The sequence below is a fragment of the Pleurodeles waltl genome, chromosome 1_1 (genome assembly GCF_031143425.1).
Source record: "Pleurodeles waltl isolate 20211129_DDA chromosome 1_1, aPleWal1.hap1.20221129, whole genome shotgun sequence".
Lineage (NCBI taxonomy): Eukaryota > Metazoa > Chordata > Amphibia > Caudata > Salamandridae > Pleurodeles > Pleurodeles waltl.
In genome coordinates, this window is record NC_090436.1 from 338,268,939 (window position 1) to 338,413,117 (window position 144,179).

Genomic DNA, 144,179 nt, shown 5'->3' on the forward strand with positions numbered 1-144,179 from the left:
GATCCTGACTTGCTGTTCCCTGCCACTGTGTTTACTGTTTCCAGCTCAACGGTTAGTGAAGAACAGATCTTTGATATACTGGGATCTGATCTTGATGTAAAAGCAGCCACACCAATGCCACCTGCTGTGTCTCTGAAATTAAAGACTCTTGAAAACCAGCACTCTGAAACAAAAGTATTGAGGAAAGTAATGTCTTCTACCAAAATTAAAGACATGAACTTGAATCTTGTATTCGAAGATCTGATGATAAGTACTGTACTTAGTGTTTTATTGCAACAAACCAACATCAATTCAAAGGCTACAGCTGAAAATTTAGATAACAATGTAAAGGCGATTTCTGAACAGACTCCAGTTCTATTTCTTTCCAAAGAACAACCTTTCAGTGTTAATAGAGTTGAAGATCAACTACCTGTAGTAGAAATGCTTTGCAAAGAAACCATTTCTGATACCACAAATACACCACAGAGTACTTGCAATGCAGAAATCTCAGCCTTGTCTGAAGATCACCCTAAAGAGTTCGCTTGTGGGACTTCTACATATTTAGTTGTTAATCAAGTTTCTAAAGACTTGTTGATCCTCTAATTGATACTCCGAAGTCATCCAAGACTAAATAAAATTCTGACTTGCTGTGGGAAGTTCTAAGCCCTACCCTGTGTACAACCTTAGTGGTAACCCCAGTGTGTTACCCATGTCTCCCAAGTCTCTATGCTTTGCAAGCCTCAGACCACAATCAATGCAATTACTGCTGCAGAAACAGACAAATCCTGCTTGCCGGAAGGAGTTACAGACCTTGCGGTTACTAATATGCCAATTATCTCCTCTAAAGAAGAAAGTACTGAACAGGAAACTGATATCCTAAAGAGTACCGCCCATAATGCCATTCTAGATCTCCTTGCTCCTGAATCCACTTCACCAGAAACCAACTCCATGCACACCTCCCATATCAATCGAACAATGAAGAGGAAAGACATCAGAGCCCATATGGGTATTAATACATGCTTTGCTCATTGGATGATTCACCTGTGGCAGGACTGTAAACTCATCAACCAAGGTTGGTGTTGGATTTTCTTGCTGTGGCTTTTCCTCTTCAACTTTAATCAGCCAAAGGATTGCCTTCTCTTCTTGAGCAGGGGGGGTATACTGTTACGACTCTGTCATCCCATCTCTAGCGGGCGCTGTAAAGGGACTGTCTGTATCCTGGGAATCACCTTGAACACTCATCTAGAATCCCTTTCTGACTCCTGTTTGTTTCCCTTTTCGCTATGGTATGCTTATGTAGAATTACATTTGCTTCCTGGGACTTCAAATCCCATAATGCACAGCCCGGTAGTCAAGAAAGCCTGGATTCTGCTCTACATTGTTTTCTGTGGGGGAAGTCCAGTTGCTCCTTTTCACTGGATTCTCTCCTCCAGGACTTGCGAGTGTCTCAAACTACACACACCTGAGACCTCTTCTGTGCAGTCCGGTCACATGATTCCACCTGGGGTTTGCTGTAGCCTGGAACTGCTTATAAGCAGCAATTTCCTCAAGCTCCTCGTCGTGCATTGGAGTTCGATTCCTTTGTGTTCCAGACCCTTTATCGGCTGGTGTTCCAGTCTTGTTCCTGTTCTGTTTCAGCTTTCTGTTTCTCTGCCCTGTTCCTGCTTGTTCCAGCCAGTCTGCTCCCTATCTCTTAGCCTTGTTCCTGTTTGTTTCTTCCAGAGCCTGCTCCCTGTTTCTCAGTCCTGTTTCTGCCTTGTTTCAGCCTGAACCTGCTCTCTGTTTCCAAGTCCTGTTTCCTGCTTGTTCCAGCTCCCTGTATTCCAGTCCTGTTCTTGCTTGTTCCAGCCAGAGCCTGCTCTCTGTTTCCCATTCCTGTTTCTGCTTGTTCCAGCCGGAGCTTGTGCTCTGTTTTCCAGTCCTATTCCTGCCTTTGCTTCAGCCTGAGCCTGTTCCCAGTTCCTGCCCCTGCCTCCTAGTTTGTTCCTTCTTTTTCCGTTTCCTCTTAGGTTTTTGTGTCTGGTAAGTGTACTATCAGTCTTCACCTATGTATAAGTGTTTTCCTTTGTACTGGGGTTGGCTCCTGGTTTCCAGGAGATGATTCCAGCCCGCATCCTTTGTCTAGTGTTATACGTAGTCTTTAGTGCCTAACAGTGACAGTGAGCTATTGCTGTTTTTCCAGGAATTGCCACTGTGTTTCCAGCTGGACCCACAAGGGCATGTCTTGTGTATTTAAGTACAATCCTTGTTTGTGCTCTAAGGGTCCAGAGGCAGAATCACTTCTGCTGCCTCCTTTCTATGGGGCTTAAGTGGGGTGACTATCTGTAAGAGCAATCTGCACAAAGGCATTGACATTCCCTGTTGCTGTGGGAAGTTCTAAGCCCTACCCTGTGTACAACCTTAGTGGTAACCCCAGTGTGTTTGTCCGTTAGTAATCTGTTTCCTGTTTGTTCACACTAAGGTTGCTCTGCTTTTACTTTCGTGTTTCCTGTGCCTGTCCATAGCTGTCCTTTCCCATGTATGCCTTTAGCTGCTCTTCTTCCCCAGTACACTACCTCTTTGGGATATTCTGTGACCTCAAGGGGTGCCCATCCAGAGTCTTGATCAGACCCACCCAAAACTGTGACAGCCACAGCGTAGAATGCAGCCATGACAGTGGGCAAATCTGCATGTCGGGGGAACCAGATGTATATTGCCATATGTTTTATCTGGGCACACAGTACATCCCTCACGACGTTGCTGAACATGGGTGCAACATCTGACTTGCAAGGCCCACTCTGACCTTTAAGGAGCCAGAGGCGAGGTAGTGGAGTACTGACAACACCTTCACTGTGGGAGGGAGACAACAGATCTGGCTCCAACTGGGCCATCAGTTCCATTATGGTGACATAGTTCAGGAGATAGGTCTGGATAATGTGACGCTCCTCCAGGGTAGCAAGGTCATCTAGGGGCCTGTACACAGGTGCATTCCTCAACCGTGCATAGTACCTGGAAACAGGAGAGAGGTGGTAACATGTCGTGCAGCATATACGTATGACACACTGAATTTCACACACATCACACATTGTAATTGTAACATAGTTGCCGCCTTTCTGCATGCATGGGACAGGTGGAAGTGAGATCATCCCGCCGGCGTAACACGTCATGGTGGTAGGCGGTCACGACCATTGTGCAACTCACCCTTGACTCACACTGTTGCCAATGGGGGGCACGAGCCAATAGTGATTGCCGCCGGCAGTGATGATGATGTCCACGGTGGCTGTGACCACCATTTCTTGTGCTTATGTTCACTTGACTCCTGAACCTCGCGCACTGAAGACCTCCACTGGGTGTGCTGCTGTGTGCTGACTCTGGTAGCCAATATGCTGCGTCCTACAGGAGACGGGCACCAGCCTTCACTCAGGAAGAGCTGGTGCTGCTTGTGGACAGGGTCCTGCCCCTGTATGGACAGTTGTATGGGACACCAGAGCAGCAGATGAGCCCTGTGTCATTGTCCTGCATGTGAGCTGTGTGCATGGGGATGCGGGCCTTGGTAGGTGGCAGTGTGAATGAGCATGTACTTGGGTGAGAGGCCAAGGACTAGGTTGGCTGACGACACTGGGTGTGGATGTGTGATGTTTGCTGTCCACTACTGTCACAAGTATGCCACCCTACATGACTGTGTTCTTCTGTCTGTGTCACCCATGCAGGTCAGCACCCATCAGAAGAAGGGTATTTGGCGTGACAATGACAAGCAAGTGCGGACCCTGGGGTCCATGTCCGGCGTAGCACCCACTGCAGAAAGCAGTGGGAGGAACTGAGACGCTGGGCCCGGAAGACCGTGAAGGCCCAGCTGGGGGCATCCTCCCAACGAGAGAGAGGTGCCCGTCGGACCCTGACTCCCCCAATAGTCCGCATATTGGTGGTGGCCTACCCTGAGGTGGATGGGCGCTTGGGGGCATCACAGCAGCCACATGGGGGTGAGTACTCACTCTCACTTGTAACATGTGTTGGCATGGTGGCTCTGGGTGGGTACCATTGTGTAGCTGTAGTGTGGCTTCTTGGTACACTGTAGTGCTTTCCTCTTATTTAGTTTCTAAGCACTAACATAACACAACAGAAATGCACTTCTGAGGTCAAAGAAGACTTTTATTGTTGTTAATTCTTCCCCAACCACAATTTTTATGTATGACGAATTAGTAGCTTTCAAGTCCGCGTTAATCAAACAAAATATATCAGTTTGCAATATACACAGCAGGTTATATTTATAAGATAGTGAATGCAAAGCAAAACAAATACTTCACCGTGTGGGAACTATTTACAGCTACATCTTTCTAAGGTCTGCAAGCTGATGACCCCTGTCAGCCGCGAGAAAGAGATTCATCTAGCCACACGGGATTGCTGGCAGCTGGCGCCAAGCTCCAGCACGAGGTCCGGCAGATTCGAATCTGACTCTCTGCAGCCTGTGTCATTCGTTACAAAGGTGTGCCCCCTCCTCTCAGACCTGGGAAACTGAGCAAGCCTTTTGGAGACTGGCCAGGTCTCCAAGACTACTCCTGTTCCCAAGCTCAAGCAGAGAGAACAACACCATGTACCCTCTCTTATCAGGTCTAGTCTACTGTGAGAGCAAAACACCTTGGTTCATCTGGTGCAAAAACACAGCTTGGAAAAATACAGCTTGGATTCTCAACTGCAATGTCTAACTCCACGTTAAAGGCAATAGGCAGCTAACCTAAGTATCAAATGCACTGTCATGTTAAAGGCAATAGGCAGCTAACCTAAATATCAAATGCAATGTCTAGTGTCATGTCAAAGCCAATAGGCAGCTGAGCTGAATATAAAATGCAATGTATAATATCATGTCAAAGCCCAGAGGCAGCTGAGCTGAATATAAAATGCAATGTATAATATCATGTCAAAGCCAATAGGCAGCTGAGCTGAATACAAAATGCAATGTATAAGATCATGTCAAAGCCAATAGGCAGTTAAGCTGAATACAAAATGTAATATATGATATCATGTCAAAGCCAATAGGCAGCGGAGCTGAATACAAAATGTAATATATGATATCATGTCAAAGCCAATAGGCAGAATATCTAATAGCATGTCAAAGTCAATAGGCAGCTAAATTGAATACATCATGTCAAAGCCAATAGGCGGCTAGACTGGATACAGCATGTCAAAGCCAATAGGCAGAATACAGAATGTAATGGCTAATGCAATGTCAAAGCCCATAGGCGGCTAAACTGAACAAAACATACCATGTGCTACTGGTGAACATTGAGCAACTAATATGCGCAGTGGTGAAACACAAAGTCATTGGTCAAAACAAAATTTAACAAATGGCAGTACATTCCGCCCTTTGACCAATGAATTTTTGTTTCACATATCTCTTGTTTCAAACAAAAACAAAAAACAAAAAACATCAGATTTGAATGATCAAAACAATCCCTGTAAAGCAATAGAAGTGGATTAACACATTGATTTCATAACCTTTCACATCAGATACATCTATACAGAAAAGACTGGGCAATTTTTATACTCTGAGTGAGTCTCTAATTCAACAGTGTTAGCAATTTGATGTGGCATGAGTTCTGCTCATGTAAAGGTGCACGGTCCACCTGAAACGTTTGCTGGAAGGTAAGCAAAAGTCAGAGTTCCATACGAGAGGGAAAAAAACAAAAAAAACACAGCTTAGTTGCAGTGGAAGAATGCAATCAAACAAGTTGAACTTGAACTGAAGGCGCAGTTTGCGCAAAATGGATCCATGGTGCTGGCACTTTACTCAGCCAGGTTCAGGTTGGGGGTTCGGTCCCTTCCCCGACCCCACACGCACACACCGGAAGGGGGACCACACAGCACACTCAGGGACAGTGGCGAAACGTGGTAGGATCTGCAAAAGAAACAAGTATGACTTTTCTTGCAAATAACATTTTTCATTTAAACTGCACCCTTCCTCTTTCTTTCCCTGTTTTATTATCAGCAGGACGTTTTTGGGGCCCTTTGTTATATTTTCTGCAGGTTCTGGAGGGTCACTTAGGGCTTCAGCCCACACATCAGCACTGAGGTTTTTATCTGCTGCACCACAGCTTCCCTTTTCTTGCACTGTCAGAAGGGCTGGGGCAGACTCCTTCTTTACCAAACCTCCATTCACTGCATTTTTGTCAAGTTGGGCCATTCTGTCTCCAATTTGTATGAATGAATCAGATTCTTTTCTAGGTATCAGCATAATTTCGATTTTTCCTTGGTAATCACTCTCCCTAAAACCTGATCACTTTGCCATTTCTGTCCTGGTAACTTTCCTCTCCCCAACTGCTCTGTGACTGCTTGCATGACAGATTGCTTTTGTGCGTGCTGCACAGTTTTTATCAAATCTAGGGGAATGTGCATCCCTCTCATCTCTGCCCACCTGTAAGTGGCTTTTTCTCTCATCTGTTCACATTTCTGGGGAACCCACTTAGCCATCCCCACTAAGGCAGAATTCTGGGTGTATACTTCTCTCTCTGAATTTTTCTGATTAACATCTGCAAGGTAATTGAACCAGTTAGGTGCTAAAACATTAGCAATGAACCAAAAATCAGCGTAAAAATGACACATCTCACGTAGCTCTTGCTTTAAAATCTGACACACATTATACAACGCTGTTCCTTCTACTGTGCCAGAAAACAACATTTCAGTCAATGAATCATTAGTAAAACAAACATGCTGTTTATCTTCAATAGACACGAATTCAAATGGTGCACACAATTTCACCGATAACTCTTTTATCTGTGGTACTCTAGCCCTGTCTTGCAAGTACCAGATCCATTGTATGATTCTAGCTAGGGGCACTATTTTCTTCCCTTGTTCTTGAATTATATGTACATAAGTATTTCCTTCTTGCACTGCGCAAAAACCTAAAGTCTGCATTATTTCATTTGCCAAATCACAAGCGCGCAACTGCATATCATTTTTCACAGTGACCATATACAAAAGTGTTAGGATTTCTCTCAAATGAGGGCTATTCTTTTTCCAAAAATCAAACAAGCTAATGAAACTTGGGGTGTCTTGCTCTATAATCCTTCGTTTTACTTGTGCATTTTGCAACGGTAACTCGTAAATCACATTCTGGTCTCTCAGTTATCAGTTAAGGAATGCATTTTGGCTGCCAAAAACCCTGGCTCACACGAAAACTCAGTGCAGCTCGGAGCTGTCTTAACCCCCTCATTACTGGAATGGGACAAGAAAGATTCTTCATTTTTATAACTTTCAGCATTATTTTGAATTATTGTATCCTGGCTAATTTGCTCACGTAAATTCCTATTTTCATGTTCCAACTTCCTACATTTCTCCTGCATTTCTCTGTAAGCAGATAAAGGTATCCAGACCTTTCTGTCATCATTACTTCCAAAAGACACTTTTTCTACATATGTACAACAGAAATTATTTCTCAAAACACTATCAGGCATTTTAGCTACACATGCATCTTCAGACATGGGGCCTGATTCTAACTTTGGAGGACGGTGTTAAACCGTCCCAAAAGTGGCGGATATACCACCTACCGTATTACGAGTTCCATAGGATATAATGGACTCGTAATACGGTAGGTGGTATATCCGCCACTTTTGGGACGGTTTAACACCGTCCTCCAAAGTTAGAATCAGGCCCATGGTCTGCAGTGCTTCTGTAATTCCCCAAACAGAAAACAATTTCTGTAATTCTCCAAACAACAAAAAAACAATTACACTTTTAAAGTGTGCACTTAGAAATCTACCAACTCGTCAACACCCTCTTAATCACCTCTTAATGACCGACACCCCACTTCTGGTACCAATTGTAGTGCTTTCCTCTTATTTAGTTTCTAAGCACTAACATAACACAACAGAAATGCACTTCTGAGGTCAAAGAAGACTTTTATTGTTGTTAATTCTTCCCCAACCACAATTTTTATGTATGACGAATTAGTAGCTTTCAAGTCCGCGTTAATCAAACAAAATATATCAGTTTGCAATATACACAGCAGGTTATATTTATAAGATATTGAATGCAAAGCAAAACAAATACTTCACCGTGTGGGAACTATTTACAGCTACATCTTTCTAAGGTCTGCAAGCTGATGACCCCTGTCAGCCGCGAGAAAGAGATTCATCTAGCCACACGGGATTGCTGGCAGCTGGCGCCAAGCTCCAGCACGAGGTCCGGCAGATTCGAATCTGACTCTCTGCAGCCTGTGTCATTCGTTACAAAGGTGTGCCCCCTCCTCTCAGACCTGGGAAACTGAGCAAGCCTTTTGGAGACTGGCCAGGTCTCCAAGACTACTCCTGTTCCCAAGCTCAAGCAGAGAGAACAACACCATGTACCCTCTCTTATCAGGTCTAGTCTACTGTGAGAGCAAAACATCTTGGTTCATCTGGTGCAAAAACACAGCTTGGAATAATACAGCTTGGATTCTCAACTGCAATGTCTAACTCCACGTTAAAGGCAATAGGCAGCTAACCTAAGTATCAAATGCACTGTCATGTTAAAGGCAATAGGCAGCTAACCTAAATATCAAATGCAATGTCTAGTGTCATGTCAAAGCCAATAGGCAGCTGAGCTGAATATAAAATGCAATGTATAATATCATGTCAAAGCCCATAGGCAGCTGAGCTGAATATAAAATGCAATGTATAATATCATGTCAAAGCCAATAGGCAGCTGAGCTGAATACAAAATGCAATGTATGAGATCATGTCAAAGCCAATAGGCAGTTAAGCTGAATACAAAATGTAATATATGATATCATGTCAAAGCCAATAGGCAGCAGAGCTGAATACAAAATGTAATATATGATATCATGTCAAAGCCAATAGGCAGAATATCTAATAGCATGTCAAAGTCAATAGGCAGCTAAATTGAATACATCATGTCAAAGCCAATAGGCAGCTAGACTGGATACAGCATGTCAAAGCCAATAGGCAGAATACAGAATGTAATGGCTAATGCAATGTCAAAGCCCATAGGCGGCTAAACTGAACAAAACATACCATGTGCTACTGGTGAACATTGAGCAACTAATATGCGCAGTGGTGAAACACAAAGTCATTGGTCAAAACAAAATTTAACAAATGGCAGTACATACCCACTATCGGTTATGTCCATCTGGGCAGGATTAAAATCACAAGTGTGAGTAATGCCATGCAGTCAGTGGTAGCGGGGCAGACTCCTCAATGAAGTAGTGTGTGGCCACCTACTTGCTAGATCTGCTGTCCAGCAGATTGCAACTGGATCTTCATGGCTGGGGTGTCAGGACATTGTGATAGGTCCTGGCCAACCACGCTGCCAGGGGTGTATCTATGACCTCAATCAGATGGCAGGCACTGTATGTATGGTGGGGTGGGTGCACCAAGTGGTGACAGTGCTTCTTGACATTAGCCAAGGGGGCATCCAACTAGTCGTGCAGGATCCTCCTGGGTGTCCAGTCCTTTGCATGCGTGTCACACTGGCCATGGATAGTGGGCAGGTACTGAACAGGTGTGGTGGGTATGACACTCCCTATGTCGAAATATGCCTCAGTTCGACCATCAGCCATTGACATCTGCATTGTTGCTCTGTTCCCCATGGTGTCACCAAATAGTAGGATGTTCCCTGGTGGTGGCGAACCCATCTGGGACCACCCCAGCATATTCCTTGTCTGCCACCTAATATCAGCACAGCCCTCCCTGTCGCTCCCCACCCAGTTGCCTGTGCTTGCTCATCCAAGAGGGTGGGCATCTCCTTCGCCGCAGGCACCTCTGCCCCTGCTCCATTCAGCCCTTCTGCCCTCTATGATGAGGCTATTAACCTCCTGAGGTCCATCTCTGTGGGGCTGACAACTATTGTGAATGCCATCCATGGAATGGCATCCCAAATGCAACAGATTAATGCATTTCTGGAAGGCATTCACGTGCCTTGTCTGGCCTACAGAGATTGTTTCAGGCTCCGGCCTCCTCATTGATGGCAGCTGTGTCCCTTCTTCCTCCATCTACCTATACCCAATCTCACATCCCTCTCCCCTCACTCATCCAAGGCACACCTACTGACCCACATGCATCCACATCAACAGACACGGTACACAAGGACAAACATAGAAACCAGAGATGCCACCACTGCCATTCACACACTCAACACACCCATGCAGACATGTCAACATCCACACCCGGCACCGACTCCCAAACCACCTCCCCCTCACAGTTGACACTACACGTGCAGTCAGCATCACATCAGTCACTGTTCCTGCCACATGTACCCACACTGCCACCGTCACCACATCTTCTGACCCCCATTTGTGCACCCCATGCACCACTGACGCAGACACCACAACCATCAACACACCCACATGCAGCACATCCACCCTACCTGCAGAGACCACCCAAACATACAGTCACACTTCCCCCCTGCCATCTCCCTGCATCTCTTCCCCACCTCCTCCCAGTACATCTAAACGCACACACTCACCCAGCTAACATCCCCCAGCACACACATTTCATCCACCCAAGCAACTGCACACATGGTGCACCCACATACACTCCTCACAACCATACCCACTCCCAAACATCTTTCCAGTGACCTCCCATGTGTTCTGAAAAAGCGTTTCCTGCACACGTTTTCCCTGTTCCCCACCACTGACCCAGCCCCTGTCCCCCCAAGCACCCTGCTACCCTTCCTTTAGCCCAGCCTTCCGCATCCCAGTCTGCCACTGGCCCTGCCCATGCCCTCCACCACCTGCCACTTCCGCCCATGTGTCGTCCACTGCTCCTGCTGCCAAACCCAAGCCCACTCCCTCCTCTTCCCAGGCCAAGCTCACCTCCAAGGCCAAACCCATGCCCACCCCCCTTGCTAAGCCCCCACCATCCAAGGGCAAGTCCAAACCCAGAGCACCTTGTTAAGCTCCCACCATCCACGGGCAAGCCCAGGGACCCCCCATCTAAGGGCACCCCAGAGGGGCCCCCTCCAGGCCGAAACGGAAGGATACCCCCTCCAAGCCCAAGGACCCCCCACCCCCATCACCACTGAGGTACCTACATTCTCCATTCATGCCCCTGCCCTGTGGCGGTCTGCACTTTCCAGTCAGGAGTGACGTTTTGGAGAATATTTAGGTAATTCTTTGTGATTACGCTACATGAAATGGAATTACACAAGTTACACCCACCCCGGTATATACTTGAGCCTTATTGTAAGAATTATGGTACTTGTTCAAGGAGGTGAGAACCCACTTCAAATAATAATTCTGATCCTTCTCATAGTGAACCTCAAAAGTTATAAAATAAATCTCTTTTTGTCCCACTGTGGCACAAAACAGTCTGACTTAACATAAAGGCAATGTGTAAAGTATTTAGGAAATGCTCAAACAGTAATAAAGGAAAAACATAACACAAAAGAAATAATTAACCAATATAGAAGAATAAAGAATATTTTATGAACAAAATGAAACTGAAAACTACAAGCCGAATCAGAAGTGGGGCTTGACCATGGCAATTTTCTAAGGCGTTGGGTCATAGGTACAGTAGTCAACAAAGGCAAGAAAGCCCTGAGTGGGTTTGAAGTCCTGGCCCAGCAAGCCTTTATGTAGATTGGATGCTACATGGACTTGGTCCTGGTGAAGCCCTCTACATTCAGACTTAGAATCTCTTCTCGAAGTTAAATCAGCCTCAGCAGGGAAAATTGACAAACTGAGGCAGACTGCTGATTTGATGGCTATGGCTTCAACTGTGACCAACACTGTCTCTGTTCGTGCCCCAGGCAGAAAGTCACACGTCATGCAGATTTGGGGCAGGAGGAGTGCACTCTAACTGCAGCTAAAGGTCAAAGACCTTTGAGAGAGGGTGGGGCAGCAGTTGGGGGTTAGGACTCACTAAAATAGAGGCAGGGTCCACAGCAGGTCTACTTGTAACTGGTCAGCTAGCAAGTGCAGGAAGAGAGGCTTTGGAAAGCTTGTTATGTTCCTATAGCTCTGACAAGAGGTCACCTAACTGATCTTTGGAATCACTTCTGGGGTCCCGGGTTCAACACAAGCAGGTCCAGTTTTCCTTCAGGTTCTTTAGACAGTAGGACAGTCCTTCATTTGTTCTTATCACAGGTCCAGGAGTGCTCCGAGGAGAGGTCTATGGGAGTTCACATTTATGCCCAATGTCCTCCTGTGGCAGGAGGGCAACCCTTTTTCCACCCCTAAACACATCCTTCTCAGTTCTTCCCCTCCCACTGGGTTTGTAGCCAGCCTGACTAAAGAGACAAAAGGGATACAGACCTAGGTGCGAGTTCTTCTACCAGTGACAGGGGAGGCATCCTTTAGAGTTCAGAAAGGGGTTGGGCACAGTATCCCAGGCCATCTTGTGAAGGGAAGAGAACCCCTGCACATGCAGGGAGCCCTTTGTCCACTGCCTGAGAGCAATACACATCTCAGGGGGAGCCATCAGGGGTCAGATGAAAGCTGAACTCTGGTAGGAAAGCATTTTGCTTTTGGCTTTCTAAGTGTCATTTCCAAAAATGTCATATAAAATCTGACTTGACCATTAAGTTGGCTTTTAAATCACGATCAAAATGAGTGCTTGTAATATATTTCTGGCTATTCCCAAACTTAAGTTTACATTTCTTAATTGTAATAATTTAAACCATTGTAAATCAAACAACCTAATTACAATCCACAAATCAAATGAGCGGTTCTTCCATGGCGGAAAACCATTGGTGGTGCGAACTGCGGCGGTCTGAACTCACATCAGTCAGAACACAACACCACATTGGACAGTTTAAATACCCCACGCCTGGCACATAGCGATACACCTGACACACCTACACTGCACTATAAAACACACACCTACACAGCCCACAATCCTTTGCAACCAGAATGTCACTCACAGTCACACACTAGCAAATAAATATATATATATATATATATGGATATAGCAAAACAAACAATAGGCACCCCTACACATTACACTTAGCACACATTCCACACTTGCACAACAAACACAACACACAATTTCCCAAACAACACAATGCACAACAACCTTCACCCACTCACATCACAGCACCCACACCTCATCACAAATATTTGTCATCCTTTTTCTCTACCTCACCATCTTTACCACCACTACCATGTCCCCACAAAAACATCCACACTTCCTTATGATGAGTTGAGGGTCATAGTGGATGGAATTGTCAGGTTAGAGCCACATCTATTTGGAGCACAGGTCCAGCATACATCAATCGCCAGGAAAATGGAGTTGTGGCAGAGGATAGTCGGCAGGGTGAATGCAGTAGACAGTTACCCACCACAAGAGAGGACATCAGGAAGAGGTGGAATAACTTCAGGTGGAAGGTACGTTCCATGGAATTCAGGCACCAGCTGGCAGTCCGCAAGACTGGCGGTGGGCCCCCACCTCCTCACCCCAGTTCACATCATGGGAGGAAAAGTTCTTGGACAACCTGCATTCTGAGGGTCTGACAATAATACCTGGAGGAGTGGAGTCAGGTAAGTCAGTACAACATTCATGTCACCAAACTGCCTTGTCTTGCATGCTCACTTATCACCTTTCCCCACCCCAATGACCAAACCACCCACCACCCCTCTGTCCAAAGCTCCAAACATCCCTCACTGCCATGCCACATGTCAGGCAAACTCACCTTGGGCCACAGTGTTTGGTTATGGCATGTGAAGTCCTGGGAACTGACAGTACTACAACTCCCAGAAGGAACTGTTCAACAATGAACAGAACGAGAACAGTGCACTAAATGTGAAGTGTCTTGCATGTAAAATCAACAATCAAAGTAATCCATCCTGACTGGTCCACCATTTAACAGTTCATGGCAATGACAGCTATGCACTGGCCCACTGTAGGAGGCTGGCTGGTTAGTAGTGGGTACCTAATGTACTTACACCGTATACCAGGTCCAGTTATTACTTATTAGTGAAATGTAGGCAGTGTCTAGAAGCCAGGCTCTCTAGGGGTAGCTATAGCAGAGCAGCTAAGGCTTATCTAGGAGACCTGCACAGCTCTTGCAATACCACTGTAGTCAAACAGTACTCACTCACATGAAAGAAAATACTCAGTGTTAAAAAAATAAAGGTACTTTATTTTGGTGACACAAATGCCAAAAATACCATAGAACTTCCTTAGGATGTAGGTACTACACAAATTATACACATTAGTATGCAAAAACAAGTGTAAAAACAGTTAGAAAACAGTGCAATTAGTGAAAATCACAATAGGAAGAAATTGACCTGGGGAACAAAAACCATATACTAAGAAAGTGGAATTCGAATGTCAGTTTCCCACCTAGGCAGTTGTAGTGTGTAGAGGGGTGCTGGAAGTATTAGAAAACACCAAAGGTAAGTAATAGAACCCACCCAAGAACCCAGGAAAGCAGGAGTAAATCACAATAACTTTCCTAGAACACACAAGAACATGAGAAAGAAGATAATGCAAGAACCAGAAGAGAACGGAAGACACCAATAGTGGATTCCTGGACCTGCCTGAAGACCTGTGGAAGAAGGGGACGAAGTAAAAGAAGCACAGAACAGTCCAGGGAGAACAGGAGCCCCTGCTAACGCAGATGAAGGTGCAAAAGAATAACCACTGGTGATGAACAACAGTCAGTACTGCACCCAAGAAGATGGATGCGGGTTTCTGGATGGTGCAGATGATGTCCCATGCAGGATGGAAAATTGCATTCTGGTTTGCGTCACTGTATTCTGCAAACAAGCCTTGGCACATGCAAAGCTTGTGGTTAGCGGAAAATGGCGCTGTCTGGGACCAGGAGGGATCTGGTGGACTCTACCCAGGAGGGGGAGACAGAGGGGGCTCTCAGCAACTCAGAGAGCCCTCCGAAGACCAGGCAGTGTGCACAGGAGTCCCACAGCACAAGGACAACGAAGGTGCAACAAGAGGCCCATGCAGCACTACAGCAAAGGATCCCATGCTGCCAGAGAACCACACATTAAACTGTGCATCACAGGATAGAGTGCTGGATGATGGAGCTGTATGGTGCACAATGAACTTTGTGGAAGGATGCCAACCAGCCTTGGCAACCGCAAAAGATGCAGTGCATGGGGGTACTGTCTTGCCTGGGGAGGGAAGCACTTACCTCCACCAAAGTTGGACAGTAGGACGTCGGGACCATTGGAACCACTTCAGTCCACCCCTTGTGATGCTGGATCCATGCAACTCATCAGGAGAGGGGACCCACGCCACTGGTCGTTGATGCAGAGAGGTGCCTGCTGATGCAGGGGAGTGACGTCTTCACTCCAAGGGAGATTCCTTTTTTCTTCTGGTGCAGGCTGAAGACATGATGTCCTCTGAGGATGCACAACTGGGAAACAGTTGCTGTCAGGAGGTGAAGATATAATGTTGCAGAAGTCACCTTTGCTTCTTTGCTGATGTTTGTAGAGTTCCTGGAGAGTCCAGATGTAGTTTCTTTGGTGAGAAGGTGAAGTAAAGGATGCAGAGGATTCCTGCTGGAGTCTTGCAATCCAAATCTGAAGAACCACCCAAGAGAGAGACCCTAAATGGCCATGAAAGGGGGATTGGTCAGCTACACAGGTAAGCATCTATCAGGGGAGGGCTCTGACGTCACCTGCTGGAACTTGCCACTGAGATGCTCCCAAAGTTCCCTGCCAACTTGGAATCCAAGATGGCAAAACTCAGGGACCCTCAGGAGGAGCTCTGAGCACCATCCCTGGAGTGGTGATGGACAGGGGAGTGGTCACTCCCCTTTCCTTTGTCCAGTTTCGCGCCAGAGCAGGTACAGGGGGTATTATGTCAGGAGAGCACCAAATGTGCCCTTCAAAGAATTTCCAGTGGCTTGGGGAGGCTACCCCTCCCAAGCCTGTAACACCTATTTCCAGAGGGAGAGGGTGTAACACTCCTCTCCCAAAGGAAATCCTTTGTTCTATCTTCCTGGGCTTGAGCTGCTCAAGTAACAGGAGGGCAGAAACCTGTCTGAGAGGTGGCAGCAGCTAGGGCTGCCTGCAAAACCTCAGAAGGCTGGATTGGCAACACTTGGGCCCTCATTCTGACCTTGGCGGGCGGCGGAGGCCGCCCGCCAAAGTCCCGCCGTCAGGTTACCGTTCCGCGGTCGAAAGACCGCGGCGGTAATTCTGACTTTCCCGCTGGGCTGGCGGGCGGTCTCGTTCAGACCGCCAGCCAGCCCAGCGGGAAAGAGGCTTCCACGATGAAGCCGGCTCGGAATCGAGCCGGCGGAGTGGAAGCTGTGCGACGGGTGCAGTTGCACCCGTCGCGTATTTCACTGTCTGCGCAGCAGACAGTGAAATACATTTAGGGGACCTCTTACGGGGGCCCCTGCAATGCCCATGCCAGTGGCATGGGCACTGCAGGGGCCCCCAGGGGCCCCGCGACCCCCCCTACCGCCATCCGGATCTCGGCGGTCCGACCGCCGGGATCTGGATGGCGGTAGGGGGGGTCAGAATCCCCGCGGCGGTGCAGCAAGCTGCGCCGCCGCGGAGGATTCAATGGGGCCGCGGTACACTGGCGGGACCCCGCCAGTGGTGCCGGTCCGACCGCGGCTTTACCGCCGCGGTCGGAATCCCCATTGAAGCACCGCCGGCTTGTCGGCGGTGCTCCCGCGGTCCTCCGCCCTGGCGGTCAAAGACCGCCAGGGTCAGAATGAGGGCCTTGGTGTCCTCTGAGGAGCCCCCAGAGTTAATGGAATCATACAACCAATGCTTACAAAAGCATTGAGGTATGATTCCAACATAGTTGATACCAAACAAACCTATGTTTGGAGTTACCATTATGTAGCTGGACATAGGTAGTGACCTATGTCCAGTACACACGTAAAATGGCATTCCTGCACTCATGAAGTCCGGGAAAATGGTCATGGAGGTTGTGGGGCCACCTCTGCTACTGCAGGGGTACCCTCACACACAGGTACTCTGCACCCTGCCCTCAGGGCATGAGGGCTTGCTATAGGGGTGACATATAAGTGACCTGGTGCAGTGTGAATGGTAGTAAAAGGGTGCATGCACACAGGTTGCAATGGAAGTCCTGTAGAAGCCTTTGCATGGGCTCCCTCTGGGTGGCAAAAGAAATGCTGCAGCCCATAGGGATCCCCTAGAACCCCAATGCCCTGGGTAACTAAGTACCATATACTGGAGACTTAAAAGGGGGCACCAGAATGCCAATTGTGGCTGAAATACTGGGTTACCAGTATGTATTAACCATAATGTAAGGGAGAGAGCATAACTACTGGGGTCCTGATTAGCAGGATTCCAGTAGACACAGTCAAACACACTAACAAAGAGGCCAAAAGTGGGGGTAACCAACCTAGAAAGAGGCTACTTTCCTACACCCACTAGCAGTATCATTACAAGCAATCACAACTACAGCTGTGTCTCATACCAAACTGGACTCTGACAAAACCTCCCTAATAATGTCATATACTCACCTGGGGGGGGGACACCTACATGGCAAACTTGCAGTACATTCAGACAGAGGCCCAGGTCAAACTTTCACACCTAGATTGTTTGTCAGCTCTGACACCATTCTTAATTGTTCAGCTTCTAATTGACTCAATGAAGTCATGCTCCTAGCTAGGAGAGGAATGTACATTGTCATGTCATCACTCAGATAAGATATGAGAGTATTAGCAGCCATCTAAACACCAGCATACTCCAAGAGCTTAGAGCATGCTGTATTTAATTTTAAATCTCTGCATCCCACATTGCACTAACCAAGATTATGTAGCAGCTGTCATTGTCATTTCAGGGGATCATGTGAAGGCAGTGTGTACACCTCACATACCATGTTTAGTAGTCTAATTTATGCATCACTTGTTGCATCACTTACAACAACTATGGGGGTGATTCTAACTTCGGCGGGCGGCGGAGGCCGCCCGCCAAAGTTCCCCCACCAAAATACCGCTCCGCGGTCGAAAGACCGCTGAGGGTATTTTGGGATTTGCCCTGGGCTGGCGGGCGGCCGCCAAAAGGCCGCCCGCCAGCCCAGGGCAAATCAACCTTCCCACGAGGACGCCGGCTCAGAATTGAGCCGGCGTAGTGGGAAGGTGCGATGGGTGCAGTGGCACCCGTTGCGTATTTCAGTGTCTGCATAGCAGACACTGAAATACTTTGTGGGGCCCTCTTACGGGGGCCCCTGCAGTGCCCATGCCATTGGCATGGGCACTGCAGGGGCCCCCAGGGGCCCCGCGGCACCCCCTACCGCCATCCTGTTCCTGGCGGGAGTCCCGCCAGGAACAGGATGGCGGTAGGGGGAGTCAGAATCCCCATGGCGGCGGAGCGCGCTCCGCCGCCATGGAGGATTCTGCAGGGCAGCGGGAAACCGGCGGGAGACCGCCGGTTTCCCGCATCTGACCGCGGCCGAACCGCCGCGGTCAGAATGCCCTGCGGGGCGCCGCCGGTCTGTCGGCGGTGCGCCCGCCGACCCTGGCCCCGGCGGTCTCTGACCGCCGGGGTCAGAATGACCCCCTATGTGTTCAACTTCTCCTACAGTTAACCTTGCCATCCCACATGGAGAGGACACAAGACTCTGACACTATCTACCTGGATGAAGGACCCAGTGAGGAAAACAGCCCTGGATGTCTTGACACTGAGGACGATGCAGGCCCGTCAGGGATACCTGGTCAGTCAACAACTGTCAGCCTCAGCCTGCCCACAACGACTCCTCCCAGCCCTGTTGCAACTACGTCACAAGTAACCATTCTCTCTCAAACCTGTATCCCAAGCACAGTCTCATCCAGCGTGTGCCCCCCAGTACAGGTACCTGAGTCTCCTAATGTCAACCCTGACAATCATGGTCCTGCCATCAGTAGGAGTGGACACACTGTACAGGAGCACAGGTACGTGGAGGTAGGGTGCGTGGGAGAGAAGGTGTGGACCAGAGGATGGGGGCTCCAAGGGACACAACTGACTAAGAGACAATTTCCCAAGTTTTGTGAGCCTACCAAAATTCCCAAGACATGATGGGTCAGGTATTGACCATTGATGAGGGAGATCAGACAGCTGCAGAGGGACAACTACCAGAAAGCCATGCAGCAGTGGCAGGCCCAAAATGCCATCCTGGCTTCCATTGTTGGGGTGCTGAGGGACATGAACACTACCTGAGAAGGCTGGCACCCAACATCAGGCTTCTTCCACTAGCAATGAGAAATCAGGCCTCTTGAAATATGTGGCTGCTAGTGGAATCGAGGCCCTGCCAGAGGAAGGGAATGGCTCATACACTCCACCCTCTGTAATAGAAGAACCCCCTGCAAATGTGGACGTCCACCCAGACATCCAGGAGGAGCAGATGCCAAGACCAAACCCACTGCCAGGAAGTGAACCACTCCTGATTGGTCCCCCTTCTGTGTCACTGATATGGCCTGTTGACTGTCATGACACCTAACTCCATTTTCCTATGGTGCAAGGACACTGGACTTGTAGCTCCAAATGGTGTAGCAGCTACCCTGATGATTTCATCCACCATGACAGAACCATTCAATGTTATCTTTTCTTCATTTCTGTTTCAAATCACTCATTTTGAGGTGCACTCACTAATAAATACTACCACAGATCATGTGTAAGTGTGATGCACCCACCATATACAACTGGCAAGTATGGCAACTATTGCAGCAAAATGTTCTTAACCAGTTTTATGCCTTTGTTATTGCCATCACATATGTACTGGACAACCAGGATATATGATACATATTGTATTGGTATTGTAACATAGACATGACACAAGTCACCTGTATTGTACATCTCCACTTATTTATTATCAGAACATTGTGAAGCCATGCTGTGGACTTAAGTGTTTCAACTTAAGTTTCATTCAATACCAACCCACAGAATACAGAAGTTACAGGCATGCCAGTCTATCACCATCCCAGAAGGCAGACACATTGATTCTATGTACCATCAGCTAAAGCCCTATCACATACCCATACCTTATCCTTCAAAAAAACCCTATCCCATGAAACAGACAGAGATCAGTACTAATCTCCCTAGTCATGGATTCTTCCACTTTCCATTGTCAGGTATCTGTAGGCTTGCCACTACCCTATGCCAATCTTCAGACACATGCACATTGGTCTAAAACACTATGACAGCTATGCACATTTTAGGTCACATACAATACAAACCATAATGGTAGTAGAGGGTCTGGATCCCACATTATGACATGTGCGAGACACAAATGGACACACACATGGCACAATTTGAGCCATCTCCAAAACTAAACAGGTCTTTCCTTGTGGAAAATGACACTTCCAAACCACTGTCCTGACAGTCTGGGCATAGAACTCATACACCACAAATCTAATGCTGAACAGTACTTAGTTTAATCCATTTCCATGTCTCATGTCAGTCTGCAAAACCCATCTGCCTGTGACACTGTCTGAAATGAGGATGAGCCAAACAGTCAATCTGCAAATCTGTGATTGCCAAAGATAAGGTATAGGCCAAGACGGAACACATACATCACGTTGTCAATTCATAACTACAAATGTGAATTTGATTGTGCATTAAACAATGGACTATGTACATAACAGTTCTGTATACTCCAAATAACATTCTGCATGTGCACCATACTTGTTTTGGGATGGAGCATGTATACATGACTTTCTCCTCTTGTCAGTGTCATTCATGCAGGTCAAAGCCCATCAGAAAAAGGGGATCTGGCATTCTATTGCCAAGGAAGGGAGTATCCTGGGGGTCCACAGTCAGTAGACCACCAACTGTAGAAAGCGGTGGAAGGCAAAGGAGACTGGGCACAGCTGAGTGGGTAAGCTGCTGGCCACGGGACCACAAGTGAAGAATCCTCATCAAGTGGACATTCTCTGGCGGTGGCGGACCCATCTGGGACCAGCCCAGCACCACGTCTGTCCACCACCCCCCTTTCTAATACTGCCCTCCCTGTATTTCCCCACCCAGTTGGCCATGCCTGCTCACCCAGGAGGGTGGGCTTCTCCTCTGCCCCAGCCCCTGTTAGTCCTCAGTGAGGAGGCTATTGACCTCCAGGGACTGGTAACTCAAATCCAACAGAGCAATGCATTCCTGGAGGGTATTCACAATGCACTGGCTGGCCTACAGAGATCCGTTCATGCTCTGGCCCCCACAGTGATGTCAGCCAGTCATCCTTTGTCTACTGTCCCCCCTCCACCTTCCTCTTCCCAATCCCAAACCCCTCTTCTCACCCCCAGCCAAAGCACACAGACATGCTGGCATGCATCCACCTCAACATCCAAGGGTATCTCAGACAGACCTATGCACCATAAGACACACTACTACCACGCATACAAACAACATTCAGATGCACACACAGCAACAGTCATGACCTGTCCTGACACCCCCACCACTCCCGGCATCACAGAAAGCACACCTGACACACCTGCAGACACCACACCAACATTCACAGATCCAGCCACCACACCCATCCTACCCACTGTAGGAAAGTACCATCTTGCCTGGCATGTTACCCCCATTTTTACTTGTATGTATGTTTGTTTTTGCCTGTGTCACTGGGATCCTGCTAGCCGGGACCCCAGTGCTCATAAAGTGTGCCCTGTATGTGTTCCCTGTGTGGTGCCTAACTGTATCACTGAGGCTCTGCTAACCAGAAGCTCAGTGTTTATGCTCTTTCTGCTTTTAAAATTGTCACTGCAGGCTTGTGACTAATTTTACCAAATCTGATTGGCACACTGGAACACCCTTATAATTCCCTAGTATATGCTACCTAGGTACCCAGGGTATTGGGGTTCCAGGAGATCCCTATGAGCTGCAGCATTTCTTTTGCCACCCATAGGGAGCTCAGAAAATTCTTACACAGGACAGCCACTGCAGGGTAAGTGAAATAATGTCCACGTTATTTCACAGACATTTTACACTGCACTTAAGTAACTTAGAAGTCACCTGTATGTCTAACCCTCACTTAGTGAAGGTTAGGTGCAAAGTTACTTAGTGTGAGGGCACCCTGGCACTAGCCAACGTACCCCCACATTGTTCAGGGCAAATTCCCCAGACTTTATGAGTGCGGGGACACCATTACACGTGTGAACTACATACACGTCAATACCTATGTGTAGCTTCACAATGGTAACTCCGAACATGGCCATGTAACATGTCTAGGATCATGAAATTGTCACCCCAATACCATTCTGGTATTGGGGGGACAATTCCATGAATCCCCGGGGCTCCAGCATGGACCCCGGTACTGCCAAACTAGCTCTCTGGGGTTTTCTCTGCAGCTACCGCTGCTGCCAACCCTCAGACAGGTTTCTGCCCCCCTGGGGCATGGGCAGCCCAGTCCCAGGAAGGCAGAACAAAGGATTTCCTCTGCGAGAGGGTGTTACACCCGCTCCCTTTAGAAATAGGTGTTAAGGGCTGGGGAGGAGTAGCCTCTCCTGGCTTCTGGGAATGCTTTGAAGGGCACAGGTGGTGCCCTCCTTGCATAAACCAGTCTACACCGGTTCAGGGAGCCCCCAGCCCCTGCTCTGGTGCGAAACTGGACAAAGGAAAGGGGAGTGACCACTCCCCTGTCCATCACTACCCCAGGGGTGGTGCCCTGAGCTCCTCAAGTGTGTCCCAGACCTCTGCCATCTGGCATTTGAGTGTATATTTTGTGTATATTACTTACCTCCTAAGGGAGTATATCCTCTGAGATACTTTTGGCATATTGTCACTAAAATAAAGTACCTTTATTTTTAGTAACTCTGAGTATTGTGTTTCTTATGATATAGTGCTATATGATATAAGTGGTATAGTAGTAGCTTTGCATGTCTCCTAGTTCAGCCTAAGCTGCTCTGCTATAGCTACCTCTATAAGCCTGAGCTGCTAGAACACTACTAGTCTACTAATAAGGGATAACTGGACCTGGCACAAGGTGTAAGTATAAGCAAGGCCAGCCTCCTACACCCACAGCAGACCCTCAGACATCCAGACCAATCACCACTCCCACAGACATCAAGACCACTGACACTCCTACATTCAGGACATTCACCATACTGGCAGTCACCACCCCAACAGACAGCCAACCACCCATCACTGCATTTCCCAGCACCTTCACCGCCGATCATCCCAAGATACATAAGCACCCTCACTCACCCACCCAACAGACACCTACCACCCATAAGCATACCTACGACAAATACGCACCCAAAACATCCACACTAACACCTCATACAACCACTTCCTCTCCCTTCACACCCAAACCCTTTTGCTAAAGCTGTCCCCGTGTGTACAAAAAGCTTTCCTCTCAGAGTTTGCCCTTTTCCCTACTCCTCTCCCCCTGGGAGCCCCTAAATGTTCAATTTTCTTCCCAAAGTCTGTCCCTTCCACCTCCAAGGCCTCCCCTAATCCCTGAAAGTACCCATGCCCTTCCCCCTGCCAAGAAGACTACCCCTCCCACAAAAGCCAACCCTCCCCCAAGCCACATCTCAAAGGCCCCCCCTACCAAACCTAAGCCCAACCCCCGCCCCCAGATAACTCCTGAGGTGTCTGCCTGCCCCCTTGATGCCCCTACCTGTGGAGGTTACAAGGCAGTCAGAGGTCAAGTTCAGGGCACACAGGTGCACTGTGTGCATACAGACTTTTGTATCTGGACTGGTCTATGGCCTTTGAATGTTGGTTTAGTAGTTACATCTTTGCCAGACATTTATTTTCCTAGTATGGAGTTGTTCCTGGCTGACATTGTTTGTGTATCTGTATTTGTGTGTGTGGTGGTTGTGATACCTGTATTGTTTGGGCAGATTGTGAGGTTGTGTTCAGTGCTCTTGTCCCCCAGTGATAGGGTGTGTGTTGTGTTCTGAGCGTGTGCCTGTTCGAAACATTTGTTGTCATGCTATTGAGTGGTGTTTGAGTTGACATGTGTTTGTTGCTGTGTTGTGTGGCTTGGTGTGTTTTGACAGTGTGTATGTGCATGTTTAGTGCATGGTATGATAGCTACAATGTGCTGTGTGTGATGTGTATGTTTTTTGGTAAGTTGTATGGTTGTGTGTTTGTGTCTGTTCGTAGCCTCTTGATTGTAGGTTGTCTTGTATGTGTGATGTGTCCCTGGATAATGTCTATTGTGAGTGTTTGCCAATGTATTGACGATGGTGTGGTTGTGGTGTTATTTTGATGTGTTGTGGTGTTGTGTGTTGTTGTGTATGACTGGGCCTATGCTGTGTTTCTGTGTGTAAGTGTGTGTTCTTGACGTGTGTGTGCATTGTCCGTAGTGTGTGTACCCTGTATATGCGGGTGTGTGTGTCTGTCTGCGGGTGTGCGTGTCAGTGTGCATTAGTGTGTTGCCACCCTCGAACCCCCTTCCCGATGGTATATTGTGTGTGTGTGCACATACATTGACAATATACAACAGTAACAGGTAAGTGTGTGTACTTACGGTTGCTGTTGTTGTCGGTGGCGAAGATTCCAAAGTCTTAGTGTGAGCGGGAGCAGTGGGATGGCATATAGTTCTGAATCCATGGTGGCTTCGGACGTGTATGGCTTCCTGAAGGTGAATGTCTTCTTTTATGCAGTTTGTTTCCACCTGGGCTTCCGTGGTGGTGCGACTGCGGTGGAAACCTTGGCGGTGTGCTGCCTCGTAATCTGTCCCACGGAAACATGGTCTCTGCTGGCCTGCAGATCCCTTCTGTCATCCGTTGTGGTCTGACCACAGTGGCGGTGCTTTGGCTGTGTTCTGTTGGGAATACCGCCAAGGTCATAATTTGGTGGTCTTCTCCACCAGCCTGTTGGCTGTATGATCGCCACCAACAACATGGCATTCCTGAGACCACCAAACTCACAATGAGACCCTTAATCCTGCTTCATTTTCTATACAAGAAACTTGACCCAGAGATGCCTAGTATTCTTTCAAGGCACATATTCTTACCTGTGATTACACTATAAGCAAAATTGGAACAAAGGTTGGAGCTTTAACTGCTGAACCTGTGAAGTTTCTAAATGTGTTTGTCAGACAGAAGAGGATTATGACTTTAAAGACACAGAAAAAGACCTTGTACATGCATGGAAAATAACTTCTGACTGTCACACATTTGACGATCTTCAGTACAGTGAGTTCAAGAGATCAGTCCCGCTGAGTGACCTCCCACTGGCATCATATTCTGCACACGGACACATTAAAAGAGTGTTCTACTTGATCAGAAAATGTGTAAATGTTTTGAATTATCCATATGTAGAGAAAGATCAGTGTGAATTTGGTTGTGAAGATATTGATGGAGTGCTAAAAGCTACAAAATCTCCAAAGCCTCTACCCACATAACATACATGCACATGTACTTGCAAAACCTGTGCTACATACAGAAAGATGTCCGTCAATATGTTTTTCCCAAATGTTCAACATTTTGCAAATGTAGCACAAGCAATTGCTGAAACAAATAAATCAAGTGAACTATGAAAATGTGTATAAAACAGGCGTGATAAACATTATTTCTTTTCATATTCAGATTATAAACATGATTTGGTGTATATAGAAAAGGATTAAAAACCATTAGTATTTGTTTAATATCTATGGGGGTCATTCTGACCCTGGCGGTAAAATCCGCCAGGGCCAACGACCGCGGGAGCACCGCCAACAGGCTGGCGGTGCTCCCATGGGCATTCTGACCGCGGCGGTACAGCCGCGGTCAGAAACGGAAAACCGGCGGTGTACCGCCGGTTTCCCGCTGCCCTGGGGAATCCTCCATGGGGATTCCGACCCCCATACCGCCATCCTGTTCCTGGCGGTTTTGGCCGCCAGGAACAGGATGGCGGTAAGGGGTGTCGTGGGGCCCCCGTAACAGGGCCCCACAAAGATTTTCAGTGTCTGCCATGGTGGGCACCCACATAATCAAAGATGTGCCAGCTCTTGTCAGTACACATTACTTGCGCTGGCTGGGGAACCAACTGTGGCCGCGGTGGTACTGGTCATCAGCAGCCAACAAATAAAATAAAAGTTGTGAGTTTCTCGAGAGGTGTGCACCGAGAGACCCAAAAATGTTTTACTTAAAAAACATGAATAATAAATGAGCTGCTAATCCGCTCAACTATTATTCACTGCTCCATGAAGGAACACTCCAGATTGAATGTTGTTTTGGGACTTTGCTGGGTATCTACAAGGGGCAGGGGCATCACCAAGCTAGCATTTATTTATGTTGTGTGGTGCTGAAAGGAGTGTAGCGCCCCCCACCCCCCAGCAACATGTAAAATAACAGTAATTCCTCTGGGTTAATAAATTCATGACCTGAGAAGAATTTACCGTAATTTTTTAAGCATTCCAGCTGGAGCTCTATGATCTTAAGGTGAAAGGGCCTCTTGTGTTTCTTTTTTTTACAATGTCATTTTGTTTGATGAAAATTTTTAAAGGAAAGATTCAGAGACATGTTGGTGTCATTTCATATACATAAATATGTCACTGATGTTTTCTTTCAACATTTTTCATCCTACAAAATGGAATGTTAAAAACCAAGTTAAAATAAAGACTCAAAGACTTTTTTTATTAAAAGTTTATTAAACATTATAATAATATTTACTATTATGAAACATTGCATTGGGTTAATTACTCAGGTAAACATTAGAATAAGCATATTGGTGATTTCTGGAGAAAGATAATAGATCTGCTTTATATATATTGATATGCTCACCCTTTGAGAAAGCCAGTAGGCTCACTTTTTATATCTTCATGTTGTGACTCTTTGACAAAGTCAGTAAGTATGTCTGAGTGTGACTAGAACCTGCGAGTTGGCTGCCTGTGGCTAATCTCACACTGTGCACAGCCAAAGACCTTGTGCAGAGTGGTGTTGCTTGCTCGCAAGGGGTAGGATGCACTGCTTATGAATTCACATATTATATCACATATGACGTTCTCTGACATCATTGATAATATCACTGCCACATCTAAATTGACATCATTGACAAGACTGTGCATGGCATGAGAACAAGTTATAGTTACTTTATGGCACACGTTACCGTTACTTCAGAAAAATATAACTGGTATTGCAGTTACTTGAGGAAAATATAACTGGTGAATGTAAGTCGTTTTGTTTGTTTAAGACGGTATGTTTTAACTGTTATTTTCACCTAACTAGAAATTCCGTTTAAATTGGGGGTTTTTCCACTGAATGTAAATATATTGCAGTGCAGGTGTTTTTTTTAAATTTTTATTATCATTGTTGTGTTGGGAGAAGGCTTATTTGTTGCGAGTTAGTCTTTGGGAATTTATCATGGTCCCCCCTCCTCCATCATCAATAAGAACGTTTTCTCAAGCCAATTACGAGCTACTGTCATAATAACACTTGCGTTTTAGTGATAAATATGTAAATCAACTCCTATTAATACAGTTGTTCCGAATAATTCGTGCTATTGGGTCACATGTGTTTTGCTAGAATGGCGTAAAAATATTCTTTATCACAATGATAACTAGGTAGCGTTAGCCATTATTGTCCATAGTTTTACGCTTCAACTATATAGACAGAGAAACAGTTTGATTTAGTTCCATATTGCACTATATTTAATGCCAAAAAGAGCACAACCTTTTTAAACATGTAATGCCTTTTAATTTTTAATTGGAATTTTGAATTGCTTTACGTTTCATGTATTTGCAAATTGTGTTAACTTTACCGGATGTAAACGGAAATTCATTTTACAGTTTGTGCCATCAGTTGATAGTTATCTGCAAAAAATATGTCAGTATATAATGCAAATTTTATTTTCACAATTATAGTGTCTGAAAAGAACATGCTTGGGAACCCATTTCATTACTTGCAGCGGTATTATGTCGCACAGAACATCCATTAGAAATGTTTTTCACTGTATTTTATCGTAAACGTTACATTTTTTGTGAACACAACACCATTACACTGGGTTTGACTTAAAAAACAAAGGGCCAGATGTAGCAAAACGGCAATTTGCGACTTGCAAATTGCGAGTCCCTGCGACTCGCAATTTGCAAGTCGCAAATTGCTATGCAGTACGGTGTCTCAGACACCGACTGAGACTCGCTATGGGGTCGCAATGACCCACCTCATGAATATTCATGAGGTGGGTCGCAAATTGCGGCCCCATAGCGAGTATAGGCACTCGCTAACATGGAGGCCTGCTGTCGTCAGCAGACCTCCATGTTCGTGACTGCTTGAACAATAAAGCAGTTTTTTTTTTTTAAGTGTAGCCCGTTTTCCTTACAGGAAAACGAGCTGCACTTAAAAAAAAAACGAAACCTTTAGTTTCGGAATTTTTTCAGGGCAGGGAGTGGTCCCTTGGACCACTCCCTGCCCTGAAAAAATATTTGTGGGTCCAGTCACAAACTGGAAGGGGTCCCATGGGGACCCCTTCCAATTTGCGAGTGGGTTACCATCCACTTGAAGTGGATGGTAACTGCGATGCCATTTGCGACCGCGTACGCGGTCGCAAATGGTATTGCATCCCACTGCGAGTCGCAAATAGGAAGGGAACACCCCTTCCTATTTGCGAGTCGGAAATGCATTTTGCGAGTCGGTTCCGACTCGCAAAATGCATTTCTGCATAGGAAACTGCGTTTTGCGACTCGCAAACGGCAAATTTTGCCGTTTGCGACTCGCAAACAGTTTCCTACATCTGGCCCAAAGCTCAGTATTTGGTGACATAAATTTCTGTAGCATCATTTTGCATTCTGTCGGAAGACTTCTTATCTAGTCAAACACTCTTTATTTACAACTGTAACAAACATTTTATATTGATTGTGTGCCTTCTCCATCTTCAATAGGAATGAGTAGCAGTTTTTAAAACATGGCGAATGAAGGAAGCCCTTTAAGTCCTGACATACGAAAGTGTGTTTACTTAACTTCTATTTTCACATTTCAAAATGTGATGTACTATGTATTCCAGTTACCAAATAGCGAATTCTTATTATTTGCGACTTTTTTAATGAGTTCCTTTTTGCAGTTCATATTAATTGCAAATAGTGAATCATTGGACACATTCAGGAACTGTTCCTTAATAATTCATGTCGAGCCTGAAGAGACAGGTCTTTACAGCTCTGCCAAAATAGTTTAGGGAAAAGGGATGTTGGGCCAGATGTAGGTAAGTATGGTTTTGCGAGTTGCAATTTGCGAGTCATAGAGACTCGCAAATTGCAACTCGCAAAACCACATGCAGAAAGGTGTCTCAGACACCTTCTGCGAGTCGGTATGGGGTCGCAATGACCCACCTCATTAATATTAATGAGGTGGGTCGCAAATTGCGGCCCCATACCGACTATGGTCACTCGCAAACATGGAGGCCTGCTGTCGTCAGCAGACCTCCATGTTTGCGACTGCTTTTCAATAAAGCAGGTTTTTTTTTTCAAAGTGCAACCCGTTTTCCTTAAAGGAAAACGAGCTGCACTTTGAAAAATAAACCGAAACCTTTTGTTTCGGTATTTTTCAGGGCAGGTAGTGGTCCATTGGACCACTGCCTGCTCTGAAAAATTATTTTTGTGATCATTCACAAAGGGGAAGGGGTCCCATGGGGACCCCTTCCCGTTTGCGAATGAGTTACCATCCACTTCAAGTGGATGGTAACTGCGAGTTGATTTGTGACCGCTTTTGCGGTCACAAATCAACTTACATCACGGTGCGAGTTGCAAATAGGAAGGGAACACCCCTTCCTATTTGCAAGTCGGAAACACATTTTGCGAGTCGGTTCCGACTCGCAAAATGTGTTTCTGCATCGCGCACAGGCATTAGCGCCTCGCAAACGGCGTTTTTCGCCGTTTGCGAGGCGCTAATGCCTTGCTACATCTGGCCCGTTGTCACATGAGCCACAGGAAGAATCAGTAGAAAGAGAAGGCGAAACCTTAGTGGTAAGGAGCCTGAAATCCTTGTTGTGCAGTGTGTTAGGGGGAATAAAATGCTGTTTGGCAAGCCCTCCCTTAAATTCCAAACGTCTACCAAAAACAGATCCGTACAAGAATCCAATCCAAGCTAATCAATGTTCCCTATACTAGAAGTGGCCAAAGGATTCAGAAAAGGTGGTAGGACCATTAGTTCCAGACCGAAAGAATAAATAACCACTAGGAGACAAGTGACAACTGCAATAGTTGGAGCGCCCAGCTCAGAGAAAGCATTATAACCTTTGGAGAATTTAACCTAGAGAACTTTCCAATCTGAAGTAGTATCAGGAATTTTTAAAATTGACTCTTCTACACAAGGAAGAACTCTGAAGATATTTATATGTTAAATACTTTATTATGATTTTATATTTGAATACAGAAACTATATAACTATTCACAAAAACGGTTTCACAAAACAATCCAACCACAATCCGTGTGTGGTATTATAAAAGCTTTGAACACAGTATTATGGGTAATACAGGCAATTATTTTTTCTGTATATTGACATAAAAATATTACAGATACTAAAAAAAAACACCCATAAGATATAGAAAGTGTTATCTACATATGTTGTATTTTGTTTAAAAATGTAGCTTTAAAATGATAAAGCAGTACGGAATTAATGAATTGTGTAACAAAGCCAGAAAGCTATTATACTGGCTTACTAATAGGGATTTAGAGCTGCGACAAGTACCCAAACTGGCAAACTCTGTGGGACAGTCTCTCACAAAACATGATTTTGTTGCACAGGAATTTGGTTAGTACTGCTGGTCCCTCCCTCAGCAGGATTTTTTAAAGACTTAGGGCCACATGTAAGTAGGTTCAGATTTGTGACTCGGAAATTGCGAGTCAGAGAGACTCGCAATTTGCGAGTCGCAAATCCAAATGTAGGATGGTGTCCTTGACACCATTTGTGATTCGCAAGGGGGTCGTAAATGCCCACCTCATGAATATTCATGAGGTAGGTCGCAATTTGTGACCCCCTTGGTAATGGCAGTCCTTACAGGGATGGTGGCCTGCTGGAGACAGCAGACCACCATGTCTGTGACTGCTTCTCAATAAAGCATTTTTTTTTTGTAATGCAGCCCATTTTCCTTAAAGGAAAACGAGATGCATTACAAAAAACAAAAATGAAACGCTTTCGTTTCATTTTTACAGAGCAGGCAGTGGTCCATAGGACCACTGCCTGCTCTGAATTTTTTTTTACAGTCACATTCACACCAGGGAAGGGGTCCCATGGGGACCCCTTCCCTTTTGCGAATGGGTTAGCACCCATTTGAAATGGGTGCAAACTGCGATTGGGAACCCCGCTTCCTAATTGTGAGTCGCAAACCCGTTTCGCGATTCGGTAACCAGGTTACCGAATCGCAAAACTGGGTTTGTGCATCGCAATGTGCTTTTTGCACATCACAAACAGCCAAATTCGCTGTTTGCGAGGTGCATATTTATACTTTTTTAGCGCCGCATTTGCGCCGCTTTTTTATGCAAAAGCGGCACAAACTTACAAAGTACAATTGTATTTTGGAAGTTTGCACCGCTTTTGCGTCAAATAGCGTCGCAAATGGGGTGCTAAATATGGGCCTTAGTGATTCCTAGATTGTCAGAAACTCAGATTAGGATGCCCCCTTCTTCCCGGGTCTTTGCTTTGATTATAGAGTCACTAGGTGACTGGATACATCAGGATGCACTCCCAAGTGGACATTCGAACGGTGACTGCTTAAGACGATTGAATTTCACTCTATGTGGACCCTATTTGGATCCTAGACACCGCATTCCCCAGACTGAAACAGATACTGCAGATTTAAAGGTATTCTAATGGACAGATGATCAGTTGGAATAAGTCAGTATATGTGCCGGTGGCCGGTGACCATTGTGGAATCAACGATGATTAGCAACTGACCGCAATACCTGGGCATTCTGGTCACATTTACAAAGCAGGATTGCAAATTAAGGGACATATTTATCATTGTTGTTGCGTCGCCCTTGTACCCCGCATGAAGAAGCAAGGATGATGCAACAAACAAAGTCAGTTTCATCAAGCCACGCAAGGCCACATTGCATGGCCTTGCATGGCTTGATACATTTGGAGTAATGCAAGGCAGCACAAATCGCTGCCTTGCATTACTCAGCCCAAGGATGGCATTCCTTGGGTAGAGCATGGGTGTTCACACATTACCATATTTACCAACACTGGTAACCTGGGAATGTGTCAAAATGCTACTCTTTACCAGGACAGGTGAAACGAGGAGAAATATCTTTATTTCGCTCATTGTTTCCTCTTTGTAAATGTGATGCATTCTGCAGCACACATAGAAAGACAAATATGCCTCTGAGAATTTTTTTTTGTGCAGGTAGGTGCCACTTCTTGCATAAAAACAATCCTGCTTACAACGCAGGCAACCTTGCACCACAGCGCAATGATGCCTGCGTTGGCGCTAGACAGCCAGAAGGGCACCAGCACAAGAAAAGGACAGGAATGAGCAGCATACTGTTAAATACTGTGCATTCGTGCCCTTTCTCTTTCACACAGCACCGCAAGGTGGCTTGCTGTGCTGCTCTCTGTGAAAGTTTGATAATTGTAGCCTTAAATATGGAACCTTTGTTTGCCTGGAATAAACAAGAAATAGACCCCTGGTGTTTAATTCCCATTAATTTAGCTGGCAAGAAAGCGCTGTTTAAAATGATTTCTCTCCCTCTGCTGCTATATACACTACACAGTTTTCCATGCATCATACCACAAAGATTATTTCAATCACTCCATGGTGCAGATTTGTTGTTCTTGTGGGCCAGGAAGCATCCTTAAATTGCCTTCAGCAAATGTGTGCTTCTCCATATGATGGAGGGCTTGGGTTGGCTGACATTAAGCTTTACTACAGGGGTTCTCAAAATGTACTCATTAACGAATAGTTGTTTGCGAATACGGACAACCAATATGTCATTACAGAATTAATAGACCTCTTTCTTCTTCACCAAACTCACCCCTTCCCTCCAAGTCCTGCTTAGGCTCAAATGTTTTTTAATTTACACATGCAGCCTCTTGCCTGGTATACACTTTTTTCAGCTCCAGTGCACCAGCTCAAACCCTCCTTCCTTCCCTTCAGTGTGGGTGGAGTGGGTCCCCCCAGCATTTCAATTCACCCCTACAGGCCTCCATCAACACCAGGTTACAAAAGAGTAGGGTTTAGAGGTGCAGTGTCTGGTTGTTCCAATTTCCCAGTGTGACCAACTGGGGTGTAAGCTTCTCCTCATCCAAGATCTCCGATATTTGTTCACTCACCCTTTCCCAGTCGGTTTTCAGTTCTGGACAGCCCCACGTATGGTGGCTACGGTCACGATCAATTATTTTTCTGAGAATGAGGTGCTCAGTCCAGTCCACAATTGCCTTATAGGAAGGTTAAAGAATGGTCCTGCGGGGAAACCTGATTGCATGATGAGTGAGCCTATGGAAGGATAGGGAGCAGGAATGTTGGTCGCTTGAGGAGCAACTGATGCAGTCTGAGGCAGAATATGTGGCCGCCCCGACTAAAGAACGAGCCGGTAGAGTGGAGGAGATCAGGGGGAATACCCTGCCCTGGCAAGGCAAGAGAAATAAGTGCAATTTCTGAAGAGGGCAACAAGGTAGGCAAGCTTCTGCTTTGCTGGCCAAAAGGAGGAGGGACAACAGTAGGTCAGTAGGATCTTATCAGAGGACGTACAGCACAGGGAGACACCCCAAGTAATTGCCTGGGAATTGCCCACCACCTGGAATAGTTGTATCAAAGTTGAACCACTGCCATCCAGGCAGAGCTAGTGACCTTCATAGGGTAGCTCCCAACATCTCGCCTAGATCTGGACCGGGTTGAGACACTGGAGGGTAAGATCACAGAGGCAGAGGTGACCACCGCCATTTCCCAGCTAAGCAATGGAAAAACCTAGGGCACTAATGGGATCCTGACAGAATTCTTCAAAAGTGTAACATCAAAAGTTGTGAAACTCATGCTTGCCATGTTTAGTGTGGCAAGAGATGAAGGTGTTCTACCACCCGATCTCCGGGAAGCAACAATTGTCCTAATCCATAAAGAGGGAAAAGTGGTTGATGGCTGCGCCTCATGTAGGCTGATCACAATGATTAATGTTGAAACGAAGATCCTAGCCAAGATCCTAGTGAATCTCCTAACACATGTACTTGACATCCAGATCAATCCCAATCAATCTGGCTTCATGTCCTATAGAGCCACAAGGCATAACACACAGTGTAGAGCTGCAAGAATCGGGGGTCCTGGTAGCCTTAGATGCAGAGAAGGCGTTCATCTCCCTGCAATGGCTTTACATGATGGCGGTCCTCTAGAAAATGGGCTTTGGTTCATATTTCTTAGCCTGGATTAGCTTACTGTATAGAGAACCATCCACAAGAGTTCTGGTCACTGAAACTCTATCAGCATGCTTCAGACTGCCCACTCTCGCCCTTGCTCTTTGCCATTCCTCTTGAGCTATTGGCATCTTGGCTTACGGTAGACGGACAGGTCAGGGGCCTTCGTTGGGATTTGGACTGAGAGGATATTGTCTTGCTATATGCTGATGATATCCTCTTCCATCTTGCAGACCCCTCAAGCTCAATGCACAGATTTTTAGACTTACTGGCAGCATTTGGATCCTATGTTGGGTTTCCTATAAGCTGACATAAATCAGTGGACTTCCCGCTGGTGGTAGCAACTCATCCAGCAGTAGACAGTCCCTTTTTATGGGTGACAGAGGAGTTCCGCTATCTGGGGATATATGTCATGCCCAACCAAGAATTATTCATGCAAAATAATTTGGAAAAGATTTTAAGAGCATAATGCAATGTTGGGGACAGATGGAGAAAATTGCTGCTTTCTCTCCTAGGCTGGCAGCCCTATAAAAAATGATTTATCCACCTAAATTCTTATATGTGCTACAGAACACTAGAGACAATTCATGCTTTCTTCCGCAAAGTGAACAGTGTGACACATGCTCAGGGATGGGGGACTCCTAGAATCACCTTCTCCCTGCTGACTAGATGGCAGACAGAGGAAGGCATTGCTCTCCCGAACCGCTGACTATACTACTAGGCCTCACAACCTCTGACAGTCAATGACTGGGCCTTTTCATCACAGCAAAAGTCCTCACTAAGTGTGGATCACACCGCTATGACCTCAGAGGGATACCAATGCCGAATATATGGAGGAAAGGGGCTTCGCCCTCTTCCAAGTCTGACAAAGTCTGCAACTACCATATTAAAAAGGGCGACACAAACATTTGGATGGCGGGGTAGAGTGACATTATGACTCCACTCTGAGACTCTGACTTAATTCATTGCCTCAGAGACATGAAAGGTTATCGGAACTGGGAACTGTTTGGAATTTCCCAACTTGGAGATGTCTGGCTGGAAGGAGAAAAATTGTTTTTTGAAGAAATGCAAGCAGTTATACGACTTATCCGGGAGCCAATTATTCCAACACAAACAAATAAGGTGTTTACTCACAAAGTGAAAGCACTACAGGGTTAGATTGAGGAAGAGCCCCCAATGGAGTGTAGATAACTGGGTTCCCCCTGACGAGCCAGTGTCCCAAATCTACTCCATATTATTGCAAAATAGTCTTCCCTCAAAGGACCCATTGGGGGAAAAGTGGGTGGGGGATCTCGGCAGATTAGAAGATGATGACTGAACTCAGGCATGCGAGTACCTTAAAGGTGTTGCGATTAGAGCTGGTTGCCAGCTGATCCAGTTAAAAATCCTACATAGGGCATATTATATTCGGACTCTACTGTTTCGCATGGGGCAGGCAAGGGAGGACTCATGTTTCAGGGGATGCCATATGAGGCACCCCAAGTGTCTTGCCTCCATGGGGTTATCCTTCCCAGTACGCCCATAAAGACCTCAGTTATCAGTGTCTGGGCAAGAGGGTAGTATCTGCATATCTATCCGGCTGGCGTGTAAGTACCAGAAAATAGTCCAGTTGGGACATGGCCCCCTGTGTTGTGTTGGTGTATGAATATTGGCGTATTCTAGGATCCTCTCTCGACACAAATCTGTGAGTCCCATGGCTTCTAAAATGTAGCCAGTCCAGTGTCTGACCAGATTCGGTCCCCCTATTTCATCACCTTGTCAATGTCCTTTTGCATTGTTAATTTGAGGTCTCCCCCGATGATCGTCAATGCATCTGGGGATTGTGTCAGCCATGCCCCCTATTTTCTAGTCTACTGGATTGTAGGCCTGGGGGCAAGTACTATGATCCTATCATAATGTCCTCCCCATAGCATCTGCCATGAATCTCAGCCTGACACCCACTATCATCTGCCCACATGCAGAGTATCTCTAAAGGCAAGTTGCATCAGATAAGGTGCTCCACCCTCTGGACCCCTTTGTAAAACCAGCATGTGCCAATAGCTTATATCTGCCTTTCCCCAGAAGAACACAGTTGTTCCCCAGCAGTTGTATTTCCTGCAATAAGACTATCTGCATCCTGCCTAAGCAGATATTTCCACACCACTTCCCGTTTGTCATCCAGGCCATTAATGTTCCAGGAGACAATTTTCAGGGTCAGTATCAGGCCCTGGTCTCCTTGTGCTTCATCCTCCATTAAATCAAAGATGTCCTGCAGCAACGGCATCCCTCCGTCTGAGCCCCTCCAGCTCCCTATCGCCATGCTCATGCCCCTGATGGCTAAACTCCCTTAGCCCTAACTCCTTGCTCCCAATCACCTCACACTGCAGGCTCAAAACTACCCACCAAACTATCCACCTCCCCAATGCCTGAGATGCCTGTAGTCCCATTTGAAGAAACTAACTGTAGTTTATGTTAAGAACTGTAGGTGAATGGAAAGAATACAATTAGGGCCAGATGTAAGTAGATTCTGAATTGCGACCCACAAATTGCGAGTCGCAATTCAGAATGTAGGATTGTGTCCCTGACACCATCTGCGACTCGCAAGGGGGTCGCAAAGGCCCACCTCATTAATATTAATGGGGTGGGTCACAAATTGCGACCCCCTTGAGACTCGCAGCACTCACAGGGATGGTGGCCTGCTGGAAACAGCAGACCACCATGTCTGTGACTGCTTTTAAATAAAGCAGGTTTTTTTTTTGTAATGCAGCCCATTTTCCTTAAAGGAAAACAAGATGCATTACAAAATTAAAAAATTAAGGCCCATATTTATACTTTTTGACGCTAAACTGCGCTAACGCAGTTTAGCGTCAAAAAGTTTTGCGCCGTCTAACGCCATTCTGAAGCGCCATGCGGGCGCCGTATTTATGGAATGGCGTTAGACGGCGCAATCAGACCGGCGCTGCCTGGTTTGCGTGGGAAAAAACCACGTAGACCAGACAGCGCCGGCGTAGGGGGAAAATGGCGCATGGGCGTCTTAAAATGGGGCAAGTCAGGTTACGTCGAAAAAGTCGTCTTAACCCGACTTGCGCCATTTTTTAACGACGCCCATCCCCCATCAACATGACTCCTATCATTGTAAAGATAGGAGTCATGCCCCCTTGCCCAATGGCCATGCCCAGGGGACTTCTGTCCCCTGGGCATGGTCATTGGGCATAGTGGCATGTAGGGGGGCACAAATCAGGCCCCCTTATGCCACAAAATATTATTAAAAAAAAAAAAAAAAAACTTACCTGAACTTACCTGAATGTCCCTGGGGTGGGTCCCTCCAGCCTTGGGTGTCCTCCTGGGGTGGGCAAGGGTGGCAGGGGGGGTCCCTGGGGGCAGGGGAGGGCACTCTGGGCTCATTTTGAGCCCACTTGTCCCTTAACGCCATGCCTGACCCAGGCGTTAAAAAGCGGCGCAAATGCGCCGTTTTTAGCCACGCCCACTCCCGGGCGTCACTTTTGCCCGGGAGTATAAATACCACGTAAAGGCCTGGGAGTCATTTTTTAGACGGGAACGCCTCCCTTGCATATCATTAACGCAAGGAAGGGGTTCACGGTAAAAAATGACGCACATTCCGGGAACTTTGGCGCTATTCGCCTCTAACGCCATAGTATAAATATGGCGTTAGTTGGCGTTAGTTTTGCGTCGAAATTGCGTCAAAAAAAACGACGCAATTTCGGCGCAAACGGAGTATAAATATGGCCCTAAACGTTTTCGTTTCATTTTTTCAGAGCAGGCAGTGGTCGATAGGACCATTGCCTGCTATGGAAAAATGTTTTTCATACCATTCACAAAGGGGCAGGGGTCCCATGGGGACCCCTTCCCTTTTGCGAATGGGTTAGCACCCATTTGAAATGGGTGCTAACTGCGATTGCTTTGCGACCGCGTTTGCAGTCACAAAGCAATCTGGCATTGCACAGCGACTCGCAATTAGGAAGGGGACTCCCCTTCCTAATTGCGACTCACAAACCCATTTTGCGATACGGTAACCAGGTTACCGAATCGCAAAAGGGGTTTTGTGCATTGCCAAGTGCAGTTTGCACGTTGCAAACAGCGAAATTTGCTGTTTGCCACGTGCAAACTGTGTGCTACATCTGGCCTTTAGTCTCCTAAAGTGTGAGGGTGTGGCCCTCTTAGTGCCCCCATCAATGACTTCTCGAGACCCATTAGATTCCAATTATTAAAGCTGATCCTGTTGCCCAGACTTCACCCCATATTCTCACCCAAGCAACTTCTTCATACAAGCAAGTCTGTAGTAATGGGGGTTACTATTGGTCCTTTCTTTTGCTCGCTGTTGGGCAGGGATTCAGTAGAGGAGTTGTTCCGTTCCTCAGATGATTGTACTAGTTCAACCCATCTTGATCCGGTTGGGATAGAGCACGTATGCTGCAGCTCTGTCACCACCTTTACCTGTCCTGTTTCCGCTGGTGCTTTTGTTGGGGTTGCTTTCAGCTGATGGCAGAGCCTTCCTTTTGGTCTGACCCCCATTCAGTGTTCCTGCACAGGTTGATCCCGTTCTAGTTGGCAGCCATAGCCCCTGCCCTTCAGCCAGTTCCAGGCCTCCCCTGCAGTCATGAAGAAAAGGATATATTGTGGTCCACCACTGTGAGCTTGGCGGGGTAAAGAAGCATACTTTAAGCAGAGAGTTCACAACTGCTTTTTCACGGCCACAAAATATTATCTCTGGTGCTGGTCTGCCTGGGTGTTGTCAGGTTATACATTCACCAGCCCTCCCCAGTCTTCTAATGGCTGTGTGTGAACGCACTGTAGGATATCGTCCTTGTCCCAGTAGTGGAGGAGATGGACGACCACTGATCGAGAAGGCGCTGCTGTCCTCAGTGGGTCCACTGGTACTCTGTGGAATTGTTTCATAGTGAAAAATGTGGACGTCCTACCACCCATGACTTCTTGAAGGAGCCATTGTCCCATATAGAGCTTCATACTGTACCCCTCGCAATGCTCCAAGAGGCTCACTATCCGTAGATTGTTGTGAGAAGAGCTGCCCTCCGCATCCTCTGCCCTACCCGCAGCTGTTCAACTTCTCTCTGCAGCTTTAGCAGTTGTTGATCATGTTCCGCGACCATGGACTGCATCTGTTGCACCTCTTTTTTGGTTTCTTTCACCTTTTCATCCAGGTTACGATGATCTGCTTCAGTAGGCTAAGGTCAACAGCCACTGCGTCTATCTTCCCATCCAGTGCTGATTTAGTGTCCCCTGTAGCTGCAAGTATGTCCGCCATGTGGGCTTCCAGATAGCCGGTTCCGGACGAGCCAGCATTAGTTGGTGTTGTCTGTCCTTCTGTTTTGTCAGCAAAGGGTCTGGGCAGGTGTGTTTGTTGTGCACCATTGTTGCACGAGGTCAGAGTGTGTCCTACTTTGGGTTGTTGCATACCAGGACAAGGAGCACAGGGACTGCCTTGCACCAAAGTCCAAAGGCACCCCTGAGGGGTCTGGTCAACCACCACCCTGACCCCTCCCCTATCAATCTGGCCCACCTCCCCAGCCTGAGGTAGAGGGAAGACCCACCCAGGCAGCATTCCCAACCAAACCTCCCCAAAGGGCCCCACCATGTCCCCCAGCAAGTACAAGCAGCCCCAGCTCACCTCAGGTCTTCCCACATCCAGTTCTTGCAGTGCCCACAGTCCAATGGTCAGTGTTTGGACACCTGGCACAGTCATCCAATCTGTAGCTCCTCCTTCAGTGAATCAATTACTGCTCTAGTCTCCTGCCACAGGCCACAATAGTGTCTCTTCAGAAACTAAGTGCAAGGTTGGGATAGGGCCAAGTTTGATCCCCAGATAACTGGGCTGTAGAGCAAGGCCCAGGGCGCTAGGCAGTCTGCAGATTTCATCACAAAGCAGATGACCCGGTGATACCACTAGGCCCCAGTTCTGTGCACTAAGCCACTTGGTACACTGGACAGGATTCTCCTCCCCACCGAGCTCAGCCCCTCCAGGGGGCAGTTTCAGGCCTTTCTTCATTTAAAAAAACTCCATCTCCGGGGTCCCGGGTCTCTCTCCCCCTCTGGCAGGGTTCTCAGCAAAGCTGGCTCACCAGCTTGACATTCACCTCCGTTCGTTGGACTTGCTGTACTGCACTCCATCAGCCATGAGCCGCTGCCATTTCATTATTGCTGATCGTAATGGATCACTGTTGCAGCCATGAGTGGGGGAAAGGGATCATTTTTCAAGGTCCTCCTGCTGCCAGGGTCTCCCATTCACCATATGCTTGGTCCCCCGAGAAGGGAGGGAGGTCTCTGCCACTGCTGTGGTTGTTATAGTGAGCTGCCGCAGGAAATGGTTTCCCGAACGTATGATATCTGTGGTTGAAGCATATGCCTGCACCTCGGGTCCAATCCCTCTCTGGACAACTCAGGGGGACCCTCTGTTGTCCCAATACACCCCACCACAATGGATGGGCCCCTTGGGCACGGTATCACTGCCTCCAGAAGGGCTCATATGCAGAACTTCATCGGCTCGCATCTGGTGCCATCTCAGGTTGGCCACTCCCCCAGTATGTGGCTAATTTAGACTGCACACTGGTTAATACCATGCCAGCCCCTCTTCTACAAATGATCACAAGACATTGGCACATAGGATGATGCTGACAGGGGTGAAGCTAAGATGGTTTCTAGAGTCCTCACAATATCCATATAATTAAGGCTCATACAAGTGATATATCTACATCAAGTGTATAACCGTCCAACCCAACTAAATAGAATGACACTTGGCATTGACCCTCACTGTTTTATATGCAGAGTCGACCGAGGCACTTTCTACCACACGGTCTGGAGTTACCCTGTTATACAGCAATATTGCAACCGTACACATGACATCCTTAAAACTGAAGGTCAACCTGTCAAATCTGACCCCAAAATGGAATTATGGGGATTATTGGATGAATTTTAATGCTTCAATATTATTTATAGTAATTACCCTACTAATAGCTGATCAAGATTTGATAAGGCCCCATCCCCTAGGGAATGGCCTTACGGCATGGACTATAGTGCTAAGGCCTCAGAACACATATATACTTATAGAGGATGCCCACAGAAATACTACAAGGTATGGGGTCAACGGTGGGACCATGCATATCCTGAATGTAATGAATGACTAAGTAATGCATTTACCCCTTTTGGGGTGTGGGCATGGCCCTTTGCCAGGGTAGGAAACCCTCATCCCTTTTTTGTTTAAATTTGAATTTGCAGTGGCTAGTGTGCTTTCTACTCCCCATGGGGCAAATTGGGGCAGCCCCCTCAATCTGCTTCCTAGGAATGGAGAAAGACTGCTTTGCCCCCGTTTGGGTGGGGCATAGCCCGATACAAGAGTGAGACACTCCTTTCTTTTAATTCTTTAAAAAAATATATATTGGTGTTTAGTGGGCTTTCTACCTATGGAGAGCTTATTTGGGACAAGCCCCCAATGTGTACAATCCACACATCCAAATACATTTGGGAAATGTGCACTTGAATGAAAAACAACCTTTGTGGCTCATTATTTGTTTAAGCACTGGAACTGGAAAGGTATGCAATATTCTGAAAGAGCACTTTGTGATGTATCCCCAGCAATTTCTACTGTACAGTGAAAATTGCCAGTTGCAAGGAGGTGAAAGCATCATAAACCTGGACATGTTTTAGAATAAGTATCTACAGTTAAGAGGGGTTAACCTTTTTTTGTCATGATCCCTCTATTCTGAAAGATCACTTGCGGGATCCTGCCATGTCTTTAGACATTTGTAGGATCCTCACTCATGTAAAATAGTGTGATCCTGGCATATCTTATTTTTATAATAGGATCTTTACTGACAGGTATCACCTGAGGCATGCTTCATCAACGGATCCTCACCCACTACACCTAGTGTGAATGGGTGGACTCAAGGGAGTTTGTAAGCAGAGCTCTCAAGTAAGAATGAGGGATGCTTTGTGCAAAAAAATTCAAATGCCTTCCGGGTCTTCAAGGAAGAGCCAGCTGATGCCACACCATTACTCTAGGGCATGAGGGGCATCTTGGGGATCAGGAACTCACTACAGAAGAGGCCAGCAGGTCCTGTTGCAGGTCCAGGGAGGTCTAGTGCAGTAGGTCCGTGGGGAAGTATCAGGGAGTCCGCAGGAGCTTGTTGTGTCCCTGTAGCACAGAACAGGAGGTCAGTCAGCTGACCCTTATAGTCACTTCAGCCTGGGATGAAGGTTGCAAGTTCAGTCTTCCTTCTCAGCATGCAGGGCAGGCCTCAAGCACCTCTGCAATATGTATAGGTCCAGGAATGTTCTGAAGAATATGTCTAAGGGTCTCCTTTTTATACCTGGTGCCCACTTTTGAAGTGGAAGTAGCCACTGGAGTTTCCCCTTACAGAGGTTTCTAGAATTTCCTGCCACCCTGGCCTGGTCCCAGTGAATCTGGGGGCAAAATAGGCTAGTGTGACACCTGTGTGAGAGCTGGGCCAGTGCCTCTGAAGTTCAAGTGTGGAAGGTGACAGCTCGGCTACTCCCCCCATTAAGCCAGGATGTCCCATCCTGCCAAAATAAAACCCTGTTTTGTGATGCTGTCGGGAGGAATACTCAAAGGTCAGCTGCCAATTACACTTAGGGGGTCATTCTGACCTTGGGGGTCCATGACCGCCATGGCGGAGGGCGGCGGAAGCACCGCCAACAGGCTGGCGGTGCTTCCTGGGTGATTCTGACCGCGGCGGTACAGCCGCGGTCAGAAAAAGAGAGCCGGCGGTTTCCCGCCGATTTCCCGCTGGCCCAGGGAATCCTCCATGGCGGCGCTGCTTGCAGCACCGCCATGAGGATTCCGAGCGCCTTCCCGCCAGCCTGTTTCTGGCGATGTCCACCGCCGGAACCAGGATGGCGGGAACGGCTGCCGTGGGGCCCCTGGGGGCCCCTGCACTGCCCATCCCACTGGCATGGGCAGTGCAGGGGCCCCCTAACAGGGCCCCACAAAGATTTTCACTGTCTGCTGTGCCGACAAGGAAAATCACGACGGGTGCCACTGCACCCGTCGCACCCCTTCAACTCCGCCGGCTCCATTCCGAGCCGGCTTCATTGTTGAAGGGGCTGTCCCGCTGGGCCGGCCGGCGGTCTTTTGGCGGTCGCCCGCCGGCCCAGCGGGAAAGCCGGAATGGCCGCCGCAGTCTTTTGACCGCCTTAATCATTTGACCCATGAAAAGACAGGCGACATCAAATGGTTAGAAGAAAAAAAATGCTAACTTTATCAAAGTGGCAGTTTCATAACTGTCACTTAAAATCTGACTTTACCATAAAAGGGTTTTTTGAAATTACAATTCCTCAAACATCAAACATGACTTTCCTACCTGCCCCACACAAAATATATAATTGTTCTTTATGGGAGAAGTAGGCCTTGCAGTAGTGAAACATTTATTTAGTGGGTTTTCACTATGTGGCATATCCCAAGGATCATCCCTCAGCCCCACCCTCTTCAACATCTACATGATCCCCCTTGCGGATGTCGTAAGATCCCACAGATTCAGTATAATCTCCTGAGCAGATGACACTCAAATAATCCTCTCACTTACCGAGGACCCCGCCAATACCAAGCTCAACTTTTGCAAGCCATTACCAAGGGAGACAAATGGATGAGAAACAACTGCCTCAAAGTAAACTCAGACAAAACAGAAGTACTAATATTCAGAAAAAAACACCTCAATATGGGACCATAGCTGGTGGCCAGCTGGACTACGAACAACACCCACACTGACTGACTATGCACACAACCTGGGCATCAAACTTGCTAGTGCGTCATGACCTTATTTGGTCTCTTATCTTTAATTTATAAGGGGACACGTTAGAGGTTCGATTGACCTTTTGACTGCACTTAGAGTAAATCCCGCCGTAAGACTCGATTTCAATACTAATCAATTACAATATTTAATCAATAGTATCAATAATCATTGGAGTCAGTAATCTCACACATCATGACACCTTTGGCCATGAAGAACCACACCTTCTTGTAAAAATTAGAATGTTTATTTCCCTATATTAACAATGCTAATATCACGTAACTTAGGGCCAGATGTAGAAAGCATTTTGCATGGTGCAAACTGCGAAAATCGCAGTTTGCGCCTTGAAAAATGCCTTTTCCGATGCACATTCCCAATTTGCGAGTCGGAATGCTACTCGCAAATAGGAAGGGGTGTTCCCTTCCTATTTGCGACTGGCATCGCTATGCTAAATTGCTAAAGCAATTCGCAGTTACCACCAGTGTCACTCTGGTGGTAACCCATTCGCAAAAGGGAAGTTGTCCCCATGGGACCCCTTCCCCTTTGTGAATGTTGGCAAAAAGGGGTTTTCAGAGCAGGCAGTGGTCCAATGGACCACTGCCTACTCTGAAAAACCGAAACCAAATGGTTTTGTTATTTTTTTTATTTTGCAACTCGTTTTCCTTTAAGGAAAACGTCTGCAAAATAAAATAAAAAACTGCTTTATTTAAAAAGCAGTCACAGACGTGGAGGTTTGCTGACTTCAGCAGGCCACCATCCCTGTGAGTGCAGGGACTCGCTATGGGGTCGCAAAATGCGACCCACCTCATTAATATTAATGAGGTGGGTCTTTGCGACCCCATAGCGACTCGCAGTCGGTGTCTGAGACACCGTACTGCATCCGATTTTGCGAATCGGAAATTGCAAGTCGCACCGACTCGCAATTTCCGATTCGCAAAATCGGACTTTGCTACATGTGGCCCTTAATCTCAAAATCAAATGGTACACATACAGAAACAACATTGGTTGATCAAATCTTCTATAGAATCTCAATTTATCCAATGCATGTATTGTTACGCACTCTAAAATTACACTACAAATCAATAGCAAGAATAACTGTTAAATAGAAATAGCATACATTTAGATTCAGCAAAGAAACAACATCAATTATTGTTAATAATTAGCAAACATTTCAGTGGGTCTCCTAGCTAAACTTCAGATTAGAATAGCATTTTTGGACTTCATGCAAAACAATTTAGCCAACACAAATTTGGAAAAGCATTTAGCTATGGCTCTATCAAAATTATCGCTGGTACTTAGGAACAAAAGACAACTTACATCAACCAATAACATTTGATTAATACATCTCCTCAGTATGGTTCTGCAAGCTGCGACTGTCTTTATCAATTGGACATCTGTTCCGTCACCATCAGCATCGGATCATGAAAGAGAATGGTTCAGAATCTGGGGCTCTAATTATCTGAACCATTTGTAAAGCATATTGCAAGGATCAGCATTCAGCATCAAAAGTCTAAGCAATCAAGTTAATGATAGAATTCCCTAAGTAAAGGATCAAATAAGAATGAGCACGGAAGTTAGAATGATCGAAATGGCGTCTCAGCAAAGGATTTAGAAAAACGAGCTCCCCTCTCCCTTTGCAGTCGGGCTAAGTTAAAGTCATCGGGCTAAGTTAAAGTCATCTAAAACTCTTCATTTGGTCAGCTCAGTTAAACAATGCAAATATTCATTTCTTTAAACAGCCATTTCATGTGAATTATTTAAACAGTGAAACTTAGCATGAGGCTTTGCAACTAGGCCCAAGAACTCACTGACTTAAGGCCTACAATTGATAAAGCAAATACATAATAAGTAATCATTAATATAACAGACTACTACATTAATCTAAACATGCGTACATCATATAATTTTAATAAGCAGTTAATAAGGACACTTTGTGATTACTGGTGGCTACTCAAGTAGGCACATTTTCCAAGTCGTGCATTATTTCTATATTAATAAATTTTTAATGCAGATTCAACATTCAGAATCCATGAATATTTATTAATAAAAATTTAGTGTTCACAATCCCTCCTCTGATGACTAAATATGTCATCAGACTTACATCTTCCCACACAAATTTTTGCTCCGCTAAAATGTGTCCTCCCTACGTTTTCTTTCTCTTTTAGAATTTTCCCTAAATCATTTTTCCATTTTAATGTCTTCCCTCCTGTGATAATTTTCTTCAATTTAATCACATGATACAATTTACATATTTCCCATGCTCCAATTATGCAAATCACAATAATTAATATCTCTTCTATTATTTTCAATATTACCAGTTTTCCTAGATTGCCAAGCCAACTTCCCACGGAAGCAAATCCTTTGCCAACTTTTTCCCAAACTCCTGGTTCTTTCAGCTCTTTCAAATCAGCACTATCATTAGTCAGATGGTTAATCAAGCTTCTAATGTCTTTACTATTATCAGGCATATATGAGCAACAATTGCTTTGAGTTCCACATTTTTCAAACTCCTCAATCCTTTGCTAAAAGAATGTCTAACGCAAGGCAGTTCTGAAGAGTCATAGATCTTACCGCAGCCATTTCTGGATCCATTAGGATCATGGCTCTTGAACAATTTGTCAGCATGTTACCCACAATAATAGACAACTTTAGATTTTTCACTGAATTCAGAACAACTGCTACTGAAGGAATGATTGTTCCAAATATGTCTCCAACTATGCCAGAATATGATCCTTGGTTTTGTCTAACACAGTGTAACTCAGTCATTTTAGGTAATTTACTCAAATTCTCTATCTGTAACATGTGCCATACCACCCTCTTGGAAGACGGTAATATGCATTTGGTCCACAGATATAATAAACTCCTAGAATTTCCCTGGAGTGGAACATCTCTGAATTTCTGGGTAACCATACTAGCATGTGAATTGGACAGTATTTCTCAAAAATACTTATTTCTTAAATATTGTCTTCCATTTGGAAGGTGCAAAAGAAGAGAAATACAACTGGCAATAACACTTGTTTTACTATTCTTTGTTCCCCTAAGTCTCCCAATAAAAATAGTACCTTTGTGTGGGTAGGCCTAGTGGCTGCAATAGAAAATGGGGCAAAACCCAACATGGACACATCACATTTTTCCACACAAAACTGATCTGTTTTTTGCTAAGTGGGAAGTTGCGGTTTTTGGGCCCTACCTCAGCTGGGACTTAGAGAAACTTCGCAAACCTGTGAATTTTTAAAAACTGGACACCTTGGGGAATCCAGGTTATGGTGACTTATGTGGTTGTCACCAGGTTGTTTTGCCTAGAATCCGTTGGTATCCTCATACGTTGACTATAAAAACACATTTCCCTTACATTACTGTGATGGTGAAGTTCTGGAGTCTCCACAGAATCAAAAACCTCCTTCCATCTAGCATTCTACAAAGTCTTCAGATGAAAATGGTACCTCTCTTGTGTGGGTAGGCCTGGTGCCCAAGACAGGAAACAGCTAAAAATGCAAAACATGGATACATTAAATTTTTCCACACAAAACTGAACCTTTTTTTTCTTAAAGGAGGTGACTGTGGGTTTTGAGCCCTAGCTTAGCTGGCACCTAGGGAAACCTAGCAAACCTGTACATTTTTTTAAACTAGAGACCAAGGGGAATCCAGGATGGGTATGACCTGCATGGATCCCATGAGGTTTTATTACCCACAATGCCATGCAAACCTCAAACTTTGCCTGAAATCACATTTTTCTTACATTTCTGTGATGGAAAGATACAGAATCTGCAGGAATCAACAAAATTCCTACCACCCAGCATTGCCTCACTTGTGTTGATACAAATGCTGTGCCACTTGTGTGCTAGGGCCTAGTGAGGAAAAATGTGTGCTCTTAATCAACATGTGAGTTTTGCAGGGCATTGTGGGTAAGAAAATGGTGTGGTATGGATGCAAAGCACACCACCCTGGACTCCCCTGATGTCTAGTTTTCAGAGCTGTCTGGGTCTGGTAGGTTTTTCCAGGTGGCAGCCTACCCAAGTCCAAAACGTGCAGCTGTTCACCAATGCCAGTGGAATGATACTGGGAGTTAGCCAAACTCTCCTGGCCTAATTTAGAAAAAACAACACATAAAAAATCAAATACCCTCTTGCTTGCCATTGGGAAGAGATGCTTTAGTCCTAAGGGAAGCAGAAAGACTACCTCCCCATTTTTGATGGGTCAGGGGCATGGCCATGTCTACTCTGGGCAGCTCCCACCCCTCTAAAAAAAGTAATTCCTGGTTTCTAGTGGGCTTTCTGACCCCAGAGGTTGGGAAGATGGGATAATTGCTCCCATCCCACCCCGAGGCGGCAGGAAGGCTGTTTCCTTTTTCTGGGGGGAATGGGGACATAGTCATGCCTGTGCTGGGCAGCCACAACTGATACAAAAAAAATCCCTGGTGTTTAGTGGCCCTTCTGCCCCCTCCCCCTGGGTGCAGATGGGGTAATTGCCATCTTTCAAGCAGCCAAACTATGGAATTCATTACCCCAAAATATAAGATCCACGGGTAACTATCTTATTTTTAGAAGACTATTCAAGAGTTGGCTCTTTTCTACATAACCAACATATTTAAAAAGCAATGGACTGCATATCCCTGTGTATGTAAACATGTTATAATTTGATTATGTGTATCTAGATATGTGCATTCCTTTGTTTAAATACGTATAATAAGTATTTTAAATATGTACATACTCTTTAGGCCTATTTAACAAATGTATATTTTACTTCAATTAAATGTATATATTTATGTATTTGTATGTGTAGGTGTATGTATGTGTATATATTTTACGTATATATGTATGTTTCTATGTATATATACATATATATATATGTGTGTGTGTGTGTGTGTGTGTATATTATTCTACGCTTGACACATTCATAGGTCATTGCATAGTTTCTAATAAAGTTGCTTGATTAGATGCTTCTGAGTCTCTGTTTTTTTTAAAATTATCAAAATAGGTAAATATCTATTTATCTACAAGCATTTCACTATTGAAAAATTGAGGGAAGATAAAATACTGTTATAAAAGAACACAAACAAAGTAACTATTGAAAGCCTGTGTTTATATAATACAACTTTAAATCTCAATATATTATATTCCTTACACATTTAGGGCCAGATGTATGACACAGAGTTTTGCGATTTGCAATTTGCGACTCATTTGCGAGTCGCAAATTGTGAGCCGCAGAACCATATGTACAACAATGTACTTCACACTGTTTGCAAATCCCAATGGGGTCGCAAATGACCTACCTCATTAATATTCATGAGGTAGGTAGCAATTTGCGACTCCATTGGGAATGGCCGCACTCACATGGATGGTGGCCTGCTGGTGTCAGCAGACCATCATGTCTGAGATTGCTTTTAAATAAAGCAATCTTTTTTTTTAAACACAGCCCGTTTTCTTTAAAGAAAAATGGGATGCATTTCAAAAACAAAAATGAAAAGTTTTATTTTAATTTTTTCAGAGCAGGCATGGTCCGTATTTTCGCTACCATTCACAAAGGGGCCCTTCCCATTTGCGGATGGGTTAGCACCAATTGAAATTGGTGCTAACTGCGATTGTTTTGTGACTGCATTCACGGTCACAAAACAATCCTACATCGCACTATGACTCACAATTAGGAAGGGAACGCCCCTTCCTCATTATGACTTGCAAACCTATTTTGCGATTCGGTAAATAGATTACCGAATCACAAAAAAGGGTCCGTGCGTCGCAAAGGGCCACATGTACAAATATTTGGATTTGCGATTTCCTAATTGCAATTCCATGCGACTTGCAATTAGGGAATCGCAATTCCAAATAAAAGAAACTTCATTGAGTTTCTTTTGCAATTCCCGGTGGGTAGCTATTAGACCTGCTTCATTAATACTAATGAGGTAGGTCGCAATTTGCGACCCACCGGGAATCGCTAAAATCACAGGGATGGTGGCCTGCTGGTGTCAGCAGACCATCATGTCTGTGATTGCTTTTAAATAAAGCAATCTTTTTTTTTAAACACAGCCCGTTTTCCTTTAAGGAAAACAGGCGGTGTTTAAAAAGAAAGAAAATGAAACGTGTCAGTTTCATTTTTGAAGTGTAGGCAGTGGTCTGTGGAACCACTGCCTGCTCTTCAAAAAATGTTTTGCATGCATTCAAAAAGGGGAAGGGGTCTCTTTGGGACCCCTTCCCCTTTGCGAATGGGTTAGCACCAATTTTAAATTGGTGCTAACTGCGATTGTTTTGCGTCCGAATTCACAGTCACAAAACAATCATACATACCATTTAGATTTGGTATTAGAAAGGGAAGCCCTGGACACGCCCCTTCCTAATACTGAATCACAAAACCAAAATTGCGATTCGTTAACAAGGTACAGAACCGCAGTTTTGGCTTTGTGCATGCCAAAAAGCATTTTTCTAGTTGCAAATATGCTGATTCTGCGAATCGGCCCATTTGCAACTAGAAACATGCTTTGTATATGTGGCCCAAAATGCTTTTATCTCGTCATAAATGGTCCGTTTCTGCGAATCAGACCGTTTGCGATGAGAAAAAAGCTTTGTACATGTGGCTCTTATTCCCTTGTTTAGGTTATCATGTATCTATATATTTACTACTCTTATCCTATTGTACAAGAGAAAGAAAAAAATTACTCTCTTGAAAGCTTTGCTATGTCTGACCATCACCCTATATCTCAATCAATCTATTCTCTAGCTCCACACTCTGACTCTTCCTAAACCCATTTTACTACTATGATCTCCAAAACAACTCTTCCCAGGCTCTCCCCTCCTCCCCTCCTCTACCCCTCCTAGCTCACCCAAACCTCAGTTTATGATTATGATCTTCTAAACAAAACTACAAAATTCTACATCATTTATCTCTCTTTTGACTCATCCCAAAACCCACTTAACTACTATGATCTCCCTAATCCCTTTCTACAGAGTCTTAAATCCTCCACCTCTCCTTTACTCACCTGAAACCTCATCTTACTACTATGATCTCCCAATTAACACTTTTGGATTCTTCCCTCTTCTATCCCTCCAGTATTCTATTTAAAATCAACTAACATTCTTACATGTCCTCAGCTTAAATTAATTCACACCTCCCTACACTAATACTAATACTGTACTCATATTTCCCTATACTAATTCACCACTAATCCTTTTGGGCTCTAAGGTAGCGTGCTACTCTCCAAAAAGCATTTCAACACCTCGGCAGGGGTAGTAAGCACTATATAAATACAATTGCAATTACTTAAGTGGCTGCTGAGGGCTACAATTGGGGCAAAGGGCCAAACCATTGATGTCATCAGGAGTCAAAGGGGATGTGATGGCACTTTTGTAACCCCAGTCATTTTGGTGAATCAGTGTGTTTGAGCAAATGTTACTACAGATGCCAAATAATGAACGAGGGTCAGGACTGTATAACTTAAGCTTTGAGTAGGTCTTTTGAAAAAGGGAAGTTCTTTGAAAGCGCTGGCTGACTACAGCAACTTTGTACCATAAGACATTCTTAGTCTTCCTTGTACCTACCTGGGTTTATACTACAAATGTTTTTTTCCATTTTAGGCAGAGAGTCTGAAAGTAGGGTCACTGCAGGTGTTGTGGCACCCTCAGATTACCTGAAAGACGTTTTTAAAGGAAATAGGTGTCACTTGGCAGATTATGTGCCTCATTACGAGGCTGATGGTCCAAGACCGTCAGCCTCGCGGTGATGGTCAGATCACCATAACTGTGATGGTCCAACTGTCACATTACAACCCTGGTGAGCGGACCTGCCAGGGGACTGCTGTCCCCACCAGGAACATGGTTCCTGATGGGGCGACGGCAGTTGGATTTGGATTCAGCCAGGGTGGTGCTGAATTTAGCACCGCCTGGGTGATTACAACTCAGCTCTCTTCCAGCCTTTCCATGGCGGGGACTCCACGATAGAAAGGCTGGCGTAAAGCCAGTGCCGGGGGCCTCAGGGGTGCCCCCGCACAGCACCATAGGAATGCGTATTGTCTGCACTGCAGACAGTGTGCAGTCCGAAGATGCTATTGTGCTTCAGTATGGGCCTCGGCTCCCTTAAAGGAGCAGAGAGCAATACAGTAGCACTGTCCCTGCTGGTCAGCTCAGCAGGAATGCATATTCCAATGTTCCGGTCAGCCCTGGGGAACATTGTAATATGCTTGGGGGGAGACCACTGGTATGATGGTGGTGTCCTCCCTGCAGCTTGGGTGGTCCTGTGATAGGACCACCAAAGTCATAATGAGGCCCAAAGACACTTCAGTCTTATAAACTTGTAGTTCATGGTAAACGCTTTATTGAATGTTGTAGTTTCTTATCTTAAATAAAGACTGTTCAAAGAATCTATTTTCTCAAGATAAAGATTAATGTTTTCTTTTCCTGCTTCTAGGCTCACCATGAGGTGTTTCCGGCTGGTGCCCCAGGAAAAAAAGACAGTGCACAGGTAAGTTCTTTGCTTTCTTATTGTCTTTACTTTCCTTCGTATATCCTCACTTTTCTATCTATTCTTTTGGTTTTGTCTTCTTTCTATTTTTTTTAAATAGCCCTTTCTTTCTTTCTGGCACCCTGTCCTCCCTTCTATCTGTTTTATTGTTTTTTCTTCCTTTTTATGCTACACTGTTCATAATCTTAGGATATTGATACAATTCACAATAACACTCTGGTTCTAAAATTTGTGACAGTTACCTCTTTTCTAAAAAAAATAATAATAAAAGGAATCATCACAAAAACATAATGTGCCATAAATAAAACTGTTGAAAATAAATATGTGAGAGGTTCTTTACATTTTAGCCTTCCCTCCCATCCAGCCCTTGCTTTCTCCACCTGTCTCCCTTCCACCTTCTAAACTGCTTCGGTGCCTGTGTGAGCCAAGCTCCTCCTGGAACGTGCTGGGATGCTGTGGCTTGTTGGCCAGCCCCTCAGCTTTCTTCCTGCTGGATAGTGGGTTCATGTGATTCCTCTCCCGTCTTGGAAAACACCTCATGCCATCTTGTTCCACAGCATCTTTTGTTGGGCTCAAGGGACTCCTTCCTCCTGAAAGAGGTTTTCTCCCATACTCTGGCTTCGCAAGCACCCATATTGGTCCCACACGACTCTCCTTCGCCACAACCAATCCCCTGCTTGCTTTAACTTCTGTCTCTGTAAACCTCGTTGTCCTCCCTTCCTCATCCCCTAATGTTCTCTCCTCTCTTACGGTTTCTCCTACTGGATGTTTAGTCGTTCCTTACTGTCACTGTCTTCCTCTTTATTCTCCACCTCCTGTACTCATCCTTCTTCTTTTTCTCCCACATCCTGAATGTTGTCCTCTCTAAAAAAAGAAGTCAAACATTAATTGCAATAAAGCTGTGTTTGCAGAGATGCAACTGTTTTTTATCAATTAAGGTGATCCTCTTCTCAAATTGATGTATATTTGCAGGTGTTAAACTTGAACTTTACAACTTATTCAATATTATTGGAAGCTCAAATTAGACACATGCTTTATTGTGGTGAGAAAGTTGCCTTTGTTGTGCTGAGAAAATTGCCCATAAAATAGTGTTGATCTGCTTGCGTATTGCTCTTGTTAAAAAATATGCCTTTATTTTCGAAAGTGACACAATTGTACACCCAAAAATGAGACATTACAGGCACATCTCATTTGTAATTGGAAAACAATATTTATCATGTACATACTGAGTTGTTGTTGATGTTTTGATCTTCAAATGTCTACATTCTTTCTCTGAGAAAAAACAACAAATGAAGTACTCTAATAGGCTGTGCGCTGTTAGGGTTTTGGGCTAGTTAGAGATGGTAATAAAATCTTACTTCACTTTTTAAAAACCCTGAAAAAAAACAATGGTTAAAGTGACATTATAGTTAGCCATGGTAATCATTTACTTATCAGGTTTTTTAAAAAAACTTAGAAATTCACTGAAGAAAGTTAAAAGGTTAAAGCAACGTCGGTGAAAAAGTCAGTTAAAAATACAATTTTAAACACAAAAACGTCCACTGACTAACTAAAGTAACTATAACCAGGTCCACTGGAATTATGCAACAAAATTGGGTCAAATTATGCACCAAGGTTGAGTAAATTACGCAGCAAGAGAAAGCAAATCATGAGGTGTAATGAGGCACCTTTTGCAATAGTACTACTTTATTATTTTGTAATGTTTACACTTGTTAACACTGTCTGGGAGTTTGTAGTACCCAGTTTAACACTCTACTATAGCAATAAGCAACTGAAAGGTGACCTTTCAACCTTTGCCCAGGGTATTCCAGGGTATTCCACTGCACTGCAACATTTGTTCCAGTGCCTTTAATAACCTTTGAGCTGTTCAAATCAGAAACATTTTTTTTTTGTAAAACTAAACTGCAGATTATTCAGCAGGTAATAGATTATGTGGCAAATGTGCCAAATCTATAATTATGCAAAACAACACCACAGCCACATGATTCTAGTGACCCTGACTATAACTTGCACACTTACCATGCACTGCTTATGATCTTACATACTTCATCACTCATGGTATGTTGTATGATCTCAGTGAACATCACTGATTACACCTGAAATTGTATTATTAATGACATCATTGTGCATGCCAAATGCCCAAGTTATAGTTACTTTGTTTCTGCTTAATTTCCATTCAGTGCTGTACCCTGCATTTGTCACACCATGTTTTATTTTATAGAAGCCAATGTCTCTCTCTCTCGTTGTTAAGTATTCACACAGTGATCACTCAATCATTACACAGTGAACTTTGACCATAAACTCCCATTCCAGCCCTCATGTCACACTGAACCTCAAAATTTCAGTGGATTGTACCATACCACAAACAACAAATCACAGGTTTTAACAGCATTGCACCTAGACATTCCCCATAACTATCCATAACTATACAGAATAAGGGGACTGGCATGGAAAGGTGGCCAAGCGGTAGCACTTCCTCAAAGCTCCCGGGAAGCCCCTTAAGACTGACATAATCTGTCCTGCATTGCCACCAAAGTAGTGCATTTGAGATTCTTTGCCCCTCCTATTGGCCCCCACCCAGTTTGGATGTTGAAACTTTTGGGTGCAGTGCCAAACCTGTATGCGGCATTGCCTCATGGGTGGGCCAGGTGTGGTCAGAGGTAGGCCACAACAGAAGGAGAGAGTGGTGGCTACGACACCCGGGCACAAGGGAAAACTGAGCCGCGCAGCGTTGTAGCTAGGGTGGGTGGTGGTTTCCTGTGCCGTACCCATGTTTGCTTTTGTGTTGGCCTGAGTTGAGTGATGAGGCAGCATGGACTTGCTGACTGGAGAGAGTTGAGGAGGCCGGGACTATGGCAGCAGGGTGGCTTGATGCTGATGGCATGCTGTTTGCCTGCCGTGGGTTATTGAGGTCGCCTCGGATCCCTGACAGCTTGCGGTGGTGGGAGCATTGAGGAGGAGGCCCCAGGGAGACATGAAGGTTCTCTGACCATGAGGGCCAGGACTGTCCTGGCGCATGAGGTCTGGAGTGTGGAGGGGGCCCCGTTTCACCTGGAATAGCAGCTGCCGGCTGGTAGTGCTGGATGGTGAGCCCATGATTATTAGGAGTCCAGGCTGATTTTTCACCCTTGGGGCTTATTGATTCCTGCTGGTTTCCTGGAGGCTCACCACTGGTCGGTTTTTGAGGACAAGGGGCCAGATGTAGCAAAACGGCAATTTGCGACTTGCAAATTGCAAGTCCCTGCGACTCGCAATTTGCAAGTCGCAAATTGCTATGCAGTACGGTGTCTCAGACACCGACTGCGACTCGCTATGGGGTCGCAATGACCCACCTCATGAATATTCATGAGGTGGGTCGCAAATTGCGGCCCCATAGCGAGTATAGGCACTTGCTAACATGGAGGCCTGCTGTCGTCAGCAGACCTCCATGTTCGTGACTGCTTGATCAATAAAGCAGTTTTTTTTTTTTTAAGTGTAGCCCGTTTTCCTTACAGGAAAACGAGCTGCACTTTAAAAAAAAACGAAACCTTTAGTTTCGGTATTTTTTCAGGGCAGGGAGTGGTCCCTTGGACCACTCCCTGCCCTGAAAAAATATTTGTGGGTCCAGTCACAAACTGGAAGGGGTCCCATAGGGACCCCTTCCAATTTGCGAGTGGGTTACCATCCACTTGAAGTGGATGGTAACTGCGATGCCATTTGCGACCGCGTACTGCATCCCACTGCGAGTCGCAAATAGGAAGGGAACACCCCTTCCTATTTGCGAGTCGGAAATGCATTTTGCGAGTTGGTTCCGACTCGCAAAATGCATTTCTGCATAGGAAACTGCGTTTTGCGACTCGCAAACGGCAAATTTTGCCGTTTGCGAGTCGCAAACAATTTCCTACATCTGGCCCAAGGTTCTGTACCCTATGCATCCTGGGCACAGTAATTGAACACTGCTGCACAGTGACCTGGTGGTCTGCTGCTCGGTTTGTGCTTGCTACCCACCTCCAGTGGGAATCCTAATTCTTGGCCCCATTTTGAGACATGCTGAGGGCCTGCAGGGGCATATTTATTTCCCCCTCTGACTTTGGCCATCTGAGTCATGGTTGGACTGCCCTGGGACTGGTGGACGGCTGATCTATGGTGATTGTTGTCCTGCACATTATTGGTAACTGTTGGGCGGCCACTATGGTAAAGGATAAACCATCAAAAGAGGTGCCGGCCAAACAAATCGACAATTGTGCACTGCCCTTACCACAGGGGTATGTGGAGGTAGAATCACACAAGCAGATACCCCGTGGGAAATCATCAAACTCCTATCCTGGTTGATTTTATGGCAGAAATAAAGGGGTCCTGGATGGATTCTGTGGCTCTCGAGGTGGGACCATTACGTGCCGACCTTAGGAAGGTGACAGAGAGGGTCAATGAAACAGAGGGTCAGGTCTTGGAACACCAACAGGAGGCAATCTCTCCTAATAAAACAGTCACTGACCTACAGTCCTTTGTGGCTACTTTGGATGAGGAACAATCTCCAATTTCTTTGTTTTCCTGAAAAGGCTGAGAAACAATCAACCAAATGTGCTTGGGGAAATGGATAACAACAGTCCTGAAACCTAAGCTGCTTTCAAATTCTTTACTATTGAGTGCACTCATCGATTGTTGCCCATGTCGGTGTGCTGCCTTGAGCCATCATTGCCTGTTTATTTAATTTTTGGGAAGAGACACCATACTACAACATGTTCTAGTTCAGCCCCCCCCCCCCCCCCGGTTTGAGAACAATAACATTACGATCTTCCCAGATTATACATGCAAAGTTCAAAATCTGTGCAGAGGCTATATGATGGTTAAAAAGACTGTGAGACTGAGCTCTTTGATACAGCCTCATGTTCGGACTGACTGCATGGGCCAATTTAGTAATGAATGAGTAGCATGACTGATTGGATCCTCCATGATTGATTTGGAGTTGTCATTACATTTGGGGGTAGAGACTTTATAAGTCTGCATGTGATTACGCCATGCTTCTCTGGAGTGCTGAACTTAATGCACACGTACTCTATTTGAACATCATGCAGGGGGGTTACTGAAGGATGTGTCACTTGTGTAGTTTTATATTATATTGTTGCTGGAGGGGAATTGCCTATATCTTGCTGGTGGATGAATCATGGTGGGCTGATTTCTTGTTGCTGGGGACTTGAGCACCTTGGCCTCTCCACCTGGGTGGGATGGAAGGCTCACAGAACCAAGCGACTTCTGCAGTTGTGGTTTGTTTCTCAGGGCGGGATTAGGTGGTGGAACTTAGCGGGCAGCAGAACTTTCTGGGGCCTTAGTTGTTTAGACTTGCTGCCCTTGTGTGGGGGGTATCATTTTCTACCCTTCTTGGGTGGTATGGTTCTATTGTTGTATAGGTATTGGAAAATTGGCGATAATGCTTTGCATCTCCCTTGCTGAAGCAGATGGAGTGCATGTCAGTATGATTCCTGATCCAAGTGGTGCGATGTGGGGTGCTGAGTAACTCATGATCTATGGTGGGTGACTGGAAGGGATTGCCTTGAATGTACATGGATTAAGCTAGCCTGAAAAATGAAGGAGAGTGTACTCATACTTGGGTCGATATAGGTTATCAGTGGCATTTTTGCAGGAGATGCACACTTTGGGGACCTGTGGTGTATCCTTGAGGCCACAGTTGGAGGGGTCAGCTCTCTGCTACTTTGTATTCCAGTTACACCAGCGGTGTGCTTATGTGGGTGTCCCCCGGAATCCACTTTGTTGCCCAGAAAACTATGATTGACCACCAGGGGAGGTATGTGATCATTTTAGGAGCACTGGATGCTAGGGACGTTTGCTTGGTGAATGTCTATGCACCCAATATGGATGATGGATTTTTTTTTGGTGCAGTGATGGGTTCAATGGCTGAGTATATGGGTACAGAGATTCTCTTTATGGGGGACCTCAATCATGTGCTTGATGAGGAGTTGGATCGCCTCTCCCCTTGAGTGGATACTAAGCCTGCTATGACTGGCATCAATAAAGAAGTGATGGCTGGGGCGGGCCTTCAGGATGTGTGGAGACTGAGGAATCTGCAAGCTAATGTGTACTCCTGTCATCTGCCCACTGCTGGGACTTATAGTTGTTTAGAATATTGTTTATTAACTGGTTCATTACAACACTGTGTGGAAGACGTGGCCTACTTGGTGCCTTATATCTCTGACCATGCCCCTTTAATGGTGATGCTCCTACTGTCCATAGAGCTCTCAAGCTCAGCCATGAGGTGAATGAAGGCTGTAGCCCTCACTGATCCAGTGTTCAATGAGGCGGTGCGAGAGATGGCTGACCATTACTTCACAGAAAATTGGGGCAGTGCATCAGTGAGAGGGGTTGAATGGAACAGTAGGAAAGTAGTGTAACGGGGGGGTGTCTAAAAGTAACCTATGGGGTGAAACAACAACTATCAGATCTCTAGATTCTCTGGAACAAAGACTGGGTGCCCTGGAAACCATGGTAATAGAGCGTCTGCAGTCACTAGTTAAGTGGAGGCACTCTATGCCAGCCCACTGCCTATCTCGGCACAGGCAAGATTACATTATCTAGAAGGCTTCGAGTTACCATCCCTTTCCCAGGGAGAGAGAGACAGATTGGAGGCCCTTTTGACTAAGGAGGAGATAGTGGCGGCTATACGGATGTTGAAGCCAGGTAAGCACTCTGGTAGTTAGGACGAACCAGTGGAATTTTATGAGCGCAGGGCAGGGGTGATGGCTGAAAGGTTTGTAGTAGTTTACACTGAGGCATTCGGTACAGGAATACTCCTTGTTTCCATGTGCAAAGTCATTGTGGTTATGCTACCCAAGCCAGATAGGGATGCAGAGGAAGTCACTCCACACCCCCCCTTTCCATGCCCAATGTTGATATAAAGATCCTGAGGAAGGTCCTAGCTGTGCGACTTCACCCCACTTGCACGGCTTAATTCATGAGGATCAATGAGGAAATACCATCTGTAATCTCAGAAGACTTGCATTAGTCTGGTATGACCTTGCCCCTGAGGAGTACCCTGTGCACTGACCCTCCTAGGTATCAAACAATCCTCCAATACTTTATCTTTGGATTATTTGTGGGATGTCCTATGTAGAGCAGGCATTGGGGACACTTTCCTGTGATGGGTTCAGATGCTTTATACACAGCCCATGGAGCGGGTAAGGATGGGGGACTGTGTCTCACCGCTTCTCTTTACATCGTGATATTCAGCAGGGGTGGCCTTTGTCCCACCTGCTAGTTCTGTTAGCAGTGGAGTGTGATAAAAGGCCTATTTTGTCATGGTTAGCACCCACTTTTTGCCTATTATTTGATGTAGTCTCAAAGTTGTTAGTTCCCAGGACCCTTGCTAATCAGGTTCCTTGGGCCAGATCTCTTTCTCTAAAACTATTGTGATGCATTGTCACAATTGGCATCACCTTTAGCTGCCACTATAAGACCCTGGTAAATGGTAGTTAGGTACCCAGAGCATGGGTTATCCAGAAGCACCCAACACTGCCATTGCAGGTTGAGTGTTCTGATGAAATCCCATAAGACAAACCAGACATGGCACACAGCCTGTGTGCCGTGACTACTATACACTGCATGCACTATAGGTAAGTCACCCCTCTGTCAGGCCTTACAGGAAGGTTGCACTATGCTGCCTTCCTGCACTATGCCAAGGAAGGCTGCACTATGCTGTATTTGTGGGCATAGATGCATGAACTATATGTGTCCTTGCCGTATCGGCCATCCATTTTAATGCTTGTGCTGGACACTGGTCAGTATGCCTACCCTGAACCCTGGGTTATTTGGTATCAACAAATCAGAATGATAAATCCAAACTGGTACCAGTACTGGATGTATTGCAAAATCTACCCAGGGGCACCTTAGAGGTGCCCTCTGCAAAGGCTAACTATCCTAGCATGGCTGCAGGCCAGTCACAACCAGCCTGCCACCACCAGACATGATTCTGAGCCCTTGGGGTCAGAGATCATTCTCTCTGGGACTCAGAACAAAGTCCTTCCTGCGTGGAGTTGCTAACAACCCCTCCTTCCAGAATGTGCACTGCCCTGCTAGCGAGCTTCAAAGGGCTTACCACCTGTGAAACACGACCCCCAGGCCTGCTACTAGCAGCATTTGGCTGCCCCCATTTCAAACCCCCAATCTTGGTGGGAGCAATGGCAGGAAACCAAACAAAGGACAGGAGGCGTGTTCAGTCCTGGTTTGCACCACCCCTAAAGGTCTTGCATTGAAGGAAAATAGCCAATCGGATGTAGGGAAGTAACCTCTGCCCACAGAAAGTGGTCACTTAGTGGGTGTAGTCACCTTAAAGTAAAGGACCCATTGGTCACTATTAAGTACCCCTTAAAATACCCACTAACTATAATATTTAGTGGGCATCCCTAGACCATGAAATCAGATTCAAAGGACAAAAGAAGACCAGCGAAAAAGAAGATCCAAGGCTTGAGAACTGAAGTGCTGCTGCACCAAGAAAAGGCGCAAAACCCTGCCTGTTGCTCCCAGGACTCGCCAATCGTAGTTGAGGGGTTGCTTGGACATTGGACGGACTCTACAAACACCAAGAGGTCCTCTATTTTTCACTAATCACCAAAGATTTCCCTCCAGAGTGAAAGCAGCACTCCACAACATCAAGGAACCAAAGAGCCAGTGAAGGCCACTTCACTGACCAGCTGCTGATCAAGGAACTGGATGCTGTAGCCAGACAAAACTTCGTTTGTCGGACCATGGGGATAAACTCTGCCAAGTTTGATGGCACTGTGCCCTTCAGTGGCCAGACCATGCAATAGCCTTAGGTACTGGTCTCCTCACATTGGACACCTAGAAGGACAATCCATTCCGGACAGAAAAAAGACCAGGAGGAAGCACCAGTCATGGGACTTCAGGAACCGCCTGCATATCCCACCCTGGTGCCCCTGCTGATCTGCAAGCGACCCTCGAAGGGACCTACCTCCTGCTTCCAATGGCACCTTACACACAGCCATTTCGGTCTGTACCTGGCTGCCCTGTGCCCTGAACCGAAGATACAGCTGTGCCCTAAAGGCCCCCTCTTACAACTTTGACACTCCAAGTGGACCCACCTGCCTTTCAGTGCAGCTGTGTAGCGCTTTTCTAAGTAGTCCCCCGCAGTGGCTTGGCACCAGCTTTGACTTTCTGTAGCTGCTGCCACTGAAACAAGAGCAGCCCAACCTTCTACAGCTGGTCCAGAGTGGCCACCGACGATCTTGATATACCTCCAGAAGGAGACACTGGTAAATGCACTGCCTGATTTTATACATATTTTCAAAGTCTTTTTTCTCTATTGATTCCTAGGATGCATATAAACGCACAAAAAGACTATTTTTTAAACAACTTCAAAAATTCATGACTTAAAAATAATTTACCCGATTTTGATGATCTTGGTCTTAGAAATTTTATAAAAATCTGAAGTGAGTGTGTGGTCTAATTTATTGATACTGTGAGTACAACAGATGCTTTGCACTTCTCCAAGATCAGCCTAAATGTTCGACCAAACTACCATCCATAAAAAATTAGAGTATTAGTTGGTCTAGTTTTTACCTCTGTAAACCTAGGTGTGGTTGCCTGGGCTCCCTGTACAGTGTGCCAAGTTTTGCATGCTACATAGAAGACCAGCCTCCTACATGGAGCAGTGGCATGCCGGTTTCCTGATGCATTGGGAGGATGGGGTATGTAGACCAATTCCCTTAAGCAACCCTAAGCCCTTAAAATGCCCTTACCATCCTATACGCCCACCCTTCAGTAAACCCTAAAAAACCTCTACCACCCTATACACCAACCCATCCCTAAACCCCTACCCAACCATAAAACCTAAACCCGAAAACACACACACACAGAAACATTTATACTTACTTTAAATAGACTTTCCATGTGTGCTAAAGGCATGGGTGGTAAGGCAAATGCATGGAAAAGGCACTGTGTGCTAATGACCACGTTATAAAGGCTGATTCCCACTTTTGGACTGATTTCCACACACTATCAAATTTACATATACAAGAGGTTCCATCATTTAACAGAAAATAAGTCGTTTGGGAATAGTCACTTTATAATGAGTTTTCATTAGGAGGACAGTAGTATGCAGACGTTGATGGGCCTGGTATTAGGTGATGTGTGCACTTGGGGTCTAGTCTTTTCAATGAGGGAGAGAATTGTATGTAGAAGTGGCTTCACCTATGAGTACATGGTATATGTGGTAGGGGACTGGAGATTTGATGCTCAACTTTGTTTTGAAAGAAAGTTATATGTTAATGAGTTGTGTGCCATTTAACACAAAGGCCCTCATCATGAGATTGGCGGTAAATGCCGCTTACCGCTGTGGTGACGGCCGCCAATATACCACTGCGGAGGTAAACATCTGTTCACCAAATTATGACACACACACCAATCGGACAAAATACTGCCACATACAGAAATCCACCAGCCCAAAGGTCAGTGGTAAAGTGTCGATACCAACACCCATACCATTACGCCAACAAAACAACACCCAACACATCATGACCCACGAATCACCATGGCAGACCTTCAATGGCGGTAAACAATGGCGGCACACACCAGCACGATCAGAATGGACACCCAAATACTAAAATGCACAACATTGGCAAATACCAAAAACACACAACTGACACTAATACACACACCACACCCACCCACCCACACACAGCACTATAAAACACCCACCCACATTACCCACAACCCTTTACAAAAACATAATATTGCCACAAGACTGACTCCAAGACCACTGCGAGAACTAGACACACACCACATACACCCATACATCCCTCACGCACCCCATTTCACACACCCAACCACATTACCCAACACCCACACACCTACACACACCACACAACACCCATGTTCCACAAAGTTGCAGGTCATGGTGGAGAAAATAGGGTAGAGCCGCAGCTGTTTGAGGCACTGGTACAGCAAATATTCATTTCCAGGAAACTGGAGCTATGTCAGCGAATTATGGACAGGGTGAATGCCATGGGACAAAATCCAAGAACAAAGGACGACATCAGGAAGAGGTAGAACGACCTACGGGGGAAGGTATATTCCGTGGCAGCAAGACTCCAGCTCGCCATTCAGGACTGGTGGTGGACCCCCACCTCCTCCCCCACAACTCACAGCATGGGAGGAGCAAGTCTTAGCAATACTGCATCCTGAGGGACTTACTGGAGTAGCCGGTGAACTAGACACTGGTGAGTCAAGATTTACTACTTATCACCCTAATATCTGCATGCCATCTCACCCCCTCACCCTCACTCCCATCACTCCACTCCATCCCACACACTGCACCTACACATCTGACTGACCCCAATGCCAAGCCCTGCATGCTATACCAATGAATGGACAGCCCTCCCAGCCCTGCTTGGACACCCATCACAAAAGCATGCACAGCATAGGGGAACTAACAATCCCACAATACATCATCATAAACATACAAAGGTGGCACGGCTACAGCAACAATAGAGGGGAAGCTAGGGATGTACATTATGTCACAGACATGAAGCGTGATACATCACTTCCACCCCCACAGGTGCCCCAGCCAATGTCAGCGGAGAGGAGGTGCCATGACAAACCAGTCCCCCAACAAAAGATGCCCCCTGTGATGACAGTAACTCTGGACTTCTTGGATCTGGATGAACTACCTGGCCCATCAGGGACCGCTGGTCAGTCGGTCACCCCAGCCCACTCCCAGTCAACCACAGAGCCTACCCCATCAGTATCCAAAACCACAGCACCCACACAGCATCCCCACACCTCTGACCCCAGGACACATCGATCAGCAGTGTGCCCGTCTGTACAGGGACCCTAGTCCACACCTCGCCCCAAGACAATCAGGGACCTGGGGGTCAGTGGGTACACCGTGCAGGGGACACAGGCACAGGGCAACAGGACCACTGGGAAGACCACTGTGTACCAGGGGCAGGAAAGGCCCAGGGAACTGACTCTCCAGGAGGCACTCACCAAGATCCTGGGGCCTACCAATAATCCAGAACACGATGGACCAGATACTTACCAACATGCAGGAGAACAAGCGGCTGCAGGAGGGACACCATCAAGAGATCAGGGAGGACTTGCAGGCCCTCAGTACAACCATGATCTACATAGCAGGGGTGCTGGCAGACATCGCCAACATTGTGAGGGAATCAACAGCACACCACAGGCCGCTGCACTAGCCAATCTATTGAACAGCCCTCTACTTCCGCTGCAGCTAGTGAGCAGGAAGCCCAACCATAGGACCCACAGGCCGCCAGCATCCCTCCCTCTGCAGAAGGTGAACCACCCTGCAAACATTCCCTGTGACCCAGGCAGAAGCCAGAGACACTTGACAAGACCAGGCCACCACCAGGAAATTAGGCTCTCCTGATTGTACCCCTTGTGTCCCACCCTGTCACCTTCTCCACTTTGAACTGCCTTTGCTTCACTTCCTATGGCCCCTTGGATACTGGACCTGTGCTAAAAACAGACTGGAACAATACCCTGGACTTTCCTCTATCATCACCCCATTCCATTGCACCTTTCCCTCAATTATTTGCACTTCAATAAACACCCTTGAACACAACTTGTGTGACACTGTTTTATATGTTGAAAATGTGCATTTATGGGAACAGTCACATCTAGTGCAAATAATCAGAACACTGTGATAGCATGTAAAGAATAACCTGTAGCTGTCTGTACTAATCACATCACCAACATCTGTAAAATGACAAGCCATAGGCGACATTAAGTTGCGATACAAAGGAAGTGAATGCCTTCATGCCACAGCCACACAGATACAATCAATAGTCAGAGTAATGGTCAGAACCACTGTCTCACCAGTGTGTCATTGGAAGTATTGACGTATAACTGATGTTCTGTTGTCCACATCCTCATCCTCTGCCTCCTCCTCCTCACTGTCGTCAGGGTCCACTGCTGCCACAGGGTAATCTCCAGTCTCCTCCTCCTGCAGGAGAGGCACAAGTCGTCTGAGGGCCAGGTTGTGCAACATGCAGGATGCCACTACTATCTGGCAGACCTCCTCAGGTAAGTAGCACAGGGATCCACCTGTCAGATGCAGGCATCTGTACCTGGCCTTTAGGAGGCCGGAGGTCCTTTCAATTATTCTCCTGGTTCCTCCATGTGCATCATTATAACGGTTCTCAGCAACTGTCTTGGCATCCCTCACAGGGGTCAGGAGCCACAATAGGTTTGGGTAGCCAGAGTCACCTGCAAGTATTGAGGGACAAACATTAGCCTTACACAATGCTATGGGGATAACACCTGAAGGTATTCACTGACATACAGTGGGTGGGGACTCTGGCTCACCTATTAGCCCCACCCTGTGCCTCTGTAGTTGGGCCATCACATTTGGGATGCTGCTATTCCTCAGAACAAAGGCATCATGCACCGACCCAGGATACTTGGCAGTGACATAGGAGATGTAGTGGTCCGCCAGGCACACCATTTGCATATTCAGTGAGTGGAAACTATTCCGATTCCTGAACACCTGTTCATTCTGGCGGGGGGGGGGACAAATGCAGTATGTGTACTGTCAATCGCCCCAATAATATTGGGTGTATTCAATTGCACAGAATCCTGCCTTTCCACCTGGGGGAAAGCAATGTAGTTGCACATGTGTTTCACCAAGGCAGACAATACCCTTGCCAGCACGATTGAGAACATTGGCTGTGACATTCCTGCTGCCAACCCCACTGTCACTTGGAAAAAACCAGTTTCCAGGAAATGGATCACTTATAGAACCTGCATAAGAGGGGGGATCCCAGTGGGATGACGGATAGCTGATATCAGGTCAGGCTCCAATTGGGCACACAGCTCTGTGATTGTGGCCCTGTCCAGTCTATAGGTAAGTATTATGTGCCTGCCCTCCAGTGTAACCAAGTCCACAAGGGGTCTGTACATGGGGGTTTGTCTCCTCCTCCTATTCATCCGCAGTGGTAGGTATCTAAGGGACACAAGAGTGAGTAGGCTGTCACAATTTGAACAATGGAACCACCACCTCAGTGTGCATACACCATTAATGTGATGGGACAGTGAAAGTGGCAATGTATGTGCAATTTCCGGCAATGACGCAGTTATGGAAGATCTTAATGTTGTCCACCACTATGAAATGGCGACCGCCTGTCCTGTATCTAGGGACAGGTGGAAGTGAGGTAGATTCGCCAATATTGGGCGTTGTAGCGGAATGCGGTCTTGCATTGCTGTGCAATTCCTCATTAGCTAAAATGGGGCTCTATGGAGTACAGTGGCCAATGGGGATCAGCAGCGGCGGTGACGGTGTACATCTCTGCAGACGTGACTGCCATTTTCCATCTGAATCCTCACTTGATTCCTGACTCTACACAGGACTACACCTACACTGCGTGTGCTGCTGTGACCTGTGTCTGGAATCAAGCATGGCCCGTTTGACCGGGGAAATTGCCCCTGTCTTTAGTCAATGGATTTGGATCTCTTGGTGGATGGGGTCCTATCCTAGTATGAACAGCTGTATGGACCTCCAGACCAGTAGCCGAGTACACCTTGGGCATGATGCATGTGGGAAGGTTGCATGGAGATGTGTGAGCAGTCATCGTGTCATTTGGGTGGGGATGTCTGGTGGTAGTGTACATGGTGGGTGCCGGGCGATGTGTGTGCCAGTGGAGTTGAAAACGGGATTTGTGGGCCATATGTGTGACATGCTGGATTATATGTGTAATGCTGTCATCCTGTCTGTATTACCTCTGCAGGTCAGCACCCATCAAAAGAAGGGATTGTGGCATGCCATCGCCAAGGACGTGCAGACCCTGGGGGTCTACAGCAGGCATAGCACCCACTGCAGGAAACAGTAGGAGGACCTGAGATGCTTGGCACGGAGGACCGCAGAGGCCCAGCCAGGGAAGGCCTCCCAACGAGGAAGGGGTGCCCGTCGGAACCTGACCCCCCTGATGGCCTGCATACTTGCAGTGGCCTACCCAGAGCTGGATTGCCACTTGAGGCCATCAGAGCAGCCACAAGGGGGTAAGTACAGTGGGCATTACTACAATAATTGGTAGGTGGCAAGGGATCCGGGTGGTGAGTGTGAGTTAGTGGGTGCCCCTTAATGCCAGGACAGACATTGCAGCATGATCCAGCTCAAGGGTAACAGGTGTATAGCAAATGCAGGTAACCTAGCTTGGTTGCATTCTGTGTCAGTCAGGGCTTTGTGGGTCCCAGGAGGGGTGCAGGAGGCAGTGTTATCCCTCATCTTGCTGTGTCATAGAGCCAATTGAATGTCAGTGCAATGCATAGTGCTCAATCCTGATCCCTGTGTGTGACAGTACTGTGTATGCCAACTGTGATCTTGGTGCTGTAATTGACGCAGTGCTCCCTTTCTCTCCTTCCCCCCCTTTCTCCTTCTGTCATCCTGTTCATGTGTGCATTAGCATCATCTGGTGAAGGAGCAGGGGCACCGGCGACAGAGGGAGCTGCACCACACAGGACCCAGGAGGCAGAGTCCACCAACGCCAAGGGGACCATTGGGACAGAGGGCTAGGGGAGCACCACGGTGGAGACAGAAGATGACAACACAGACTCTGATTCCTTCTCCAATGGAATCTCCCTGGTGGTGGCAGACACCTCTGTGACCACCCCAGGTGCAGGTACAGCTGCCACCGCCGTACCAGCTCTTCCCTCCCAGTAGCCACTCAGTGAGTTGCCTGAGGATGGTGGGCATCTCCTTCGCCCCAGGCACCTCAGGCCGTGCCCCAGTGAGGAGACTATTTACCTCCTGAGATCCATCTCTGTGGGGCAGTCAACAATTGTGAATGCCGTCCAGATGCTGGCATCCAAGATGCAGCAATGCAATGCATTCCAGAAGGGCATCCACGGTGGATTGGTGGCCCAACAGAGATCGATTCAGGGTCTGGCCTCCTCTCTGATGGCAGCCATTGTCCCTGTTCCTACCGTCCCCCCACCAGCTACCACTTCCCAGTCCCAGTCTCCTCAATCCCAACCCATCCCAAGCACACATACAGACTAGCATGCACACAAGACATCACACAAGCGTGGCACAGTCAAACACAGGCACCACACTTCAGTCCACAGGCACTCACACAAACAACAGACAGTTGCACACATCCACATCCACTGCCTCCACTGTCTCTCCATCCTCTTTCTCCTCCACCTCCCTCACAGTCACGTCCGCACTCACACCTGCATGCACTGCTTCAACAACGACCACTAGCATCACCACACCAAGCAGTACACACACCTCACTAGCAGACACCTCCACAACATCCATCCACGTGTCCCCTGTGTCCTCTCCCACCCTGTCTGTCCTCCCCCTCCTAAAGGACACAAACGCAAGCACTCACACACCCAACAGCCAGCCACCTCACATTAGCACACTACCCATGCACCTGCTCCCAAGTCCAGCAGACATACTCATCCAAAATCCACTCCCTCAACCTCCACTCCCATCCCTCCTCCCTCATCTTGCCCCACCGTCCCTAAGAAGCTTTTCCTTGCCCAACTTGACCTCTTCCCTCCCCCTTCTCTCTCTGTCCTTCCCATAAGAGCAGGATCTCAATGACCAAGCCCAGCTCCTCAGCCAGTGGAGGCACCTCCTAGTCGTGGAGGCAATACAGAGAAGGATCCCACTCCACAAGCCAGGAAAGGGGAGGATTCCCCACCTCAGAGACTGTGACCTTGCACTTCCCAGCAAAGGGTAATGGGTACGGAGCCCCCTTCAGAACCAGTGGGCAAGTTCCCCACCTCATACACTGTGACCTTGCATTCCCTAGCAAAAGGAAATGAGCATGGAGCCCCCTCCAGAACCAGTGGGCAAGTTCCCAACTTCAGTTGAGGTGCCCCCCACCCCTCTCCACCCTGCGGTGCCTGTCAACTTCCAAGATGTTGCCCCTGCCAGATTTTGTGCTGAGTTAGTCCTGATCAAGTTGGGGCTTGGAATGTGCCCTGTGGCAATATGGGCCTTTTGTACTTTGGACTGGGCATTGGCCCTTTCTGGGCAATTGTTCATATATCTTTGTTCCCTAATAGGTTCATATGGTGGCTGTTGCCATGCAATTACAATCTCAGTACTGCCGACCTGTAGTCCTTGTATTATTATGCTATGTGTCCTGTGCCTTTGGTTTACGTCTGCAGCTGGTTGTGTGCATGGTTTGTGTGTGAATGGTGTGTGTTGTGCGTGTGTGTGTCACTCTTTTCCTCCCTCTCTCCCTTGTGTGCTAGGCGGCTGTACTCACCGTCGGCGTTGGTGTTCTAGGTGGAGCATGGCATAGAAGAGCATTGGGAGGACTTGAAGTTCCGATTTTATGGAGACATTGATCTTCTCCATGTCTCTATTGGTGAGTCTTTGGTCTTCTGTGTTCTGTTTCCGCAATGCTTTTGATGGCGTTGTTACCTCCCCAGAAATCGTGGCGGTTTGCTATGTCATTATATGTTGATGCCTTCCGCTGTGGTGCGTGGTGTTAACAACCTGGCGGTTGGTGTTGTACATTGGCTGTCTATGGGAGTTATCACTGCCATGGTCTTAATTTGGCGGTAATTACCGCCAATCTGTTGACGGTATTACCGCCACTTTTACAGTCACCGCCAATGTCACAATGAGGGCCATAATGTCTGTAGTAGGTGATTGAGACATACGTCTGTGCTTTTCTTAGCGGGTTAGATGTAAAGCCCTCATTATGAACATGGCGGTCCGTTCCACGCCGCCAGCGGTGTCAGTAGAAACCACTAACAGAGGAGCAGGCCAGACCGCCAAATAATGAACCAAACGAAAGACAGGCATCTCACAAACCACCCTCCACCAGCACAGGAATGCCGACGACGAAGGCAGAGTCTGCCCAGAGGCCGACAGAAAGGCCCAACCCGCCCATCAAATAATGAATCACCAGTCCACCGCCAGTTCCGGGGCGGGAACCACCCACATGAAAAGCCAGGCGGAAATGAAACAAATACAAGGAAACACTCACCGGAGGCCCACAGAACGTGCCGAAGCAGACATGGATAGAGAGCTGCAGATCATGCCAGCCCTGCTCCTTGCCATATACCTCCACGACCAAGACCGCTGACGAAGACGACAACGGTAAGTACCGCAACCTACTGAACAAGGGAAGAAAGGGCACAGTCACATACCCACCTACCCTACACGGCCTCCCCAACCCTTCACAGCAGCACATGTCATACACCCCACAACAAGAGGTACTTACCCAACACAAGGCTAATTCAACTTGACCATAGTAGATACAAATGCCCCACACCCATTAACAATAAAACAAAAGACCAGGGTTCAACGGCGTGCCGCTGAAACACAGGCGACACAGAAACTTTAATGTGAAGCTCACAGAGCCAAACAGTCCAAACAGGGCCAATGGCCAGTCTGTATGACTACAATTGCCCTGGGCCACAACGGACCCAACCTGAGTCCCACAAGTGCATGGTACTCCACCTAATGGGACAACATATGGCCATCAAGGCACCTCACAGAACGGGGGCAGGAGGTGGTGGGGGTGGGGATTTGTGACTGGGTGGGCCTTGGACTTTTGTTTGGAAGGTGGAGGGGGGATGGGTTTGTCCTTTGAAGGGGCTGGGGCCTGTTTAGATCGGTTGGAGCTAGATGGACTCGGCCCAGTCCGAGCCTTTTTTTTATCTGGGGAAGGGGCATGGGAATGTGAAGGGCGGACAGGAGTGGGCTGTAATGTGAAAGGAGTGGAAAGGGCAAGGAGGTGAGCACGTTTGGGAACAAGACGGGGTGGGCCAGTGGGTTGGAAGAGGGCAGCACGGGAGAGGAAACGTTTCTTCTGAGCAATTGGGGTGGTCCTGGGTGAGGGCGTGGGAGTGGAGGCAGAGGGTGTAGATGTATGTGGTGTAGGGGTGCATGTAGTGGGTGCAGGTGACTGGACAGTATGCTGTGGTGTGGTGGATGTCTGATGGGTGGGTGTCTTGGTGCGTTTGTGTGTTTTGGGAGGAGGGGGGTGGACACAGTGGGAGAAGACAGACAGCTAGTGTGGATGTATGTTGTGTGGGTGTCTGCAAGTCTGGTGAGTGTGCTGCATGTGTCAACTTCAGTAGTTGTGGTGAGTGCAGGTGTGGTGTATGGGGTGCATGTATGGATGTCTGCTATTGTGGTGAGTGCAGGAAGAAGAGCAGCAACAGTGACTGAAGGTGCAGTGCATGAGGGTGTGGATGTAGAGGGGACTGACAGGAAGGTGGAAGAGGTGGGCACACTGGGGAAGTGGATGTTGTTGTGTGTGCATGTATCTGTTGGCTGTGTGAATGCTTGTGGTGGGAGGTGTGGTGTTTGTGTTTAGAAGTGTGTTTCTTGTGTGTTGATGTGCTTGACTGCATGTCTGAATGTGTGCCTTTGACAGGTGAAGGGAGTGGGGTGTTGGAAGGGGTAGAGGAGGTTGGAGGGGGGACGGAATGGCCAGGGAAACTGGCTGCCATCCGAGAGGAGGCCAGAGTCTGAAAATATCTCTGTAGGGCAGACACAGCACCGTGAATCCCATCCAGATAGACATTTGTCTGCTGCACCTCTGATGCTAGCCCCTGGATGGCATTGACGATGGTTGTCTGCCCTACAGAGATGGTTCTCAGGAGGTTAGTAGCCTCCTCTGTGAGGGCAGCAGGGCTGACTGGGGCAGGGGAGGAGGTGCCTGGGGCGAAGGAGACGCCCACCTTTCTGGGTGGGTGAGCACAGGCAACTCGTTGGGGAGCAGAAGGGAGGGCGGTGATGGAATGGAGGTGGCGGAAGATGTCACAGTAGTGGTGTGGGCACTAGGGTACGCCACCGCCGGGGAGCCCCCATCGGAGTCACTACCTCCTATGGTAGTTGCCTCCCCCGTGGAACTCCCCTCGCCCTCCCACCCACCGGTCCCCTGGGCATCGGTTGTCTCTGCGTTCGAGGATCCGTGGGCTGCTGCCTCCCGACTTGCCGGTGCCTCATCTCCCTCGCCAGAAGTTGATGCTGTACCAAACCAACACAAGACAACAGGGATGGGGAGACAAAACAGGAGAGACACTTGTAAATAGCTGAATGGAGGTACATAATGGCCAGACATACACCCACCAAGATGACACACCCAACAGGCAGCACCGTTCACTATGCCCATGGCCATGCCCCTGACTACTGACCAGAGTACTGCTCTACACCCATCCCCTGGAATACCTAAGGAGGCGACATTTGGGAGACCTGACAAAGACACCCCTACACCCTTTGGGGATCATAAAGTAGATGGACACCAGTCAAAGTCCCTGCCTCTAAGCAGCATGAACCCTAATGCACACCCAGACATCCTTCCAGACTGAAGTATGTGAAATAAGTACTCACCCCCTTGTGACTGCTGTGCAGCCTTCAAGCGCCCATCCAGGTCTGGGTTCGCCACCGCCAGGATCTGTCACATGAGGGGGGTCAGTGCCAGACGGGGCACCCCTACGATGTTGGGAGGACTTCCCCAGCTGGGCTTCACTGATCTTACGCGCCCAGCGCCGCAGGTCCTCCCACCTCTTTCTACAGTGGGTGCTCCGCCGGTTGTAGACCCCAAATGTCCGCACCTCCTTGGCGATGGCATGCCAATGTGCTCTCTTCTGGTGGGCTGTGACCTAAAAGGGCGACACAGAAATGGAACACAGTGGTCAGGCACTTGCACGATAGGAACAGCTGGCTATTCGTCCACTATGGGACGGACAGTACTGTCAGACATACAGGACATACACACGCAGCTTACCATGCACCATGGCCCATGCAGGCTCAGAGGTGCACACATATATCCAATCAACACCATCCATTACACACACACAGTGCCCCCAAAACCCAGACTCACCTGCACCTCTGGCCATCCGTACAGTTTTGCGTACAGGGGCAGGACCCCGTCCACTAGCTTCTCCACTTCCTCCTGGGTGAACGTCGGGGCCCTTTCCCCTGCAACACGAGGCACATCCATAGCCAGAGGCAGGCCACAGCAGTACACACAGTGGAGTACCTGTCCGCACGAAATCAGGGAGTCAAGTGAATAAATGACGACTAACGCGCGTACCTTCCGCGGCGGTGTGCACCGTCACCACCGGCGGCGATCATGATTCGCCAGGATTCCCCATTGGAATCCATGTTAACCAATGAGGGGGCAAACAGCGGTAAACACCGCCTCACGCTGTGATGTCAACCGCTAGCGGTATGAGGTCACTTCCACCACAAAAGGGCAGAATTACAGTGGGCAGACATTTTGCCATGACCTACACCTTTAAATAAATTACTTCTCACAATGCAGGCCCTACTAGTCATATGAAGCACCTAGGCCTCTGTCCATTCAGTATTGTAGCACACATGAAATACTCTGTTCCCTCTTTGTGATGTACATGTATATCTGTCAGGTAGCAGTTACACACTACAATGAACAATGCAGTGCACAAATGATGACAAGTGTGCCTACGTATGTGTCTTCATCACACCTTTTTGAAACCCCTCGTAGGTACCGACCCTTGTGGCGCTGAAGGGCACCATCGGTGTACAGACCACTTGTTGATATGAGGACCATGGTGGAGCGTCAGATCATAATCACTTACAGACTCACACATGCAACAATTCAGGAACTTTGTGCATTACTGGATCCTGCACTAACTCCGGGAAATCGTGATCAGCATGCCATCCCAACTGAAGTGCAGGTGTTCTCCGCACTCCATTTCCTGGCCACGGGCTAATTTCAAGTGACAGTGGGCATGGGTGCTGGATTTTCACAGCCAATGTTCAGCATGGTACTGACAAGATTTCTGAATGCATTTGTACGACATCTGCAGTCCTATGTGAGGTTTCCCCAAAGTACTGACCTCCCTGCCATCAAGTCTGAATTCTATGCCTTTGCCAACATACCCCATGTTATAGGTGCCATCGATGGCACCCAGATACCGATCATACCCCCAAGAGTGAGTGAACAGGTGTACAGAAATAGAAAGAACTTTCACTCCATGAACATCCAATTGGTATGTACTGCAGACCAGTACATCTCACATGTGAATGCCATGTTCCCAGGTTCAGTCCATGATTCCTTTGTGTTGAGGAACAGTAGTGTGCCACAGAAGATGGAACAACTCCAAGATGACAGAAGGTGGATCACAGGTAAGTGTGCCTGCCACTAACTGACACATTGCAGAGAACCAGCCTGTCTGACTAAGGGGCATAACAATGACGACTATGTATTGCAGCATTTTCTAGGTGATTCTGGCTATCCAAACTCGTGTTGGCTCCTGACAGCAGTGAGGAATACCAGGACGGATGCAGAGAGGAATTACAATGAGGCCCATAGACGTACTAGGAGGGTAATCTTATTTGCAAGTGCAGGGATAGGATCTACAGAGATCTTCTCATAGCATGTAGCATCTTCAAGTTGTCTGTAGATCTCATGGTCGTAATCTAAGGTGTTCATAATCACGATGTTACCACCCTTATCCGCCTCCCTGATAGTAATGTCGGGTTTCTCATTACTGATATTTCATGCTTGATAGGTGAGTGCTTTATGGGGAGTATAACGGTCATTGACATTTTTCTACTGAAACAGCGAGTTAGCTTTGAAATATAGATTTAAGATGTTGGTGCAGACTCTTTACCACATTAAAGTTTATTTTGCTTACTTTTATTCAGGTTACTTTACACATTATGGGCCTCATTCTGAGGCCGGCGGGAGCCGCCCGCCTGGTGGGAACCGCCATATGGCCGCTCCGCGGTCGAAAGACCGCGGAGGCCATTCTGGCTTTCCCGCTGGGCTGGCGGGCGACCGCCAGAAGGCCGCACGCCAGCCCAGCGGGAAACCCCTTCCCACGAGGAAGCCGGCTCCGAATGGAGCCGGCGGAGTGGGAAGGTGCGACGGGTGCAGTTGCACCCGTCGCGAATTTCAGTGTCTGCTAAGCAGACACTGAAATTCTTTGTGGGGCCCTCTTACGGGGGCCCCTGCAGTGCCCATGCCATTGGCATGGGCACTGCAGGGGCCCCCATGGGCCCCACGACACCCCATACCGCCATCCTGTTCCTGGCGGGCGAACCGCCAGGAACAGGATGGTGGTATGGGGTGTCGGAATCCCCATGGCGGCGCAGCAAGCTGCGCCGCCATGGAGGATTCCTGAGGGCAGCGGAAAACCGGCGGGAGACCGCCGGTTTTCCCTTTCTGACCGCGGCCAAACCGCCGCGGTCAGAATGCCCTTGAGAGCACCGCCAGCCTGTTGGAGGTGCTCTCGTGGTCGTTGAGGGTCAGAATGACCCCCTATGTCTCAATATTACTTGCTATGTATTTTTTGGACACAATAAGGTTAGTCTGAGCCTTATGGCCACACTCTAATTAAGTCACTTATTGGTCTTTTTACTTCAGTATGTGCACTTTGAGTAGGAATTTTAGTGGATTTATATTATTATTTTCCAGATACTCGAATTGGTTGAAGGATTGGACTCACTAGTTTTATAATTGCTTTAGCAAAGGTATGTTTTGCTGTTACTTTAGGCGTAGTATAAGGAGCTAAGGCTCTCTCATGGTCACTATAGGTGTGTTTATTATTACTTGGTGTGCTTGCACGTCTCTTTTCTTTATTATTTGATCACTTGGGACGGTTTTAGACTATTGCATTTGAAGACATGCACATTTGTATCATGACAACCACTTGATCATGATTTTGATCCACATAAAATCTTGATGATGTTGTATTTTCTCAATGGTGACCTCCTGTCCTGTTCTATATATTATCTTTTTTCTTTTGTCACATAAATCACGAATTGCATTGGTTTGTTCACACAAGTAACACGGTGTAAAGGGTTTGATCATTTTTTTTTCTCAGTTTTTTTTAATTGGATGGGTGTGTACTACAACTGTAGTCACTGTTTTCATTTATTTCAGCCCTGATGAAGTCTTTGAGGTTATTATCTCATAGGACGAAACATGTGTTGGCTGTTGTTGCTACATGGATATTGGTTTCAAGGACGGCTATTGTTGCTGTGATGAACTTTCTATCTCAAGAATAAATTGAGTTCTGTTTCTTTCACGAATCCCGGTCCGACAGCAAAATTCATTGTGTTGATACTGGCACTAAATACTAATATTGGACTAAAAAACATTTACAAAAGATTGAGCTTCTGATTCATGAGTGCCCTGACATTTTGTTTATTGTTGTTAGTTTCCCTGGAAACATTAGAGGAGGGAGGAAGATCCTCTTGCCAGGAGCAGCGTGCCAAAGATTATGGTTCAAATTTTACTGTGAAGATTTACTGTGAGCGCTCATTTCCTATGATTTTCTTCCTAGTTGCTTTTGCTCACTCGTATTGGAGTCTGAAGCAGGATGGGTGTCTGTATCCCCTGCACTGACACATGCTGTGGCTGTTGGGCCTTGCCCACCTGCAACGACAATATGCAGCATGTCAGTTATGTTTGTTACAATAAAGGTCACACAATGGTAATAAAGGTACAGTTACTTCTCTTCACTATGTTGTGGGTGTTGTGTTCTTCTGTGTGTCGCTCTGCCTATTACATTGTATGTGCTACTTTCAGCTCTGGGTTTTGGACTACCACTCCCATAAGGCATTGTTGTGCTGCTTCTAAGATGTGGAATGGACTACTTCTCACAATGTTTTACATTACTTGCTAATTCCTACGGGGCTTTTGTGCATACACATATGGGGTTCCATTTCAATATTGCACTTACCTTTACTTGTCCTTGGTGTGCCGGATGTGTCAATGTCAGTGACCCCACTGACTGCTTTTGGGAGGAGTGTGGACTCCACTAGGTCTTCTATCGGGGTGGAGGGTGTCTCTGTGGGTGGTCCGCCTCCTGTGCTCCTGGCCTCCTGCAGTCGTCTTGCCACCCTCTCCTTGGCACGGGACCGCAGGTCGTACCACCTCTTCTTGATTTCTTCAACAGAGCCCTGTGCCACTCCAACAGCTCAGATCTTTGTCTGGATATCTGCCCAGAGTCTGCGTTTTTCACTCTCAGGCACCTGGAGTGAGCTTTTGCCAAACAACCGGTCATGGCTCCTGACCACCTCCTCTGTGAGCACCTCCAGCTCTTGCTCACTAAACTTCAGCTTGTGCTTCCTTTCTCCCTTCTCCTTTCCCTAGGCAGAGGTGTCCATGTTTGTTCTGCTGTGCTGCCTTCTTCAGAGACTTTCTCAGTGTGGCTGGGCTGACTCTCTCTGAGTGCTGGTTTGGGTGTGGCAGCTGCAAACTGCCTATGATGACTCACTTCCTGCTTGTGATGTCATCAGGCTCCTCCAGGTGTGCGTTCTCGCAATTTGCGATTTTTAATTACTGAATCGCAATTTGCGAAAATGTAAATCGCGATTCGGTATTTGGGCCTCGCAAACCACAAATAGCGAATTTAAAGAAATCGCTAATTCCAAATCGTAATTATGATACATGGCATTTTGCAACTAGGAAATATCGATTTCTTAAAAATCGCTATTTGCGATTCGCAAGGCCATTTCATGATACATCTGGCCCTTTGTTCTTAGCTGGGGTTCCAGTGCCATATCTTGGCCTGAGGTTTGGGAGCCTGCTGTTGATCTTCAGGGGATGACATGGTAGGCCCTTGGTTTTCCTGTGAGGGAATTGCCTGGGATGTTTCTGCTAATGGGGTAATCTGATGCCGGTTGTCCGGTGCTGTTGTGGGGGCCTCTTGTCCTGTGTGGGTGTCAGACTGGTTTTGTACCAGCTGCAGCTGTGCTCCTGCTATGGTAGCCATTGTGGCGTTGTGTTCTTTCACTGCTCCATGGCCTATTGGTGGTGTTCCTGCTGCACCCTCTGACTGTGTTCCAGGGTGGACACAATCTGTGCCAACCTGTCATGGGTATGCTGGTAGGCCGCCAATACCTCTGATATCACGTCCTGGGCTGCTGCATCCATCCTGTGGCCTTCCCCCTGGCCCACTGCCACCCTTGCACTTGCCCTAGACCCCTGTGCCTGTGTCCCCTGCACAGGTCTGGCAGTACAACTTGTACTGGGGCCATCACCTTCCTGCATGTTCGGAGTGGGAGACTGTGGCCTCTGTACCTGTGTTCCACCAGTCTGTAGCCTGGATACACTGGTGTGGGGACGCTGGCCCTGGGCTGCTGGTCTTGACTGGGTGGTAGGGGTGACAGTGGTTTCCTGGGTGGGGCTGCTGCATGGTGAGAGTTCAGGACTGTGTGATGGGCCTGCCTGCTCATCAGTGTCCAGGGATCCTTCACAAGTGTCCTGTGGGGTGCCTCTGTCTCCCTGGGCGGCAGTGGCACTCCTTGTCCCATCCGTTTGGGTTGCATGGGTGATGATGCCTGTTGGGGGACATAGATATGTCTGTTACAGCTGCATGAACGTTTGAGGTGAACAGGACTGGGCTATTCTGTGCTGGTGTTACTTTCAGTGGCCTTCCCGGGTGCCTTTGTGAGGTTGACATTGCATTTAGCGCCAGTGTTAGGGGGGATCTCGTCCACCATGGTCCTTAACTCCCTTTTGGTGAAGCGTGGATGTTTGGGGGGTGACATGGTGAGTGTGGTGAATGGTGTTGGAGCTGGGAACGAGGTGAGGGTGCTCTGCTGTGGGTCGGTGTGCGTCTCTTGTATGCTGGCGTTTGCTGTCTGCCTCTGGTGCTCTCCGTCTTCTTGGCCTGGTTTCGTTGCAAAGGATTGTGGGGTGTGTCTGGGGGTGTTTTATGGGGTTCTGGATGTGTGTCAGGTGTGTGGGTCATGCGCCTATCCAATGTGTGCACTTCTTGCTGTTGAGTCCACTTGCCGCCGGTGGCGGGCACAGCCGCCAGTGGTCGTCTGGCCTCCACTGTACGCCAAGGTGATTTATGCATCATTATTTGGAGGGCGGGATGTGGGTGTGCTTGGCGGTGGCGGGGTGGATAGGTTGGGGATTCCCGGCAACAGGGTCATGGCGGGAGTGGTGGTCTGGTGATTTTTGGCAGGGTTGGAATTTTCGTTCATTATATGGCGAGTTTCCATTCACCGCCAACAGCGGGATTCTGTTCACCGCCGCCACAGCGGTCTGCGGTGTTTCCCACCATGTTCATAATGAGCGCCTAAGTAATGTGTCCGGTAGGGTGTGTGTGTTAGGGACCTGGACTCTTCATCCTGATGTTAGGTAGCAGATAAACTTGTATATTAAAATTTGTTGGGACTTTAAACACCTAACGTATGTACTAGAGGGCTAGACACTGAGGTCCTGATTCAGAAAAAGCCTGCACACTCTTGGATAGGCTCCACAGTCATGGGGGAGTCTCCGCACTCAGGGGTAATCTCTGCAATTATAAATCTCATTGTGGAGATTCCACCCCGACTGCAGAGACTTCCCCCACACATGACTGTGGGGCCTCGTCTACAAGTGTGGAGGCCCTTTGTGACTCAGGCCTGAGTTTGTAGCATTCCTTAAGGAGACAATTGTATGCGATGTGGTTAGGCCTAGAATTAGGTGATGTATGCAGTAGTGGGAGGCTTAGTGATGCAGAGTTTTGTTTTGGTAGAAGTGGAATCTGTGCCCTAAAGAAACTATACCTTGCGTCATGGCCATGCACTGCTACTCATCCCACATATTACATCAGTAGTGACCTTTTCTATGACATCATTCATAATATAACTGCAACATTTGCAATTCAATTATTGATCGGAAAACTGTGCATGATGGAGGAGTGAGTTATACTTTGTTTGGTACGCAAGTTATTGTTTCTTGAGATAAGTATTACTATAACTGTTGAATTTAAATGGTTTTGTGCATGTTAAATAATCTGATCCTAACTATTACTTCCCTGTAAACATTGTTGTTTAGAGAAAAAAAATATATGTGTACATATATATATTTGATGTAAATCAGTTTAGTAGTTTTTGAGATATTTAAAGAAAACCAAATTTGTATATCAGGGCAGAGCTTAAGAACAGATCTCATGGTGAGATCTGATTGACTGCCAGCACTTTAACTAGACAGTGCTGGCAGCCATCTTGGGATGAATATACATTATAGCACCCCATTGAAATGCTTTGTAGGTAATCACATGTTTGGGAGGGCACCAAAAAGGGAACATATAAAGGGTGATAACAAATTTTAGTTACAATAGAAATCATTTGTTGATGGTACTATACAAATATGAGGAATTTTGGTGTACTCTAAGGTGATTTTACCCTGCTAGGATTTCATAAATCATGTTTGATAGAAAATTGGTTTGATGATAGAGGTTACGGAAGGTGCTCCAGAAGCTAAAATGGAAGCATATTTTTTGTAGCTTCACACTATCTTTCTCAGCCATATGAGAATGAAGTCAAATTTCTCGGTAAAACATGTACTTCCAACAAGAGCAGTCTGTCAGTTGATTTCCCTGTGTTCTACTGTAGCCTGCCCGAGTGTTCTAAAGAACAACTAGAGTGCTAACAGTCTTACTCATGACAAAATTTTGGCGCCCGTGAAGCCATCTTGATTGCATCATACTGGTAAAACTTAAAACATTTAATATAGAAAGGAACAACATGAGGGTCTTCATTTTGTCATAGAAATTATGATTAGTGCATGGAAGGGGCGTGCAATGGGTGTTGCTGTGGACATGCCACAGCAACACCCATTGGATTTTTACGCTGCCTCAGATTTATGAAATTTTGTAAACCTGAGGCAGCGTCAAAATCTAGCACCACCCCCAGGGGGTGGCGTTAGCAGGGCACAACGATGAGGAATACTTTTATTCCTCCTAGGTTTTTGCTTTTTCTATGTGTGCTGCAAAATGCCAGAAATTATTGTTTATTTGCGGGAAGGTGTCTCTTCCTGCACATAAACAATCATTTGAAACTGACACTTTGGCACTTCTGTGTGTGCTGCATTGTGCACAGAAGTGCCAAAGCACCATTAGTGATTTTTATGGGCAGGAATGGACACCTTCCTGCACATAAACAATCACAACCCTCAACGCTGACATCCTTGCACGATGGCAGCTGAATTTAGCGCCAGTGCAGGGGACAGCACAGGGATGTGCCATATTCACTTAAATATGGTGCATCCCTGGGTTTCTAAAGCTACGCAGCGTGGCGCTGCCAATTTTGCCGCAGCACTGCACTGTGACACTTTTCCATAAATCTGGCCCTAACAATCTTACTTATGACAAAAGTGTGGCACACCTGAAGCCATCTTGATTGAATCAAACTGAAAAAACCTAAGACATTTCATTTAGAAAGGGACAAAATAAGGGGGTTCATTTTGTCATAGAAATTAGGATTTGTGCTGCAGAAATCAAAAATAGCACGTTTTATGCGAGTTCTCAAATATCTTTCACTACCATTTCATTAAAACATTCTGACATTCGGACTGAAATATATACTCTCAATACCAGCACCAGACTGCCAGTTAGCTTCCTGGAGATCAGCAGCTTACAGTGTCCTAATGAGCAACTAGAATGCTAACTTTCTTAATTTATGCCAAAAGTGTGCCATATCTGAATTCCATCTTGAAGCGGAAAACTGAAAGGATTTTCTACTGGGGATACTACTACTGCAGTAAACAAGGAAATTAGGGAGACAGGCCCTGCGTCCAACCCCCGCCTCCATCGTACATTGTAATGGGCATCTTAAATATTGTTAAATAAATCCAGGAAATTCACTGAAAAAAACAAAGGTTACTGGAACCTTATAGTTAGGATATACCTATATATATATATATATATATATATATATATATATATATATATATATATATATATATATATATAGAGAGAGAGAGGTAGAGAGAGGGAGAGAGATAGCACCTTGATTGTCTTGGTCAGGAAGGGTTAGCTCCCTGCACAAAACAATCCTTAGAGGGAAGGGCTGCACAAACCCTTGATAGAGTACAGTAGTGGTCAATGGTGCCAGCCTGATGGGGGGATGTAGCCATTTGGAAACATAGGCGGGTAGTGGCAGTCAAGTGAATGATACTGTCAAGATTCTGTACCAGTATGTCAGGCAGATGCTTGTGAGGACTGATTTGAGGCATGATTGTCAACTCGTCATCATCTCACTCACTTGTACAATTTTTGTAAAGTATAATGGGACTGTCTTGTAGATAATTGCATTCTTATCCATGCCTTTGTCTCTTTATGTAGCTCATAGTCCCAATCTCCTGGATGCAGTATGCAAAGGGGGAACGATTTGACTCAGGGATAGGCTATCTGATTGAAAAAGTAAAATGCTGGGTCTGTCAAAAAATGTATTTTCACAAAGTGTCATCAATCATTGTTTTTTATCTTCTTTCTTAAGCACCCAAGGGCATCTTTTCAGTTCCATCTACCACTAACACGTGGCAGGTGTGAACACCAACACCAACACCCCACCACCAGAGCTATGGCCAATGATTCTGCTGTTCCCTGTAAGTCATTTTGCTCCCCCACTACTGAAATTGTGGCCTTCTGTATACTTACTATTTTTCCATGTTGGTTGGTTGTTATCTGCATTTCCCTGTGTTTTTCAATGGTTCCTGTTTCTGCAGCCGACTTTCTCCTGTCTGTACATTTCCTCTCTCTTTTTTAAGCTTTCTCTTGCCCCTCTTTTACAATTAAACTATGGGTCTCATTACGACCCTGGTGGCCGTCAGTGGATTATGACCGTGGCACGGCCATACCGCCGGCCCCTCCACTTGACCGCCAGGTGGTCATAATCCCCAGGGCAGCGGTGCAAGCATGGAAAGGCTGGCGGTAAGGGGGACTCGGGGTGCCCCGGGGGCCCCTGCACTGCCCATGCACTTGGCATGGGCAGTGCAGAGGACCTCAGGCACAGCCCCATCACGCATTTCACTGCCCGAATTTCAGGCAGTGAAATGCGCGATGGGTGCTGCTGCACCCGCTACACATCAACATCATGAGCCGGCTGCAATGTTGATGTGACTTTTCCGCTGGGCCAGCGGACTGAAACACTGTTTCCGTCCACTGGCCCAGCGGAAAAGTCATAACAGGGAGCCACAAATACCACCAGCACTGGCGGTAATGTGGCGCCCGCAGCTTCGGCGGTCTTCTAGTAACACCGCCGAAGTCGTAATGAGGCCCAATATGTCTTGCTGCTATTGTGTAGTATCTAGAGGGGAAAAGATTTTGGTAACATAAAGAGGATTTCCCAGCCAGGCCCAAGTAGTACTCTAGTCACCAAAGACGCCTATTTTTTTGATCAAACAAATAGTTGAAAAGTAAAGGGGCAGAGACAGAGTGGTGATCTGGTCATGATCCCCCAATGTTGTGTCATACTAGCAATTTCCATGAAAGTGATAATTGCAGGAATAAGATACCAAGTCCAGAACCAATACTGTATTTTGTATTCCTTTCTACCCTTTATCCTTTTATAGAATTGTAGACTAGTTTTACCTTATTCCCTTCCCTTATTCCTGAATCTTCATAATCCTGATCCCTATCACTCCATTAGAAGAAAAGGTTTTTTATGGTTGAAGCAATAGCTACCTGTGTATTAAAATGTTGTCAATCAATACATAACACTAATCTCCTAAATTGGTGACTTTTGATAGAAAAAGATACTGATCGATAGCTAACCTAACTGTAATGAGGTATTGTTTTTGTAGCTTGTGCAAAATAAATACTTAGGTGGCTCTCAGGTATCTAACTGGGTGCATTATTTTTTTTACCAGGCACGGAGGCGCCCAGTAGCAGTGCTGTCTCAGCTAGGATGTTGGTGGAGGTGCAAGCGACAGAGGGAGAGGAAATTGTTGTACCAGTGGTGGCAAAGACAAGTGGTAAAGTACTTTGCGTTCATAATGACAATGTACTGTCCTGATTTAGCGAGGCAGAAATCCCACCCATCACCCTCAGAGTTCAGTTCCTGCTCACAGCATCTCATCACCACTGAAAACTGCAGCGCAGTGTAATCTCTGGTGCTTCTGCTGCAGTGAGTGCAGGTGGTGACTGAATTAATGTGGGTCTGATGCAGCACAGCGGCATGGTGGAACTAAATCTGCAACGCACAAACCACAAACCGAAGATGTGATCCTGTGATCTCTGTGCAACCCTTTTCTCTGTCCAAGTGACATTATCTGTCTTCCATTATAGATTGATGGTTCCAATATTTTGCCTCTCATCAATGAAAGTGACTTTGAAATTCTTCTTCACATGGATTGATGGGAGTAAAAATATTTGAACAATTAATCTGTAGTACGTGATCATTTACTGGGCTAGATGTACAAAATATGTATGCAATATCCAAAACAGAGTAGGAATCGGTATTAGGAAATCTCTAAATAGGAAATCCCATGCCATTCTTTTCAATGGGCCAGTTTAGCATTTTCAGAATAGCAATTTCCTGGTAGGAAATCGCTAATTTGGAAATTTTAAACCAAGGATGGCTATGGGCCTAAGACCTCCCGTGATGCACCCCAAAAATAGTGGACCACATGTAGAGCACACCTATGCCCTAAGGGCATGTGTGCACTCTATTGCACTTTTAAAAAAGCATCTCTGTTTTGTTTTTTCAATTTGCACATGGTTACCCTTGGATCGGATCGGATCTGATACTAATAGCATTTCCTAAATGCTAATTTCTCATTTAGGAAATGCTATGTAGATGTGCATAGGAAATCACAAATAAGTAATCCCTATTTGCTGATTTCCTATTTAGGGGATCACAAATTGCAATTTCTACTGGGTAGAAATTGCAATTGTGACCACTTTAAAGGCTTTATACATATGAAAAATCCTTTTAGCATTTCTTAATGACCCAAAATAATGATTCGGTCCTTTAAAATGAGCTAAATGGCTTCATACATCTGGCCCAGTGACACCCAACCAACCATAGTTAAACTTCTACCTAGCCCAGTTCTGATAACTTACCTCCCTGTGGACTAATTTTCCCTATTGCCAAGTGAAGTTACTTCTTGAGAATATTCTGTATTGTAGGCTTGGGTATAATGTGGGACTAAGAGCTTGATTTGGATTTTGGTGGATGTGATACTCTGTGACAAACTAAATAAAGATCCTGTTTGCTGCACTATGGTTAATCATATTCTTCTATGCACCATCTAATATGGCAGATGGGATATCCATTATTCACCAAGCGTGTCCCACATGCCAGACTATCAGCCTAATCCTCTAACCTAAGTTTGGGCATAAGATAGTAGATGGAGGAGGGAGATGGTGAAGAGCAAAATCAATGGAATAATAAGTTCCCATAACATGCTACAGCTGGGCTGCCCCAAAAAACATTCTGACCATACCTGCCAGCATGGCTTCATTTATGTTGCATAGTCAAGTAATAATTTTGCAGCTTACATAGTTATATGCCTTGCTCATTAACAGCAGGAAAGGTAATCCTGATTTTTAACACACAAAGGCCCTCATTACAACCCTGCCGGTCAATGATAAAACGGTGGTAATACCACCAACAGGCCGACAGTAACAAAAATGGAATTATGACCACGGCGGAAACTGCTCACTCAGACAGGCACTTTAACACACCAACTGCCATGGTGGTAGCAACAAGCACCACAGCAGTAAATGCCAACGGCCAGGTGGAATACAATGTACGACCACTGTATTAAGACAGGCCTATCCACCACCTTTTCAGGGGTGGTCCCAATGACATCAAAAGCACGGCGGAAACAGAAAACAGAAGGGAAACGACTCACTTCTGGAGACTCAGAGAACAACCACGATGCCATGGAGCCCGTGTTGCACATCTTCCTCATGCTTGTATACCTTTTCCTGCATTACGAACATCAATGGCAGGGAAGATGACCACGGTGAGTACTGCCGCCTAGCACACAAGGGAGGAGGAGAAGAGAGTGATACACACACGCAACACCCCCACCCCCATACACACAACCAGATGCACTAACATTACATATCCACCCCGTACACCTCTGGAACGGACAATGAAAGGACAAAAGGAATTGATTAAAGTGAGTGTAATAAGACAAAATAGTATAAATATGTGCTTCTAATTCAAAATGTATATACATATCTACAAAGGGAGAGACACTGCCCAGTCCATAATGTCCGTGGGCCACAGGGTCACATCACATAGGCCAAGGCCCCACCTTACTCCTGCATCAACACGGAGGGAACACTGCTGGGGAATCAGGACGAAAATACACAGGCACCTCAGTGGGACGGGGAATGGGGGGGGCACCTCAGCCAGACTATGGTACAACACCACTGGTCCTGGAGGGGGCTACATGCCCTGTGCAATGTCCTGGGGAGTGCAAAGCCACAGTCTCTCTAGTGGGTGCTTTGCCCACTGCTTGGTCCTGGGGAGTGCAAAGCCACAGTCACTCTAGTGGGTGATTTGCCCACATGCCTGGTCCTGGGGAGTGCAAAGCCACAGTCTCTCAAGTGGGTGGTTTGCCCACTGCTTGGTCCTGGGGAGTGCAAAGCCACAGTCTCTCTAGTGGGTGGTTTGCCCACATGCTCTGGAGGGGGCCTTGTGCCCAGTGTGCTTCATCCTGGCAAGGAGGAGGTGAGTGGATGGCTTCTTCCTCTGGTTCTGGAGGGGGCCTTGTGCCCAGTGTGCTTCATCTTGGCAAGAGGAGGTTAGTGGATGGCTTCTTCATCTGGTTCTGGAGGGGGCCTTGTCCCCAGTGTGCTTCATCCTGGCAAGGAGGAGGTGAGTGGATGGCTTCTTCCACTGGTTCTGGAGGGGGCATTGTGCCCTGTGATGCATTGTGCCCTGTGATGTGTGATGACACAAGGGTGACATTTAGGAGAGTCTTATTTCCTGGTGGGGGTGTTGGGAATGTTCTCTGGCTTCTGCCTGTATCTCAGGGACCGTTTGCGGGGTGGTTCTCCTTCTGCAGGGGCTGGGGTGCTGGTGGCCTGTTGTTTCTGTGGGGGGGCCTCCTGTCCATTAGCGTCAGCGAAGGTGGAGGGCTGTTCATCGGTGTGGCTAGTGTCAGGGGCCCGTTGGTGTGCCACTGCCTCCCTCATGGTGTTGGCCATGGCTGCCAGCACCCCTGCAATGGTGACCAGGGTAGTGTTGATGTCCCTCAGGTCCTCCCTGATCCCCAGGTACTGTCCCTCCTGCAGCTGCTAGGTCTCCTGCAACTTGGCCAGTAAATGGCCCATTGTCTCCTGGGAATGGTCGTGTGCTCTCAGGATGTTGGTGAGTGCCTCGTGGAGAGTTGGTTCCCTGGGCCTGTCCTCCCACTGTCGCACAGCACACCTTCTAGTTTCCCTGTTGTCCTGTGCCTCTGACCCCTGATCTGTGTGCCCACTGCCACTGACCCCAGGTCCCTGATTGTCCTGTGTCCTGGGGTCCCTGTAGTGGTGGACACACTGCTGAATGATGTGTCCTGGGGACAGAGGTATGGGCCCGCTTGGTGGGTACTGTGGTGGTGTTTCCTGAGGGGGGAGGCTCTGTGGTGGTATGGGACTATGACTGTGTGACCGACTGTCCAGAGGTCCCTGATGGGCCAGGTTGGTCATCCTGATCCAGGCATGCAGAGCTGCTGTCATCACTGTGGGCCTCTTCTGTGGAGGTACCTGATGTTGTTGGCACCTCCTCTCTGGTGACGTTGTGTGGGGGACCTGTGGGGATGTAAATGCACTATTATAGTTTCTGCGTGTGACATATTGTGCATGGGTGTGTTGCCCTGTTAGATTGTGTTTGCCTTGGCAGCTTAGGCTTGTGTGAGTGGTGATTTGGTTGGCTAGGTGATTGTCTCAAGTGTGCATGCTTAGGGGATGGCTGTCCATGCAGGTCTGTGATGGGTGTCCATGCATTGGTGTTGCGTGCAGGGCTTGCTATTGTGAGGGGTGGGTTGTGATGGTGGGGTGTATGTGAGGTGGTGGAGTGATGGGGGTGAGCTAAGGGGTGGGGGTATGTGATGGCATGCAGGTAGGAGGGGTGAAATTAGTAAAGAATTGACTTACCAGAGTCCAGTCCTCCTGTTACTCCTGCCAGGCCCTCAGGATGCAGTATTGCCAAGACGTGCTCCTCCTATCTGGTGTCTTGCTACCACGGAATGCACTTTCCCCGAAGGTCATTGCACCTCTTCCTGATGTCATCCCTTGTCTTGGGTGCTGTCCCACGGCATTGACCCTGTCCACGATCCTCCGCCATAGCTCCATCTTCCTGGCAATGGATGTCTGCTGCACCTGTGATCCGAATATCTGTGGCTCTACCCGGATGATTTCCTCCACCATGACCCTTAGCTCCTCCTCTCAGAACCTGGGGTGTTTTTGGGGTGCCAAGGGTGTAGTGTGTGGTGTGTGTGAGGGTGTGTGGGGTGATGTGTTGGGGAGTGTGCTGTAAGGTGCGTGTATGGTGTATAGGTGATGGTGTTCTGTTGCTCTGGTTGTGTGGGTGCTCTTGCTGTATCTCTATCTAATGGCAATTTTTGTTAGTTGTAAAGGGTTGTGGGTATTGTGGGTGTGTGTTTATAGTGGTGTGGGTGTATGGGTGTGGTGTATGTATGGGTGTCAGGTGTGTGTTGTTTGAATTGTCCAAGTTCAAGCATGGCCGTATGTAGCGCCAATGGTTTACCGTCATTGAATGTCCGCCGCAGTGATTCGTGGGTCATAGTGCTGTTGGCATAACGGTGTGGGTTTTGCTACCGCCATTTTATCACTGACTTTGGGCTGGCGGACTTATGTGTGTGTCTGTATAGTGACAGATTGCTATCTGTGTGTCATAATATGGGTAGCAGTAAACCGCCGCAGCGGCAGTATGTTGGCAGCAGTCTGCATGGTGGTAAGTGGGATTTACCACCAATGTCATAATGAGGGCCATAATGTTCTTGTCGATTTTTTAACTTTTAGGGTGCTTTGAGTTTGAAATAGTTTTTCATTGTTTTTATTATAGTAGTGTGTTTTTAATTACTGGTCACAAAGTATCCCACTTCAACTACCGCTTTTGCACTTTACTTCCTTATTCCCTTGAGGTCCCTTTAGACCGCCATTTTTATTAGGCTGTGATCTAGTGTTAAGCTACCTCACACTATTTTAACCAGCTGATGGACCGGACAGACAGCGGTTAGTTTGTCTATGTGCACCTGTATGAACATGGGTTTGTGAAAATGTTGTCTTGAAAATATGTTGCTACTGGCTTCCTTGAGCCTTCACTTACCAGTTAGGGGTGGGACTTTGCACTGTTCAATCAGTCGTGTTCAGAAGTGGTCTTTTTCTTTTGTATCTTTGACAAGACTTTGTATTTGAACAGCTTTTTTATTGTTTTAATACAGTAGTGTCTTTTTAATTACTGGTCACATAGTAGCCCACTTCGATTACCGCTTTTGCACTTTACTTCCTTATTCCCTTTAGGCCCTTTTTAGAGCCACCATTTTTATTAGACTGCGCTCTAGTGTTTAGCTACCCTATGCCAATTTAAGTGGCTGATGGACCCTGCAGCAGGCATCCCGCTGGCGTGCAATGGCACACCAAAGGTAAGCCAGTCTGTGCCCGTCTGTGCCCGTCCGCATCGCAGCCAGTTCCAGCCAGGCTCTTACTCCTACTCCTTCAATGGAGCTTTGTGAAAATCTCTCAAATTGTTTTCATGATAAAATTCAAGCTATTCATGATTATTTTTCCTCAGCCTCCTTCTACTTCCTTGAGTCTTTCTTCCTTCCCCTCATCAGCTCCTTTATTGTCTGGTTTTGCCCCTATTTCCCTTGAAGAATCATCCAAAGACCTTGTTAAATGTAAGTCAGGATCCCCACTTGCCCCCTGCCCCTGACCATTCCTAAAAAGGCGATCGCAGTGGTTAATCCAATTGTGAATGATCTACTTAATGGGTCTCTGACACAGGCGGTCGTTCCTTTGGAGTAGATGCAGGCCCTTTTATTACCTGTACTTAAGAAGCACTCAGCCCATTCCAAGATTTTGAGCAATTTTAGACCCATCTCGCTGATAATTAATAGACAGCTCAAATCTTTTTTGGAAGAAAACCATCTACTTCTTGCATCGCAATCAGGATTCTGTCCAGGCTATAGCACTGAAACCACTCTTCTTGAAGTCTAGAATTTATTAAAGTTAATCTGGACTGAAACTCCCAGGTTATGGTGGTGCTTTTGGACGTCTCAGCAGTTTTTGATAGTCTTTCATGCCGTTTTGCTCGAGATGCTGGTAAGGTTGGGCCTTACTAATCTTATCTTGCTATGGTTTCAATCTTTCATCTGTAACCAAACTCAGCCAGTGTTTCTCCCCCCTTTACCTCCGCTGCTAAGCCTTTAGCTTGTGGTGTTCTGCAGGGCTCGGCTCCCAGCCCTATCTTTTTAAATATATATATATATATACATACATATATATATATATATATATATATATATATATATATATATATATATATATATATATATATTTATATATATTTATATTTATATATACACTTTAATACCTATTGAGCACAAAGTATTAAATACAGGCCTCTCTTTCTGACCTGAGATACATTATAGTAATGTTTAGACAAAAATGTATTTATATAAATACACTAGAAAGCTGAAACTCATGAAAATTCATGCACAGAATCCCAAAAAAAGATAAAGAGAAAATGGCAGAATATCAAATTAATGAAATTTATATGAATCAAATACCAGACAAAAGAAGAATTTTGGAGCTGCACGGTCATGAGAAATTAAGCAACATGACGGATATAGCGGTGTTACAAAATTGTAACATAGATATAGATACACACAGATACAGTCATTTTAAACCAAAACTGGGCCCAATGTTACCACCAGGAAATAAAATAGACCAATTTCATGAGCTCGTCAGAAGAGATTTGGATGAAATTAAGAAAATAAAAAATAATGGGAGGTTGGAAAATCTATCTCAAGGTGAAAGACAAGCACTTCAAATATTAAAAGACAATGCAGCTCATTAAAAAACCTGCTGATAAAGGAGGTAACATAGTACTGAGGGACAAAAAAGCATATAAGGCTGAGGCATTGCGACAATTGAATGATACAGACAGTTATACTAGATCATCATTTAATCCAACAATGATAATCAAGAAAGACATTGACAGAAAATTGAAACAATAGCATACAGATTTATTGATTAATGATGATGAGTTGAAACTTTTAGAAGTGGAAGATCCCTTACTGCCAACAATGTACTTCTTACCGAAAATTCATAAGAGCTTGAACAATCCTCCAGGCAGACCTATAGTTTCATCATGTGATTCAGTGGTAGAAAACATTGCAAAACACATTGAATACTATCTATCTCCCATGGTACAGAATTTAAGCTCGTACATCAGAGATTCCAGTGATTTATTACGTATCATAGATAGCATTACATGGCAAGAAGACTATTATTTGGTAACTATAGATGTAATAGCCCTGTATACATTGAAACAGCGTGAAATAGGCAAAGGGTGGTACTATGGACAAGATATATTTATGATTTGTTCATCATCTGGAAAGGGACTATTAAAGATTTTGAGGACTTCTTTAATATTTTAAATTGAAATCATGTGGGTTTGAGGTTTACATATGTAACTGACAAGAAGAAAATTAATTTTGTAGACATAAGTTTATATGTAGAGAACAATCAATACAGACAACACTGTATAGAAAGAAAACCTCCACGAATTCTATCCTACACGGATCAAGTTTTCATCCACAGCATACAATAAAAAATATCCCACATGGGGAGTTCTTAAGATTAAAAAGAAATTGTTCCACCGAGAGAGAATTTGAAAAACATGGGGAAAGCATGATCAATAGATTCAGAGCAAGAAACTACAGATTAGGAGATATACAAAGAGGTTTGGAGAAAGCGAGACAGAGAAATCGTAGTGACATGCTAGTACAAATACAACAAAATAAAGACAGGACTAAAAAGATAAAAACATCTGAACCAAGAGCCATATTATCATATAGCAATGAAAGTGGTAAAATCAGGAACATTCTTCAGACATATTGGCATAAATTAAAGGAGGACCCAGATATAAGTGGGAAAATAGGACCATCAGTATCCATTGCTTTTAAAAAGGCACCATCTATTAAGGAAATGCTAGTACATAGCTATTTTGAGGACAAGCAAGATGAAGGTTGGTTTGAAAAATAAGCAAAGGCTTTAGAAAATGCCTGTTTTGTAAAGCCTGTACTATTGCTAAAAATATGAGGTCCTACAGAGATGCAATGAATGGAGAAATATTGACACATAAAAAATGACATTGGAAAAAAAAAATTGTGGTACATGTTCTTGAATGTAAATTTGGGCCAAAATATGTTGGTAGCACCATTTGTCAATTAACAAAGAGAATACTTAAACACATAAGGGCCATAGAAAACAAAGATATAACGCATGCCATAGCAAGACACATGAATAGGGTACACGAAGATTCTACATGGAAAAGTCTGTGATATTATGGGATAGACACAGTACCCCAACTACCAAGAGGAGGCGATAGGAGTCTAACTTTAAGGCAAAAAGAATCTAAATATATTATGAAACTAATAACAAAATACCGAAAGGGTTTGAACCTCAACGAGGAATTATATGTTCATATTTGATGATATTTATTGACAAAGACTAATCAACAATGATGTTTCTATGAAGCAAAATAGAACCCACTTAGGGTTTTATTTTCATCTTCCCACTTATTTGGTTTTGATGTTGATGAATCTCACTACTGAAAGTGAAAAAGTGGAATGGAATTATAATTGATGACAATTTATAACTAATTGGAAACGTGAGTATGTAACAACTATGATAGAATATAGCAAATGAAGAATAATGTTTTAATTATTTGTTCCTCTCATTAAAAAAATGCTTTGTTATTGGAACATTTTCATGTATAAATAGACCTGAACTATGACATCCAAAATGCAATGGATCACAAAAATGTATTTATTGTCAACATAAAAGTAGGACTAACAGTTGTGAAAAAGACCATTGGGTTAAAACACGCTGACTTTTTATGAGTGAATAAACAGATGGTCTGCTACGGAGTGTTTCCCATTTCTTTGAGCTAACAATAATTGGAGTTGGTCCAACCTCCCGGGAACACCGGCAATGCAGAGTGCGGATGTAGGAGGCTGGCCTGGCTTATAGTGGGTACCTGATGGTACTTACACCTTGTGCCAGGTCCACTTATCCTTTAATAGTAGATTAGTAGTGTTCTAGCAGCTTAGGCTGATAAAGGTAGCTATAGCAGAGCAGCTTAGGCTGAACTAGGAGACATGCAAAGCTCCTGCTACCCCACTTATATCATATAGCACTACATCATAAGAATCACAATACTCAGAGCTACTAAAAATAAAGGCACTTTATTTTAGTGACAATGTGCCAAAAATATCTCAGAGGATATACTCCCTTAGGAGGTAAGTAAAATACACACAATATACACACAAACCAAAATCAGGTAAGTAAACAGTTAGAAAGTACTGCAAACACTGTAGAATACAATAGGATGCAATGGGCCTAGGGGTAACACAAACCATATACTAAGAAAGTTTAATGCGAACCACTTACGGGCCCCAGGCCTAGTGTAGTGTGTAGAGGGTCACTGGAAGTGTAAGAAAACACTAAGGGTGCCCAAGATACCCCACCCCAAGACCCTGAAAAGTAGGAGTAAAGTTACCCTACTTCCCCAGAAACACACTAAAGTCGTGATAGGAGATTCTGCAAAGACCACAACTGAAAGCAAAGCACTGAAGATGGATTCCTGGACCTGACGACCTGCAAAGGAAGGGGACCAAGTCCAAGAGTCACAAAAGTGTCCGGGGGGGCAGAAGCCCACTAAACCCCGGATGAAGGTGCAAAATGGCTGCTTCTGGGTGGAAGAAGCTGAAGATTCTGCAACAACAGAAGATGCCAGGAACTTCTCCTTTGCACAAAGGATGTCCCACTGCGTGCTGGAGGATGCACAGTTGTTTCCACACAGAAAGACCGCCAAAAAGCCTTGCTTTCTGCAAAGGTCACGGTTGAAGAAAATGGGTGCTGCCCGGGCCCAGAAAGGACCAGGAGGTTACCCCTTGGAGGAGGAGGCAGAGGGGGTGCTCAGCAACACAGAGAGCCCATGCAGAAGCAGGCAGCACCCACAGAAGTACTTGAACATGGGTTCAAGAAAACTGAGCACAGCAGTTGTCTCAACACTATAAAGGAGGGTCCCATGAAGCCAGTGGTCTACTCAGCGAGTTGAGCAATGCAGGACGGAGTGCTGGGGACCTGGGCTGTGCTGTGCATGAAGGATTCCTTGCAAAAGTTCACAGAAGCCCTAGCAGCTGCAGTTCACGCAGTACACAGGATTACTGTCTGGCGTGGGGAAGCAAGGACTTACCTACACCAAATTTGGACAGATGGACCACTGGACTGTCGGGGTCACTTGGATGCAGCTGCTGTGTTCCAGGGACCACGCTCGTCACAATGAGAGGGGACCCAGAGGACCGGTGAAGCAGAAGTTTGGTGCCTGTGTTAGCAGTGGGAAGATTCCGTTGACCCGTGGGAGATTTCTTCTTGGCTTCCAGTGCAGGGTGAAGGCAGACAGCCCCCAGAGCATGCACCACCATGAAAGAGTCGAGAAAGCCGGCAGGATTAGGCGCTATAGTGTCACTGGTAATCTTCTTGCTACTTTGTTGCAGTTTTGCTGGTGTCCTGGAGCAGTAAGCGGTCGATCCTTGGCAGAAGTCGAAGAGGATGATGCAGAGGAACTCGGAGGCCTCCATTGTGCCCTCACACCTCTGCATTCAAGATGGCAGGGGTCTGGGACACACTGGAGGAGCTCTGGGCACCACCTCTGGGGTGGTGATGGACAGGGGAGTGGTCACTCCCCTTTCCTTTGTCCATTTTTGTGCCAGAGCAGGGCTGGTTTGGAAGTACCCGGGGTCCATGCTGGAGCCCCGGGGATGCATGGGATTGGCACCCCAATACCAGATTTGGCATGGGGGACAATTCCATGATCTTAGACATGTTACATGGCCATATTCGGAGTTACCATTGTGAAGCTACATATAGGTATTGACCTATATGTAGTGCATGCGTGTAATGGTGTCCCCACACTCACAAAGTCTGGGGAAATTGCACTGAACTATGTGGGGGCACCTTGGCTAGTGCCAGGGTGCCATCACACTTAGTAACTTTGCACCTAACCTTCACCTTGTGAGGGTTAGACATATAGGTGACTTATAAGTTACTCAGGTGCAGTGTAAAATGGCTGTGAAATAACGTGGATGTTATTTCACTCAGGCTGCAGTGGAAGTCCTGTGTAAGAATTGTCTGAGCTCTCTATGGGTGGCAAAAGAAAGGCCGCAGTCCATAGGGATCTCCTGGAACCCGAGTACCCTGGGTACCTAGGTACCATATACTATGGAATTATAAGGATGTTCCAGTGTGCCAATTAGAATTGGAAAAAATGGTCACTAGGCTGCAGTGACAATTTTAAAGGCAAAGAGAGCATAAGCACTGAGGTTCTGGCTAGCAGAGCCTCAGTGACACAGTTAGGCACTACACAGGGAACACACATTCAGGCCACAACTATGATCACTGGGGTCCTGGCTAGCAGGGTCCCAGTGAGACATACAGAACACACTGACAAATAGGGTTTTCACTATGAGCACTGGGGTCCTGGATAACAGGGTCCCAGTGAGACAGTAAAAACACCCTAATATATACTCAAACAGGCCAAAAGTTGGGGTAACAAGGCTAGAAAGAGGCTACCTTCCTACAGCGGATGATACCCAACTATTCATGGCCTTTCATGAAATTGACCCCTCGTCATTGAGATCTTTTAAGTTATCTCTTAAATCTGTTATAGACTGGATGAATACCAGTTTTTGAAACTGAACTGAGACAAAAGTGAGATTTTGGTGGCCGTCAGAGATGTCCATCAGAGACCTCCTCCTTGTCCCTCTCCGGTAGTAAAGAATCTTGGGTTCAAATTTGATGTTGAGCTTACCTTTTGTTGCAGATTAAAGCATTGTCCAGCTGCTGTTCTTTGATTTTGAGATCCTTGCGACGTATGCTTTACTTTATTCCTATTGACCATCAAAGAACTATTGTGCATGCTTTGATCACTTCTAACCTAGACAACTCTAACAGTTCGGACCTCGGCCTTCCATGTTTTCTGATCCAGTGTCTTCACGTCATTGAAAATGTGGCACCAACTTGATCCTTAAAATTCGTCCTTGGGTTTCAATATGAAGCTATCTTCGACAGCTTCATTGGCTCCTGATCAACAATAGGATCCAGTTGCAGGCCCTTATCTTTGCCTTTTGAATTTTCAATCAAAAGGGACCCCTTTATCTTAGGCGCCGGTTCAAGTTGTCTTTGCAGGCCCGTTCCTTTCGTTCTAACAACCTCAGACTGTTTGGATATATAAGTCCAGAAGAGTAGGCCGTTCCTTTGCTTATCTTACAGCTAGACTTTGGAAGGCATTGCCTTTCGCCCTGAGGAGTTGTTGTTCTGAAAATGGCTTTTAGAAAAGGTTTAAAAAGGTTTCTTTTTGATCCGGTTCCACAGAAATCCTAACTCTTGTCCACATATTTGACAATATGACATTCCTTTCCTCTAGCGCCGGGACACCTTTTTTAGCTAGCCTTTCACTTTAGAAAGGAATTGTATTGCACTGTATTGCATTGTAGCTATGTTCATTATTTTGGCAAAGCAGAACAACAATAAATAATCAGAAAGTTCCATGGTGGCCTACTCAGTCAAGGAAGTAGAGTTCGTCCTCAAACTCAGGGTCTTTGCCCAGAAGTTGGTCAACTAATGTACTTGAGCAAGACCATTCACCATTATCCTCCTCCTGTGGTGTTTCAGGCGCAGTGTAATAGTGTGGTTTGAAGTGTACTGGTTCATTTTAATCATGGTCAAACTCTCCACATTTTGAGGAGAGAGACTCGTCCTTTTGTCTATGAAAACTAAGCCAGTTGCACTGAAAACACATTCAGCAGACACACTGGCTACCCAGACAAGTCAGATACTTTATTGCCAGCCTGCTGAGATATGGCCATTGGCACATCTTCCCATACCAATAGACCAATTTTTGTCTACATTGACTTCTTTTGGGTCTTCCAGATAGTCTTAAACCATCCTCTGAATGGTCATTGGTGCTGCCACTTGCTCAGTCTCTGTTGTCTTTGACTCTGCCATTGACTTCAGCCCTGCTACTTGAAATCAATCCATTGCAGAGGTTGGGTATGATTCTTCTGTATGTGACATTTTTGCTGGTGCTGATGTTGGCTGCTGTCAGACTACAGCACTTCCGTCTCTGGAGGCTGGAGGCTGTGCACCAGAACTTCTGCCTTGAATTCTAACAAGTAGCCATTACTGTTCCAGGTCTCTCACGTGCTCAACAATCCACACCTTGTATAGTGAAACATCCCATTCTGAAAAAGTAATGAAAGTGGACACTATTTTTTTGTACCGTGGAACAAGTATTGTGGAGTACACAATCTCTCTTTGCAGCCTTGGATTAACAGCCAAATGTAGGGTTAAGCTCACAACCAACTCATGCTCTTCGATGTTGCTGTTATCAATGGCAAACCTTTGTTTAACCTTTTTTAACAGGTCCTGTAGCAGACACAAGAACATGATAGCTCCGCTCATTGTATTGCCCTCCTGGCTAATTTACCATGTAAAAACCTCAAAAAGAAGTAGCATTGGTGTCAGGCATTTGAGTAGTGTCCATTTGTCCACCTCCATGGTCATGCTTTTCTCAGCTGCATCACCTCCTTTTTAAAGGGCGTAGTTGGTGATCAATTTGTACTGCTCAAGCTGATGTAGTAACATGTAGTAGGTCAAGTTCCAACATGTTGGCACCTCCTCTAAGAGGACTTTAATTGGTACTCTATTACACGCTGAATGAGCCTAACTGCTTCTTGTATTCCGGGATTCTTCTGCAGGTGGTCAGTATGTTGGTGACTATGCCTTCTCTGTTGAGAAAGTCCTACACAATCAGGTTGATGCAATGTGCCGAAGATAGCACCCTAAAATATCCACCATCTGCAATGACTGAGACTATGTTACTGCCATTGTCCGTGGCAACAAATCCATCTCTGAGACCTATGGGTCACAGCCATTCAAACAGCTTGCTGTTAAAGGCTTCCAAGATGTTTGCAACTGTATGGGATTTCTTCATAGTGAGCATTGCTACTGTTGTATTCCGCTGCATGCCCTAAAAGTTTCTTCAGCACTGAGACCTGCAGATAGCTGTTGCCTAACCCTCACAAAAGAGATTCACTGTGTAGTGATACACATGTAATCAGTTGCTTGACAACTTGTCTGTCATCATGTCTGCTTCAAAGTTTGTCAAACCAATTGCAGCACATCGTGATGGAGCACTGGAACAGCGACTTTGGCAAAATAGGTCCAGCTAGGAACCTTCCATTACAGGCAGATGGCTGCCACAAATTCTAAAAATCTCACTCCTACCACAAAAGAAGATGGGAGGAGATCCAGAGCTAACATTTTAGCCATCTTCCCGTTGCACAAATGTACCATTGGGTGTTTATGTTTGTAGGGCCCCTCCTGCCTAAACATGTCCATAATAGTCAGTTGTATTTTTTCTTTTGTAGTGCCTGGTGCATTTCGAAAAAAAGGACCAGTAGGTGGTAGACTCAACATGCACCTTATTGTAGTCAGCACTGTATGCTGTGGTGACTCCATCTGAGTTTTGGGTTTCTAGGTTGCTGATGTGGGTGATACTGCTGGCATACTGCTGGGCACAGGGCTGCGTGTGTAAAGCTGTCACCCTCTTCTTCCTCATCAGCACCTTCTACCATAATCAGAGCTGATTCCCCTCTCTCATCACCACCACCACCTGCAGATTATTTTTGCAAAGGTGCACCTTTTACTGGATTATGCAATGTTTTTGTCATAAGGGTTGTTTGGCCTCCAGTACCATAGTGTGAATCAGTTGTACCTCGACAAATACTCATATCGCAAATGGAGCATATTACAATGTTATCCTCCTGCTTACTAATCATGAAGAAGTCCCAAACTCAGGAGGAGAACTTTTTTAGTGTTCCACTGGTGCCATTGCCAATGCACAAAGAACTTGAGGAAGGTGGGTGTGCAGACGATTGCCTTTCTGAAGTGCTTATTTCAACTGAGGTAATGGGGAATGCAGGTCTCAGGTGGCTTTACAAATATGGATACTGGTGGTAGTGGTGGAACCAGTACCACATCCTTCAGAGCAGGTTAAATAGGAGGGATAATGTTGGCGTCTCTGAGCCAGCTTCCATGGCATTGACTGACTCATACTCCTCCTCCCCTTCCAAACGTCTAGGACTTTTAGAAACTTTCCTTTTCCCTTGTCTCTTTATCCTGTGGTGGGTCTTGGACTTAGCCGGGGTCCAATCCATGACCAGTTCATCAGAGCAGAGCTTGAAGAAGATGGTAGAAAACACTTCTTTCCCTTGCTAAAGATCAGGAAGCCAATGGTTCAAGAAGAGCTCAGCTTCCTACTATGACTGGGTACTAGTTTGCAGCTGAGAAAACTCCAATTCAGACTCAATAATTGCTGCATTGATTGGAATGGCTTCCTCACTGAGAGACATGGGCTTGGGCTTAAGTTTGGTGGTGCCATCATTGATGCAAGAGTGGTGCTCCCAGCTTGCTGCCCAGAGGACAGTGTGGCAGGCACACAATGCTAGCTGAAAAAGGAGGAGGACGGCAAGCCAGTGGTAGAAATTTGTTCTTCTCCTCATCACTGGCCACTTTCTTTGCAGCACCTTTCTTGAGGGACACCTTCAAGTTCTGTCAATTGGGATTTAGCTGCACATGCAGAAGAGACATGTTTTGCAACCACATCGAGGAAAAAAAATGAAAATAAACATAGACCTCTTCTATCAATGTCCCAAAGAAATGGCTTTGAAAACTGGAAAAAAGTGATAAAAAAATTACTAGGTGGCTGGCCACATGGTCAAACAACAACATCAATCAAGCAGGCATGGATAATTAAAAACACATGCAGGCCAGTGGCAAAAGCCTACTGACTGGCTAGACAAAATGGCTGCTGGCCATATGGACAAACAACACCAGCAAGCCAGGAGGCATGGAGAACAAATAACACATGCAGGCCCATGCCAAAAGCACACTGACTGCCTATACAAAATAGCAGCTGGCCACATGGTCAAACAAAAACAACAGCAAGCAAGGAGGCATTGGAGAATACCAACACATGCAGGCCTATGGGAAAAGCACACTGACTGCTTAGACACAATGGCCACCGGCCACATGATCAAACAACAACAGCAAGCACAGAGGCATTGGAGAAAAAAGAACACATGCAAGTCTATGGCAAAAGCACACTGACTGGGTAGACAAAATGGCTATCGGCCACATGGTCAAACAACAACAACAGCAAGGAGGCTTTGGAGAGCAAAGAACACACGCAGGCCTCTGGCAAAAGTACATTGGCTTCCTAACAAAATGGTCCCCGGTCACATGGTCAAACAACAGCAAGCAAAGAGGCACTGGAGAACAAAGAGAACATGCAGGCATCAGGGGTTGCAGCAGCACAATACACCAAATAGGGTAGGCAGCACAACAAACCATGGAAAGCAATAGGGAAGGGACAGGGCCATGCACATGGACAACAGAGAGAAAAGAGATAAGGGCAGCAAGATGACCGGACAGACAGGAGGGTAGTTGCAGCATAACGGAAAATGAATGGCAGGAGGGCGGGGGCAGCACCATGATAACAGACCAGACAAGGCAGGAGGGAAGGGATAGGGGCCTGCACATGGAAAATGGAGGGCAGGGGGCAAGGCTCAAGCAGCAAGCTGACTATGGAGGGCAGGTGGAATGGGCATTGGCAGTACAACATTCAATGGAGAGCAGCAATGAGACTATAATGGCACAGACAATGGAGGTAAGGTAGAAGGAGGACAGGAGCAGCAAGCTGATCACGCAGGACAAGTGGGACAGTTTATGGCACCACAGAAGGTCATGAATAGCAAATGGGAGGGCAGCACAACAGCCATTGTGGACAAGACAGAGGGGTAGGGGCATACACAAAGAACCATGGAGGACAGAAGGATGGGCAGGGGCTGGACGTATACAAGAGAGGGTAGGGGAAGGGGTTTCACCAGAAGACCACAGACCATGTGGGGTAGGCAGTAAGAGCAGTTGCAGCACACTAAAGAATGGATGGCAGAAGGGAGTGTTAGCAAAATGGACCATGGAGGAAAGGACGGAGGGAATAGAGACATGGAACTCAAATGGGCAGGTTAGAGATTGCAGGGACAGGTGGCAGACACCTGACCATGCTAGGCAGGTGGGAGGTACAGTGGCAGCTCGACAGAACACTACTCGCAGTCGTAACTAAAGTAGGGAGCAGGGGAAAGCACACAGACATCACAGAGCAGGGGGATGGAGAGTAGAGGCAGCAAATTAAGCACTGGGGCTAAGCAGGAGGGCAATGATGGGTCATGAAATTGGGCAATAAAGGGCAAGAGGAGTGAACAGAGATATCAACCTAAAGGGAGGTCCGTTGCAGCACATCGGACCATCGAGGGAAGGAGAAAGGGCCCTGGGGCATGGACTAAGACAACAGAGGGTTGAGAGGAGGTGGATGAGACAGTGGGCCAAATGTTCAGGGCAGGCTGTAACGGCAGTGGGAGAATAATGGCCATACAGGGCCGTAATGATGGAACAAGGGCATGAACTTAGACAATGGATGGCAAGGGGGACAGGAGCAGCAAGCTTGTGTCGGGGAAGCACAATGCCAGGCCAGGCCCTGCATCCAACTCCACTGCCCCTCAGCGTTAATGCAATGAGCATTTTACTTCACATTAAAAAAGGCCTAGAAAATCACTGAAAAAACTAAGGTTAAAGCAACTTTATGGTTAGGTAAATACAATTCAAAAAACACCTTAAGAATTCACTAAAAAACAAAGATTACTGGAATGTGAAAATTAGGTTCAAATTTTACACACACAAAACCATAGAAATTCATCTGTTAGAGGTATTTCCAGTTACTATAACCTGTGCCCTCGCCATGCACTGTTAAATACCCCAGATATTACATCACTCATGACATCTTCTATGACATCATTGATAAAGTCACTTTAACATGTGCAGTAAAATTATTGATGAGAAAACTGTGCATGGCAAGGGCGTGAGTTATAGTTACCTTAGGACACAAGCTATATGTACCTAATATAAGTATAACAGTTGAATTTCTATGGTCTTGTGAGAGTAAAATAGGAACCTAACTATAACATCCTTGTAACATTTGGTTTATGTATATATATATATATACACCTATTAGGACCTAGTTTCTATAGAAAAAGCATTTATAACTTTGGTGCAGTTTGATGAATCTTCAAGATAATATGACCCTCACTTCAGCTGCTGTCTGGAAAGTTTTGGGGTGATTTATCAAGCGAGGGCTAAGAAAAAGGGGAGTCTCAAAACAAGTTTTCCCATTCATTTTTCCTCAGGGATTTTGAACAGTGATAGTGCCCAAACTACTGAACGGAATTACACCAAATTCGGCAGAAAGGTAGCTCTTGGTCCACAAAGCACCTTTTTAAAAATCCGTTCAAAAGTTTTAGAGAAATTAAAGGAAATCCAATTTTGTATATATAGGGTGCACAAATGATTTGCGACCCCTCTGCTGAGATCTGATTGGCTGCCAATACTTCAAAAAGGAAGTGTTGGCATCCATATTTGGGTTTGGCTTCAGTCGCAGAAAAAAGTTACAAAATAAGAAAAGGGGCCAGGATAGAGTCACCCTGACACTTAAGCTGTGGTGCTTAGGGTACCAAAGGGACCTCACCCCACCCCGGGCTAAAAATCTTTAAAAAAAGTTCACTACAGCCGCAGATCTGGTGAAAGTTACCCTAAAAAAAGAAGCGCAGGCTCCCGCACTTCATTAACTGAAGTCCCCGGGTGGGCCAAGTCCCAGGGGCATTATTTATTCTATTGTGGAGGTCCATGCCCCCCCTGCAGCCCCAGGGGCCACCACCTCCCCAGGGTTGTTAAGAAATTGTGTGGGGATGGTACCACGTGGTCCCCCTGAAATTCCAGCTACCACCACCTCACCAGGGCTTTTAGCAAATTGTGTTCAGGGCCGCATGTCCCCCCACAGCCCCAGGGACCACCACCTCCATGGGGCAAACACCAAAAAGGAGAAGGGGGTCCATTTCAGACCACCTGCAGCTCCTGGGACCACCACCTCACTAGGGCTGTATTTGTGGGAGGCACTGATGGCCCTGGGGACTGCCACCTACCAGGGCCGGCTCCTGCTATGTACGGGGGAGTCCACCCCCAGGACATAGCTGTTCGTTGTGGCTTGGTGGCAGCTGAGAGCAAACACTCCAGTCTGATAAAGGGAGAGCTGTCAAGCTGTCGAACATCTCTCCTTTCATCGGAGCAGAGGTTTCCTCTGTCTGCCTGCCTGAGGAGATGCAGGCAGGCACACAGAAGAAACTGCTCTCACAGAGAGGGAGCTGCTTTAGCATCTCTCTCCCTGTGACAGCAGTGCTGGCTCCCAAAGGAGGTGGGGAGTCAGCTGGGACTGTGGGCGCTTTCAGGCTTCCCCCATGGTCCCCAACATTGAGAATGGGTGCCCTGGGGAGCACCCAGGTTACATGGCTGGGCTCAAGGGGATGGTGTCCCCTGGGCCAAGATTAGCCCTGTTGAGGGGGGCCACATGGCCCCCCTTCCAAAAAATAAACAATTAGGCTGGATGATGGGGTCACCAGGTCCAAGATCAGCCTTTGGAATGGGGCCACGTGGCCTCCCTCTCCTAAATAAAAAATAAAATACTTAGGCTGGGCCCTCAGGGATAGAATCCCTGGGGCCAAAATCAGCCTGTGGATGGGGGCCACGCAGTCCCCCTCCTCAAAAAAAGGGCCCTGGAGAATGGGGTCCCCAGGGCTGAAATGGGCCCTGGGAAGAGGGGGGCTGCATGCCCCCCCTCAAAAACAAATTACTGTTTAGGCCTGGCCCCAGAGTCCCTGGGGTCCCTGGGACCAAGATTGGCCCAGGGGAGGGAGGCCACGAGGCTCACTCCCCCACAAAATGAATAATTAGCGAGGGCCCTGAGTGTTAGGGTCCCTGGGTTGAGATTGACCTGAGGAGGCGGGCTACGCAGCCCCCCACCCTCAAAAAACTGAAATGTTTGGGCTGGTCCCTGGGGGATGTGATCTCCTGGGCAGAGATCGGCTGGGAGGGGGGCCTTGCAGGGTTTGGATGTTGAAGGGATTGACCACAAGGACTGGCCACGTGTGGAAACCCCCCACTGTGGTTATAGGAGTTGGTCGCAGGGACTGCAGCCAAGCCCTGCAGCCAACCCCAGCCACACACTGCTGAAGGCCATGCACGGCGGTCGTCTAATTAACGTATCCTAATGAAAATTACTATAAATTGAAAAAACATAGAAATTCAATAAAAAAACAAAGATTACAGGGATGCTATAGTTAGGAAATAGAGTTTAAAAACATGGAAATTAATTTAAAAAAACAAAGGTTCCAGGGACGTTATAGTTAGGCTCACATTTTAAACGTACCAAACCACAGAAATTCACCAGTTATAGTTATCTCAAGCAACTATAACTCACCTTCTCACAATGCACTGCTAATTACCCCACAAATTACAGCACTCATGACATCTTTGATAACATTCTTGGTAATTTCTATGTAATATTTGCAGCAAAATTTTGAAGGAAACAACTGTGCATGGCGGGGGTGCGAGTTAAATTTACTATAGGACACGAGTTCTCATTATTTGAGATAACTCTGCCTGGTGAATTTCTATGGTTTGATATGTTTGACATGTGAGCCTAACTATAACGTCCCTGTAACCTTTGGTTTTGTAATATATATCTATAATTGTACATTCCATAGTAGAGGTCCCCATGTCACAATTGTGCAGCGATACCTCTAAGTAATAGTAAAACTTCAAATCCACTATATATGTCTGTAAGAAGGGTACTAAGGGCCAGATGTAGCAAAGGGTTTGCGCCTCGCAAACGGCGAAAATCGCCATTTGCGAGGCGCAAAAGCCTCTTTGCTATTTAGAAATGCATATTGCGAGTCGGTACCGACTCGCAATATGCATTTCAGAATCGCAAATAGGAAGGGGTGTTCCCTTCCTATTTGCGAGTCTGAGTGGTATGCAATACCATTTGCGACCGCGTACGCGGTCGCAAATGGTATCGCAGTTACCATCCACTTCAAGTGGATGGTAACCCACTCGCAAATTGGAAGGGGTCCCCATGGGACCCCTTCCACTTTGTGAATGGACCCAGAAATATTTTTTCAGGGCAGGGAGTGGTCCCAGGGACCACTCCCTGCCCTGAAAAAATACCGAAACTAAAGGTTTCATTTTTTTTTTAAGTGCAGCTCGTTTTCCTTTAAGGAAAACGAGCTACACTTAAAAAAAAAAAAAAACTGCTTTATTGAAAGCAGTCACGAACATGGAGGTCTGCTGACGACAGCAGGCCTCCATGTTTGCGAGTGCCTATACTCGCTATGGGGCCGCAATTTGTGACCCACCTCATGAGTATTCATGAGGTGGGTCATTGCAACCCCATAGCGAGTTGCAGTCGGTGTCTGAGACACCGTACTGCATACCAATTTGCGAGGTGCAAATTGCGAGTCGCATGGACTCGCACTTTGCACCTCGCAAATTGTTACGTTGCTACATCTGGCCCTAAATCACTATGTAGTATGTACTTTTCTGTAAATTATTGGTTATAAAATGTCTTTACATTTTAGTTTGTTTCTCTGTAAAATGCTATTATAAAAATTGGATATTAGTTACGCCAGTCAAAGCCACCAAAAAATAAACAATTAATAAATATTTATGAAACATATAGGCCCTCATTATGACATTGGCAGTAAATCCCGCTTACTGCCATGCTGAGTGCCGCCAACATACCACGGCGGTATACCGCTACCCATATTATGACACTCACATAGCAATCCGTCACTATACAGACACAAACACAAGTCCGCCAGCTCAAAGGTCAGTGATAAACTGGCAGTACCAAAACCCACATCGTTACGCCAACAGAACTACGCCCACAGCATTCTGACCCACAAATCACCGCGGCGGACATTGAACCGTGGTAAACCATTGGCAGTACATACCACAGCGCTCAAAATACACACACACATACAAAACAGCACTACATTGGACAATTCAAACTACACACACCTGTCACACATACACACACCACACCCACACACCACAAAGACACCCCAGGTTCTCTGAGGAGGAGCTAAGGGTCATGGTGGAGAAAATCATCTGGGTAAGTCAAATCTCTATTACTATCACCCCCCCTACTTGCATTCCATCATATACCCCCACCCCTACCCTCACCCCATCACCCCACCGCCTCACATACACCCCACCATCACAACCCACCCATCCCAGTACGAAGCACTGCATGTACCACCAATGCATGGACATCACTCACAGCCATGCAGGGGCACCCACCACCACAGCATGCACACTAGAGAGAGTCACCTAGCCCACACAAAATAACTACTCACACAAAGCAAAGCTGACAGGGCACTCACAACCATACAGGGCAACAAACCCATGCACAAGAAGTCACACGCAGAAACTATAACACTGCATTTACATCCCCACAGGTCCCACACCCAACGTCACCGGAGAGGAGGTGCCAGCAACAACCAGTCCCCCCCAAAAGAGGCCCACAGTGGTGGCAGCAGCTCTGGTCGCATGGATCTGGATGACCAACTTGGCCTATCAGGGACCTCCGGACAGTCGGTTACCCAGCCACAGTCCCACACTACCAAAGAGCCTCCCCCCTCAGGAAACACCAGAACAGCACCCACACAGCGGGCCCATACCTCTGTCCCCAGGACACATCAATCAGCAGTGTGTCCACCACTACAAGGACCCCAGGCAACCCCACAAACACAGGACGATCAGGGACCTGGAGTCGGTGGCAGTGGGCACACGGTTCTGGGAACAGAGGCACAGGACAACAGGGAAGCTGGGCGGACTGCTGTGCGACAGGGGAGGACAAGCCCAGGGAACCAACACTCCACGAGGCACTCACCAACATCCTGGGAGCATACCACCATTCACAGGAGACGATGGGCCAGATACTGGCCAAGTTGCAGGAGACCTAGCGGCTGCAGGAGGGACAGTACCTGGGAATCAGGGAGGACCTGAGGGACATCAACACCACCCTGGTCACCATTGCAGGGGTGCTGGCAGACATGGCCAACACCATGAGGAAGGCAGTGGCACACCAACGGGCCCCTGACACTAGCCACACCGATGAACAGCCCTCCACCTTCTCTGACGCTAGTGGACAGGAGGCCCCACCACAGAAACAACAGGCCACCAGCACTCCTCCCCCTGCAGAAGGAGAACTACCCCGCAAACGGGCCCTGCGATCCAGGCAGAAGCCAAAGAACTTTGCCAAGACCCACGCCAGGAAATAAGACTCTCCTGATTGTCACCCTTATGTCCCACTCTGTCACCCTGTCCACCTTGAAATGCCATTGGTCCCCTTTCTATGCCCCCTTGGACAATGCACCTGTGATACAAAGAGAATGGACTCTATCCTGAACTCTCCTTCACCATCACCAAGCTCACTGCACATCCTCATGAACTTTTCAGCAATTAAATAAACACCCTTTGAAAAAATCGAAGTATGTAGTATGTCAAATGATGTAAGTATGTATTAATTTAACAATCTGTAGACATTGCAATTAGACTGTACAGTAATGTATACCTAGTTATGACCTCTATTGTGCTGCAGTCAATACACCAGAAGCCAGAGTAGGGCACAGATATCTGTGAAAAGACATGTGAAAGGGTACAGTAAGTGGCCATACTAGTGGGGCCAGCAGCCTGCCAGTTGAAATTTACAACACAAAACTGCAATGGAAGGTGAAGTTACAGAGTCTTACCTGTGTGTTACTGGAAGTTCTGTCGAATGATAGATGTTCTGTTGTCCACATCCTCATCCTCTGCCTCCTCTTCGTCACTTTCCACAGGCTCCTCCGCTGCCACACGCCCATCTCCAGCCTCATCCTCCTGCAGAAAAGGCACCTGGCGAAGTAAGGCAAGGTTGTGCAACATGCAGCATGCGACGATGATCTGGCACACCTTCTTGGGTGAGTAGCACAGGGAACCTGTTAGATGAAGGCACAGAAACCTGGCCTTCAGGAGCCCAAAGGTTCGCTCTATAATTCTTCTTGTTCACCCATGAGCCTCATTGTAATATTCCTCTGCCCTTGTCCTGGGATTCCTCACTGGGGTCCATAGCCAGGAGAGGTTGGGGTAATCTGAGTCACCTGCAAATATCGAGGGATACCTGTTAGCCAGACACTCACCCTTAGGGCCAACCCCACACCCATGTACCAACATACACTGCGTCGGTACCATGGGCTCACCTATTAGCAACATCCGGTATCTCTGGAGTTGTGCCATCACATATGGGATGCTGCTATTCCTCCGGATAAAGGAACCATGCACAGAGCCAGGATACTTTGCATTGACATGGGAGATGTACTGGTCCACCAGACACATTATCTGCACATTCATGGAGTGAAAGCTCTTTCGATTTCTGAACACATGTTCTTTTCTCCGGGGCTAGACAAAGGCAATATGTCAATATGTGTACCATCAATTGCCCCAACAATGCTGGGGATATGTCCCATTGCATAGAAGTCAGCTTTCACTGTGGCCAATTCCTCCAGCTGGGGGAAAACCATGTAGCTGCGCATTGTAGGGAAGTGGCCTGTTTCTAGCATGCTTACCCCCACTTTTGGCCTGTTTGTGAGTGTGTGTCAGTGTGTTTTTACTGTGTCACTGGGATCATGCTAGCCAGGACCCCAGTGCTCATAAATAAAAACCTATATGTCCGTGTGTTTTGCCTGTCAAACTGGGATCCTGCTAGCCAGGACCCCAGTGATCATAGTTTGTTGCCTAATATGTATGCCTGTGTAGTGCCTAACTGTGACACTGAGGCTCTGCTAATCAGAACCTCAGTGCCTATGCTCTCTCTACTTTTAAATTTGTCACTGTAGGCCAGTGATTTCATTTACCAATTTCAGTTGGCACACTGGACCCCCTTATAAGTCCCTAGTATATAGTACCTAGGTACCAAGGGCATTGGGGTCCCAGGAGATCCATATGGGCTGCAGCATTTCTTTTGCCACCCATAGGGAGCTCAGACAAACCCTTACAGAGGACTGCTACTGCAGCCTGCGTGAAATAGTGCCCACACTTTTTCACAGCCATTTTCACTGCACTTAAGTAACTTTTAAGTCACCTATATGTCTAACCTTCACCTGGTAATGATTAGGTGCAAAGTTACTATGTGTGATGGCACCCTTGCACTAGCAAAGGTGCCCCCACATAGTTCAGGGCCAGTTCTCCGGACTTTGTGAGTGCGGGGACGCCATTACACGCTTGCACTACATATAGGTCAATACCTATATGTAGCTTCACAATGGTAACTCCGAATATGGCCATGTAACATGTCTAAGATTATGAAATTGTCCCCCCATTCCAAATCTTGTATTGGGGAGGCAATTCCATGCATCCTGAGGGCTCCACTGTGGACCCCGAGTACTGCCAAACCAGCTCTCTGAGGCTTGCACTGCAGCTACTGCTGCTGCCACCTCACAGACAGGGTTCTGCCCTCCTGGGGTCTGGCCAGCCCAGTCCCAGGAGGGCAGGACAAAGCATTTCCTCTGAGAGCAGGGTGTTACACCCTCTCCCTTTGGAAATAGGTGTTACAGGCTGGGGAGAGGTCGCCTCCCCCAGACACTGGAAATGCTTTGAAGGGCACAGATGGCGCCCTCCTTGCATAAACCACTCTACACTGGTCAGGGATCCCCCAGCCCTGCTCTGACGCGAAACTGGACAAAGGAGTGGTCACTCCCCTGTCCATCACCACCCCAGGGGTGGTGCTCAGAGCTCCTCCAGTGTGTCCCAGACATCTTGAATGCAGAGGTGTGAGGGCACAATGGAGGCCTCTGAGTGGCCAGTGCCAGCAGGTGACGTCAGAGACCCCTCCTGATAGGTGCTTACCTGACTAGGTGGCCAATCCTCTTCTCAGGGCTATTTAGGGTCTCTCCTGTGGGCTTTTCATCAGATAATGAATGCAAGAGCTCACCAGAGTTCCTCTGCATCTCCCTCTTCGACTTCTGCCAAGGATCGACCGCTGACTGCTCCAGGACACCTGCAAAACTGCAACAAAGTAGCAAGAAGACTACCAACGACATTGTAGCGCCTAATCCTGCCGGCTTTCTTGGCTGTTTCCTAGTGGTACATTCTCTGGGGGCTGTCTGCCTTCACCCTGCACTGAAAGCCAAGAAGAAATCTCCTGTGCGTCGACGGGATCTTCCCCCTGCTAACGCAGGCACCAAACTTCTACTTCTCTAGTTCTCTGGGTCCCCTCTCATCTTGATGAACGTGGTCCCTGGAACACAGGAGCTGGATCCAAGTGACCCCGACAGTCCAGTGGTCCATCTGTCCAAATTTGGTCGAGGTAAGTTCTTGCCTCCCCACTCCAAAGAGTAATCCTGTGTACTGCATGAACTGCTGCTGCTAGGGCTTCTGTGCACTTTTGCAAGGAATTCTTCATGCACTGCACAGCCCAGGTCCCCAACACTCCATCCTGCATTGCTCAACTCGCTGAGTTCACCACCGACTTCATGGGACCCTCCTTTGTAGTGTTGGGACAACCGATGTGCTCAGTTTTCTTGAACCCGTGTGCAAGTACTTCTGCAGGTGCTGCCTGCTTCTGAATGGGCTCTGTGTGTTGCTGAGCACCCCTTCTGTCTCCTCGTCCAAGGGGAGACCTCCTGATCCTTCCTGGGCCCGGGCAGCACCCATTTTCTTTAACCGTAACCTTTGCAGCTAGCAAGGCTTGTTTGCGGTCTTTCTGCATGGAAACAACACTGCATCCTCCGGCACGCTGTGGGACATCTTCTTTGCAAAGGAGAAGTTCCTGGCATCTTCCGTTGTTGCAGAATCTTCAGCTTCTTCCACCCAGAGGCAGACATTTTGCACCTTCATCCGGGGATTAGTGGGCTCCTGCCCCCCTGGACACTTTCGTGACTCGTGGACTTGGTGCCCTTCCTTGACAGGTCCTCAGGTCCATGAATCCATCTTCAGTGCTTTTCAGTCAGTTGTGGTCTTTGCAGAATCTCCTATCACAACTTTAGTGTGTCTCTGGGGAAGTAGGGTAACTTTACTCCTACTTTTCAGGGTCTTGGGGTGGGGTATCTTGGACACCCTTAGTGTTTTCTTGTACTCCAAGTGACCCTTTACACACTACACTAGGCCTGGGATGACTAAATGGTTCGCATTCCACTTATCTAGTATATGGTTTGTGTTGCCGCTAGGCCTATTGCATCCTAATGTATTCTACAGTGTTTGCACTACTTTTCTAATTGTTTACTTACCTGATTTTGGTTTGTGTGTATATTTTGTGTATTTTACTTACCTCCTAAGGGAGTATAGCCTCTGAGATATATTTGGCACATTGTCACTAAAATAAAGTACCTTTATTTTTAGTAACTCTGAGTATTGTGATTCTTATGATATAGTGCTATATGATATAAGTGGTATAGTAGGAGCTTTGCATGTCTCCTAGTTCAGCCTAAGCTGCTCTCTATAGCTACCTCTATAAGCCTAAGCTGCTAGAACACTACTAATCTACTAATAAGGGATAACTGGACCTTGCACAAGGTGTAAGTACCCAGGCCAGCACCTCAGCCACCCAGTCTACGGCCACTGTAGTTTCGGCAGCTACTGCAAGTGTGAGAGGCTCCAAGGAGACACCCATCAGCACTGCCAGTGTGCCTGCACCAGCTGCCAAGGGGAAGGGCAAGGAGGCACCAACAGTTGCCAAGGGCAAGGGCAGGGGGACTGCAGGCAGGAAGGACAGGAGGCCTGGTGCTGTGACAGGATCTGAGCCCCCTCCAACAACCATGGAGCTTCAGCAATCTGAGGCTGCAGTAGAAGGGCTGGAGCCTCCCTCCACCGCCACCAGCACTGCCACCACCACCACTGGCAGTAGCAGCTGCCCCAGTAGGCAGCCATCCGAGGCTGCAGGAAGGGCTGGAGCCTCCCCCCACTGCCACCAGCACCACCACCAGCACCACTGGCAGCAGCCCCAGCGGGCAGCCGTCCAATGCTGCAGGAGAAGGGCTGGAGCCTCCCCCCACCGCTACCAGCACCACTGGCAGCAGCAGCAGCCCCAGTGGCCAGCCGTCCGAGGATGCAGGGGAAGGGCTGAAGCCTCCCCCACCACTGGCAGTACCGACAACAGCTCCTGCACTGCCACCACTGTGTAGCCGTCGCCGCCGGCGGATGGAATGTAGTCCTGCCTCTATGGAGTGCTATGCATCCTGCCCACTGCGAATCTTGTGGGTATGACACCCAGGTGAGAGACTGTGACCTTGCACTCCCCAAGTGCTGCATCACAGTGCACAGAGCCCCATCCAGAACCAGTGGACGAAGGCATCCACTCACCCCCTCCTTACCAGGATGAAGCACACTGGCACAAAGCCCCCTCCAGAAACAGTGGAAGAAGGCATCCACTCACCCCCTCCTTGCCAGGATGAAGCACACTGGGCACTATGCCCCCTCCAGAACCAGTGGAAGAAGGCATCAACTCACCCCCTCCTTGCCAGGATGAAGCACACTGGCACTATGCCCCCTCCAGAACCAGTGGAAGAACCCATCCACTCACCCCATCCTCTACAGGATGAAGCACACTGGGCACTATGCCCCCTCTGGAACCAGTGGAGAAGCCACCCACCAGAGAGACAGTGGCCTTGCACTCCCCAGGACCTAGCAGTGGGCAAACCACCCACTAGAGAGACTGTGGCCTTGCACTCCCCAGGACCAAGCAGTGGGCAAACCACCTACTAGAGAGACTGTGGCCTTGCACTCCCCAAGACCAAGCAGTGGGCAAACCACCCGCTTTAGAGACTGTGGCCTTGCACTCTCCAGGACCAAGCAGTGGGCAAACCACCCCCTTGAGAGACTGTGGCCTTGCACTCCCTAGAACCAAGCAGTGGGCAAACCATCCACTTGAGAGACAGTGGCCTTGGATTCCCCTGGACAAAGCACAGGGCATGTTGCCCCCTCCAGAGCATGTGGGCAAACTACCCACTTGAGAGACTGTGGCTTTGCACTCCCCAGGACAGCGCAAAGGGCATGTAGCCCACTCCAGGACCCGTTGCGTTGTACTATCTTCCAGCTGAGTGCCCCCCATTCCCCTTCCCCCTGAGGTGCCTGTGTATTTTTGACCTGATGCCCCAGCAGTGTTCTGTCCGTGTTGAGGCAGGAGTCAAGTGGGGCCTTGGCCTCTGTGATGTGGCCCTGTGGCCCACGGACATTATGGACTGGGCAGTGTCCCTCCATTTGAATATATGTAAATACTGTTTTGATTTCTGAGGACGTATTTATAGTATTTTATCTTATTACACTCACTTTAATCACTTCCTTTTGTCCTTGCATTATTCCTGAGGGGTAACGGATGAATATGTATTGTTACTGCATGTGCTTGTGTGTATGGTGTTGGGAGTGGGGGTGTTGCGTGTGTGTGTCACTCTCTTTTCCTCACCTCTCCCCTGTGTGCTAGGCGGCAGTACTCACCGTGGTCATCGTCGCCGGCGTTAGTATTCCTGGTGTAGGAGGAGGTAGACCAGCATGGGGAAAATGTGCAACTTGGGCTCCATGGCGTCCTGGTTCTTCCTTAAGTCTCCAGAGGAGAGTCCTTTGCCTTCTGTGTACTGTTTCCGCTGTGCTTTTGATGTTGTTTGTACCGCCCCAGAAAAGGTGGCGGATAAGCCAATTGTAATATTGTGGGCAGTACATTGTCTTCCGCATGGCTGTTGGTGGTTACCGCCGCAGTGCTTGTTGCTACCGCCGTGGCGGTCGGTGTGTTACAGTGGCTTTCTGTGTTGGCAGTTTCTGCCGTGGTCATAATTCCATTTTTGTTACCGCCGACCTGTTGTCGGTTTTACAGCCGCTTTATCGCCGACCACCACTCTATGCATTGGGGTACAAACCTCCCTTTCTTACGATCAAATAATCCTGTTTTTTTTTCTGAATCAGGTTGGGACTAGTTACCACTACCTCCCTGGGAATTATTTTGGGGGACTTTAGAAAACTCATTTTTTTTGAGTTTTTCTCCACCCTCATTCTCCTGGTGAGAACCCTTACCACATTTGTGGGTGTCCCCCCAGACTTTCGCCTCCTCAGCAAGCTTCCTAGGATTAGTCAGCTTACTGTCAACCGGGTTCTGGCACAACTCTGTAAAGCAAATACTGAGCATATGCCCTCTCAGGATCAAACCATAAAACCCCTTATAATCATTTACTTTACTGCCCGCACCCATCCATTCAGTGCCTTACTAGAAAAATCAAAAACGTCTAACCAAGTCTGTGTAGAGAGTTTGGTACTGTCCCTAAATTTCTGACTACACTTTTCAGGGGTCAGTCCAAACTTGGCAATTAAAATGGCTTTCATGAGCGGGTATGTGTTCTGCTCCTTCTCTTCTAGTGTGAGAAGCATGTTCCTCCCAATTGCTGGTACATGTTTTCACAAACCCGCCTCCATTGATCTTCAGAAACCCCATGGGCCCTTAGTGCAACTTCATAGGCAGCAAACCATTTGTCAATGTCATCACCACCACATAACTTGGCACCACATCTTTGGAGATACAAACCTTTTTGTCTCCAGTAGGTCCTGTATGTATGCTGCCACAATCACTGCTGGACTCAGACTGCCTAGAATTGAGGTCCAGCTCCTTCAGACTCAGTTCATGAGCCAGAAGTAGTTTCTTTTCAGCCAAGGCCCGCTTAGCTGCAGCCTCAGCTTGTTTGGCTTCTCTTTCTGCCCTCCTCTCCTGTTGATTTTCAATTTTTAACCTTGCCAACTGCAGTTGGAATTTTCTCTCCTCCTCCCTCCTTTCCTCAGGCCTTGATTTGAGACACTGCTCCCTGCTTTCTCAGGGGACACAAATCCAGTGGTGTGATCCCCTACTCCTGGTGGCAACTCCTCTGGGGAACCATCCTCTGGCCCCTCCACCTCAACATCCTCTTGTGAACGGGCACGTGCCCAGGCCCTCAGTACCATTTGGTACTCCTCCTTCTTGGAGGTACCCCGATTAGGTACTCCCATCCTATTGCAGAACCCTTTCAACTGGCTGACAGTATGGTCCTCATTACAAGTTTGTCGGTCAGCGTACCGCGGCAGTGAAATTGGTAGCCACACCGCCGCAGGCCCAATGGTAAAGACCGCCACATTACAAGTCGCAGAAAGGTACCTGCAGAACATAGGCAAGTTACCGTCTGGGCCGCCACAGTGGAAGTGCTGGCGTGCAGGCAGCAGCCGTCTCCAGCCTGTCGGTCAGGCAGCATCCCAGGACCATATTAGGAGGCTGCACACCGCCAGGATTTCCATGGCGGACCCACCGCCACCAAAACCCTGGTGGAAACGAACAAGATAAAGGGAACACCTACCTTCAGGAACACAGGCACGCCCATAGGGGCCATGGCACGTGAAATGCAACTCCTTCCAATCCAACCAAAAATAAGTCACTGCACCTGCCTGCAAAGGGATATCACTCCTCTCTTCAAAGTGCTGGCAGGTCGCTGCCTGCACGTGAAACACTGCTTTGAAGCATCTGCTCCTTATTTCACTTGGGCCCAGACTCAGATTTAAGCGGGCCTAGCACCATCAAATGACACATTAGCGTAATTTTTTATTATGTTTTTTTGCTAATGTGGAGTTAGATGGCCAAAAACACTGCACCGGATTTACAAAGTGGCACAATGCATGCATTGCGCCACTTTGTAATCCCTTGCACCACGTTATGCCTGTGCCAGGCATAATGTATGCAAGGGGGGACATTCCGGCATTAGGGAGGCCAAAAAAATGGCACTCTTTGCTTCATTTTTTCTGGCATTTTAAAGCCTGCTCAAAGCAGGCATTAAAGGGAGGCTCCCATTGGATTTTAGTGGTCCTCTGGGTGCTTTGCAGGATTAGAGTCAACATTTGTTATGCTAATCCTGCAAAGTGCAATCTAGTATCAAACATTTCCCTAACTACGCCACGGTGCACCGTATATAAAATACGATGCACATATGGTGTTGTTAGGGGACCCTAAGTGGTGCAAGAAAATTGGGGCTGCAGTAGGTGCAGCACCACTTTTCATAAACCTGCCCCTTAATTCTCTACCACAGGGCATTGAGAGTTTGCGACAGCCCAGTGGCAGCTCATTCAGTGGTAATAGGGTACACTGGCCCTGTTTGAACCTGGTGCACCTGTTTGAAGATGCACTGTGGTGCAAACAAAAACTGTGCATCCTATCACTAATACGGCCTTAGCAGCCACACATTGAAAGAGAATAGGTGATGCCTGGGAATCCCTATGAGCCGCGAGGTACCGTAATAGAGTCTCATTGACACAATGGTCTAAATAACTTGCTTATAATTTTCCTCACAGGAATACCAGCTGGTCCTGTGTCTCTTTGGTTAGAGAGTGAATTCGCACTTGGAGGCTGCAGGATTAAACCTATGGATTTTGAACACTCTGTAATGCCAAGTCTGCAGTCCAGGACTGTACGTTTTGAACCAGTATTGTACAGGAATGGAACAATGAGGGAACGAGACCAGGCGAAGCTCAGTTTTAAGATGTTTTAGTAGGAGATGATGGCAAGACATCCTGGAATTAATGTCTCTAAGGCTCTGGATGAAGAGTAGGATGTCTAGGAGAGAGTAAATGTTCAATTACCTATGAGTACCATCAAAATAGATGTGATATGAGGCTCTAGAATGACAGAAGCATGCATAGGTGAAAAAGGGAAGGGGGTAGCTGGAACTTTGGCGGACATCTATTTAGACATTAGGAGTGTTTGAGAAATAATTTACCACTACCCTTGTGGATCTCTTGAAGACGTTCAAGAGTGTGACATCGTTATCCATGTCAAATGCCAGTGACAGAACCTTGAGGAAAAGAAAGCATGAGTCATCTTGGTCTTGCATCCAAAGTATTTCCCAATTGGGTGAATGCTCTGTGCAACATAGCTTGCAGCGGATCCTGGAAAACACGTTACACCGCCATGTTTTTCATAATGATGTCCATTAGGATGGATACAATTTTGACACTGATGAGTCTAGCTTCCGCTATTTGATTTATGTCCAGTACCTGGTGAAGGACGCCATATTATCAACCGTCATACTAATAGAGAAATTACATTTGGGGTGATCCCGTTTATAACTGTTCACCTCTAGACTGCTACCACTTTCAATCACCGATTTGCAGATTGGTTTTGAGATGTAAGATATTGAATACATTTCACTAAATAGCTAAGCTGTACTGTTTGTATTTAATAATGTAATCTCCTAATAATAGCCTGAAACAACAGGGTATGTCAATGGTATGCTTAAATCCAAGCAAGTTTATTGTATTCACAGCAGAGTCATGGATAATAATGTTCTTGTACAAGCCACCAGCTAAAATGACACTGTTAATTTCCAGCATCTTTTATGATTGAATGTTCACGTTCTGAAATATTTCATAATCACTTCTGCCAATAAAGCTACTGTCCTGTCTGGTCGCACTTAATTACAAATTGTAATTTTATTCATATAAATAGAAGCATGAATCTTTTGCTTTCATAATGAAATTTCCTTCAGCCCAGTGCACTAGCTAATACAATTTGCTGCTTTTGAGTATTACAAACTGCAAAAGTCACACAGCACAAGTCACAAAGCACAGGTTGGAAAGTCAGAAGCACTCACATGGGTATTCTCTGAGGGCCATATGTTTGAAAAATGGAGCTTGCGAATTGCAAATAGCGATTTTTAAGAAATTGCTATTTCCGGGTCGCAATTGGCCATGTAACAATATTGCGATTTGGAAATAGCGATTTCTTAAAAGTCGCTATTTGTGATTTGCGAGGCCCATTTACCGAATCGCAATTTGCATTATCGCAAATTGCAATTTTTTTGTGATTCCGTACAAAATCGCAAAAAGCTAGAAAGTTCGAGAATGCACACCTGGAGGAGCCTGATGGCATCACTAGCAGGAAATGAGTCATCCCAGGCAGTTTCAGGTGCCACACCCAAACCAGCATCCTGAGAGAGAGCAGCCCAGCCACACAGAGCAGCACTCAGAAGGAGCAAGAACACCTGAGCCAGGATGGATACCCCAGGCCAAGCACAGGAGAAGGGAGAAAGGAAGTGCAAGCTGAAATTCAGCGAGCAGGAGCTTGAGGTACTAACTGAGGAGGTGGTGAGGAGCCATGACCGCCTGTTTGGAAAAAGCTCACTCCAGGTGCCTGAGAGTGAAAAGAGGAGACTATGGCTAGACATACAGTCCAAAATCTAAGCCATTGGAGTGGCACAGCGCTCCATTGAAGAGATTAAAAAAAGGTGGTACGACCTGTGGTCTCGTGCAAAGTAGAGGGTGGCAAGGAGACTTGCGGAGGCCAGGGGTACAGGTGGCGGTCCACCAACAGAGGCACCATCAACACCATTGGAGGACCTAGTGGAGTCCACACTCCTCCCTGAAGCTGTGACTGGGGTCACAAAGATCGACACCTCCGGCACACCGAGTACCAGCCAAGGTAGGTGCAATATTGTATTGTAACCCTTTATGTATATGCACAAAAGCCCCTTAGGAATTAGCATGTAATATGAAACAGTGTGAGAAGTAGTCCAGTCCATATCTTAGAAGTAGCACTACAATGCATTATGGGAGTGGGAGTCCACAACCTAGAACTGAAAGTAGCACAACAATGTAATTAAGTATAGTGACACCCAAAGTAACACAACACACACAACACTGTGTAGAGCAGTACCTATAACTTTATTGCCATTGTCTGACAGATAATGTAACATACAGAACTGACATGCTGCATATTGTTGTTGCAGGTGGGCCAGGCCCAGCAGCCACAGCATCTGCATGTGTAGGAGAGACAGACACCCATCTGCCCTCAGATTCGAACACCAGTGGGTCCCTCCACATGTCGACTGGACAACGCAGGCCCAGGGCACTGCCACTGCCAGAGCTCAGCAACGACTCTGATGAGCAGCAGGAAGGGCCAAGCACACCATCAGCACCAGACAGGCACAGCCAGATTCCGGAGGGCAGGTGTCAGGCAACCACAGCACCACGCAGGATTGTGACGGAGTCCTGGGCACAGCAGCATGAGGCAGGTGAGGGTCCCTCCTTATTCTGGGGCCTGGAAGCTGCTATGTTGCAGCAGCAGCATCTGCAATATAAGCGGATCCTTGCATTAGACCGAAACCTGCGCAAACACAACCGCAACATGATGGGCCTGCATCACCAACTTGACTCACTCAATAGTAATATTGTAAAGCTGCGTGAGGGACAGGTGCAGGCTTCACAGGACACCAGGGACCTTACAAGTACTGCCCGTGAACTGTGCCAGGAGCTGCGCCATGATAGGGTGAGCCAGCGCAGACAGGAGCGCAGATTCCGTACAATATTTGGCAGCTTCTGCCGGTCCTCTAACAGGATGGCAAATTCGACTGCATTGATTGCCCGTTGCGCAGTGGCTGCGCAAGTGGAGGCTGCACATAGCAGCAGGGGGGCCTTGTCAATGGACTTGTTCAGATCACAAATGTGATCTAACACATCATGGGACCACGATCAGCCACTCCGAGTGAGCTAGCACTGGGGGACACTGAGGACAGTTCCAGCCTCAGCAGTGTTGCCGTACCAGCCGCAGACACCAGATGGTGCAGTGCCAGGCACAGCACTGCCACTGATGTTGACAATAGAGGTGCCAATGATGTAACTGGGCACCCGAGTGGTGTGCGTGGTAGAAAAAAATTACTCTTGCTGCCATTAGACTGCTGTTGCCACTATGGAGAAATAGTGCATAATTCTGGTTATTCGTTGTTTTGCGTTTGTCACATCACCTGTTTCATTTATTACTCACTCGTACATTACCTGACGTAAGGTAATACATTTCTTTCACTACAGGTACAGTTGTCAGAGGGTTTGTGTTATTATTACTCATGTCTGAAATGGTTGTGTGTGATGTCAGCACGCCTTTGCCTTCCCTCTGCTGCACTGGTCCTGTCTGCTGGCTGTAGAGGTGGTATGGGATCATCATCCTCATCTGATTCAGTATCACTGATTTCCACAGGTATGCCCCTGGTTGTAGCTATATTGTGCAGGATTGCACAAGTAGCCACTATTCTACATGTTGTCTCTGGACTGTACTGTAGTGCTCCTCCACTTTTGTGGAGGCACCGGAAGCGACTCTTCAGCAGTCCAAATGTGCGCTCCACCACGTTGCGGGTTGCCCTGTGTGCTGCATTGTATCTCCGTTCAGCTGGTGTTGTAGGATTGAGGTAGGGCAACATCATGTAGGTGCACACTGCGTATGCACTGTCTCCTCGAAGGGACAGAGGGTGTGATGAGTAACTGAGCCATCTGACATGAGTTCGCCATCTATGCACCAGTGTACAGAGTGACATTACCTAGTAGATATCCTTCACCAAACTCCCCAGCTAGCAGTCTTGTGTGAATCCCGCTGTGGCGAAAGATGTAAGAATCATGTGTGCTCCCTGGGTACCTGGCCACGAGATCCGTAATGATGTATGAGGCATTGCATATCACCTGTATGTTCATGGAATGTTGGTATTTCCTGTTGCGGTACACATACTCTGTGGCTGATGGTGGACAGATTGCCACATGTGTGCCACCTATGGCACCTAGGACGTGGGGGAACTGTGCTATCTGGTAAAACTCTATTTTGGTCTGCTGTAATTCCTGTGGGGTGTGGGGGAATCTGATGTACTGTTGTAGTTTGCTCAGCATGGCGTTGATGAATCCATTGAAAAATCTGGAGAGGGTACTCTGTGATACCCCTCCAGCTGCTGCTATGACCCCTTGATAGCTCCCTGAGGCGAGTAGGTGTAGGGAGCATAATACCTGCACATGGGTGGGTATGCTGTGAGTCCTATGTGTTCTGCGCTGCAGTATGGGTTGTAGCTCAGCTATCAGATCAAGTATCATGGCTGAATTCAACCTATACCTCTCATATATTTCCTCCTCTGTCAGGTCAAAAAGTGTAATGCGCACTCTGAAAATGCGCTCCTGTCTCCTCCTCCCTCTCCTCAAACCTGCCAAGATCCTCATCCTCCTCGCCATGACGTAGAGTGCAGCCATTGTGAAAAAGAGTCTGAGGCATTCTGGGCCTCTTTATATAGGTTGCACCTGGTTACCACCTGGTTTCACTTAGTGGTATTTTGCATGTGCAAAATGCCATTCTGCTAAAAATTGCAATTTGCGATTTTTTTATGCATCTATTTGCGACTTGGATTTTGCGAATCGCAATTTGCGCCTCACAATTTCCTACTGGAAATACCGAATCGCAAAATGCGACTCGCAAAACCAGGTCGCAATGCAAAAAATCGCAAAAATTGCGATTTCCTATTTTTTTCCGCGAATGCCTTTCATGCATCGCAGACCACGTTTTTGCACTCGCAAACGGACTTTGCGAGTGCAAGAATGTTTCATACATCTGGCCCTTATTTTTTAGTAGATTTACGACTTTTGTAGCATTCACGAAGAAATCCAAGAGTATTCTTGCGCATCCACTTTAGTGGTAATTAAGTTAAATAGTACTCTTGGACATACACTAACTATAGTCGTAAATTTCCCGTGCACATGTAAACTTTTTGATTGGTATCCGTTAAGAGATTAAGAAAAGATTTCCCTTTGGCGATCCCTTCACCACCTTCATTGCACTAGAATAAAATATGCTCAAGCTTTTCTCTTTCGTTTCTGACAGGATCATTTTTGAGTGTCCTTTCGGGAGACGAGTGCCAGCAAACTCATGAAATTCGGATTTCGACAAACTACTGTGAAGAAAGCCATACCGGTCAGTTTTCCCCCGCTGTAAATGTAATTTATGATTTTAAAATTCCCGACTCAGTCACCGAGGATGCAGCTTTCACTATTCCAAATTATTTTCTTAAGCACAAAAGCAATTCTTAATTGCACAGAAAAGTTTGTAAATTAGGCCTACAGTGGCATACCTTTGTGTAATCCAATGTAATGCTTCTCCAATCACCCAACAAACCTCAAATACGATCAATTGTCAATTTACAACTGGAAAACACTGAACCTTATCACAAGGGGACAGTGCAGTGTTTTTCACTTTCCAGAGTGGCAATAAATATGGACCTCACAACTTTTGACTAATATTCTCAAAACAGATATGTATTACTGTTAAATAATCATCTCATGCAAGAAAATGGCTCTTTTTACCTGTCACCTCCATTTTTTCTTAACCGGTATTGCTGTTTTTTTAACTCTGCACAAATGATGGTAAAGTATGGTAACACTGGGTAATCCTCAATTGGTATAATTAATTTTCCAGTAAGACCATATTTTCTGGTGAAGGAAATACACCAGTGGCATGGAAGGTTAAATGCCACCTCTGGATCAAACTACTTGTTGTAACATCCACTAGGTTGAAAAGGGAAACATGAGGGAAAAAAGTGTGGTTTTAAACTTGCAGACAGGTCTGTCAAAATAACTCTTTTTGACAGGAAGGATACCTACTTTTAAATATTGTGTATGTCACCTTTAAGTAGGCCTTACAGACCACAAGGTAGGGTGCCTAGTATTTAAAGGTGGAACATGTACAAATTTAAGGTTGGCATGTTCAATGTACAATTACAGTGTTATATCAGTAACTATGGCTCCTGGGTGCATTAAATTATCATTTTAAAATGTATTAAAATCCAATAATATGGTGAAGTTGTATTTTAGGCAAATTACAGGAAACATAGCTTTTAAAACAAATCCTATTCTAACATCACGCTCGAGTGGGCTAATTAGCATTAGCCTGCTTGCAGCTGCCATCTCCATCAGTGCTTTTCACATGATGAGGTGTGTGAAAACTGCTCTCATAGCTGAGAAAATGATGTGATACGTTTGGCAGTAGTAGGACCTGGCATGAGGTAAGTGGCTCATCTTCTCTTAGGAAGAGAAGTTGGGGGAGGTTCAGTCACTTCATTAACTTGAAAGGAACCAGCATGAAGCCTGACAATTACTAGTTAATTACAAAGTGAAGCCTGGTGAAGAAGGGCTTGTTGATTCCAGGGCACACCATAGCCATCCTGGCTCCATTCCTGTTGGAGGGGGGCCTCATCCCAGAACCAATTTGGTGGTAATGAGGAGGAGCTGGGACTGCTCCTTTTCCAGATAACTCTTGGGTGGGCCATCAGTCTCATGCAGGGCAGAAATACTCATCTGCCTTCTTGATTTTACTGTGTGAGAGTGCACTGTGGGGTAGTTTGCAGTATGGCTGTGAGAAAGTGGATTATTAGTTGAAGTGGATTGTAGTTCTCTTCAAGTAAAAATGTCACTGTTCCTTATCTGGTCCAGTTAGGTCTCAGTAATTTACCTGAACTCAGCCTTTGGTATGTAGCACTGAGCAGACAGGCTTAAGTTAGGAGAAACAAGTGTAATGCACTTATCAGTACTAAGGCAGTTAATAAATAGAAAATACAACACAGTGAAAATCAATGGCAATCTATAAAAAAGAGAACATTTTGAATTTCACATTTACACCAAATAACAAAAAACGGATGAAGGAAAGCTGAGATATGATATTTTACAGTTTTAAAGGTTCATAGTGCCAAAAAGAGCAAAGCAGGTATTTGGTCGCACTAGAATGGGTTAAAGTCAAAAGTTAAAGCTGATCACGATGGAGCACAGGTTGGTTATAGGAACACAGTTTCTCCTGCTGGAAAGTTTACCTTCTCACTTAGTTGTTTTTCTGGGGAAATATCTTGTTGATAAGATCATTGGCAGACCAGGCTGCAGGCTGAATTTAAAGAAGGGCTCATTGTAATCAGCTGGCTGGAGTGCGTAACCTCGGTTGTAGCCACAGCTTTGGTGGTAAGTTTAAGGCTCTCAATGTCAACTTTGGGAATGTTCCAGGTAGGTAAAGTCCATAATATATGCCCCAGAAGCTCTTGTCTGCAGTCTACTGCTTCTCAATGTCAACCTAAATGGAATTCCTTTACGTTTGGACCTGGAAACTTATCTGGAAGTCAAAATACATTAAGAGAGGTAAATCATTAAATTGAATCCAACCAGTGATGCAGTGTCTGTGGCTGCAGTTCAGGATGTTCCAGTTGTAGCCACTGGTTCTTTTTAGAAAAGTTTTGAAAAAGTTGCCAAGTGTCCAGTTTTGTAGTGCTTGCAAGACAAGTATGACATCTAACATCAGCCAAGGATCCAGGCCGTTGTGAAAGCCATCACTTGGAGAGTAGGGACTAAGGCCCATATTTATACTTTTTAGCACCACATTTGTGTAATTTTGTTACACAAAAGTGGTGCCAAGTTACAAAATACAATTGTATTTTGCAAGTTTGCACCACTTTTGCGTCAAAAAGCGACGCAAATGCGGCACTAAAAAAGTATAAATACGGCCCTAAATCTCTCAGGAGCTGCCAGCAGGGTCCAGGACAAATCCAAATGGAACTGGTCAGCTGGTCTCTTACAGTAGTAGGATTTTTGCACCTTTTGCGTTCATGAAGCTAAATAGGAGTTTAAGAAATTGGATTACCTGTAGAGGTGGAGGGAAACCCCACTCAGGCAACAACCATAATCCCCATCAGGGTGAGCCAGGAAAGTCATCTAATTAACCTGTGCTTAATCCTCTGGTAGATTGGTATAAAGGCAGTCAGGCTTAACTTAGAGGCAATGTGTAAAGCATTTAAGCAACACACATATAGTAATACATTGAAAACACAACACAAGGAAATTCCCAAAACAATTCAGAAAAATAGAGTAAATTTTAATAAATTAAATAGTACTACAACAGCTGTAGGAGGCCATGAGAAGCAGGCTGACCATCGCAGATGGTTGACACTGTAATGCCAAGGGCAAGTCGGCGTTGCTTATGATTGTTGCTGTAGAGAACAGAGCCAATCAAGCTTCTGATATGGTCGTTGCTGTAACTTTGCATTGGCTGTCATAACAGGCCGACGTTTCTCTAGCGTGAAGTGTGGGCCTCACTCTGATGGTCAATGCAAAGATTAGGTCTCACGAACTTTGCAGTGGCAGTCAACATGAGCAGCAGAGTCTTGAATGGGCAACTTCATGGTTGCAAGGAGTCCATACTTCACTAGTCTCACCTTCCTGCCGGAGGACTACACTCTGATATCATCCAAGGGTTCAGGATCGGCAGTCCAAAAGCCAATGACAACTAATTCAGCCACACAGGAGGGGTGAAGGCCAAATGTTTTAAGGAATATCACAACAAGGGGATGTAGGAGGCTGGCCTGGTTTGTAGTGGGTATATAAGGTACTTACACCTTTTACCAGGTCCAATTATCCCGTATTAGTGAAATGTAGGCCGTGTCTAGCAGCTTAGGCTGTCTAGGGGTCTCTGTAGCAGAGCAGCCAAGGCTGAACTAGGAGACATGCCAAGCTCTTGCAATACCACTATAGTCACTCAGTACTTATACACAATAAAAGACAATACTCAGTGTTACTAAAAAAAAGGTACTTTATTTTAGTTACAAAAGGCCAAAAATAGCTTAGAGGCAATACTCCTTCTGGAGTATTATACACAATAAATACACTAGTAACCAAAATCAGGTAAGTAAACAGTCATAGAATAGTGCTAACAGTGAAAAATACAATAGATTGCAATAGACCTAGGGGCAACACAAACCATATTCTAAAATAGTGGAATGCGAATGTCAAATTCCCCCCTAGGCAAGTGTAGTGTGTAGAGGAGCACTGGGAGTGTAAGAAAACACGAAAGGTAAGTAAAGTACCCCACCCCAGAGCCCAGGAAAACAGGAGTAAAGTACAGCAAATTTCCTCAGAACACACTACAAGTTGTGATGAAGAATTATGCAAGAACCAAGCGAGACTGCAAGAAACCAATGATGGATTCCTGGACCTGAAGACCTGTGGAGAGAGGAGACCAAGTCCAGAAGTCGAAGAAGAGTCCAGGAAGAACAGGAGCCCCCGCGCATCTGGAAGAAGGTGCAAAAGTGGATTCTAAAGTTGGAAGAAAAGGACAGAAATGCACCAAAGAAGAGAGCTGCTGGTTCCTACTTGGTGCAAGAGATGTCCCACGTCGAGTTGTTGGATGCAGGCTGTTTGCATCACTGGATTCCACCAACAAGCCTTGGTTCACACAAGTACGCGGTTTGCGTCAAAGAGGAGCTGTCCGGACCCAGGAGGGACCTGGGTTCTCTACTCAGATTGAGAAGACAGAGGGGGCTCTCATCACTTCTGCTGCTGCGCTGCTGCCTGGCCTCAGAACACCAGGCAGCATCCACGGGACTCCCAGGACATGGGGACAAAGGAGTTGCAAAGTGTGGTCATCGCAGCACTACACAGGAGGATCCCACGCTGCTGGAGAAAAACTCAGAGAGCTGTGCATCACAGGATGGTGTGCTGGGGACCTGGGCTACGCTGTGCATGAATAACATTTGGAAGAAGTGCATAGAAACCCAAGGAGCTGCAGAAGATGCAGCGCACAGAGGTACTGTAGTTCAATGGGGAGACAAGCTTTTACCTCCACCAAATTTGAACAACTGGATCTTTGGACAGTCAGGGTCACTTCAGGGATCATGCTCGTCGACAGGCGAGGAGTCCCAAAGTACCAGTTGTCGTCGTAGAGAGGTGCCTGCTGAAGCAGGGAAGTGACTCCGTCACTCCACTGAAGATTCCTTCGGTTCTTCTGGTGCAGGGCGAAGACAGGCAGTTCTCAGAGCATGCACACCTTGGAAACTGTTGCAGTTGCTGGCTGGAGCTTAAGTTGCAGGTCACAGGAGCCTTCCTGGATACTTTGTTGCAGTTACAGCGGTTCCTGGAGCAGTCTGTGGTTGATGTGACGGTCAGAAGCTGAAGCAAAGGATGCAGAGGAGACCTGGAGGAATCTTGCAAACCGAATCTGAGGAAACCGTAAATAGCCCTGATAGGGGGATTGGCTACCAAACCAGGTATGCACCTATCAGGAGGGGTCTCTGATGTCACCTGCTGGCAATGGCCACTCAGATGCTCCCAGAAGGTCCCCACACCTTGGAATCCAAGATGGTTAATGCCAGGGACACTCTGGAGGAGCTCTGGGCACCCCACTGGGGTGGTGATGGACAGGGGAGTGGTCTCTCCCCTTTCCTTTGTCCAGTTTCATGACAGAGCAGGGACTGTGGGTCCCTGAACCAGTGTAGACTGGATTACGCAAGGAGGACATCGTTTGTGCCCTTCAAAGTATTTCCAGAGGCTCTGGGAGGATACCCCTCCCATGTCTGTAACACCTATTTCCAATGAGAGAGGGTGTAACACCCCTCTTCTAAAGGAAATGCATTGTTCTGCCTTTCTGTGATTGAGCTGCTCAATCCCCTGGAGGGCAAAAACCTGTCTGTGAGGTGGCAGCAGCTGGGGCTGCAGTGGAAACCTCAGAGAGCTGCTTTTGCAGTACTGGGGGTCCATGGTGGAGCTCCCAAGGTGCATGGAATTGGCCCCCAATACCAGATTTGGTTTGGGGGGTTCAATTTCACAATCTTAGACACCGCACATGGCCATATTAGGGGCTACCATTGTGAAGCTACACATGTATTGACATATATGTAGTTCACGCTTATAATGGTGTCCCCGCACTTGCAAAGTCCGGGGAATTGGCCCTGGACAATGAGGGGGCACCTTTGCTAGTGCAAGGGTGCCCTCACACACACAGTAACTTTGCACCTAGCCTTCAGTAAATGAAGGTTAGACATATAGGTGAATTATAAGTTACCTGGTGCAGTGAAAAATGGTTGTCAAATAGTGCGTACACTATTAAACACAGGCTGCAGTGGCAAGGTTTGTATGAGCTCCTTATGGGTGGCAAAAGAAATGCTGGAGCCCATAAGGATCTCCTGGAACCCCAATGCCCTGGGTCCCTAGGTACCATTTACTAGGGACTTATAAGGGGGGGGGTCCAGTGTGCCAATCAGAATTGGAATATGGAGTCACTAAACTATGGTGACAAAAGTGGTAAACAGAGAGAGCATAAGCAATGGAGTTCTGGTTAGCAGAACTCCAGTGACACAGTCAAGCGCATTGACAACAGACATAGGCCACAAACTATGAGCACTGTGGTCCTGGCTAGCATGATCCCAGTGAGACAGTAAAAACACACTGACAAAACACTAACAAACAGGCCTAAAATGGGGGTAACCATGCTGGAAAGAGGCTACTTTCTCACAGGGGACTGGCCAACTAGCCCATGGACTTCACTCTTCTGTCCTCTGCTCAAATTCGAGCAGGCCCAGTCCTTGAAGTCTCTCTCTCTCCATCTCCGCAGGCTACAGCAGATGCAGTTCTCTTTCTGAAATTAGCTTTCATCAGGTGTAGTCTTTCTTCTGTCTTCCTCAGGTCCAGGAGTGGTCTGAAGATGCTATTCATGGTGCCACTTCTATGCCCGGTGCCAGCCTGTGGATGGGGAAAGTCCTGGCCACTCCCTAACCAATGGGGTAAATGTTCCCGGGCGTGACCCTAGCCTCTTTTCCAGCACTCCCTATTCCTCAGTGCCAGGACATGTGAAACAGAAAACATAAATGTCCTTCTTCTTAAATACAGTGCACGCTGCACTATGGCCATTTAGGACCTAAGTTAGAGGTGACATATGTTTAAGAGGAAGGTTATGGGCTGGCAAGAGGTTCATTTTGCTAGGCCAAACAGGCAGTTTTAAAACTACAAATCCAGGCTGCAAGGCCAGTCTTCTGGTTTAGAAGGTGCAGTCCTTCAGTCTTCCAGTGGGCCAGAGTTGTTCTGAAGGAACCTGGGGGTGCCACTTTTTTCCCTGCTACTAGCTTGCAGTGGGGTGACTCCCTAACCAATGGGGAAAATGTTTTCAAGAGTTACTCTACCCACTTTAAACATGATTCCCTTGGTCTGTGGCCCTAAGCAATCCAACATTGCTCTGGTCTGGCAAAAAAAAAAAAACATGGCGGTATCTTGCTTCACCCAGTCAGAGCTCTGGGTACACATCTCAGGTATGTCTAGCATAACGTTGAAACCCCTGCAAAGCAGTTTTGGAATAGGTTCTTCCCCCACTCGAGTAGATGCCCCTCTGTCTATTTGACAATAGCAGGGACAGGCGTAAATATGAGTTACCTCTGCCTATTGCAGGGGAGGCCTATTTGATGCTTATTCAGTAGATGGACACATCCCCCTAGCCACCATGTCAGGTTAGACCCCCTTCTGGCCAAGGCCCTCTTTGTCTCAGTCCTGGAGCCAGAGCCATTCACACTTCCCAGAAGGCTAAAAGGTGACAGTTGGGGATTCATTCTGAAAAGGTTACTAGAGACTTTAGGCAAGAAAACTCAAACTTTCTAGAAGTGACATTTTCAAAGTAGTAATTTAAAATCTAACTTGACCATCAGTATGGACTTTAAATTCCTTTTAATGTGATCTATGGTTTTAGCTTTTCTCAAACTAAACTTATGCAATAAAAGATGGTATAATGTAACCCGGTGCTTTCTATGGACGAGGCTAGCATAGTCATACTCTCAGATTTTAGTGGCCAGTAGTGGACATTTTTCAGAAAAAATAGGAAAATTTGCAATTCTAAATCCTAACAGTTGCAGCATTTTTGCAAAAGACAACCATGTGCTTGTCACAAAAATACCACTCAACCCTTGTATGTCACTACTGGAGACTCTTACAAGTCACCTTTAACATTTAACCTGTCAGGGTGTCCAGCAGCACCTCATCTCAGAACAAGAGAGTGTCTGACGTCAAAAAGTGCGTGTCTGAATTTGAAAACTCTGCTCTCTCTGGCGTTTAACAACCACTGTTGTGGAGGGGGACAGGCTAGCAGGGGACAACTGGAGAGGTGGGTACACAGGATACTCTGGTGTTGGGAAATGATTGGGTTGAGGAGAAGAACACGATGAGTGTCCTGAAGCTGGTGGGAAAGGCCTGTTTCAGACATGGAAGAGAGGAAGCACAGGAGAGGGTTTGACAGTGAGTGTGTAAAGGAAAGAATATGACGGTGCAGCCAGAGCTACAGACAGGTTTGAGGCCCAGCATCAGGTAAATTGCCAGTTATTCTGGTCAAATCACTCAATCTCACAATTACCTAAAAAATGAATGTAATTTTGTGTATTGTAACTGGTGCTCAAGTAAAGCACTCCAATACGGGTCGCAGTTGTGTAACATAAAGCTACAAAAATTAAAATAATCACAGGGCAGCAGGTCATACAAAACAAAGGGTAGTATCGAGGCAGGGGGCCTGGGAAGACAGGTAGGTAAGTAGAGAGCCTGACGCAGCCTGTCATCACAGGGCTCTGTTCATTTTCAAGGGATCAACAGGCAGGTGAGAGAAAAACCTATCAACTCTGCCCCTAGCTAGTCTGTTGCTCACCAACCTTTTACTGACTCAGCACAGCATAGAACCAATAAAAAAAACATCAGCCTCACGTTTTCTTAGAATGAGAATTGTTGCAGGCCTTTTGTAAAAATTGCTGACTTTTTAAAAACGTGGTGACCGCTATTTGTTTGTTAATTACAACATCACAATATCCTGAGGGCTTGCACAGTAAAAAATGACTTTGGAGATTCTTTTTTCAGTGACAGGGCTTGTAAAACTTGAAAACATATATCCTAATTTTTAAATACCATGCACCCTGCCCTATAGGTATTTTGGGCTTTCCTTACAGTTGACATATAATTATTAAAAATGGAAGGTTTGCCCTCCTCACCTGATAATGAATTTTGAAACCTAGGCCCATATTTATACTTTTTTAGCACTGCATTTGCGTCATTTTTTGACGCAAAAGTGGCAAAAATTTACAAAATACTTACAAAATGTAAAAATATGGGCCCTAGTGTCACCTAACCCCAGCTCCTCAAAACACATCTGGACCTGTGGATGAATAAAAGAGTAATCAACCTGCTGTCTGTGACTTGTGTGGAAAGAGCTGGATCTGTTCGCACTTATCCAGCACTGGTAAGCAGACTCAAAGGGTCAGCTGGCTGGCTTCCAGTTTGGCTATAGGCACCTGTCAAGACTTGTAAAACTTGAAAACATATATCCTAATTTTTAAATACCATGCAACTTGCCCTGGTATTTAGGGGCCTACCTTAGGGCTGATGTATGATTATTAAAAATTGAAGGTTTGCCTTCCTCACCCACTAGTGAATTGTACATCCTAGTGTCACCTAACCCTAGCTCTTCCATACACATCTGAACCTGTAGATGAATAGAAGGGTAGTCAACTTGCTGTCTGTGACCTGTATGGGAAGAGCTGGATCCGCTCCTACTCATCCAGGACTCACAAGTAGATTTCAAGGGTCAGCTGGCAGGCTTCCTGCATGGATATAGGCACATCAAAAGTTGGAAGATGCCCTTCTCTTGGATTGACAAGCCGAACAGTTGCAAATGGACATAGACTGGACCCTATTGATTGGGTTCTTTCCCCAAGGTTATGGAGGCTTAGAAGTGACCAAGAGGAGCGGCTTCAGAAAATTACAAAAAGTGTGATTTAGAACATTTTTTAACATACAAGACCTCCGGAGAAGCAACAAGGCTCCATGGCAAAGGTGTCTGATTTCGAGAGAACTTCGTCAGCTGCAGCATCTAAGTTTACCCACTTTAGGCTTTTAAGTTCTAAAAAAGTGACCAATTCCAAAGGTGGACATTGTGACTGAGTGAAGGTGCAAAACGTATCCAGACAATATAAGGACTCTATGGTGAGAAATATGCATTTTATCACTATGAGTTTTTCCAGGCAAAACCAGCAGGAAATTGTCTGGTTGCTGCCAGCATGAGATGTCTCAAAGTCCCTGACGTCATTACTCATATATCATATTGTCTTCCAGTGGTGAAGCCATTGAAGGGGGGCATCTTATAAATCAGTTACCACTGTGCAACTGTAACATGAAAAAAACATAGGGGCCAACAAAGTGAAAGACTCTGGTGCACTTCATGCTCGAGGTGAAAGTACACACTAAAGGACTGTATTACATTTTAAAACACATTTTCAGAAGAAGAATACATTTTAATAGACAAAACTGTGCAATTTTATTTGAATCTATAGTGAAATTATTTCTTCTGGAAGACAACTGGCTTTTCCAATAATACAACCTTTTTTTTTACCAGCCACATAGTTTGCTTTAGCCCCATAGTTTAAAAAGTCCACAGACCATTCCTTCCCTGCTTTTGACTTCAGGATATTCCACCAAAATATATTAAAAAAGACTGATTGACAAAAATATTGTGTCAAAAATATCATGACGGCAAGAAAATTGTGGGACAGATAATTTCAGGTAATAACATCATAGTCGTTTTAAATATAGTTGTACATAATATTGTTTTCTAAATACCTTTGTTGATTTTAATGTGTTAACATTATTATTGTTTATATTTTAATGTGAAGCTTGTTTAAATATTTTTAGTTTTGTTTTTTTGAGTTGGTGAAATATTTTATTGTATTTATTTATTTTTTGATTAGCAGGTTGTTGGGTTTGTAGAGAAACAGAGTGTGAAGTTTTATTAATATTTATTTTTAGCCGTTTTGAATCATTTTTAATTCGTTAATATGATCATTATAGCATAATTTTTGTATTATTTTTTACATTTTAGATTGATTAATTATATAAATAAATATGTAAATTATTTAATTGTTTTAAATATTTTATAAGTCAATTAGTTATATTGTGTCATAGGTTTAAATATAAGTTTGTATATAATACTTATTCTTATGGTATTTATTAAATGTGTATTGTAATTTTGATCCTAGTATTGTTTTAATTTGTTTTTGAGGGTGTTGGGATTGTAGGGCATTATGGTCAGTAGTGCTTTATATCTATTTTTAATGTTTTAATTGATATATATATATATATATATATATATATGTATTTATATATATATATATTATATTGTATGCTTCATTAATGTATATTTGTATCATGTATTTCAATTTAAGAGAGGAAAAAGTTAATTCTGAGCTTTCTAAAGTCTAACAGTTTGTCTATGGTTGCTTACACTGAAATCAGAATAGTATGTCTGGCCAATCCAAAGTCCACAACAACACCTTCCCTACTATTGTTTAGGTGGGAGTGGGAACAGTAAATCCCACCTTCCAAAGAAAAACACATTCCCTATTGCTGCTTATGTTAGAGTGTGATTACTGAGGCCCTCATTACGAGTGTGGCAGTCTTAAGACCGCCAAACTCGTGGTGGAGGTTGGACTGCCGCCAAAGTGGCAGTCCGACCTCCACATTGCGACCATGGCGAAAGCACCATGGTTGGACGCCGGCACCGCCACTTTTAGCCCGGTCGAGGGCCCGGCAGTGCCTGTGGTCTTAATCTGCCAGTGCAGCGCTGCTAGAAGCGATGCCCTATCGATTACGACCCAGTGTCTGTCAGCTTTTGCATAACGGTTTCACCGCCATGCAAAGGCTGGCGGAGATGGGGTGATGGGGTAATGGGGGCCCTGCACTGCCCATGCACTTGGCATGGGCAGTGCAGGTGTACCCGTGGGCAGCCCAATTGCACTTTTCACAGCCTGAATTACAGGCAGTGAAATGCGCGACATGAGCTGTGGCACCAGATGCACTGCAACATTGCCGCCGGCTCGATTACGAGCCGGCATTAATGTTGTGGTGAGTTTCCTACTGGGCCAGCAGGCGGAAACCCTGTCTTCCAGCCCAAAGAGTTTGGTGGTCGCCCTCTGCCGCCAGCCAAACTCATAATGTAGCCCTGAATCTCTGATCCCGCCAAAGTCCAACACTTCCCCAATTGTTGGTCATGTTGGACTGAGAATAGTGAATTTAGCCCTTCTAAGTTTATTTTTCATGTAGTTTTTAATATAATGATTTTAACAGTTATTTTTGTGATTTCAAAGTTACTTTAATCAAAATTAATTTTTATATATGGTTTCGGTGGAATAATAGCTTTTTTTGTGTGTAATATTGTTATTGTGCATGTTGTTAAAGAACTGTTTATATTTAGTGTTGTAACTATAATTATCTATTAATATTATTTCCATTGTGTTATTTATGTTTCATTTAATAATTTTATTTATTTAAACATTAAGGCCCTTATTATAACCCTTGCGGTAAATGCAGCTTTCCACTGTGCTGAAGACCGCCAACATACCGCTGAGGCCGTGGAATTCCGTTACAGGTATCACGACCCACATCTCGGAATCCACCACAATACAGACACCCACACAAGTCCGCCACACCAAAGGTCAGTGAAAAACTGGCGATACCCAAACCTCCACCGTCACGCCAACAAGAATACGCCCACAGTATCACGACCCACGAATCAACACAGCGGTCATTCAACTGCGGTAAACCATTGGCGGTACACACCGCCGCCCTTAAAATACACACACACTAACAAAACACAACCACATTGGACAAATCGAAATACACACACCTGATACAAATACACCCACCACACCCATACACCCAATCCAATATAAAGCACACCCCCACATCACCCACAAACGCTTACAACCAAAATTTTTAAAGAAGGCCAGAGAGAGAGACTACCTAAAGCAAAACCAGAATCCACAGACACAAAACACCATCACTTACACAACATCCACGCACCTCAACAACACACACCAACACATCCCCTCACACATCACAACACACACCACCTCACACATCACCCACACCACATCATGGCACCTCAAAGACACCCGAGGTTCTCTGAGGAGGAGCTCAGGGTCATGGTGGAGGAAATTGTCCGGGTAGAGCCACAGCTATTCGGATCACAGGTGCAGCAGACATCCATTGCAAGGAAGATGGAGCTATGGCACAGAATTGTCGACAGGGTTAACACAGCGGGACCGCATCCAAGAACACGAGATGACATCAGGAAGAGGTGGAACGACCTATGGGGGGAAGGTACGTTTCGTGGTATCCAGACACGAGACTGCTGTACAGAGGACTGGCGGTGGACCCCAACCTCCTCCCCCACAACTAACAACATGGGAGGAATAAGTCTTGGAAATCATGCATCCTGAGGGCCTCACAGGAGTAGCAGGAGGACTGGACTCTGGTAAGTCATATCTTACTACTTTATCCCCCCACCCCACCTGCATTCCATCAGATACTCCCACCTTCACCCTCACACCCATCACCCCAACAACCTACAGATACCCCACGAACACAACCCACACATCCCAAAATCAAGCTCTGTATGTAACACCAATGCATGGACATACATCACCAAAGCATGTCAAGTAGAGAGACTCACTCATGCCCCAAAATCACCAATCACACAAGGGCCACGGCAATAATGCATGAACAGGAGTAGAGGGTCACTCATCCATTGCACAAGATGGCACACACAGATACAATAACTATGCATTTACACCCCAACAGGACCCCTACCGGACATATCCAGTCCCCCCACAGAAGAGGCCCACAGTGACGACAGCAGCTCTGCACGCCTGGATCAAGATGACCAGCTCGGCCCATCAGGGACCTCGGGACAGTCGGTTCCACTGACACAGTCACAAACCACCACTGAACCTCCCCGCTCAGGAAACACCACCACAGCACCCACCCAGCGGGCCCATCCCTCTTTCCCCAGGACACGTCAATCAGGGAACCCAGGCAACCCCACTAACACAGGAGGATCAGGGACCTGGGGGCAGTGGCAGTGGGCACACAGTTCAGGGGACAGAGACACAGGACAACAGGGAAGCTGGGAGGACTGCTGTGCGACAGGGGGAGGACAGGCCCAGGGAACCAACACTCCACGAGGCACCCTCCAACATCATGGGAGCTTACCACCATTCCCAGGAGACCATGGGCACGATACTGGCCAAGTTTCAGAGACCCAGCGGCTGCAGGTGGAACACTACCTGGGGATCAGAGAGGACTTGAAGTCCATTAAAACCATCCTGGTCACCATTGCTGGGGTGCTGGCAGACCTTCTCAACACCAGGAGGGACACAGTGGCATACCAACGGGCCCCTGACACTAGCCTGGGCGATAAACAGCCCTCCATCTCTGCCGGCACTAGTGGACAGGAGGCACCACTACAGGAACAACAGGACACCAGCACCCAACCCCCTACAGATGGAGAACCACCCCACAAACAGTCCCTAAGATCCAGGAACAAGACAGAAAACATTGCCAAGACCCCCGCCAGGAAATAAGACCCCCCTGAATGTCACCATTCTGTCACCCTGTACACCTTAAACTGCCGTTGCTCCCCTTCCTATGCCCCTTTGGACAATGCACCTGTGAAACAAATAGACTGGACTCTGCCATGGACATTCCTCCACCATCACCCCAGCCCATTTTACAACCACCTACACTTATTTGCACAGAAATAAACACACTTCAATCACAAAACAATCTAGAGTCAGTCTGTGCTTTTACAAATGTGTAATAACAATATCTATGGAATATAGCAATGTCAATGTACTTGTTCACATATCAATGTAACACAGGTGTAGGCCAGCAGTAGGCATAGCAGAGGGCACAAAGTGGGACCCAGATCTGTGAAATGGAAAGTCAAAGTGACAAGTCAGGGTCCACACACTGAGTGAAAATGACAGACTTATGCTAGCTCCAACAATAGTATGAGATGTGGGAACCAGTTACATCTTCTTACCTGTGTCTCACTGGAAGTATTGCATGATGTTGTTTCTTTTGTCAATATCCTCTTCTTCTGCCTCCTCTTCTTCACTGTCCACAGGCTCCACAGCTGCCACAAGACCACCATCAGGCCCATCCTTCTGCAGAAAAGGCACCTAGCGTCGAAAAGCCAGGTTGTGCAGCATACAGCAGGCCACGATTATATGGCACACCTTCTTCAGTGAGTAGTATAGGAAGCCACCTGTCAGATGGAGGCACCGGAATCTGGCCTTCAGGAGGCCGAAGGTGCGTTCTGTAATCCTCCTAGTTCACTCATGTGCCCCATTGTAGCGTTCCTCTGCCCTTGTCTTGGGATTCCTCACTGGAGGTTGGGGTAACCAGAGTCACCTGCAAATCTCGAGGGACAACTGTTAGACATCCTCCAAACATTAGGGAATCTCCCATACCCAGACCCCTAATGAAACTGTGTGGGGACTTTAGGCTCACCTATTAGCCACACACGGTGCCTTTGGAGTTGCCCCATCACATAAGGGATGCTGCTATTCCTCAAAATGTATGCATCATGCACAGAGCCAGGATACTTGGCATTGACATGGGAGATGTACTGGTCTGCCAAACACACGCACATTCATAGAATGGTAGCTTTTATGGTTTCTGTACACCTGTTCATTCCTGCGGGGGTACAAATGCCTCATGTGTACCATCAATGGCACCAATGATGTTGGGAATATGTCCCAGGGCATAGAAGTCACCTTTCACTGTGGGCAAATCCTCCACCTGAGGGAAAACGATGTAGCAGCGCATGTGTTTTAGCATGGCAGATAACACTCTGGACAACACGTTGGAGAACATTGGCTGGGACATGCCTGATGCCATGGCCCTGTTGTTTGAATAGACCCACTGGCCAGGAAATGGAGCACAGACAGGACCTGCACTAGAGTGGGGATTCCTGTGGGATGGCGGATAGATGAAATCAGGGCAGGCTCATACTGGGCACACAGTTCCTGGATTGTTGCACGATCAAGTCTATATGTGATTATGATGTGTCTCTCTTCCATTGTCGACAGGTCCACCAGGGGTCTGTACACCGGAGGATGCCGCCATCTCATCACCTGCCCCAGAAGACGTGCCCTATGAAGGAGAACAGCGAGCAGAGAGTCATTCAACACTGAGGTATCACAATGTGTTATTTTCAGAAACGTTTGTAATTCACAATGTCCCGGTATCTGTCTGTATTCCCGGCCTAGATAGGTGTGACGCAGTTTGTACCCATCCCAGGTGGCCCACTGAAATGGCGTCTGTCTGACCTGTAAGGTGGGACAAGTGGAAATGAGGTAACTGCGCTGGTGTTGTACTCCGTCGCGGTGGGCGGTCGAAGACCGCGGCGCAATTCAGCATTGGTTAACATTGGGCCCTATGGGTCCCAGGAGCCAATGACGACGTACGCCAGCGGTGACAGTATGCACCGCCGCGGACGTGACTGCCATTTTCTGTCTATTCACTCACATGATACCTGACCTTCAACAGGAGAGGACTTACACTGCAAGTGCTGCTGTGACCTGTGTCTGGAAGCGATGATGGCTACAGTGTCTGGGGAAAGGGCCCCTGCCTTCACTTCGGAGGAGTTGGAGAAACTAGTGGATGGGGTCCTCCCCCAGTGCACGCAACTGTACGGTCCTCCAGACAAACAGGGGAGTACACTGTGATCATGCTGCGTGGGCACTGCCTGTTGTGAGTGGTGTGGATGGAAGATACATGGGGAGGCTGAGGCCTGCATGTGCGGATGTTGAGTGTATGTGTGTCAGGGCATGGTTGGGAACTGGTGGGCAATGAGTATGACGGTCTGGATGGGTGAGTAATTTCCTTTCCCCTGTACCATTCCTCTAGGTCAGCGCCCACCAGAAGAAGTGTATTTGGCATGCCATCGCCAAGGACGTCCGGACCCTGGGGGTCTACCACAGATGGAGCACCCACTGCCATAAAAGATGGGAGGACCTGCGCTGTTGGAGCAAGAAGACGGCGGAGGCCCAGCTGGGGATGGCCTTCCAACGTGGAAGGGGTGCCCGTTGCACCATGACCCCCCTGATGTACCGGATCCTGATGGTGGACTATCCGGAGTTAGATGGGCACTTGAGGGCATCACAGCAGCCACAAGGGGGTGAGTACACTCTCATTCAGCTGACTCTGCGCGCATTACGAGGTGTCTGGGTGGGGGAGGTGGGCAGTGGGTTCCCCTAGGCCAGGGCGAACTTGTTAGGCAAGGTCCCTTGTGAGGCAGGCTCTGTGGCACCCCGACCACACTAGTGGTAAGCGCCATCTACACCTAGTCAGGCTCCTGTGACTTCCAGGTGCCCAGCAATTGGGCTTAGGCCTCGTACCCCATGGGCATGTCACTGAACATGTTTTTCTTCTGTCTCCCCCCCCTTTCTGTTGTCTCCCTGTTTTTGTGTGCAATAGCATCATCAGGCGGAGGAGCAGTGGCACCGGAGCAGGAGTGAGCTGCAACCCACTTGGCCCTGGAGGGTGAAGCAACGGAGTCTGAAGCCACCAGTGGGACGGAGGGCGAGGGGAGCTCCACGACCGGGACAGGAGCATACACCAGTGACAGCGACTCCTCCTCTGATGGGAGCACCCTTGCGGTAGTGGGCACCTTTGTGTCCACTGCATCAACAGGTACAGCTGCCACCCCCACTACCAGCACCGCCCTCCCAGCAGCCCCTCAGCATGTGTCCCGTGCCCGCTCACCCAGGAGGGTGGGCATCTCCTTCGCCCCAGGCACCTCATGCTCTGCCCCAGTCAGCCCTGCTGCCCTCAGTGAGGAGGCTATTGACCTCCTGAGATCCCTCACTGTTGGGCAATCTACCATTTTGAATGCCATCCAGGGTGTTGAGAGGCATTTGCAGCAAACAAATGCATACCTAGAGGCCATTCATTCTGGGCAGGCAGCCCAACAGAGAGCATTTCAGGCTCTGGCCTCAGCACTGATGGCAGCCATTGTCTTTGTGTCCAGCCTCCCCCCTCCAACTTCCACTACCCATACCCAATCCTCTGTACCTCAGCCTATCCCAAGCACACCATCAGACCAGCATGCACACTCATCAACACACAAGAGTGGACATGGCAAACATAAGCACCACACAACCCACAAGCACTCACACAAGCACCAACCCCATGCAGACACAGCAACATCCAGTGCCTCCACTGTGTCCCCCTCCTCCACGTCCTCCTCCTCCCTCCCTGTCTCGCCTCCACTCACACCTGCATGCACTACATCTTCAGCCACTACCTCCATCACCAGCACGCCCATCACCACACACCGCTCACGTGCACTCACCACCCCACTACCATGCACACATCCCCAGTGTCCTCTCCCTGTGTGTCTGTGAGCCCTCCTCCCAAAGTACACAAACGCAGGCACACACCCACCCAACAGCCATCCACCTCACAACAGCCTCCGGCCCATGCACCTTCACCCAAATTCAGCAAACATACACCTCCTACAACCACTACCTCTTCCTCCACTCCCAAACCCACTCCATCTTCGCGTCCCAGTGTGTCTAAAAAACATTTCCTGGCAAACCTTGACCTCTTCCCTTCACCTCCCCCCGTCCTTCCCCTAGGGCCAGGCTTTCAAGGTCCCAGCCCAGCACCTCAGCCACCAACTCCCCAGGCACAGTGGTGACAGCAACTGCGGGGTCATCGAGTGCGCCACCCTTCAGGGCTGCCAGTGTGCCACGTAGCGAGGGCAAAGACATTCCGCCACCTGCCAAGATGAAGAAAGTGCCCACATCCCAGAGGGAAAAGCCGCACCTACCAGCCACCAAGGGCTCTGCAAAAACAAATGGGGATAGTGGCAAGACACCAGCGGCACCATCAAAGGTGGGGAAGGGACAAAAGCAGACGAGCAGGACAGGGCATGGTGGCACCGACTGAGGGACCAGTGTCACCCCTTCTGTCCACGACAACACCAACCTGTATGGCGGAGAACACCGCAACCTGCCCCGCCACCAGCACGCCCACCTGCACCGCCACCAGCACCGCCACCTGTGCAGCCACCTGCACAGCCACCGGCACGTCTGCAGCCTCAGCGACAGTCCCCAGCATCTTCCCCAGTGGGCAACCTTCCAAGGCTGCAGGAGATGTCCTGCTGTGACCCTCAACAGGTGCTGACCCATGCACCTCCGCCAGCGCCGCCGCCACAGACACCGCCGCAAGCACCGCCACCAGCCCCATGACGGGCTCGGACAATGGCATCACCACTGACATGGCTACCATCCCCAGTGGTCAGTCGTCCGAGGTTGGAGGAGACTTCCTGGACCCAGGTCAGCTTCCGTGAGGCATGACTTCCATCACTGTTTGCACCTGCAGGTGGAAGGCGAAGCCGCAGCAGTGTGGGGTATGTCGCTGCATGGCGTATCATGCTACCTGTTCGTCTGCAATCTTGTGGCATACACACCCAGGTGAGGGAATGGTACCGGCCACACTGCACGTGGAACACTCTGGGCACCAAGCCCCCTCCAGAACCAGTGTAGATTCATATCCACTACCTCAGTCCTTGGCAGGATGAAGCACTCTGGGCACCAAGCCCCCTCCAGAACCAGTGGAAATTCACATCCACTACCTCAGTCCTTTGCAGCACGAAGCACGCTGGGCACAAAGCCCCCTCCAGAACCAGTGGAGATTCACATCCACTACCTCAGTCCTTGGCAGGATGAAGCACTCTGGGCACAAAGCCCCCTCCAGAACCAGTGGAGATTCACATCAACTACCTCAGTCCTTGGCAGGATGAAGCACTCTGGGCTCCAAGCCCCCTCCAGAACCAGTGGAGATTCACATCCACTACCTCAGTCCTTGGCAAGATGAAGCCCTCTGGGCACAAAGCCCCCTCCAGAACCAGTGGAGAATGACATCCACTTGAGAGACTGTGACATTACACTCCCCAGGATAAAGCAGTGGGCAAACCACCCACTGGAGAGACTTGAGAGACTGTGGCTTTGCACTCCCCAGGATAAAGCAGTGGGCAAACCACCCACTGGAGAGACTTGAGAGATTGTGGCTTTGCACTCCCCAGGATAAAGCAGTGGACAAACCACCCACTGGAGAGACTTGAGAGACTGTTGCTTTGCACTCCCCAGGATACAGCAATGAGCATGGAGCCCCCTCGTGCAGCAGTGGCGTTGTGCGTTCATCTGGCTGAGGTGCCCCCCCTCCCCCTGAGGTGCCTGTTTATTTTCGATCTGATGCCCCAGCAGTGTTCTCTCCATTTCCAGCCAGGTATCTTGTGTGGGCTTCGCCCATGCATTTGGGGACCAGTGGTCCACAGACAATGATTGGTACACTATCCGGACTTGAGTAGTTGGTGTACATATTTGTATATACTGAATTTTGAATTTTGACTATCAGATTTTTCATGATTACAATTGTTACAATCATTTCCTTTTGTCCTTGCGTTCTTCCAGGGGGTGGGGGTGTATATGTAATGTTGCTGCATGTATTTGTGTGTATGTTGTTGTCAGTGAGGGTGGGGGTATTGCATGTTGCGTGTGTGAGTCACTCTCTTTTTCCTCCCCCCTCCCCTGTGTTGTAGGTGCAGTACTCACCGTGGTCATCAATGGCGTCTGGCCTGCTTCTGATAGAGCAGGAGGAAGAGCAGCATAGGCAGTACGTGTAACTTGGGCTCCATGGCGTCCTGGTTCCTCATTGGGTGTCGAGAGGTGAGTGGTTCCCCTTCTGTGTACTGCTTCTGCCGTGCTTTTGATAGCGTTGGTTTTGCCCCGGAAAAGGTGGCAGATAGGCCTGTTGTGATAGGGTGGACGGTACTTTGTCCGCCGCCTGTCTGTTGGCGGTTACCGCCGCGGTGCTTGTTTCTACCGCTGTGGCGGTCGGAGTGTTAAAGTGGCTGTCTATGTTGGCGGTTTCTGCCACGGTCGTGATTCAATTTTTTTTTCCACCGGCCTGTTGGCGGTATTACCGCCGCTTTATCACTGACCACTAGGGTTGTAATGAGGGCCTAAGTGTCTGCATTTATTTCACAGTGTATATTTTTATGTTATGATTGTAAATTAGAACTATTTTATATAGCTATGATATTACAAGTATTTAGAATGTAATACTATTTTTAAAGTTATTACATATTTTAAAGTTTAGGTAATACCTAATATTTCCAATTGAATATACTTACAAACTTTGTGACAAAATTGTGGTCTTCTCTTTTTTTGTAGTCCATATTTTTTACATTAAAGTAAGTAAAGTCAACATTTGTGTATTTGATATTTTTTCGCAACATTTTGACACATTTTTAGTTGCATAAGAACACTAAGCAAAAAGAGTTTAGTCATAAGAGTGCAAATATTCGCTGATATACTTTCATAACATTGATTACAGAACAGTAGTTTATGCAAGATCAGAATGGACATTTGTGTACTCCAGTACTCTCAACCTCCACATGCAAGGGTGCCACAGTATTTGTATAAGCCTTCACCTCCTCAGCAAAACTCCACACAGTATCCCGGATCCAAGCATGATGGTGAGCACAAATTATGATGGTGCCTGCAAGCAAGTGAATTGTCCCACCAGTTCTGGCACTGAATGGTACTGTCTTGTGGAGGATTTGACCATTCTGCTCAAAGAAAATGCCATCACCTACACAGTGGGGAGCCAATAGTTGGGGTATGGTGGTCCATTGCCCCTTACTTTATGATTTGGTCGGAAGAAGATAAATGACAACTTAGACCAATGCATGACCACTGACCAAATTATCCTAAAAATAGCTATATTACATTAGCTATAATATCTTTAGTTAAATATTTGTGGATTTCTGTAGCATGGACAAGAACCTTAAGGAGCCTGAGCTATTTACATAAGACTGTGACATCAATTACAACCTAGAAACTGTGACCTGGCAAGTTACATAGGTATGAATTACATTTGAATTTTAAATATGAACACCTTATCAAATAACATTTGGAATCAAAACTGTATAGATAAATTGGGAAATGAAAACATAAACATATACATAACAATATATACACAAAATTGTGAGGAGGGTTCTGAACATTTTTGAGCAGATGAGTTTCTTAATTGTGAGTTATTTTTACATTTTAAATGAAGACACCAAAGCAAGTAAAAACAAATGTTTAAATAAACAAAAAACAACATATGCTGGGGCTCACCTAATAATGACTATATTATTCATGCACATACTTGCTCTCCCTATGGGGTAGGTAGGTAGCAGCCTTCAGTCTGAAGGGAGATAGTTCCTATATTGTCTGCTGTTGATATTTGTTGTCGACAACATAACCACTGTAACACTCTTAAAATACATACAGTGAACAATCTTTGAGCATCATGTATGAGATAATAATAAACAAGAATGAAGTAGAAATGTGAATAATGAAGAAATTTAGATAGCCATATTCCAAAGAGAGACTGCCCCAAGGGTGTCCAACAGTG